The sequence below is a fragment of the Humulus lupulus genome, chromosome 6 (assembly GCF_963169125.1).
Source record: "Humulus lupulus chromosome 6, drHumLupu1.1, whole genome shotgun sequence".
In the NCBI taxonomy this organism is placed as follows: Eukaryota; Viridiplantae; Streptophyta; class Magnoliopsida; order Rosales; family Cannabaceae; genus Humulus; species Humulus lupulus.
In genome coordinates this window covers 13,182,746-13,326,924 of record NC_084798.1, presented here as the reverse complement: position 1 = coordinate 13,326,924, position 144,179 = coordinate 13,182,746, and the positions used below count along the sequence as shown (strand labels likewise).

General features: G+C 39.9%; 1 protein-coding gene across 1 annotated transcript; it reads right to left on the bottom strand.

Annotated features, from left to right (window-relative positions):
- Positions 1 to 29,661: 29,661 nt before the first annotated feature.
- Positions 29,662 to 31,513, bottom strand: LOC133781692 (transcription factor MYB41-like). The gene is made up of 3 exons (XM_062220758.1): positions 31,264 to 31,513; positions 30,998 to 31,127; positions 29,662 to 30,700 (listed from the first exon to the last, which is right to left on the bottom strand). Exons 1-3 carry the CDS (start codon positions 31,493 to 31,495, stop codon positions 29,740 to 29,742), a joined length of 1,323 nt encoding a protein of 440 aa, XP_062076742.1. The 5' UTR covers positions 31,496 to 31,513; the 3' UTR covers positions 29,662 to 29,739.
- Between the last annotated feature and the right edge of the window lie 112,666 nt (positions 31,514 to 144,179).

Below are 144,179 nucleotides of genomic sequence, written 5' to 3'. Positions count from 1 at the left end.
ATCAAAATATTACAAACAATAACTTTAGACACCAAGATGTAGAAATGATTCCATTTGAGTCATTTCTTTTCTCATGTATGCATACTTAAACACTCTCATTATTTTATTCAAACTTTGTTGCTAGCTATAGTTTGATTAAAATAGTGAGTTTGACCATAGTTAACACCCCACCTATTTTATACTTCAATATCCAAGATAAACATTTTTATTAATATTAATTCTAGAAACCCCTTTTGTTGACCCAAACTCTTAAGTCTCCTTGTTTTTATGATTAACAAATATTTGATTATTATTTGTTACTAATGATTTGTTGATTTTGTAGCAAAAACTAAAGTGAATTAGCACTTCAAAGTCAAAATTATGACCAAGGGCAAAATGGTCATTTTACCATGTTTTCCGGAAACGACCCGAAATGGACTTCAAGACTCAAGAAACTCAAGATAAAGGTTTAACTTCATTTCTTAGTCTTGTAAAGTGATTGCAAGTATACTTTAAGTCATAAGTATAGAATTTGGCTCACTCACGCACTAAAAAATGGTGATTTTTTAAAATGAGAAATAATTATCCTAAATTCACTTTTAAGAAAATACATCCCGATACGGTCGTAACGCAATTGGAATTTTTGAAATCGGATAAACGAGCTAAAAGTTATACAGAATTGAAAAATGAGAAAATAGGCTTAAAACTGTTTTTGCTCTCTGTTTGCCATCCGGAATTCCGGATGGGCAACCGGAATTCCGGTTTCTTCCAACCGGAATTCCGGTTCCCTCATCCGGACTTCCGGTTCGTGGCAGACAGCTTCGAAAATTGATCCCTAACGGCTATAAACGGCTAGTTTTTTCCCAAACTCTATATAAACTCGTTTTTTACTTCAAATTGGTGGTTGGCTGAGCATTTATTACATATACCAAACCAAATCCATTGATTTCAAAGAGCTTTCAAAGTTTAACTCATCCAAACACATATTCACACACTTGAGCCAAAATTTGTATTTATTTATTCTAAGTGTGCTTGCTAATCACTCTAGGCTTCTCATTGTATTATCATACTTCTAGAGTGATTTTTGCTTGTAATATCAAACACATTCCATATTGTGATTGAGGTGAGGTTGGCACCGGTTTTGTAAACAACCCGGTTAGAGTGAGATTGGCACTTCAACAATCCGAAAAAGAGGTTGATAGTCCTTGGTGGTGGAAAACTATTGTAAGAGGTTTGGAAATACCTTGGTGAAAAATTCCCGGTTGTAAGGGTTAGTCAAGCCCGCTAACTTGGCTCGATAGTTGAACTCAAAGCTAGGTCCTTAGCTTTGAAGACCAAGGACGTAGGTGGCTTAGTTCTACCGAACCTTGTAAAATTCGAGAGTTTGCGATTTCTTAACCTTCAACTCTTTACATTACAAGTTTAATTATTTGCTATATCTATTTGATTGCCATATTATTTGCTTTTACTTGATAAATTTAATTTATTGCATAATTTGGCATATTAAGTTTTAAATTTCTGAAATTAGTTTGTATTTCCAATTCACCCCCCCCTCTTGGAAACATATCTTGGGTTAACAATTGGTATCAGAGCTAGGGCTCATTTATTTGATTAGATTTTACAATCTAGAGCATGGCGTTTCCAAGTAATTCACAAAATAACATGTTAGAAGGTCTAAGCACAACTAGAGCACCATTCTTTAATGGAGTAGACTTTCCCTATTGGAAAATTAGGATGGAAACATATCTTCAATCTATTGATTATGATTTGTGGCATATAGTGTCTAATGGTCCTTACATTCCTAAACATGTCATTAATGATAAATAAGTTATTAAGACATATGAGGCATATGACGAAGAAGATAAGAAAATGCTTTCTAAGAATGCTAAAGCTAAATATGCACTTATATGTGGATTGGATAGAGACGTGTTCAAAAATATTGAACAAGCCTCTACCGCTCATGATATGTGGAAAATGCTTGAAGTCACTCATCAAGGAACAAATGCTATGAAGGAAAATAAAATTCAAATTTATTCTACTCAATATGAGAACTTTAAGATGAAAGCGGATGAAACTATTGCTAACATGTATACTCGTTTCACTACTATCACTAATGGTTTGAATTCTCTTGGCAAGGTACTTTTGTTAGGCTAAGTTTAGCCTACTTTTTAAGTGTCTTGATCATTGTCTTTTTAATGGTTTATGTGTTTTTGGAGCGGATTTATGCTTGTTTTGCTTGATTTCAGGTTTAAGCATATGTTTTGGGCATTTGGAGTGGATTGTGGAGAAAATATGCTAAACTGAAGGGTTATTCAAGTTTTGCTGAAATTGCATTAGGGTCGCGGCTCAAGAATTAGCGCCGCGGCGCTAATGCGTATTAGAGCCGCGGCGAGCCCTTTTCCAGAAACTCAAGATTTCAAAATTTCCGAGTAGGGCCGCGGCGCAAGAATTAGAGCCGCGGCGCTAACGTCCGTACACTTCAGAATTTTTAAGGGCAATTTCGTCATTATTGGAAGGATATATAATGAGGTCTTCATTCTGAAAAGTGGATCGCGATTTTTGACGAAGAGACAGAAAAAAAAAAAAAAGAGAAAGACAAGAGAAGACGGGTTTTGGAGCAAGTGTGGGCGATCGCCGACAACTCCCCATCTAGTTTCATCCTCTTTTTCTTTGATTTTTCCTATGTTATTGTTTAGTTTGATTATGGATTTGAATTTTGAGATGATGAACTAAACTCTTATTAGGGATTTGATGGATATTGACTGAAATCATCCCATGGTTAATGCTATTTGATTATTTCTTCTCGCTTGTCTATGAAATTTGTTCATCTTTATGCTTAATGTATGTTTGAGATTGATCACCTCGAGCATGATTTATGATCCTAATGTGAAATCTGAAAAGTGAATATTAGGAATCCTCTAAGTGAATGAACATAGGTTTTGATGCGAAACGAAAGTATTCGCATAGCTTATGTGACTTATAGATTATTACTTAAAGCGAATTGATTGTTGTGCTATCTCAGAAATGCAATAGTTGACAATACAATTTAGAACCTAAATGATCTTAAAAGAGTTTAGGTAATTTTATAATCTGTCATTTCAGTGAAAGAAGAAGAATAGTCAACTAGCGTTAACAATTGGGTAATCGAAGCAATTGAAATCATATCCCTATCTTCACATCCATTGTTAAACCCTTAATTTCTTATTTGTTGATTTTGCTTATTTTGTTTTCTGCATTATTATTTAAACACCAAATTTTATTGTTGCCAAATAGAAATATAGATCCAATTTTGTTAGTACTTAGCTACAATTCCCTTGGGTTCGACCTCACCTGTGTGAGTACTACTTGTATGATACGTGCACTTGCGTGTATTAAAATTTAAGCAACAACTTTCACAAAAGGAGATGGTGACCAAGATTTTGAGAAGTCTCACCAAAGCCTATCAAGGCAAAGTGATTGCCATTCAAGAAGCCAAGGATCTCTCAACACTTCCCTTGGAAGAACTAATTGGCTCACTCATGAACCATGAAATTTTCATGAGTGCACAAGATGAAGAGGAAGTTGAGAAGAAAAAGAAGACTATTGCATTCAAGTCTTCCTCCTCCCGTGCCATTAGTGAGGATGATGAGGATAGCATGTGTAGTGACATGGAGGACTTGGCACTCTTCACAAAGAAGTACAAAAAGTTCATGAAATTCAAGAAGAACTTTGGGAAGAAGCCACAAAGAGGAAGTGATTCAAAAGAAAAAGAAAGAAGGAGCAAAGATGATCCACCAATTTGCTTCGAATGCAAGAAGCCCGGTCACATGAAGATGGATTGCCCAATGAGAAAGAAAAATAAATACAAAGGAAGGGCAATGTTGGCGGATTGGCTCAATAGTGATGAGGAGGACTCCGACAATGAGGAGAAGAATGAAGTAGCTAACATGTGCATGATGGCTCTTGATGATGGGGTAAGCATTTCTAGCCAAAGTGATTATGATAGTGAAAATGATGATGATAACTTAGAAATACCATATGATGAGTTGTCTAGTTCATTTAAGGATCTATTTAATGATTTTGGAAAATTGCTTGCTAAAAACCAAACTCTTAGAGAAAAGACCAACATGCTATTAAAAGAAATTGAGATTTTGAAATTAAATGAAAAAGAACTCTTAACTAAATCTCAATGTACTACTTGCTCCTCTTATAAGAAAGAAATTGGAAAATTGCATGATAACATAAAAAGCCTTAAGAATGACATATATACTTTTACAAAAGGTAAAGAAGGCTATGAACTTATGCTAGGGAGTCAATCTTGTGGTTTTGGAAAAAGTGGTATTGGATATGATCCTAGTAGGAAACAAAAAATTTTGAGAAACTTCTTTGTAAAACCAACTAGCCTACCACACTTTACATGCACATATTGTAACCAAGATGGTCATACTATTTCATATTGTCATGTAAAGAGATATGCATATCTAGGCAAGACCAAATGGGTACCAAAGGGTTCCAAAACTAACAATAAATGACCCAAAGTTGTTTGGGTACCAAAGGCCAACAAATGATTTTATTTTTGTAGGAATCAACAAGGAAGAGCAAAAGCTTGTGGTTCTTGGATAGTGGTTGTTCCAAGCATATGACCGGTGACCCATCAAGATTTTTGAGTTTTAAGAGCAAGGAAAGTGGCTTTGTCACTTTTGGAGACAATTCAAAAGGAAAAATCTTGGGCATTGGTGATATCGGTAACATATACTCTCCATGTATTAAAAATGTGCTTCTTGTTGATAACCTTAAACATAATTTACTTAGTATTAGTCAACTATGTGATAAAGATTTTCGTGTTGTTTTTGAATCCTCAAAATGCTCCATTGAAAATGCTTCAACCAATGAAGTTATTTTTGTTGGAGAAAGGAAGGATAATGTTTATGTTATTGATGTTGATTCCTTTGATAGAAAAAATAAATGTTTAACCGTTATGAATGATAATTCTTGGTTGTGGCATAGAAGATTAGGACATGCTAGTATGGATTCTATTTCAAAGTTGGTTAGAAAAGATCTTGTTGTTGGTTTGCCATCTATTCCTTTTGTTAAAGATAAACTTTGTGATGCATGCCAATTTGGAAAACAAATTAAAACATCTTTTCATTCCAAGAAAGAGATTTCAACCTCTAGACCTTTGCAATTGCTTCATATTGATTTATTTGGTCCTTCAAGAATTGCTAGTCTAGGTGGTAAATACTATGCATTTGTGATTGTTGATGATTTTTCTAGATTTACATGGGTTATATTTTTGAAACTCAAAAATGATGTTTTAGAAAATCTAGTTAAATTTTGTAAGAGTGTGCAAAATGAAAAAGGGTATTCAATCACCTCCATTAGGAGTGATCATGGTGGAGAGTTTGACAATGATGCTTTAGAATTGTTTTGTGATGAACATGGTTTTAACCATAACTTTTCGGCTCCAAGAACTCCACAACAAAATGGAGTTGTCGAAAGGAAGAATAGAACAATTCAAGAAATGGCTAGGTCAATGCTCAATGAAATCTCATTACCTAAATATTTTTGGGCCGAGGCCGTTAATACTTCTTGTTATATTTTGAACTGTGTTTTCATTAGGCCTAACATGAATAAAACCCCTTATGAGCTTTGGAAAGGGAGCAAACCCAACATTGGATATTTTAGAGTTTTTGGATGTAAATGCTATATTTTGAACACCAAGGACAACCTTGGAAAATTTGATGCAAAATCCGATGTTGGAATTTTTATAGGTTATTCAACACATAGTAAAGCTTATAGAATTTATAACAAAAGAACTAATGTTGTTGAAGAATATATTCATGTTGCATTTGATGAGTCTAACCCTCCTACAAGCAAAAGTGTAGATGATGATGTTGTAGGTTTGGGAGAAGAGGTTCAAAAGCTTGACATTGGAGAATCATCTAACGCTCCATCACAAACTCTCAAAGAGGAACTACCCGAGGAAAAGGTAAATGAAAGCAAAGGTATGGATTCTAACCTCCCTCATGAGTGGAAGTTCAAAAGTGCTCATCCTATAGACCAAATTCTAGGTGATCCTTCACAAGGAGTCACAACTAGAAGCTCCCTTAGAAACTTGTGTAATTTCATTGCTTTTATTTCTCAAATTGAACCAAAGAATTTTAAAGAGGTCGAGTTCGATGAATCTTGGCTTCTAGCTATGCAAGAAGAAATAAATCAATTTATTAGAAATGATGTTTGGGAGTTAGTTCCAAGACCGTCACACCAATCGGTGATTGGAACAAAATGGGTCTATAGAAATAAGGTAGATGAGCATGGGGTCATTGTGCGTAACAAGGCTAGATTAGTGGCCCAAGGTTACAATCAAGAAGAAGGAATTGATTATGAGGAGACCTTTGCCCCGGTAGCAAGACTTGAGTCCATAAGAATGTTATTAGCTTTTGCATGCCACAAGAATTTTGTCTTGTATCAAATGGATGTTAAAAGCGCTTTCTTAAATGGATACATTATGGAAGAGGTTTATGTCTCTCAACCCCTCGGTTTTCAAGATCACAAACACCCTAACCATGTTTATAAATTAAAGAAAGCATTATATGGTTTAAAGCAAGCTCCTAGAGCTTGGTATGATCGTTTAAGCACTTTTCTTATCTCAAATGGTTTTTTAATGGGAAAAGCGGATAATACACTTTTTATTAAAAGAAAATCAAAAGACATTATTATAGTACAAATCTATGTTGATGATATTATTTTTGGTGCTACTAATGATGTTCTTTGTGAAGAATTTTCAAAGTGTATGCATAGTGAATTCGAAATGAGCATGATGGGAGAGCTCAACTTTTTCCTTGGACTTCAAATAAAGCAACAAAAGAATGGAATATTCATAAGTCAATCCAAGTACATCAAGGATCTACTTCAAAAGTTTGACTTGGCCAATGCAAAGTCCATGAAAACCCCTATGAGCACCTCCATAAAGATGGACAAGGATGAAAGTGGTAAGGATGTTGACATCACCAAGTATCGAGGTATGATTGGTTCATTATTATATTTAACCGCTAGTAGACCCGATATTTTGTTTAGTGTTGGTCTATGTGCTAGGTACCAATCATGTCCCAAGGAATCCCACTTAAGTGCCGTTAAGAGAATCTTTAGATACTTGATAGGCACAATGAATCTAGGACTTTGGTATCCCAAGAACTCAAACTTTGAAATCATTAGTTACTCGGATGCGGACTTTGCCGGTTGTAAGTCGGATAGGAAAAGTACTAGTGGAACATGTCACTTTCTAGGAAACTCTTTAGTGTCATGGTTTAGCAAGAAACAAAACTCGGTAGCCCTATCCACAACCGAAGCCGAATACATAGCCGCCGGTAGTTGTTGTGCTCAAATACTTTGGATGAAACAAACTCTTAAGGATTTTGATGTTGATTTTGAATGTACACCCATAAAGTGTGACAATACTAGTGCCATTAACCTCTCTAAGAATCCAATCTTGCATTCTAGAGCCAAGCATATTGATATAAGGCACCATTTCCTTAGAGACCATATCCAAAGAGGTGAAATTATACTAGACTTTGTAAGCACCGAATTTCAATTAGCGGACATATTCACCAAGCCTCTTAGTGATGAGAGATTTAGTTTCATTAGAAGAGAGCTAGGAATGACCAACCTCAATGAAATATAAGGTTCACTAGCGACTTTAAATCATTGGTATCATATCTCTCTTTACTTATAAATTTATGCATATGTACTCTCAATATGATATTTACATGTTTCAAATGCATAAATAAATTAACTAAATGATATATGACTTTGTACTCCTTGAAAAATCAAATTATAGGTCATGGTATGAATTTTTGGTGAACTTTGAACTCATTTTTGATTGAGTAAATATGTGAATTTTTGCATATGTGCTTAGTATATGTGTTTATATGTTTGAACATGTCTAAATAAGTCTATCTAGTATGCCTATAGGGTTTCTATGCTTGAATTACTCTTTGAACAATTTTTAGGTATGCTAAGTATTGAAAATTTGTTAGTTTTTGCCTAAATGAGTGTTTTTCGCCAAACTTACTCAATTTTCAACATTTTTCAAATCCGTCAGTTTGAGCACCTCACATTTAACACATTTGAACTATTGCAAAAAGAAGTTTTCGATTTGGTAGCATAAAACTCATTTTTGGTAGATTTCTACTTTTCAAGGCCTTTTTCGAAAAATCTACCCAAAATGCTCAATTTTCATCATTTTTCAAAACCGTAACTTCCCACATCTCACATTTAACATTCTTGAGGTGTTTCAAAAAGAATTTTTCGATTTGGATGCATAAAACTCATTTTTGGTAGATTTCTACTTTTCAAGGCCTTTTAAGGCATTTTTCGAAAAATCTACCCAAAATTCTCAATTTTTAATATTTTTCGATTCCGTCACTTCACACACCTCATATTTGATATTCTTGAACTTCTGGAAAAAGAATTTTTCAATTTGGTTGAACAGATTTCGTTTTTGGTAGGTTTTTGGCTTTCTTGAATTCTTTTTTAAAACTTACCGTAAATCGTCATTTTTCAACATTTTTCAGATTTTCTTGTTTGAGCATGTTCATTTTCTCATATTTTAGGTGTTAGAAAAAGTTTGGGGTCAATTGGGTTAAAAACGAAGTTTTTGGGAACGTTTTTGAAAAGAGGGCTGGGCTGGTGCACCAACCGGAATTCTGGTTGGCTGTGCACAGACCAACCGGAATTCCGGTTGGCGCCTGACAGCAGCCATAAATTTTTTTTTGCCTTTTTTTTAAATGCATTTTTCCCAATAAAAACCCTACCCACGACTTTCATTTCCCCATTCTGACTCTACACCCTAGAATACAAGCCTCCACTCTCTTCCCTCTCAAAAATCACTCCCTCAAACCCTCACTTCATCATCCATTTTTCTCCAAAACTCTCATTCTCTTCTTGTTTTCCCTTCAATGGACTCATCATCCAACCCAAGGAAGAGCAAGAGGGTTCTCAATGCTGAACAAATCAGGGAGAAAAGGGCTAAAGGCAGAAATGAACCCACTCTTTTCTACAACCAAGAGGACTTCAATCGGTTCCATGATGCTTTCTCCTCTAGGCCTATTATCAAAGGTAAGTTTTGTGACCTTCCAAGCCTAGCTTGTGTCAAATTCAGCTATCACTTTGAAATGTTAGGGTGGAAATCCTTTATCAATATTAAGACACCCATGTACCCTAGGTTGGTTAGAGCCTTCTATGCTTGCATCAAACCTAACCATGTACCCCTAGGAGTTAGAGGCACTATTGGAGATGTCCCCTTTGAACTTAATGTAGAATCTCTCAATAACTTGCTAGGAGCACCAAATGAGGGACTCTTGCTAGAACCAAAAACCACTCTTAAGAATGATGACCTTTTTGCTATGAATGAGTGTTCTAGAGTCCTTTGTGGAGAAGGCCCCATTTTCATCAAACCAAAGTTTCACAATCTTACTTTAGAAGCCAAAATTCTCCAACTTTTTATCATCAATAATCTTGCTCCTAGAAGTGGTCATAAGGATGAGGTCAACAACATCGATATATTCATTTTATACCTTATCCTCACCAAAAAAGCACGAATCAACCTAGGACATCTTATTCTTCGGTTTATTGTTGATGTGTATAAACCCAACATGGTTAAGTCCCTCCCATTTGGCTTTCTCCTTAGCTACCTCCTACCTCTCTTAGGAGTTCCCATCTCGGGTGAAAAGAAGGTTGAACCTACCGAAGGGGATAAGCTAGGTCCTAAATCTTTCACAAGCTTAGGGTATGCTCTTATCAATAATAAGTGGGTCTTCACTCCCAAAAGAGGCCAAAGAAGGCAAGAGGGCCTTGAAGTAGGCGACGAAAGTGAAGATGAGGAGAGCTTTGGGTTACCCGCTAGTGAAAGTGAAGAAGAGGAGCAAGCCGATGAAGAAGAAGCTCCAATGCCTCAAGCATCTCAATTCAACCTTGAGGAAGCCTTTGCTCGTCTTCACACCGACATGAACACTCAATTTACCAACTTGCGGAGTGACATGGAACAAGGCTTCCAAAATGTTCGTAACGAAATGGAGGAGATGAAGGCCTACATGAGGCGTTTTGGGGGGCCACCATCATAGGCATTTGCATGTTTTTCTAGTCTTGCATTCCTCTATGTTTTATTTTATTTTTCTATGTACTTATGTGTTTGCATGGCTTTATGCCTTTTGTATGAATGCTTAAACTATTTAATCTATGTTTGTTTATGATTTATTTTGTGAATTCCTTTGCCATCCTTTTTGATGAATCAAAAGGGGGAGAAGTGATAGGATTATTTTTTAATATTTGGCAAAACCTCAATATCTAAGACTAACAATGTTATTTGAACTTAAGTGATATATTGAGGGGGAGTTTACAAAATCATGCAAGGTAAAACTAAAAGGTAAATTTCTTTTATCCTTGCACACATTAAGGGGGAGCTAATCTAATATTCATATTTAAAAATATCTTCTTTCCCTTGTAAAATAATCAAATATTTGATATCATCAAAAAGGGGGAGATTGTTGACCCAAACTCTTAAGTCTCCTTGTTTTGATGATTAACAAATATTTGATTATTATTTGTTACTAATGATTTGTTGATTTTGTAGCAAAAACTAAAGTGAATTAGCACTTCAAAGTCAAAATTATGACCAAGGGCAAAATGGTCATTTTACCAAGTTTTCTGGAAACGACCCGAAATGGACTTCAAGACTCAAGAAACTCAAGATAAAGGTTTAACTTCATTTCTTAGTCTTGTAAAGTGATTGCAAGTATACTTTAAGTCATAAGTATAGAATTTGGCTCACTCACGCACTAAAAAATGGTGATTTTTTAAAATGAGAAATAATTATCCTAAATTCACTTTTAAGAAAATACATCCCGATACGGTCGTAACTCAATTGGAATTTTTGAAATCGGATAAACGAGCTAAAAGTTATAAAGAATTGAAAAATGAGAAAATAGGCTTAAAACTGTTTTTGCTCTCTGTTTGCCATCCGGAATTCCGGATGGGCAACCGGAATTCCGGTTCCCTCATCCGGACTTCCGGTTCGTGGCAGACAGCTTCGAAAATTGATCCCTAACGGCTATAAACGGCTAGTTTTTTCCCAAACTCTATATAAACTCGTTTTTTACTTCAAATTGGTGGTTGGCTGAGCATTTATTACATATACCAAACCAAATCCATTGATTTCAAAGAGCTTTCAAAGTTTAACTCATCCAAACACATATTCACACACTTGAGCCAAAATTTGTATTTATTTATTCTAAGTGTGCTTGCTAATCACTCTAGGCTTCTCATTGTATTATCATACTTCTAGAGTGATTTTTGCTTGTAATATCAAACACATTCCATATTGTGATTGAGGTGAGGTTGGCACCGGTTTTGTAAACAACCCGGTTAGAGTGAGATTGGCACTTCAACAATCCGAAAAAGAGGTTGATAGTCCTTGGTGGTGGAAAACTATTGTAAGAGGTTTGGAAATACCTTGGTGAAAAATTCCCGGTTGTAAGGGTTAGTCAAGCCCGCTAACTTGGCTCGATAGTTGAACTCAAAGCTAGGTCCTTAGCTTTGAAGACCAAGGACGTAGGTGGCTTAGTTCTACCGAACCTTGTAAAATTCGAGAGTTTGCGATTTCTTAACCTTCAACTCTTTACATTACAAGTTTAATTATTTGCTATATCTATTTGATTGCCATATTATTTGCTTTTACTTGATAAATTTAATTTATTGCATAATTTGGCATATTAAGTTTTAAATTTCTGAAATTAGTTTGTATTTCCAATTCACCCCCCCTCTTGGAAACATATCTTGGGTTAACACCTTTATTTCTAAAATTCTCCTTTATGTTTTAAATTGATTCATTCTTGAATCAAAATATTACAAACAATAACTTTAGACACCAAGCATGTCTATATTTATCCATTCTATACACATATAGCCAAGATGATTTAGAATGTGGAATACCAAATCACCTATTTGATAGAATGACCAAATTAATTAATTATTATCAAGAAAATAAATTGATTAACTTTGGAGCTTCACTCCCACATTTCTCTCATAGTGATAATAAAATATCATTTTTAAAATAGAAATCTCTTCATTTCTATTAAGTCATTTATCCTCCAAGATAAATCTAGACTTATAATTCTCAAAGTTCATCATGAGTCATCTAAGCTACATGATAAACTCTCAATAGATCAAGATAAAAAACCTCAATGTTTATCTTGATTTATTTACTTGCTAAAGCAAGACACACTTCTTTGAAAGTAACTTTCACTTGGTTGCTTTCTTATATATATTTCACAAAATAAAATATGTGAACACAAATGTCATGTGAAAACTTCTCAAACAAATAATCACTAATTTTCACTTTTAGTAGTCTAAATAATCTCAAAATCACTTAAATAACTTTTGTGTATTTTTTAAGAGTCTCTTTGAGATTCTTTTGAAAACACCAATTTTATATCCATTGATTTTCTCATCAAAATCAATTTGAAGATGTCAATTTTTTTAAAACACTTTAAATCAAAGAAAATAAACCCTCATTGATTTATTTAAACACTTTAATTTCTTATGTTTTAGTTTAAAATTATCTCATCTTTGAGATTAATTTGAACATATCACCATCTTTAACCAAAATGAATAAAGTTCTCTTTAATCTATTCACTGTTGGTATAAAGATTCAAAATTGCTTCTCTAATTTTACAATGTCTCCTCATTGAGACATTGAATATTTAAGAATTATTGTCACTAAATAATTCTCAAATATATTTCATTTGACCACACTCTAGACTTCAAGTTTATTGAGTCAATATGTCATCCCACAATTTTTGAATTCACCTTGATCCATTTTTCTTGCAATAGCAAGACACAACCATTAAAAGATGTAACCCCCTTAGGTTCATCTTTTCTTATCTCATAAAATGAGATGCTCATCTTTTAAATGAGAAAATTTTAAATTCTCAAATAATTCTTTTATGCACAAATCACATACTAACAATAATATAAGATAAAACCTATTAACATCTCACAAATATTTGCATGATTATATTTCAATATAATTTCACATAATTTTCAACACATATGATTTATATCATACTAACATGACTCTTTATTAATATGTAAATATAAATTACAAATATCATACACATATGATTTCACATTTTTATTAATTCACAAAATCAATATATTTGTATATGTCATATAAAACTCATAAAATTGTCATTCTAATAATTTCTCATTATCACATAATAAGACAATTATATAACATACTAGCATATTACCCAATAATCTACTAGATTATTTACACAATATGTTAATTAACCACATATAGCAACAACTCAAGATGTTGAATTATCTCCTAATCTAACCACTATATTTGCAAAAGCAAAGGATATTAGAAAACAATGAATCTCATTTATAAAACTTTCTTCATTCTAATTTCTATCATTATATGAAAGTCATTAAATCTTCTAAGAAAACCAAAGAAGAACATTACCTTATCTTACCACATTTTCAAAGTTGGATCCTCACAAGATCTCTATGGTTTCTCCTTCCATTGAAAAGGAAACTAAGCTTTTGATTGCTAGAGAATATATTATATTGCTCAATGGAAATGGTAAAACCAAAATACAACTCTATTGCACAAAATACAATAGACAATGTAATATTTAAACAAGTGTTACAACTCTATTGCTCAAAATACAAATAAATCGAAAGATTTAGATGAGGAAGATAACAAACTGAAAGCAATAATAATACAAGTAAATAAGAACAACAAGATCAAAAGAATCACTACTACAAAAATATGTTTTAACTTCGGTTTTTATACATAGAATTGTTGGGAAATACATAAAAAGTGAAGTTCAAGCTTTTGATGCACTTTTAACTTCACTTTTTGGGTTTAGCACTCATAGGAATTAACCTATTACTTCAGTTATTTATGTAAAGTGAAGTTAAAGGATAATAAGCGGAGGGGGGAAAATGACGGAACCCTTTAAATACAGGTTTTTGATAAAACTGAAGTTAAAGGTGCTTATATCCTAAACTCTTCGACTTCTCCCTCATTTTTGAAATGTTGAAACCCCCCAAACAGAGAGCAAAAACCTCCATTTCCACCGTGAGAAAAACAAGGGTTTCTCCATTTAGGACCATTTTCCCTCATTTTCTTCCATCAATCTTGCTAGAGAACTCAAATATATCATAGAAACTTGGTTATTTTCAGTTTTGAGTGAAAAAAATGGTGTCTCGACAATGGTGACATGTGGTGGTCGAAAATACCCATCGTTTTGAGCTTTTCAACAGATTTTCAACTTCTATACAAAGTTTTGAGGAATGTACCATGTATTGATCGTTAAATAGATGTTTACATGATTTTATATATATATATATTATTTCAGATTTTTTTTATATATTTTTTGATAATTTATATGTGTTTATGGTTGATAATAATGTTTTAGAGTTGTATTTGATTATTTAAGAATGTGTGAATCTTAAAAAATGTGTTTGTGATAATTTTTTTATTAATCCAAATGTAATATTAATGCATTACTACATTTATAATTTATTTGATTTATTTTTGTATTTTATAATATGTTTTTATTTAGAATAATTATTTAGAAAACTAATGAAGTTAATATTTTGTTGTTGTTAAAAAATATTAATATGTTGTTATTTTAATAAAAAAAAGATCAAGTTAATATCTAGTTAAAAAAAAATCATTTGTAAAATATAGTTTTAATGTTTAGATATGTTGTTGTTGTAAAAAAAATTCAAGTTAATATTTAGTTAAAATAAATTTTATTTGTATAATATGGTTTAATGTTTGGTACTAGTTATTATAAACTCAATAATTATAATATTTAATTTTGTTTATGTTGGCCCTTGATTTGGCCAACGACATGGAGTCAAATATACGACAAAAGATAAAATGACAATTAAGAATTTAATCTAATGGAAAAGAAGAAAACACCAAGGATTTATAGTGGTTCGGCCCCAAAGAATGGTAATGACCTACGTCTACTTAGTGCTCTTATTAATATTGAATCTCAAAGTCATGATCAAAGAACTAGGGTTCTTGAGTTTCACAAGCTTTGAGGGAATTACAATAAGACGATGAATAATTACATTATAGCTCTCTTTCTCTCAATACTCAGGAAAATCGATTTTTAGAACAAAAGTCCATTCCTTGAGCTATTTCATGCATATTTATAGGCTCAATGAGGGTTACATGGGCCAATGGGCATTTACTTTCCTTAATAACTGCGTATCAAGGTCATAAAGAGGAAATATTCAATGCAATTATTATAGGATTACAATCTTAGAAGGAAATAAATCAAATTATACGACCAGGCTGATCGTATCTAATAGTTAAGCCCGACGAAGCGATGTGCCTCTGGTCAATAGTCGAACAGCACTTCCACCACGTGTCAACCATATGTAAGAAATCCTTGCCACGTCATCAGCAGCCGTTTTTCGGGTAAACATTTGCCCCCCAAGTTTATTTATTGCGACCAGTAAAAAGTAAACTTAGGAAACTGACCTTTTGCTTACCCCACCAAACCTATCAGAGCCGCCCAAGCCCTCTCGGGAAAAGCAATCAATCATGTCTAATCAAGCTTTTTTGTTTTCCCAAAAATTTGTCTGACGGCTATTACACTTCCCCAAACTCAGAAAAAAGTAATTCATGATTACCTCTTATATTGTGTCGCAGTCACTATATATAATACCCCAAATCCATATTTTTACTTTTCACCCACCATTTTCTTGCCAAGAACCCCTAAGATCCTCGACTTTCAGAGCCCAAGAAATTTGAGGAGATTCCATCGCTATTCTAAGGATCCTCCGTTTGGAAGCTCAAAGCTTTCGTTTCATGCCTCTCTTTTTATCCAGGTAAATTTTACGAACCCCCTGGACGTTTGAGATGCCATGCAAAACTGTTTTTTATGTATTTCATATCTGTGTTCTTGACTAAAACTATTTTGGGGTAATGGGCAAGTTGATCAACGCTTGATAGGAAAGTGAAATAGTGTTGTATAGGAGTTAGTAGCCAGTTTGATAGTTGAGACCGTAGATTTAGGGCATAAAATCGAAGTAAAAAATTGATTTTTAAGCTAGCTGAAAAACTGGGTTTTTCCCGCCCTTCCAGAGTTGAAAAAGTTTTCTCTGAAAAAGTTTTTACTTCTGCTTTTCAATCTGTTTTTCAAACTGCTCATATAAAATTTAGTGTTTTTGCTAGAATGTTGTTGGTCGTATAAAAGCTTAACTTTTATACATGAGCAACATTATTCTCACATTCAACACAAGTTTTTAGAGTAAGTTCTCATCCACCCTCTTCTATTCGCAGATTTTGATGCAAGATCTGTGGGGAGGTGAGAGACCAATTGATGATGACCTGCTCGCGCTGCTCGTGGACGAAGAACAGCCGTCTTTACTCATTCCGGACATCCCTTTTTCTCGTACTCCACCTAGAAGACCTCACTCAAACCCTTCAGCCATGGGTAGAGTAAAAGAAACTGCCCAGAAGAAGAAAACGCAAAATCCTTCTGCAAACCAGCCTGCCCCCCAAGCAGAAATTCCCTCGACTAGCGGTCGAAAAAGAAATATCCCCGACCCTAGCATCCAAACTCACGCTCAACTTCGAAATGCCATTCAACCAGATGTTGAATGGTACGTCGCCCCTCCTAGCCGAGTTACGATTAGGATGATTGCCAATTACATTAAAAAATATGGACTTCCTGGGGTGACTCTAGTCCAACCTACCAAAGACCAACAGGCGAACTTTCCTGGAGGCGCTTTTAGCGCCTGGTCGAGATATCACATTGAGGCAGGGCGATCCTGCCTCTTCATCCTTTCTTCCAGGGAGTGGCCAATTATTTCGGGATCGCTCCTTTTCAAATAACTCCCAACGGATATAGAATGCTTTCTGCACTCTATATCCTCTATAGCCATAAGAAATGGCCTGTCCCCACGCCACATGAGGTCAACTACCTGTTCGGCCTAAAATCCAACCCCAACTAGGAAAACACAGGGTTCTTCAACTTCTGTCACCAGGAAACAAGTTGCACTTTCCTGACTGACACTACTTTTATCTCGAACGTGAGAAAGTACCATCTGGAGTACTTTCTGACTACTGACATGGTCGCGACCAACTTGGCCTTCACACAAGGAGGTAAAGTCTTTGTACCACTGGTCGTTTATTTTTCTTTAATTTTTTGCTGCATTTCCCTTAGAAATTTAGTGAGTTTCAAGCCCATGGTTGCGACCAGACCCTACTCTGGACATGGTGATCCGATCAGCCCTCCTGGCCAGCATGACCGACATAAAGAAAATTGTCAAATAGCTAGTCACAGAGGCCAATCTGAGACTGGTCGGCCTTTTGGCTCCTCACCAGGATGTGAGGGAATCTACTGCGGGGAGTGCTACCAGCACTGAAGTCCCCGAACAACAGCCAGATGCATCACAACCCCCTCCGAGGAGGGCAACTGGGGTGACCGTCAACAAGCCAACTGGTGCCCCTCGACCTGGTGCTGCACCGGCCCCTTCAGGGAAGGGAAAGAAGAAGGCCACAGAGCCTATTCTTGAGTCGTCGGACGAGAACGGTACTGATTTTACACTTTTAGATAGCCTCCCTATTCCCTGTCACCTCTTCGACGGGGATGGAAATTTTAAATATCCTCCTGCTTTAAATTTAGACTTCTTCAGGCCAGAGAGTGAGTGTAGAACTAGTAAAGTAAATAGTGTAGCGACCAGTAAATATAGCTCGGGTATTGCACTTTCAATTTCTCTGTCCTTGCTTCTTAAACTTAGCAAATTTCTTTTATTATATTGCCTGACTGTTCGCTTGTTTCTTTTTTGCAGACATGCCTGCTGAATGTGCCTTCGACTTGTACACCAAGTCAGCGAGCAAGAAAAAGTCTCACAGGTGCCAGTCTGGGGAGGGCTGCAGCAATCAACCCGCGAAGAAGCCTCAAACAGACGACCCCCTGCGTCTACTCCAACAAAGGAGACAACTCCTCCACCAGCTCATACCAGGGAGCCAACTCCCCTAACTGCAACAAACCTAGATCCTCCGTCTCCGGTCGGACAGACTCCTCCTCCATCTCCAGTCGACCCTATGCCTCCAACATCTACCGTCCAGCAGTCGGTTGGTTGTCGGGAAGAAGCCTCAGGAGACGACCATAAGGGCGTGGTGCTCAGCTCAGCCAAAGATAGGCTGTAAAAAATAACAAAGCACCAACACATCCAAGAGGCAATCCAGGAGACTGGCTCCATGGGGGTTGACCAAGTCCTCAGCCGCGCACTGAACGAAGTGCTCGCTGTAAGTCGCTTTCTACTTTGTATTTTATGAATTTTCTTTTTAACTTGCTCCTATTAACAACCTTATCTTTTTCTGATCGTAGGGGGTGCTCAACCTGACCTCTGGCTGGCAATTTTTGAGGACGCATAATGCTTAGTTTGAGAAGAAACTCAGCGACCAGCTTAGTGCTGTTGAGGCTCAATACACCGAGCAACTCAAGGCGTCTGAGGCTACTTATGCCGAGCAGCTGAAGGCGGTCGAGGTGAAACATTCTAAGGCCCTCAAAGAGGCTGAGGTGAAGCATGTCGAGGCTCTTAAAAAATTCAAGGCGAAGCACCTCAAGGCGCTACAACTGACCGAGGCCACAATTGCTTCTCTCGAATAGGAGCTAAAGAGGAAGGATGCAAGTATTGATAAGATCACTGCATCCAAGGAGCAGTACAAGGAGGTCTTGCTCATGAATTATCGAGAAGCCCACAAGCTTCAAGATGAGCTAGCAATAAGCCGCCAAGAGGTTGCTCCTTTAGAGGAACAGAACGCCCGCAACCTTGAAGACTATGAGGGGGTAGCATTCGAGTGCTTCTACTTGTTTTGGAAGAACAATCCCATCGCCAACTTTTCCTATCTCCTAGACCATATCAGGGAGGCGGAGCTGGCTAGTTGCGTTGCTCGCCTGGAGGAAGAGACAATTCCAAGGTCTCTCGAAATTTCTCTAGCAACCGGCATCGAAGGCGCCCGAGAAGAAGCTGGGGAAGCAGTCGACCAGCAGCAGCAGCAATCGCCACAAGACGCCCCGGCTACTTCATAACTATCTTTTATTTTACCTTTGAATTACATGGCCTACGGGCCATGATGTAAAAAAAAATTTATTTATGCTTTAACTTTTATTGTTGCACGGGCAGATTTTCTCTTTTTATTGAACAATTACATCCGAACAGTCACTGCTCGCGGTGTAACAAAATTCCTTTTGATATTATAATACATGCATTTTATTATAACATTTGTTCGCATGACCGAACTTAGCATAGCACTTTGTTTGATTTAACAAAATAACAAAATTTTGAAAAATACTCTAAGTACCTTAGAACGCTTTCACTTATTTTTCTCATGTGTTTACATACCTCTCGATATGCTTTGCTTACTAGATACCTTATATGCCCCCCAAGTGATCAAGGAGCTCTAGGTCCTTGATCACTTGCCTTAACCAAAACCTGTTCGAACATTACTGCTCAGAGCAAAGGAATTAACACAATAATATAGCAAATCAACACACGTAATGAGCAAATACTTGTAATAAATACAATAATTGGCAAGAATGACTGGCTACACACAGTCCCTTATATTTCTCGTAATAAATGGACAAAACGTGTCTGTACGAGTGATCAATAAGATTTTACACTTATAAGCGACCAGTCATATAAAATGACCAACCCTTTTTCATAACTTGTAAAAAGTAAAATTAATACAACCCAATTCTTTGAGAAGAATTGTTTATTGATAGTACTTGTGCAGGTGTTCTCCATTCCAATAGCGAGGAATGAGATCTCCATTTAAGCGAGCAAGTTTGTAGGTGCCTGGATGGAGGACTTCTTCGATCTGGTAAGGCCCTTCCCAATTAGGTCCGAGTACTCCAGCAGCTTGGTCGTGGGTGTTTAGGAAAACTCTTCGAAGTACTAGATCTCTGACATTGAATTTCCTTTCTCCCACTTTAGAATTGAAATATCGGGCGACTTTTTGCTAGTAAGCAGCTACTCGGAGTTAGGCTTGCTCACGTTTCTCATCGATCAAGTCCAAGGATTCCATCAATAGTTGGCTGTTAGAGCCTTGATCGTATGTTATCCTATGATGCGAAGGCGGATCTAACTCAACCGGCAACATAGCTTCATACCTATAAGCCAGGGAAAACGGGGTATGACCTGTTGTTGTTCAGTGGGAAGTTCTGTACGACCAAAGGACTTTAGGCAATTGCTCTGGCCATGCCCCCTTAGCTTCTTCCAGTTTTTTCTTCAGAGTATCCTTTAGCGTTTTATCGACTGCTTCGACTTGTCCATTTTCTTGGGGATGAGCGACTAAAGAAAAGCTCTTGATAATCCCATGTCGGTTGCAAAAGTCCGTGAATAAATCACTATCAAACTATGTGTCGTTATCCGAGACGATTTTCCTTGGCAATCCATAGCGACAAACGATGTTTTTGATCACGAAATCTAGCACCTTTTTGGTCGTTATGGTTGCGAGTGGCTCAGCTTCGGCCAATTTAGTGAAGTAATCGACGGCAACCACAGCATACTTGATGCCGCCCTTTCCTGTGGGCAAAGATCCGATTAAATCTATACCCCAAATTGCAAACGGCCATGGACTTTGCATTTGTTTTAGCTCATTAGGGGCTGCTCATGGGATTTTGGAGAATCTCTGGCACTTGTCACACCTCCGTACGAATTCCATCGAGTCTTCATTCATTGTTGGCCAGAAATACCCTTGCCTCAGGATCTTTTTCGACAAGCTTTGCCCCCCAGCGTGGTCCCCGCAAAAGCATTCGTGTACCTCTTTCATCAATTCTTTGGCCTTCTCTTTTGAAATACATCTGAGGAGTGGCATTGAGTATCCCCTTCAGTACAAGATTCCATCGACCAGGATATACCTAGCAGCCTGCCGCCGAAGGGTCCTAGCTTTGTTTCTGTCCGTTGGTAATGCGCCTTGCGTCAGATACTCTATATATGGTGCCATCCATGTATTTTCCATCTAGATCACCATAATGGTCTCCTCTACTCGGATGCTTGGCATAGACAGTCGCTCAATAGGTACTATGTCCAGAGTATCAGCATCCTTCGCGCTTGCTAACTTGGCCAAAGCATCAACATTGGAATTCTGGTCGCGAGGTACTTACTGGAGGGTGTACTTGTCGAACTGAGCCAATAGATCTTTTTTTTTTGTTTAAATAGGCAACCATCTTTAAACCTCGTGCCTGGTACTCTCCCATGACTTGATTCACCACCAGCTGAGAATCACTGTAGATGTCGAGCACCTTTATATTCATGTCCTTGGCTAATCGTAACCCAGCGAGTAATGCTTCATACTCGGCTTTGTTGTTAGAAGCAGTGAAGTCAAACCTGATTGCGCAGTGAAATCGATGCCCTTCAGGCATTATCATATCACTCCTGCTCCTGCATGGCACTCGTTAGAAGAACCATCCGTAAATAATTTCCACGAGGGAGCTTGGTTTTGAGACTCGGGCTCATTAGGCTCTTCGGTCTGCTCGCTATCTGTAAGTTTAGTGAACTCTGCAATGAAGTCAGCCAGGGCTTTCCCTTTTATCACTGCTCGCGGCAAGTAAGAGATATCGAACTGCCCAAGTTCAATTTCCCATTTTAACAATCTACCCGCAGCCTCTGGTTTTTGCAGAACTTGCCGTAGGGGCTGGTTGGTCAAAACCGTGATTGGGTGAGCTTGAAAGTAAGGTCGCAGCTTCCTTGAGGCCAAAATTAAGCAATAGGCTAACTTTTCAATTGGTGGGTATCGCAGCTCCACTCCAATTAGCCTCTTGCTTACATAATAAACAGCCTTCTGCACGCCTTCTTCCTCCCTTACTAAAACAGCACTAGAAGCATATTCCGTGATCGCCAGGTAGATGAACAAAGTTTCCTTATCAACCAGTTTTGATAGGATTGGTGGTTGTGCCATATGAGTTTTCAATGCTTGAAAAGCCTGCTCGTACTCCTCCGTCCACTCAAATTTTTTGTTGCCTCTAAGTAGATTAAAAAATGGAACGCACTTATCTGTTGACTTCGAAATAAATCTACTTAGAGCGGCAATCCTTCCAGTCAAACTTTGAACATCCTTAATCTTCTCTGGCAATTTCATATCTATCAGGGCTTTAATTTTCTCAGGATTGGCTTCAATTCCTCTTGAGTTAACTATAAATCCCAAGAACTTTCCTGATCCTACTCCGAAGGAGCATTTTAGGGGATTCAACTTCATCTGATATTTGTTTAAGACGTTGAAGCACTCCTGCAAATCCTTTATATGCCCTTCTGCCTTCTTTGACTTGACTAGCATGTCGTCGACGTAGACCTCCATGTTTGTGCCGATCAGCTCCTTAAACATGTGATTGACTGTTCGCACCAGCGTTTTTCAAACCGAAGGGCATTACCTTGTAACAGTAGAGCCCTGTATCGGTTTGAAAGCTAGTGTGATCCTCATCAAGATGATGCATACTAATCTGATTATACCCGGAGTATGCATCCATGAATGAGAGAATCTCATGCCCTGCAGTGGCATCAACCAGCTGGTCGATTCTTGGGAGTGGGAAACAATCTTTGGGGCAGGCTTTATTAAGGTCTGTGAAATCCACGCATGTGCGCCACTTGCCATTTGGCTTGGGAACTAGCAAGGGATTAGAGACCCACGATGGATAAAACGCCACCCTGATGAACCCATTCTCCTTCAGCTTTTCGACTTCTTCTTTTAAGGCCTTTGATCTATCTTTGTCGAGCAGCCTTCTTTTCTGCTGCACTGGTGAAAAATTCTTGTCGATGTTCAGGACATGGCTGATGACTACAGGGCCTATCCCGACCATGTCTTTGTGTGACCAGGCAAAGACTTCCTGGTTCATCCTTAAAAACTCCACCAGTGCTTGTTTTGTTGTTGTCTCTAAGTTTTTACCAACTTTCACAACCTTGGTCGGATTTTCTTCAACGAGTTGGACCTCTTCAAGGTCCTCGATGGGTCCTATTTCTTCCTCAAAATCCCCAAAGCGAGGATCCAAGTCTCTATCCTCACTTTGGGCAACGCCCGATTTGGTGACATTATCACCTGACTGGGTCTGAGCATCAATTGCCATTTGCAAATATTTTCCGGGAACATCTCTCGATACACCCTTCTTTGCCTTGGTGATCGAGGCGTTGTAGCACTCCCTTGCTTCCCGCTGATTTCCCAATATGCATCCTACCCCTGTGTCTGTTGGAAATTTAATGGCAAGGTGCCATATTGAAGTGACAGCTCGTAGGTCGACCAGAATTGGTCTCCCAATTACAGAATTGTATGCCGAAGGAAAATCAACTACTATGAAAGTAGTGAGTAATGTCCTATTAGCAGGTGTAGTACCTGCTGTAACTGGAAGCCTAATCAACCCTGTTGGGGCGAGCCCTTCATCGGAAAAACCATAGATGGTTTAGTTGCATGGCTCCAGGTCCTTGACGGACAGCTTCATTCTTTCCAGGGAAGACTTGTATAGGATGTTGACTGAACTCCCTGTGTTGACCAACACCCTCTTCACTATCATGTTGGCAATTTGTACGTCTACGACCAGCAGATCGGAGTGTGGGAATCGCACGTGCTGGGCATCGTCTTCAGAGAAGGTTATCAATTCCTCCTCTGTTCGAGCCTTTTTTGGTGCTCGATCCTCCACACTCATCATCTCGATGTCCTGGTCGTAGCGTAGGGTCCGAGCATATCATTCCCTTGCTTTCCCACTGTCTCCTGCAAGATGTGGGCCTCTGCAGATGGTGAGTAAAGTGCCTACCACAGGAGCTGGCTATAGAGGTGGCTAGCATTGGCATGCAGGCACCTGCTCGTTGCAACCTTGAGCCTCTAACTGAGACCCTCCTACAGCTCCCACATATCTTCTTAAATGTCCCTGCCTGATTAGGAACTCAATCTCGTCTTTCAACTGGTTACATTCGTTGGTGTCGTGTCTGTAGTCATTGTGAAAACAACAGAACTTTGTCGTATCTCTCTTGGAGATATCTTTTCTTATAGGTGCGGGTCGTTTGTAAGGCACGTTGGAGCTGGTCACCTGGTAGACTTCCGCTCGAATTTCGACAAGGGCCATGTAGTTGGTGAATCTCGGCTCGTATCGACTGCCTTTGGGGCATTTATTTTAAGAAGTCGAGGGTTCATTGCTCGCCCGCTTTCCACCATTCCTACCATTGCCATTCCTGTTGCCCTTGCCGTTGCCATTGGGCTTGTCTAACCCGTTGGCGGCCTTGGCGGGCTCTTCTTTCGTCCCCTTGCTTTTGTTGGTGATTTCCATTCATTGGCAATCGTGTCTTCGAGCTTGATATATCTATCAGCCCGATCCAAAAACTCCTGGGTACTTCTTACCACATTCTTTCTGAGGCTACTACAGAGGGGTGAATGGCGCCTAACCCCAGCAGTTAGAGTCATCATCTTACCTTCATCGCCCACTGCCTTGGCTCCAGCTGCTGCTCGCATGAAGCATTGGACATATTCTTTTAAGGGCTCTCCCTCCTTCTGGCGTATCTCGACCAGCTGGTTGGCCTCTATGGGGTGTACGCGACCCGCGTAGAATTGTCTGTAAAATTCCTTAATGAACATTTCCCAAGATACTATACTAGTAGGAGGGAACTTGAAGAACCACTCCTGGGCGGTGTCAGACAATGTCGCTGGGAAGATCCGGCAGCGGGCATCTTCCGACACTTTCTGTATATCCATTTGTATCTCAAACTTATTAACGTGAGCAACTGGGTCTCCGTACCCATCGAAGTTCGGCAATGTTGGCATCTTGAACTTACTGGGGGTTTCAGCCGCAGCGATCCTCTATGCAAAGGGAGTGCCCCTCCTCTTATCGTACTCAATATGAGACGTTCGCCCCCCGACCAGCTATTGTACCGCCTGGTTCAAAGCATCAATCTGAGCCTGAACAGCTTCTGGGACTGCTGGGGCAACCGGTACCGAGGGAGCGTACTCGTCGTGCCTCTCATGGCGGTCATTAAGTATGTCTTGTAAGTCGTCATCCCTACGTCTCTGCTCGCTAACCCCTAGCCAATCAAAGATGTTTTGCTGCCTGGGTTTCCCCCCAGTGTTCTAGCTAGCTGGCCTATTATTCCTTGGTGGGGGGCTTCTGCCTCCACCTCTCTCCTCATTTCTCCGACCAGTGTTTCCTCTGCTGGAATCGGCCTCATTATAGTCATGGTCATCTCTAAAATGTGGTCGACTACGGCGTGACCGCCTGTTCATGCTATTTCCTCCTCGGGCTGGCATTTCTCGAGTGTCAGGGGGAGGCCTGCGCTGGTCATTGGGTCCCCGTGCATTGTTATGCCGTGGGGGGCCCCTGACCGCAGAGCCTGACACGGTGTTCCTTCTGTTGGCAGAAGGACGCTGCCCCCTGCTCGGTAGATTCGGCTCTTCATCCCTTGGGCATCTAGGGCTGCAGGACGGCTGCCCGGCCCTATTCTGCCTCGAGCGCTGGGGGTTGCCTCAACCAGCTTGGGATGGAGGCTGCTACTCAGGATCCCTAGGTGGGACATCATCCTAAGCCACAGGCGGCTGCTCCGGCCTTTGAGGGCTTGCTGGCTAGAGCGGAGGGCTTGGATTGGGACCTCTTTGAGGTGACGCATTCGGTGGCTAATCTGGCTAGAAGGCTGGCACAGCCTGACTCCGAGCCAATTGGATGGCTGCTTCAAGAGCGGCCATGGCGTCCCTCTACCGACGGTCTATGTCCGCCTGTCGCTCAATCAGCTCCTAATGCTGGCGTTCAATTTCCCTCTGCTGCATCGCCATTGTCTCCGCAGCATTCTCCTGATTGGCCCTCAGATTAGCCAACTCATCCTATAACATTCCCAGTGTTGCCCTCAGTGTTTCGGAATCTAACTCCTCCTCGTCGAACTCCAAATGTGGTTCATTCTCAGCCACATTTGGGGGAGGAGGTTGGGATGGTGTAGCGCCAGAGGCCTGTCCAGTCTTCTTGGATGTTTTCGCCATTAGATTTTCTTACATGAAAGCACCAGAATGTTGACCCTTGATTTAGCCAACGACACGGAGTCAAATATACGACAAAAGATAAAATGACAATTAAGAATTTAATCAAATGGAAAAGAAGAAAACACCAAGGATTTATAGTGGTTCGGCCCCAAAGAATGGTAATGACCTACGTCCACTCAGTGCTCTTATTAATATTGAATCTCAAAGTCATGATCAAAGAACTAGGGTTCTTGAGTTTCACAAGCCTTGAGGAAATTACAATAAGACGATGAATAATTACACTATAGCTCTCTTTCTCTCAATACTCAGGAAGATCAATTTTTAGATCAAAAGTCCCTTCCTTGAGCTATTTCATGCATATTTATAGGCTTAATGAGGGTTACATGGGACAATGGGCCTTTACTTTCCTTAATAACCGCGTATCAAGGTCATAAAGAGGAAATATTCAATGCAATTATTACAGGATTACAATCTTCGAAGGAAATAAATCAAATTATACGACCAAGCTGATCGTATCTAATAGTTAAGCCCGACGAAGCGATGTGCCTCTGGTCGATAGTCGAATAGCACTTCCGCCACGTGTCAACCATATGTAAGAAATCCTTGCCACGTCATCAGCAGCCGTTTTCAGGTAAACAATTTATATTATTTTTAGGACGGTAATTGTTTTGGAGGTAATTTGGTTTTTCATTGGTGGTTACTAGCTTAAAGATTAATTAGCATTAGACTCCTAATTAGAGTTTTGAGACACCCTTTGAATTTCAAATTCCACCAACCCCAATGGTTGTTACCAATGATTAATTGGATGTTTATGGAATTAAAATAGAGATTTGAGAGTTACTTGGCTGTTGGAAACGTTCAAAATTGGATAAAACTGAAATTTGAAAAATGTTGTCAGCCACTCTAGCCGCGGCCTGAAAAACACTGGCCGCGGCCCACAATGTTTTTTCAGCTACCGTTTTTCCAAAATTTTCAAAACGTTCCAAATTCATTCCCACTTGATTTTGTAACTTCCATTCACATTATGTGAGTTAAAATCACATATCTAACATCTATATCTCTTGTGGCTTTGAAAAATTCAAAGCAAATTGTGTAATATCAAATCTACACATTATTGTGTAATATTTGGGAGTTACAAATTTGTAACTGATTTTGTAACTTCGAAATATGTCACATTTGGACGCATACATGTGTCTAATTTTATGACTCTCAATAATATATTACAAGGTGTGACAAATCATATTTGTGTGACAAATCATATTTGTTTGACAAAAATCACATTGTGTCACATTATTTAATCTAATATTATATTATTTAAAATAATATAACATTCCATATTAAATAATCTCTTTTTTTAACACTTATTTAATCAATCAAAATATTATATTAAAATATAATAATAATTACTTATATATATATATATATGCATTTGGGTTATTTGCGGCAATAATGCCTATGTAGTTCATTTTGTAGCACTTAAATGCTTATGTAAAAAATTTGGCGGCAATAATGCCTGCCGTTACGATTTTAGAGCAGACGTTGGTCCCTGGGCCGTTAGGAGTATATTTGATACACGTGGCACGACCCGATTGGGTTAAATTATTAAATTTTAAAAAAATAAATATATATATATTTATATAAAATATTTTCAAATAATAAAAAATTAATATAGATATGTTAATCGTTTCAAGCAAAAAAATTAAATAAACCTGATACTACTAATTTGTTCATCTTCTTCTTAAGAAATTTTCATCATCATCACAACCAAATCCCCGTTGCCCAGATCGTTGTTCGACCAAGCCCCACAAGTCGACATCGTCCCTGAGGTCTTTCATCGTCTTCAAATGTACACCTCATTCTCAGATTTCAGCTAGGAAATTACCCAAACCAATATAAACATTCAAAACTCATATCTATAATCTTCAAATGTTCATAATCTGGTAAAAAATGAATTCAAAAACCAATGAGCTTTACTTAATCATTTCAGAAAGAAAAAAATCAGAGAGAAAAAAGGAGTTTCCTCAGATCCACTGAAGAGCTTTACTCAAGACCCATTGTTCCTGAAGCCCAGACCCAAGAGCCAACCCCATTGTTCCAGAAGACTCACCAGCTCCGGCGTCGGCCTTCCTCAGATCTACAGCAACCGAAGAAGTGCAGAAGGTGGGTTAGTCGGTGCTTCCGCACAATGGTGGCTATCCGCAATGACAAGGTCAACGGCGACAACCTTCTGTGGAGAAGAAGAAGAAGAAGACGAAGAAGACGCCGAGCTTCAGATCTGGAAGTCCACCTCCACTTTGGGAAGAAGAGGCCGAAGATGGAAGATTGGTTCCTGGATCAGTACTCCCTTCACCCCCGACGGAGAAGACGTCGAGCTACGCGGCTGTGCATCTGGAGAACTAGCCAACCAACGCCGACAGGAGCTGTATGGCCGGATTCTTGTGCCTGGAACAGTGGGTGTGCTTCACCGAAGTGGTGAAGAAGATAACTCGACAAATCCCTCAAAACAGACCCAACTTTTTGTTTCATTATTTTTTTTTTATAAATTTAATAGAAAACAGAAATATATATTTATTTTTTAAAATTTTAATAATTTAATCCAATCGGGTCATGCCACGTGTATCAAATATACCCCTAACGGCCCAGGGACCAACGTCTGCTCTAAAATCGTAACGGTAGGCATTATTGCCGCCAAAAAATTTACATAAGCATTTAAGTGCAACAAAATAAACTACATAAGCATTATTGCCGCAAATAACCCTATCCATTTTTATCAGGATTTGTTTTAATTTTTTTTTTAAAAGTAAATGCAAAATTAACATGCGTGATAAAGTATACCAAGCATAATGAATTTAATGATTCAAGGGATCCCATACGAGAGAGGGATATAAAAATTAAGAAATAAGAGAAATTGTGAAAGAAAGAAATGAAAACAATTTTTTGTTTATTGGTTAATGAGGAAATTTTAATAGAATTTCTTTTATTCCACTTTTAAAAAAAAAAAATCATACTTCTGTGGTCCTATACCTATTTTGTTTTTCCAAATTACATATTGACAAGTTTGTCTAGATGTAATATATGTGTGAATAGAAATTAAATTAATTATTGCCTCCTGCTTTGTTGGGCGGCTAAAGCACGTGTTGGTTTCTCAGTGTATAAAACGAAGAGGATTTACATTTAGTGTAAAATTGTACTGGTATTGCTTTAACTTCAACACGTGCTATCATAACTTGACACATTGCACAGTTATCTCTAAAGAGCCATACGCTATCTAACATTATTAATGCTGTCGAGTCAATTGGATTTTTATTTTTCTAATCGAGTTGACTTATATTATTTAGTCTTTGCAATATATATAAATAATATAAACATTTTTTTTCTTTTGAACTTTGTAAAATTTCAAGGGCCAATAATGACAAAGAAACATGATCATCATTCAAATATAATTTACTCGTTATAACTAACAAAGCTCTATGTAAGTGTTATATATATTCCAAGTAACAAAGGTGAGGAAAAGGGTGAGAATGAGAATGATTGTGTTCAGTAGTAAGAGAAAAAAGTAACATACAAATGACAGTTCATTTTCCTTTAAAAAAAAATTGTTTAGGAAAGTCATGATTCCATATATGACTTTTAGGTAATATGAAGCTTAGAACTTGATCATATAGAAAGAAACACAATTAATAAACCTTTTCAATTATTGTTATAGAATATTATACTTTTCTCCTTTTTCTAAACACAGACTATAAACCATTACATATATCTAAGAGATCTTGGAAACAATCAGTTGAAAAATTATTTGTGAGCGATTGCTCATCAAGCGAAATATTAGCACTATCAACTCCATCCTTTGCATGGCCATAATAATTATAATTGATTGTCATGGTAGTATCCACGAGAAAATTATCTTGAGCCTGAAGAGTATTAGTAGTGGTACTAATAGGGTCGTCAAAATGAAGTATTTCCAGGCCTTGTTGGCACTCTACTTCCTCCAAAAGATCTTCAACATTATAAGTAGCAATATTGTCATCAACACTTGGTGTGCAACTAAAATCGGGAGAAGAGTAGCACTCCATAATACTATGTTCAACCTTATCTCCACCACCAATGCAGCCGCCGTTCCCGATGATTCTACCGAGATTTATCTGAGCGAGTTTAGAAGCAACCTTGTTGAGTAGTGCCCTGGAAGCTGAGGCTTTAGAACTTGTTGTTCTAGATTCTTTTTGATGATCATCACAAGCCTTTGTAGTAGTACTAATAATACTAGTATCAATAGTACCTTTCTCAATTTGTAACGAATTTGACAACAAAATTTCAGTGTCTAAGGAGGTACTTGTGCTGGGTAAACATTGTGAAGTAGTAGTAATTGGGGCCATGAGATTTTGGGGCACTTTGTTGAGTACATAATCAGCAGAAGAAGATGGTGACGATGATGATGCCTCTTTGGTCACATTGTGGTAAGTACTAGTGCCGGAAAGAGTGTCACTATTAGCCGTACTTGTGGTGTTTTCTTTAGAGTTGACCGAATTAATAATAATAATTCCATCTGGATTATTATTATTATCATCATCATCATTTTTATGTTGGACTGGAGAATCCTTGCTAATGACTTCAGTTTTTCCTCTTCTTTTCAACCGTGTGTTCCAATAATTTTTTACTTCGTTATCGGTTCGTCTATACAAATGTCTTGATATGATGGACCACCTGGCCGAGAAATCAATAGATAATAAAATACAATAAAAAAAATTAACAAAAAATATTGAAATACTTTAATATAATAATTAAATAATTAGAATATATTACATTTGATTAATGTTCGTTCATTTCTAATGCAATTACTTTTTTATTTTTATTTTTTGAAATCAATGCAATTACTTATTGAATAAGCGAAGAAGACAAGCTGTCATATATTATTATATATATATATATAAGAGTGGATCGATCTATTTATTTATAGCTTCATATACTATGATATATATATATATATATACGTGTGTGTACCTGTTGCCAAGAATTGCATGGAGTCGAATAATGGTCTGTTCTTCCTCAGGGGTGAATTCTCCTCTCTTAATACCTGGCCTCAGATAATTAGCCCATCTCAGTCTACAGCTCTTGCCACATCTCGAAAGACCTTTTCATGTAGGAAGGAACCATTTAACCCAAAAATTAACCCTCACTGTAATAAATATATACGTATTTTAATTATTATTATTATTATTATTATTCATAGATGAATAAAGGAATATTGAATAAATATATATGTATACCAGCTTTCTGGGGCAAGTGACGCCAGCCACCTTCGCCGTGTTGTTTGATGTAAGAGAGGAGTATCTGATCTTCTTCGGCAGTCCAACCACCTTTCCGAAGTCCTTTCTGGTCACAGCATGGAGTCCTGCCCATCTCAAAACTATTATTAGACTTTTTTTTTCCACAGGATATAGCGTCCTGGGAAAGGCACTGAACCACTGTAAGTGCTACTGCTTTGCTTTGAAAATACATAGGGGGATCTTTCCACTATATTTATTATATTATATACACAAGTGATAATCTTAGGGCCGTTCACGGGGCATCGTGGCCACACGACTTTATGACATGTCTCCCGACGAATCAATGTCACTTTATTTTTTCTCATAGTCTGTAAAACTAATATAATTTTGATACTTCTTTTAATTTTAACATCTCATAAATAAAAATTAAATGAAAATTAAATGAGATATTAATATTATATTTATTAGACACATTATAAAATACAGTAATCTATCAGGAAATCTTGATTCCCCCAATAACACGGTAAACAATTTCAATTTTTAATTTAAAAAATTACACATACAAATGTAAATTTAAAATGAAAATTACAAAATTTTACAAAAATACAACAGTTACGGTTTGTTATAGTTTTATATTTAATATGTAAATATAGTTTACAAAATTAGAATATATTGTAACAAACTTATAAACTTTAGTTACAAATTTGGAAACTTCTCTTACTAAAAAGCTTGTATTGTTAAAAAAAAAATCTTCTGCATTTATGATTATATCCTTCTATATTTTTGTAATTTTTTTTTAAATTCCGTAATTTTAGTATTTTTTTTATCAAGTCTTAGGCAGTTTTATAAATTTCCCATTGTAATACATAAAACACTCAATGTTTGGCGTGAAGCAAGCAACACCATATGCTGTAAATAAGAAAGCCTTATCCCATTATTCAACCCATTTTTTCAAAGACAAAAGTATCATTATCACTATGATACACTGTCCCATCGAGTTAAATTGTTATTCCTAATTATGCTTTCATGCTCTGTCAATTTGTATGTGTATAGGGTCTATTATCATTACTATTATTGTTGTGATTATATTTGGTGTCAATTTTATACGGTTAAAAAGATACAACATACTTAATATAATATAGCGTGGTTTTATACTTAGCTAAGAACATTTTTAATAGAGTGTCAAATTAGTGATGCATTACTAAAATATATCTCATTTTATAAAAATCTTCCTTCAATGTTGTGCTAAATATTGTGCCAAATTTAACACATACTAAAAATTAAGTCAAATTTGGCACACAATATAGCACGGTGCATATTTTGTATCACCATAAATATTACACTTTTTTATTTACTTTTATACCATTTTTATTATTTTGGTATTATTTTGATCTATTTTCATTAAATATTATATTTTTTAACTTATTATTTTATTATTATTATCTTATACTATCAACAATAAAATATAAAGAAAAATGATTACTTTTTGTATATTTTCAATAAATATCAAATTAGCATTAATGAAATATTAAATTTTACAACACTTTTTACAATTGTCCATTGAAGCATAATGCTAAAAATTGTGCTAAATACATAATATATTGACTTTTTGTATCAAATATAGCACATTATTTACATCTCCAATTGGAGATGGTCTAACACAATGGCTAACTAATACATTCATATTATTGGGAAAGTTGAAAAGGGTGGTGTTAGAATGTGGAAAGTGGTCTAGAAGTAGAATGGGGTGCATGGTAAGAAGCATGAGGCTTCATCTCAAAACCAATTGGTTATGAGTGGAGTAACTCATACTCTAATAAATGGTATGATGATCACACATACTTTCCATGTAGGATTCTAATTTCTAACATCCCCCTCAAGATGGTGACTATTTTTTATCACCAATATTGGACGGTTCGATCACAAGTGGCTCTTTGACTCTTTTTGGCTCACTATTCTCGAATCATAAGTGGCTCTTTTGGCTTTTTTTTTTTTTTTGGACCGGTTTTGGATTTGGATCGGATACATACTCGTTAGAGTTTTCTTTGGCTCTTGATACCATATTAGAATGTGGAAAGTGGTCTAGAAGTAGAATGAGATGCATGGTAAGAAGCATGAGGTTCCATCTCAAAACCAATTGGTGATGAATGGAGTAACTCATGCTCTTATAAATGGTATATATGATGATCTCACACACTTTCCATGTGAGATTCTATTCTCTAAAAGGTGGTTTGATAGTTTGGAAACTTACATTTATGTGTTTAGTTGTGCATAGAAATATGTCAATTTTATATATTTTCATAAAATTAAAATAAAGTAAGTCATTAATTAAAAAACTATTTATTTAAGATTTTTTTATTTTTTAAAATATAATAATAATTTTGGAGTGTTTCACATTCTTGGGCATCTGAAAACCACATGAACAGGTGGGTTTCACTTGAATCTAAAATAAGGAAAAGTTAAACCCTCTTCGAGTTCAGTTTCCTGGGTTGGAAAAATTCAAACCCAGTACCAAATATGGGAAAGTGTTCAGGTTCTCAATCCTGTCTCCAGATTCTTGTATACCAAACAACCCCAGTGATTGAAATTCATGGACATGCTGTATTTTTTTATAAAATAGACGATGACTTATTTAAAAGAAAAAAACATATTTTATTGATTATATCCGATGAAAATTATTTTAAGGAGTGTATTGAAATAGTTCTCAGATAATTTATATAAGTTCTAATATATTATACAAATTATAATCATAAAAAAATTGAGATAATTAAATATATATATATATATATGATAATGTAAAAGTTATATAATGTTCTTTTTAATTGAAGGAAAGTATATTTTGGTATTTTGAAAATATCTTTTAAGAAATAATATTGTACAAATAATATTATTTGTAATAAACTAAGAAAATCATACATTTCAAAAGTCAAAGCTTTTACAATAATTATAGTATTAGTGCTATAAAAGGGATATTTGCGGCAAAAGCACTTAAATTATTGTGTTTGTAGCATTTAAGTACCTAAGTTATTTTTTTGGCGGTGAAAGTATTTTCTGTCTATGTTTTGGTGCAGTATATAGTGCAGCTGTTTATTTCGCCGTTAAGTTCATCTATATGTTGTGAAATTTACTTATAAGTTGAGTACTTTTGCTGCAAACATATCTTACATTAGGTACTTTCGCCGCAAATATCCCTTTAATTTGGTACTTTCGCCACAAATATCCATTTAATTGGATACTTTCTCTGCAAATATCCATTTAATTGGGTACTTTCGCCTATGTGTCACAATCGAACACTTTTCAATAAATATCAAATTAGCATTAATGAAATATTAAATTTTACAATAGTTTTTAAAAAAAATTGTAGGTTTTGAAATCATTTCTATCTTCTGCTGATTTTATTCTTCTCATTTTTCTTTTGTTTGTCGTATTTATGGGTTTTCTCAATATATTTTTTTAGAAATTGTTAGTAAGTATCAATTGTACTTTTTGTTTTTCTTAATATTTTTTTATTGAAATTGTTATTTCTTCTCTGTCGTTGTCGGTACTGGTGGGTTAGACTTAGTTAGGACTGAGTTTGAGAATCAGTTTTGCATTTTTTTTGGTGCATTTTGAGATAACCATTTGTCTACGGGCTGTCAATTTCTAAGTACATTTCAATTAGGATTTTTATAACTATTTCACACCTTGAAATTTTTAGGTTTTAAAGTTAAGAATTCATTTTCTTATTAATTTTTGATATAATGAATTTATTCAGTTTGTTTAGGGGCATAGTGTTTCTGAGTTTGGCAATGATTTTGTATTGATGTAGTTATAATGTGCTTTAGTTTGGCTTGGGTCGTTTGAAATTATTTTTTGGTCTATTTATTGATTTAATTTTTTTATGAAAAAAGGGACTGAGTTCGAGTATTTTTATTGTGACTTTAAATATGATGCTATTCATTGCATGGGTTGCTTATGTGGTTTATAGGTTTTGAAATTGTTCCTATCTTCTACTGATTTTGTTCTTCTCGTTTTTCTTTTGTTGGTTTTTTGTTCTCTGTCGTGGTTGGTAGTGGGGGGTTAGACTTAGTCAGGACTAAGTTGGAGAATTTGTTTGTTAATATTTTTTGGGTGCATTTTGAGATAACCATTTTTATAGGGGTTGTCATTTTTAAGGTACATTTCGATTAGAATTTTTATAACTATTTCAGACCTTGAAATTTTTAGGTGTTAAAGTTAATAATTTATTTTGTTATTAATTTTAGATACAATAAATTTATTAAGTTTGTTTAGGGGCCTAGTGTTTCTGAGTTTGGCAACAATTTTTTATTGATGTGTATAATGTGCTTTAGTTTGGTTTGGGGCGTATGAAATTCAACAGTTTGCTCATGTGGTTTATGAAATTTCAATTAGGTCATGTAAATGTCCTTGAGACCTAATAAAGTGTCCTTGTTATTTTCGGTTGGTGGTGAATATTGGTTCTGTTGCTGAGAGAATTTGAGAGAGAAATTGATAAAGTTGTTAGAATTGTATACAATTGAGTTTATTTTGTGCCTAGGATTGTGAGTTGAATTATCTTGTTTTTTTTCTTTCATTGTATTGGTGATGTCTTCTGTTTTGTTTGCTTTCCTTTTTGTAATGTGTGTAATGCCATACAAGTTGATGAATTTATATTATAGATATTAAGAAGAATTTATTGAGATGAGTGTTTTTTGCCATCATTTTTGTTTCATATCACAATGTAGTATCATGTACTACTTCGTTCAATATGTGTGCTTAGTCGGAATTTTTTATATTTATAATGAGGCAATGAACTGAAACTCTGGTTTGGTAAATCAAAGGAGAAGAAGGCCAAAGCTAGTGACGACAAAGATAAACAAAGTGAGGTCAGTGAAGAGGAGACAACGTTAGACATGGAGGAATCACATAGGGTGTACGGTCAATGCTCGTTTGAGAGGTTTTTGTGTATTGTGAAGTCTCTCAGCCTAGAGCAGAAGGATGCATTACTCAATGTTGGTTTCGGCACCTTCAACAGGGAGGATGGCCCCTACATTGATACGAGGATTGTCAACTGGCTCATAGAGCACGTTGACCCTTCGACGAGTAGACTAGATTTGTTTGAGAGATCAATCATGTTGTTTGCCCAGCTTTTTGCAGATGCTATGGTTGTACATGATCAGGTGAAGCAGTTGTGATAGAGAGTGAGAGAGACATTTCTGAGTTGGAAGAGCTTTTGGGAGCTAGAAAGTACACAGTTTCACTCGCGACATTGGAGAAGGACTTGAAAGAGTCCATTGAAGCTGATGCACTGTTTGAGATCAAGTTTGTGCTTGTTGCGATCGGGATCTTGCTATGCCCGAAGACTGGGACTGATGTCAGTGCCAGTTACCTTCACTCACTAATAGAGACAAGTTGTATTTCGAAAAAGAATTGAGCGTCTATGGGATACCGTTACCTAATGAACTCTTTATTTAGGTATCAGACGCACAACACCAAGAATGTTAGTGGCTGTGCCATTTTCTTGTAGGTGAGCTAATTCGTAGTTGTTTATTTATTTTGTTTTATAGTTCGTTTAACAATGATATGGATGCTTTGGTTGTGTGGCAGCTTTTATATTTGACACATGTTGACTGGAGAGCAACGATTTTGTGGACCAGACTGTGCCTCCTATAGATTTTTAGAATGAAAAATAGCGCAAGGTTGTTTACATGTTGATTCGTGACCATGTTTCTTATTGATTTTTGGTACGTTTTGAATTGAATCACCTGAATTAAGTTAGAGATAGTTTGAATTTAAATTTATTGAACATATCAAGTTGATTTGGACTCATGTCCTGTTTCCAAGGGATGCATGTGATACAGCTGGTGTTGAACCTGATTTTGGTCAACTGACACGGATTCAAATATGCTTGATGTGGACAGATACGTTGAAATGAATGTGATGACAAAAATAAAGAACACAAAAATTTATAGTGGTTCGGCCCCAGAATCTGGTAATAACCTACGTCCACTTGAACTGTTATTGATATATGATCCAAAGGAGTGATCAAAGAACTAGGGTTCAATGAGTTTCACAAACCTCTGAAGAACAATACAATATCTCAAACGTAACAGCTCTAATCCCAAATAATTCGAAAGCCCAAAAAAGGTTCCCTTCCTTGAGCTATCTTTCTCTATTTATAGGCTCAAGGAAGATTACATTAATTTGTTACAGATATTCTTTCCTAAATAATCGGATACTCAGGAAATCATGGGAGATAATTTTAGGTATGGTTATAACTGCCTAAGATTTTCTCCAAATATAGCGAGTATACGACCACGCTGGTCGTATATAACCATTGAGCGTTGCGCCATAGATATCTTTCTGGTCGATATACGAGCAAAACTCCTGCCAGATGTCAGCCACGCGTATTTAAATATTTTCCATGTCATCCATGCCTGTTTTTTGGATAACATTTTCCCCCCAAGTTTGTTTAGTGCGACCAGCAATAAAGAAACTTTTAGGGAAACAACCGTTCATATGACCCACGAAATCTGTCAGGATCCTTGTGCGTTTTTGAAAACCGTGACACAATTATGTCTAATCAAGCCTTTTCGGTTTTCAAGAAATCAATTTGACGGCTTATACACTCCCCCAAGTTTCGAAAATGGGAAAGTAATGATTGCCACTTTTTGCCATACCTCAGCCTCTATAAGTAACCCCTTTTTCTTCCTTGTAATTTTTTACTCACCATTCTCGTCAAGAACCTCAAGAACTTTGCTTCAGAGCCCAGGTTTTCGAAACTGCTCAGACGTCCTTTCGAAGGTCTTTCCAACTCAAAATCCTTTGTTTTTCTGAATCTCTACCTTTGCCCAGGTAATCACTCCGTCTTTTAAACTCTACTTTATGCCATGCATGTAATTACTGTACTTTGTGATTTCCCGTGTTCTTGAGTAGGGTTTTATGAAGATTTTTGTATAAACCTTCTAACGTTTGTTAAGAGAGTGTATTTCCTCTATATATAAGTTAGGAGCTAGTTCGATAGTAAGGATCATAGGCTTAGGGCGTAAGATCGACGTAAAACTTCAATCTTTAAGCTAGTTGAAAAAACTGGGTTTTTTCCCGCCCTTTAGGAGTTGAAAAAGTTCCTTCTCAGAAAACTTTTTATTCCTTTTTTTTTATCCGTTTTTCGAACTGCTAGCACCAAACTTAGAGTATGGGTAGGATGCTGCTGGTCAATAGACGCGAGCAACGTTATCTCAATCTCCCACGTAACTCCGCAGACTATGTGCCTTATCTCCTCCATTGTCTGTTTACAGTTCATATGCAAGACCCTTGGGGAGGAGAAAGACCCATTGAAGATGACCTCCTGGCTCAATTGCTTGAAGGTGAAGAAAACCCATCTACTCTGATACCGGATATCCCTTTTTCTCTCCCTAGCCCAAACCTTCCTCCAGTCCCAACCCAGAGAATGGCTTGAACAAAAACAAAAGCTCAAAAAAGGAAAATCCCTAACTCCTCAGGCCAGCCTACTGCTGATGCCCCCTCGACCAGTGGTCGAGGTGAGTATGCTCCTGACACCAATGTTCAAAGGCGTGCCCGTCCTCGACATGCTGATCAGCCAGATGTTGAGTGGCACGTTGTTCCCCAAAGTAGGGTGACGATGCGGATGATCGCCAACTACTTAAATAAATACAACCTGACGGGGGTGATCTTAGTCAGACCTTCTATCGACCAGCGGGCCAACCTACCAGGCGGAGCCTACAGCGCCTGGTCACGGTTTCACTTCAAGGCAGGTGCCACCTTGCCTCTTCATCCGTTCTTTCAGGGGGTGGCAAATTACTTTGGAGTTTCCCCCTTTCAAATCACCCTGAATGGGTATAGAATGTTGGCCGCACTCTATATCCTTTACAAACTCAAGAAATGGCTAGAGCCTACTCCCCACGAGAACAACTTTCTCTTTGACCTTAAGTCCAACCCCAACCAAGATGGCACGGGGTTTTTCCATTTTTGCCACCAAGAAACCGGGTGCACTTTCTTGTCCGACACTACTCATATCTCTAACGTGGGGAGGTATCATCAGGAATATTTCCTTACTCCTGACTTAGCTGCAGACAATCTGGCTTTCACCCGAGGAGGTAAAGATTCATACGCCAGTAGCTTCTTCACTTAGTGTTTTTCTGTCACAATGTCTTGACATTCCACTGTGTTCCAGGCCCATGGTTACGCCCAACCCCAACTCCAGGGATGGAGTCAAGGGCGGCACTTTTAGCCAGCATGCTGAATGCTGATAAGAGTGTAAAAAATTTAGTTACTGAGGCTAACCTTAGGCTGGTCGGCGTCTGGAATCCTCAACCAGCGACGAGCGAACCTCTGGCGAGGAATGCCCAAGCCGAAGTGGAACCCGAGAAGCAACCCCAAGTGTCTCCTCTGCGAAGGAGACCAACTGGGGTTACGATCAGGGAACCTGCCGTCCCTCGTCGTGTAGAGAAACCCTTGGCCTCTGAGGGCAAAGGAAAACAAAAGGCTGCCGAGCCTACCGAACTTTCTAACGATTTGTCAGATGAAAATGGTATAACAATCTCGCTTTTAAATCATTTTCCAATTCCCTCTCATCTATTTGATGGGGATGGCAACTTTAGGAATGCTCCCTCCTTAAATTCAGATTTCTTCCAGGAACTAGGTAGTTCAGTAAATAATGTTACGACTAGTAGTTGTAGCGCGGGTACTTTACTTATAATCCTTTTACTTTTATCATTGTATCCTACATGACCACTTAGTCTTACTACTTAAGTTGTTTCTTTCTGTGCAGGTATGGACTCCGAGGATGTCTTTGAGCACTATCAGGCTGCTGCCGCCTCTTCTGTCCCAAAGAAGGATAGCAAGAGGGCTCAAGGGGAAAGCAGCAAGACCCTCTCGAAGAAGGCTCGAACAGACGATGCTCCAGCCACCGCCCCCTCCAAGGAGAACTCGCCACCTCCTCCCCCCACCGAGCAGGCGACTCCCACACCTGTTAATCCACAGCCTTCTTGCAGGGCTGCTAACAAGGAGGCCTTGGACAACCTGCTCGAAGGCTCCCCGCCCAGCTTCGTGGTCGGCTCAGCCAAGGAGAGGATATACAAACTCTCGAAGCACAGACGTAGTCAGGCCGCCATCACTGAAACTGCTTCAATGGAGGCTGATCAGGTTGTCAACAGAGGGTTGAACGAGATAGTTAGCATAAGTTATCTCCTGCTGCTTTATCATTTACGTCTGATTTCTTTTCCTTACTTTATCTCACTTTTTGTCTTTCAAGGGCTGCTAACTCTAACTTCTGGCTGGCGCCATGTTGGAGCATTGGTTTCTCGGGGCAAGAACTTCGACTCCAGGCTTGCCCAGACAAAGCAAGCATTTGAGGCTGACAAGGACAAGCTGCTCGAGGAGAATAAGGAGCTGTCCAAACAATACGAAAAAATGTGCGAGGACCAAGCCACTCTCACCAAGGAGCTTCTAGATGCCCAAGATGCCTTGAAGAAAGCCAACGGTGCCTGAGAAAAATTCAGGGAAAGTGCCAAGCTCGTCACCCAAGAATGTAAGCAGCTTGGGCTTGATCTGGTAGCCAGCAGGCAGGAGACGAGGGAGCTTTAGAAGTGAGTGCAGGAGCTCGAGGAGGACTGGGCAAAGAATTTGAAGAAGTATAAGGAGGCCACTCACCTCTGCTTCTACGAATTCTGGAAACACAACCGGGAGGCCAACTTCAACTACCTATCCAAGCGGTTGAAGAGGACTCTGATGGCGCAGTGCGCCATCCGGCTGGAGGAGGAAGAGAAGGCCAAAGTGCCTGCCGCCGATACTGAAGCTGGTCCTCCGGCCAACCAAGGCACTCCTCCCAATCCTCAAGACCCTCCTATTCCTCAATAATATTTTTTTTCTTTTATTTCGTTTTTATGGCCCACGGGTCGTATTGTAAAGACAATTGGTTTTTATTGCTGCGAGGGCAGCTTTACTTTTAATTAAACAATTACACCAGAGCAGTACTGCTCGCGGTGTAAAAGAATGCTTTTTGATACTATAATATTTTTCTCTATTATAACATCTGTTCGCATGACCAAAATTAGCATAGTACTTTGGCTTGATTTAACAAAATATAAATTTTGAAAAATACTCTAAGTACCGTAGCATGCTTTCACTCATTTTGTTCATGTATTTACATACTTATTGGTATGCTTTGCTATCGATGTACCTTATATGACCCCCAAGTGATCGAGGAGCTTTAGGTCCTTGGTCACTTGCCTTGACCATGACCTGTGCGAACATTACTGCTCAGTAGGAAATGTAACACTTATAATATAGCAAAACAACACAAGTAATGAACAAATACTTGTAAAAATAAATTTACAAAGGTTGGCAAGAATGACTGGCTACGCACAGTCTCTTATAATCTCGTATTAAAAATGGACTAAATATGTCTTTACGGTGATCTTAAAAAGATCTTACACTTATAAGCGATTAGCCATACAACGTGGCTAACCCTTTTTCGAAACTTGTCAAAAGTAAAAATTGATACAAGCCAGTCCTTTAAAAAGGACTGTTTATTGATAATACTTGCACAGGTGTTGTATGTTCCAATAGCGTGGAACAAGATCTCCATTTAAGCGTGCAAGCTTGTAGGTGCCTGGATGAAGGACTTCCTCAATCTGGTAAGGTCTTTCCCAGTTTGGACCAAGCACTCCAGTAGTTGGGTCGCGGGTGTTTAAGAAAACTCGTCGTAGTACTAGATCTCCGATGTTGAATTTTCTTTCTTTCACTTTCGAGTTAAAATACCGAGCGACATTTTGCTGGTACGCAGCTACTCGGAGTTGGGCTCTTTCCCGTTTCTCTTTGAGTGAGTCTAGGGACTCCATCATTAGTTGGCTATTATGGTCCTGGTCGTATGTAATTCGTCAATGGGAGGGCGGATCTAACTCGACGGGCAACATAGCTTCATACCCGTATGCTAAGGAAAACGGGGTATGACCTGTTGCTGTTCAGTGAGAAGTTCTATACGACCAGAGGACTTCGGGCAATTGTTCTAGCCATGCTCCTTTAGCATCTTCGAGCCTTTTCTTCAAGGTGTCCTTAAGCGTTTTATTCACTGCTTCAACTTGCCCATTTGCTTGTGGATGTGCAACTGAAGAAAAGCTTTTGACGATCCCGTGCCTCTCGCAGAAGTCTGTGAACAAGTCGCTGTCAAATTGGGTGCCGTTGTCTGAGAAAAATTTTCGAGGCAAACCATATCGGCAAACAATGTTCTTGATGACAAAGTCAAGAACTTTCTTGGTCGTTATGGTAGCGAGCGGCTCAGCTCCGGCCCATTTGGTGAAGTAGTCAACTGCTACGACTGCGTACTTCACTCCGCCTTTTCCCGTTGGCGGGGATCCAATCAAATCTATACCCCATACTGCGAAAGGCCAAGGATTCTACATTTGTTTTAACTCATTGGGAGCTGCGCGTGGGATTTTGGAAAATCTCTGACACTTATCGCATTTTCGCACAAACTCCATTGAGTCTTCGTTCATAGTCGGCCAGAAATAGCCCTGCCTTAGAATCTTCTTTGCCAAACTTTGCCCCCCAACGTGATCCTCGCAGAAGCCTTCATGTACTTCCCTCATCAGCTCTTTAGCTTTCTCTGGTGTAATACATATGAGCAGTGGCATGGAATATCCTCTTCGGTAAAGAACACCATCGACCAGTATGTACCTAGCAGCCTGCCTCTGGAGGGTTCTAGCTTTATTTCTATTTGCTGATAGTACACCATTTGTAAGATAATCCAAGTAAGGCGCCATCCATGTGTCCCCCATCCAGATTTCCATATTGGTTTCATCTGCTCGTATGCTTGGCTCGCACAATCTTTCTACTGGCACAATATTCAAAGTGTTAGCATCTTTCGCACTTGCAAGTTTGGCTAAGGCATCTGCGTTCGAATTCTGATCCCGGGGTATTTGCTGGAGGCTATACTTCTTGAACTGAGCTAACAGATCTCTAGTTTTGTTCAAGTAGGCCACCATTTTGAGGCCTCGTGCTTGATATTCCCCTAGAACTTGATTCACTACCAGCTGTGAATCACTGTAAATATCTAGCACCTTTATACTCATGTCTCTTGCCAATCTTAATCCAGCGAGGAGTGCTTTGTATTCAGCTTCATTATTTGATGCTGTGAAGTCGAACCTAATGGCGCAGTGAAATCGATGCCCTTCTGGCGTTATCAAAATCACTCCCGCTTCTGCGTGAGATTCGTTGGACAATCCATCCGTGAATAACTTCCACGAAGGAGCTTCATCTTGGGGCTCAGGCGCACTATGCTTTTCGCACTACTCGTTGTCTGTGAGCTCAGTGAACTCTGCAATAAGATCAGCCAAGACTTGTCCTTTTACTGCTGCTCACGATGAATATGTAATATCGAACTGCCCTAGTTCGACTGCCCATTTTAATAAACGCCCAGCCACCTCTGGTTTTTGGAGGACTTGCCGATGGGGCTGGTCAGTTAAGACTGTAATGGGATAGGCTTGGAAGTAAGGACGTAGTTTCCTTGAGGCCAAGATTAAACAATAGGCTAATCTGTCGATGGGAGGATACCTCAGCTCTGCTCCGATTAGCCTCTTGCTTACATAATAAACCGCCTTTTGTACGCCTTCTTCTTCTCGTACTAGTACCGCACTAGCAGCAACTTCGGTAATCGCCAGGTAGATGAACAAAGTTTCTCCTTTGATAGGCTTTGATAAAATAGGGGGCTGTGCCATATGTGCTTTTAAGGCCTGAAAAGCCTGCTCGCAGTCTCCTGTCCATTCGAACTTCTTGTTGCCTCTAAGTAGATTGAAGAAAGGGACGCATTTATCCGTCGACTTGGAAATGAATCTACTTAGGGTGGAAATTCTCCCAGTTAAATTTTGTACGTCCTTGATCTTCTCTGGCGATTTCATGTCGATCGGGGCTTTTATCTTGTCGGGGTTGGCCTCGATTCCTCTTGAATTAACGATGAACCCCAAAAATTTTCCTGATCCAACTCCGAAGGAACATTTGAGAGGATTTAGTTTCATCTGGTACTTATTCAACACATCGAAACACTCTTGTAAATCCTGCACATGTCCTTCTGCTTTTTTCGACTTTACCAGCATGTCGTCCATGTACACCTCCATGTTTACTCCGATCAACTCCTTAAACATGTGGTTAACCAATCGCTGGTAAGTCGCACCTGCGTTTTTCAGTCTGAAGGGCATTACTTTATAACAGTATAATCCCGTATCGGTCCGAAAGCTGGTGTGATCCTCGTCAGGGGGATGCATACTAATCTGATTGTATCTTGAGTATGCATCCATGAAGGAGATGATCTCATGTCCTGCAGTTGCATCGACCAGCTGGTCGATCCTTGGGAGTGGGAAGCAATCCTTTGGGCAGGCTTTATTGAGGTCTGTGAAATCCACACAGGTTCGCCATTTGCCATTAGGCTTGGGCACCAGTACCAGATTAGAGACCCACGATGGATAAAATGCCACCCGGATGAATCCATTCTCCTTCAGCCTATCGACTTCTTCTTTTAAAGCTTTCGATCTATCCTTATCGAGCAGCCTTCTTTTCTGTTGCACGGGTGGAAAACTCTTGTCTATGTTCAGGACATGGCTGATAACTGCAGTATCTATCCCAACCATGTCTTTGTGCAAACAGGCAAAGACTTCCTGGTTCTTCTACAAAAATTCCACCAGTGCATGCTTCGTGGTTGGTTCTAAGTTTTTTCCGACCTTCACAACTCTGGTCAGGTCTTTTTCTTCAAGTTGGACCTCTTCTAGGTCCTCGACGGGTCTAACATTTTCCTCAAAATCCCCAAAGCAAGGATCTAAATCCCTATCCTCACTTTGGGCAACACCCTATTTGGTGACTCCTTCACCGAATTGGGCTTATGTATCAATATCCATCTGCAACCTATCTGGGGGAGTGCTCTTTGACGTTCCCTTCTTCGCCTTTGTGACTGAGGCGTTGTAGCACTCCCTGGCTTCCCTCTGATTTCCCAATACGCGTCCTACCCCTGCGTCTGTCGGGAATTTCATGGCCAAGTACCATATGGAGGTGACGGCCCGTAGGTCAACCAGTATGGGCCTTCCAATGACGGCATTGTACGCTGAAGGACAATCGACTACTATAAAATTAGCGAGTAATGTCCTGGTAGCAGGCGCTGTACCTCCCGTGACTGGAAGTCTGATTGACCCTGCCGGGGCGAGTCCCTCGCCTGAGAAGCCGTAGATTGTTTGGTTGCAAGGCTCTAAGTCCTTAACGGACAACTTCATGCGTTCCAGCGAAGATTTATACAGGATGTTCACTGAACTTCCTTTGTCAACTAGCACTCTCTTCACCATCATATTGGCCATCTAGATATCCACGACCAGTGGATCGGAATGTGGGAACCAGACATGCTGAGCGTCGCTATCAGAGAAGGTTATTTCACCCTCTTCTGACCGAGCCTTTTTTGGTGCGCGTTCCTCCACAGTCATCATCTCGATGTCCTGGTCGTGGGGCAGAGTCCGTGCATATCATTCCCTGGCCTTTCCACTATTTCCTGCGAGGTGCAGGCCTCCACAGATGGTTAACAATGTGCCAGTTACAGGATCAGGCTGCAAAGGTGGCGAGCGTTGGTGTGTGGGCGCATGCTCGTTGCCACCTGGAGCTTCTCGTTGGGAATTTCCCGAGGCCCGTATATATCTTCTTAAGTGTCCTTGTTTAATAAAGAACTCGATTTCATCCTTCAGCTGGTTGCATTTATTGGTATCATGTCCGTAGTTGTTATGATAACGATAGAACTTGGTAGTGTCTCTTCTCGAAATATCTTTTCGAATTGGGGCAGGTTTCTTATAAGGCACACTAGAACTCGTAGCCTGATACACCTCTCCCCGAGACTCGATAAGGGTAGTGTAGTTAGTGAACCGAGGTTCATAATGATTACCCTTGGCTCGTTTATTATCAGAGGTGGAAGGCTCATTATGTGGCCGTTTCCCCCTATTCTTGCCATTGCCGTTGCTGTTCCTATTGCCTTTGCCATTGCCGTTGGGTTTGGACCCATTGGTGGCCTTGGCGGGCTCGGTAGTCCCCTTATCTTTGCCTGGGGGCTTTCCTTCATTGGCGATGGCATCCTCGAGCTTGATATATCGATCAGCTCGATCCAAAAATTCCTGGGTAGTCCTGACCCCATGCTTTCTGAGGCTATCCCAAAGGGGCGTGCGACGCTTAACTCCTGCAGTTATGGCCATCATCTTGCCTTCATCTCCCACTATTTTCGCTCCAGCAGCTGCTCGCATAAAACGTTGGACGTAATCTTTCAGTGGCTCTCCATCTTGCTGGCATATTTCGACCAGCTGATTTGCCTCAGTCGGGTGCACACGACCCACATAGAACTGTTCGTAAAGCTCCTTCACGAACATTTCCCAGGAAACTATACTTGCAGGAGGGAATTTGAAAAACCACTCATGTGCGGCATTAGAAAGTGTTGCAGGGAAGATCCTGCACCGAGCATCTTCAGACACTTTCTGAATGTCCATTTGTATCTCAAACTTGTTGACGTGAGATACCAGGTCACCATACCCGTCAAAGTTCGGAAGCGTAGGCATCTTAAACTTGCTAGGAGTTTCTGCCATAGCTATCCTCTGAATGAAAGGAGTGCCCTTTCTCCTATCGTGGTCAATATAAGATGTTCTTCCCTCGATCAGCTATTGCACTGCCTGGTTGAGGGCATTTATCTGGGCTTGCACGGCGCCAGGAATCGCCGGGGTTTCTGGTGCTGGGGGAACGTACTCGTCGTGCCGTTCCTGGCGATCTTTGAGTACGTCTCTTAAATCCTCGTCTCTCCTCCACTGCTCGCTAGCTCCGAGCCGATTGAAGACGTTGTTTTGTCTAGGCTGCCCCCCAGCATCACGTCTTTCAGGTTGGTCATCCCTAGGTGGTAGGCTTCTGCCCCCACCTCTTTCCTCATTTCTCTGACCGGCGTTCCCTCTGCCTGAGTCGGCCTCATTATAATCATGGCCATCTCTGAATCTTGATTGGCTATGATGGGATCGACTGTTCCCTCAGTTTCCTTCCCGGGCTGGAACCTCCCGAGCGTTAGAGGGTGGCCTGCGTTGGTCGATAGGTCCCCGTGCATTATCTTGCCGTGGGGGGCCTCGGACCGCAGAGCTCATCTCTAAGTTCCTTCTATTGCCAGAAGGACGCTGTCCTCTGCTCGGAGGGTTTGGCTTGTCGCCCCTATGGCGTCTAGGGCTGCGGGGCGGCTGCCCGACCCTATTCTGCCTTGTTTGCAGGGGATTTCCGCGACCAGCCTGGGATGGAGGCTGTGCCTCAAGGTCCCTTAGCGAGACATCGTCCTGAGGCATCGATGGCTGCTCAGGCCTTTGGGGGCTCGAGGGCTGGATCGACAGACTAGGATTAGGACCCCTCTGTGGCGGCCCATTTGTAGGATGATCAGGCTGCGATGCAGGTGCAGCCTGATTCCTAGCCAGCTGTAAGGCTGCTTCGAGGGCTGCCATGGTCTCCTTCTGATGGCGGTCCATCTCCGCCTGCCTCTCACTCAGTTCCATGCGTTGTCGTTCAATCTCTTGTTGCTGTCGTGCCATAATCTCAGCAACACTTTCCTGGATGGCCCTTAGATTGGCCAGTTCATCCTGCAATACCCCCAGGGTATTCCTCAGCGTCTCGGAATCCATTTCTTCCTCATCGAATTCCAAATGTGGCTCATCCTCAGTCACGTTTGGAGGAGGAGGAGGCGGGTGAGATGGTGCAGTGCTAGCCGTCTGTCTAGTTTTCTTGGTAGTTTTCGCCATTATTTCAACGATGTTGTATCAAGCTCTCAATGAAAGCACCAGAATGTTGACCCTGATTTTGGTCAATTGACACGGATTCAAATATGCTTGATGTGGACAGATACGTTGAAATGAATGTGATGACAAAAATAAAGAACACAAAAATTTATAGTGGTTCGGCCCCAGAATCTGGTAATAACCTACGTCCACTTGAACTGTTATTGATATATGATCCAAAGGAGTGATCAAAGAACTAGGGTTCAATGAATTTCACAAACCTCTGAAGAACAATACAATATCTCAAACGTAACAACTCTAATCCCAGATAATTCGAAAGCCCAAAAAAGGTCCCCTTCCTTGAGCTATCTTTCTCTATTTATAGGCTCAAGGAAGATTACATTAATTTGTTACAGATATTCTTTCCTAAATAATCGGATACTCAGGAAATCATGGGAGATAATTTCGGTTATGGTTATAACTGCCTAAGATTTTCTCCAAATATAGCGAGTATACGACCACGCTGGTCGTATATAACCATTGAGCGTTGCGCCATAGATATCTTTCTGGTCGATATACGAGCAAGACTCCTGCCAGATGTCAGCCACGCGTATTTAAATATTTGCCATGTCATCCATGCCTGTTTTTAGGATAACAGCTGGAAAGCCTACAAATGAGGATGTTATGCAAGCTATTAGTAAAGGACGAGGTGAGCCGTATCGACATTAAAGTAATGCAAGCTCAAAAATTATTTAGGAAGGCAATGAGTTTTTTTAGAAAGTGTGTATTGAGATACTTTGGGAGAGAAGTAGTAGATGAAGCTGGTGGAGAGAAGGAAATGGGAAATGAGAGGAATAAGGATGTCCCCAATGTTCAACGTACTTTATCCTTTAAATGAGAGACATCAAAGAGGTAGGAGTTGGAGAGTGGGAAATAGGAGGTTTCTGGAGTCAAGGGCAGTTCTAGAACTACAAATGATGTTTTCAAAGAGGGTGATAAGGGATCAAATAATGTACCCTCTTTAAATGTATCTGATGAAATTATTGCTTTGGATGAGGAAAGATTTGATATGGGGGGGGGGGGGGGGGGGGGGGGATTGGATGAGGGCAAAGTGGATTATGATGACTTCTTTGAGGTTGTCATTTTTTGGAACAAAGAGACAAAGCCAGTACTTGTTAAGGAGGAGAAAGTTGAAGATGTGGAGGAAGAGCCTAATGACAATTTTGACTTGGAGTTGTTTGAGGCATTTAAGGAGTCAGGTGGAACAGTTGTTTGCCCGTGCACTGTAAAGACGAAGATGACAGATCAAATGTTCTAGTTTTTTCGCTTCACTTTTTCATGAATCCTATACCAGAGGTGGTATATTCTTATTATTTTTAAATCTTTATTACTTTCTTTTATAATTGCATTGTCTCATCATAAAATATTGTACTGATACATCAATATAGTAGCTAAGTTTGGGAAACTTGAGGTGACCCGATATGTAATGGGATCATTGAGGCCAGAAGGCCAGGTGGCCGGAAGTGTAAGTTTTTTATTACTTGGTAAGTACTATGTTTTTTATATATAATTTTGATTGTATGCACTTACAGGTTATTGATTGCTTTGCTCAAATCCTAAACCATGAAGAGTGAAAGAACAAAGGGGCAGGATCACGTCAAACTTGGTATATGCCAATCCGTATTTCGGTTTGATTTTAATTAAAGATAATGTATTGATTAGTATTTCATATTGTAATTCCGTGTTTGATTGTTTGTGCTACAAATAAGAGAGGAAATTGGCATTGTTATTCTATAGTATGAGCAACTAGGCACTTCCATGACTTTGGAAAAGATGGCCAGAGAGCAAGAGTGGTCCATGTTGTACTATGATGAAGATTTTAAGTCTATGCGAGAAGGTATTTTAAATATGATATATTTACTAATTTTATTATGACTGATTTTTCTTTAGAGATAACACTTATATTTAATTTGTATTTCTTTCTTGTAAATATATTGTATTGCAGATGCTTGTCCCACTTCTACAAATAGAAGGTGCCCAACATTGGTTTCTAGCCAATATCAATGTAACGCCCTCCTAATCTAGGATTGTTACACTGTGTACCTAAAATTGTGTTAGACCTGCTAATCAAGTCATTTGGCTTAAATCGTGTACTAAGGTTAGTGACAAGGGCTAGGGTTAAAAATTTTGGTCAAAGAACCATTGACTTTTATTCCATAAGTGTTATACAATATGGGATCCCAAAAATATTACAACACGACTGTTAAAAAGGGTAAATACATATCAAAAGTTACATTAGTCGGCCTAAATGGTAAAACAAGGCTATAGCCCTAGTTCATCTGAGATAACCCTGGTCGTGATGGTCAAACAGCCGCATATGTACACACCGCCACCGAAGCTCTCCAACTCATGGCTGGTCAAGCTTTCCCTTTCCCTTACCTGCACCACAAAGCACCTATGAGCCGAGGCTCAGCAAGAAAACAGAACATATACAACAGAGAATATAACTTTAAATAACAATTCAACAATAATCAACAACATCAAATCATAGCCAATGTCTTTCAGTTCAAACACACGATCATTGGATCGACCTGGGTCGTTGCCCTATTCAGTTGGCTTTTAAGCCAATTCCCGGGCCTATGCCCTAGCTACGTGACCATAGAGTCACCTGGGGCCTTGCCCTTAGCTCTGTCTCACTAGCCATAGAGCTAGCCCAACCTTGTGGTTCATCTTCGACCTTAAAGTCGATCAACGTAATAGTACGTTGCTGGTTTAGGCCAATGCCTTACGACCAACGCATAGTGCGTTATTGCTGTCCTTGACTTATAAGTCAAGCCCTGATCCAAGATTACATACCTTACTTATAGGAAACAGATGCGGATAGGCACATCCCGACAATTAAGCACATATTCATGATAATCATACAATCACATTGAATAACCATTTTCATAATACTAAGCACATTCATATAACGGGGCCACATGCCCTAACCATAGAACTCACGTAACGAATATAAGCACTTAGGCATCTAACAAAAAGCATTTAAAACAATAAGCTAACACAACCAATCCTGGGACCCATGCCCTAATCACATTGATATACAATAGATGGGCCAAGCCCTAATCACATACAACACGTTCTGGGTGCAGTTTTCTTACCTTAGGTCCAAGCAAGCGTAAATAAGAATGACCCTCGAGCACGATCCCGGTTCCAAGACCTTAGCAATACCCTAAGTCACAACCATAAAATAAGATTCTATTAATATCGAGTGATCAAAGGCTTCCGGACCAAGTCCTAGCCTCCGGGACCTCGGGTTCCACCAAACCGGGTAGTGGAAACAATCCCGAGCCCCTAATGTTGAGTTCCCGCGCTCAAAACCTTCTAGGGGTCCAAAAACCCCTGAAGAGTCGTAGCCCTATGCCCCTATGCCGCAGCCTACCTCCAACCAGAGGCCCAGCTTCCCTAACCAGCAGACACGCGCCGCGGCCCGCCCTCCTCCTTGGCTCTCATCTGTTGTAGAAGGTTGCGTCATACCAAGAACAGAGCTGCGGCTCGACCCCTTCGAACCCAGAAAAACCTCCATTTCAATAGCCATATCTCATCCAATTTAATCCAAAATCATCCCAACAACACAATTAAATCAATACAACAGCTCTAATATGCTCCCAGCAACAAAACCCAACAGAAAACTAGTCCCAAAACTCATTAAACCACCAATTAAAACTTTGAACTTTAAGAGCTCAAGAACACTTAAAACCAGCCATGAAAACTCATAATTTAATTGCTAAATCCATAATTCAAAGCTTACCTCAATCTCTATTTGAATCCATAAGGTAATGCCCTTGGTTCAATGGATAGCTTGGAGGAGCTTCTTGAGAGCTCCAATTCTTGTGAACCTAGCCTAAAACTCCCTTGGTTCAATGGTTAGCTTGGAGGAGCTTCTTGAGAGAAAAAGAAGAGAGTAATTGGAGAGGGTGAGTCCGTTTCAGGCAGATCTCCTAAGTGTTTCCTACCTTTTGTCTTATCTAACTTAAGTCACTTAAGTTAATCCCAATGCTCAGGGTACCAAAAATGTCCCCGAGGAGAAAATGGTAAATTTCCCCAACATTCCCTCCTAGACTTTCTAACTTCAAATATATCTCCAATTATTTATTTTCATAACCCAATTAATTATCTATTACCCAAAATACCCCTTGACTCACCCCTAGTTGGGTATCAGGTCCCGTTGTGACTTTCCTGCTAACTTACTTCTTAGGATCCCCTTGTGCCAAATAATTCAAATAAACCCACATAATAATGTGGTCTCTCATGTAAGTCGCATATATGCACATAAATACACATTTATGCCCGCAACAGGCCAAATTACCAAAGTCGCCCTTCTAATAAGAAGTGGCCCACATGCATATTTAATATCCCTAAATATGTGCATTTAATCATATTATCACGTAATTCACATATTTACAACTAATATAACAACTAAACACATATTTCCACAAATTTCCATCCCGGCCCCATAATCAAGGCCCTAAGCCTTATTAGGTAATTTTGGGACATTACAATCAACATGAAAAATGTGACATTCAATTTGATGGATCCTTCCAACACATCAAATGGTCTTCTCCAAGGATCCTTCCAACACATCAGATGCTATACTCACACAAAGTCTCACAAATGTCATACTATCCATTCACCGAAAAAGTTATCACCATAGAGTTAGTGGATCATATGTGATAGTTGTTGCGCAATGACTACTGATTTGGCAGTGACGTTGGGAAAAAATTGTAGCTGCCATACTATATTGGAGGAGACGAACCAGATAATCATGGACTTTTAAACGCAACTAAGTATCTAGAAGAAACTACTCAATGTACTCGAACAGAAGGTGAAGTCCTTAAGAGATAACATTACTAATCTTCACAAAACCATTTCCAATTGCACATGGAAGTTTTAAAAAGTCTAATTACTTAGTGATTAGTTTTGGTTTAACTTTTCCTGTTCCACGCAAAAATCATGTTCTGATAATGTATTTTCATATTTACTTGTGTAGTGATGTACTGAGACCATGTTTAAGCGCACTACATGTAAGTTTTTATGTACCTTTATGTATGAATGATATAGATGCATATTACATGATATAGTCATAATTACACGTGTTATTGGTATTTTTTGTGTTTTATTAATTAATTGTTACTTAAGCCATTACCTCAAAGTTAAAATTTAATTTCTAATTAAAGACCTTATATACATGAAGAACATATGTTTAACACACTAATTTTATTATGACTGATTTCTCTTGAGTGATAACACACTGATATTTAATTTGTAGTTCTTGCTCGTAAATGTACTGCATTGCATATGCTTATTCCACTTCTACAAACAGAAGGTTCCCACCATTGGTTTCTAGCCAATATCAACATGCAAAATGTGACAACCAATTTGATGGATTCTTTGGCTAGTGCAATGCACAAGGCCTCTCGACGTCGGGTTTGCACTGAAATGGTAAGTGTGTTTCGACATTAAAATACACGAAGAACATAATAATTTATCATATAAGCTGATAATTTATATATTTTATGTGCAGCTTAAGACATTGGACCAGTTATATGCTTTGTCTAGGGAAAAAAATATGAAATTTGAGAATTTCATCATTGTCACGGACAAAGGGAACTTGCCCCAGCAACAGAATGGGTATGACTGTGTGGTGTACTTAATGAAGTACATGGATTTTGTCTTTCAGAAGAAGGAGCATGTGGATGAGGTAAATTCAGCTGCCTTTGTTTTGATTCATGGATGTAGCGTGTTAATTTTATTTATGTAATCTAAATCATATTTCTATGGCAGATTGACCTAGAGGATGCCAGATTGGATTTGGCTTCTAGGATAACTAGCCACCCAAATAATGAGCCTCGCATAAATGTGTAGCAAAAGTACAAGAAGGATTGAGTTGAAACATTTGGCTCATCATCAACAATACTGAGTGCACCCGTAGCTGTGCGTAGTCCATCAAAGTCTCCCCCAGATAGGCGCTTTAGTACAGTGAAGGCAAGGTTAGAGAACATGTGGACATGATCTAAGAATTCCCCAGTCACCCATCACTCAAAGAGGCTAACGTTGATTCACAATTGATAAACTGTGTTATCATTGATTTTATTTGGTATTTAGATAATTAGGAAACACTTATTGTGGCGTCCCAAGACTCCTATGATGTTTTGTACTTTGATTAGTGTGTTGGGAGAGCACATGGGGTAATTATATGAATTATATAATTATATAATTGAGTATAGATGATTATGTGTATTAAATGTGTTTAAAGACCCACTTTTGTTTTAAAGAAATAGACATTTTTGTAATTTTGACTTGCTGAGGGAATATTTGTAATTTTTATATGCTATGTGCTTGAAACCACATTATTATGTGGATATATGTGATTTTCGGCATGAGTGGATCCATTTGGGTGGTTTTAGCAGAATAGTCACAATGGGGAAAAATATCTGACTCGGGTCGAGCCTAGGAGTATTTGGAGAATATCTATAATTTAAGATAATTGGTAAAATGAAATTAATTGGTGGAATAGTTATGTTTGATGGATTTAGTTGATAAATTTAGAGATTAGTGGGGTAATTAGAATTTTAAGCTTATTGACCAAAATACCCTTGAGATCTAGTATGGAGCTAATTGGAGATAGAGGTATAATGGTCTTTTGACCCTAAAATGTGAAAAAATTGGCTAAGTATTGATAGCCTTTTCCCTATGCATGTTCAAGAGTTTTCCTTTCCCTTTTTGTTTTCTCTTCAAGTTCATTCCAAGACTAACACTTAGACCCAAGGACCAAGCTTTGGAAATTAGAGGAACTCTAGACAAGATTCAAGCTACAAGGATGAGTTGGGAGCAGGAGCTGCTAAGGTTCATCACTAACATTGGAATTGGAATTTTTGCAGCAAAGGTAAGCTTCTCTCTATGTTTTCCATCATTGCTCTTGTGTGTGTGTTTATGGATTTTCCATCATGGATTCAAAAATTGATTCTTCTAGGGAGTTTGTGTGTGTTTATTGATGATAAAAACTAAGTTAGTAATTGATTGGAAGCTTGTACTTAGGTTGAATCCATGAGTTTTGGGCTTCAATTCTCGAATTTTGGGGAAAGAGTTTGAATCTCTAAGTTTGAAATCTTTGATTTTTTGCTTGAATTGAGTGTTTGATTGATGCCTAGAGAGTATGTGATAGTGGTTTACTTGTTTTGTGGTAAATTTGGCACTTGGGACTGGAGAAATTTGATTTTTTGGGTATGTTTTAATGGGTTTGGTGATCTGAAAATTGCAGGGGTTTGATTTGGGGGTTTATCAAATTTCTTGGCTGCGATTTCCATTTCCTAACTTTCTGAGGGCACGACCTTGCTCAGGGGCTGGTGCGACAATGACAGGTGCCCAAAAATGATGTTTTGTTGATTTTGTGAGTTGGGTCGGGATTTTCTAGGACTTGATTTAGGGGCCCACTTGGGGGCTCAGAGGACGATTCCATTACCTTGTTGAATGGAATTGGAGGCTCCAAGAACTAGGGTTTAATTTTGGAGTGCGTAATTGGACTTAGTTCCTAATGAGCATATCATTAATGTTGTGACTAAGGTTTCTGAGGGACTCAGGGAAAGGATTGCATTCGAGGTCATTTCACTTTTAGCATAGGACTCAAGGTAAGAAAACAGACATATGCACATAGAGTAGGGCATCTGCCAGGTTATGCTGGAATACGGTTATGACCCTATATCTAAATTTGTTAGGGCTGAGTTCCCATTTATGCATAATGATGTTTGCTATGATTATTTAAGTTGAATTGTCTATGATTGATAGGCATGGTCTGTATTCGGCTATAATCATACGGAATGTAAGCCGTAATGGCAAGGCCACCATGGGAGTGTTGTACACACTCGCCCGACATGGACCGTAAGCTTGGTGTTGGGAGACGTGCCTTTCTCGGAAAGTCGCTCGACACAGCCATGTAAATGGTTTATGTGTTTAAAATGAGCATGCTTATGTCTGTGAAACATGCTAATGGTTTATAATATTGGAAGAAATGTATTTATAATCTGTGAAGTATTCTAATTGTTTTTTATATTTACTGCGATTATTATTATGTGTTGCGGGGTTTTCTAGTTGAGCCTTGGCTCACGAGTGCTCTATGGTGCATGTAAGAGTAAGGGGAAAGTCAAATAGCCATGAGTTGGAGGGCTTCGGAGCAGCGCATGCATGTTCGGTCTGCTCGGCCGTCAGGGTCGAAATATCCGAGGGACTAGATTGAGAGTCCATTTTGTCACCTAGGTCGACTATTTTGTGAACGTTGATGTAATTATGTTTTGGTTTAAACTCTTTTTGGGATCCCGTGTATACATTTTATAACCTTAATGAAAAGTTTAAGCGGCACATGCCACTCTCTCATTACCACCTCCCACCATATTTGGGCATCCTCTTGAAACATATAAGTGGCACAGGCCACTCTCTCATTACTGCCCACCCTCATGAAGTCCAGGATGGCGGTTATCATTATCATCCATGACTCAACCTTCACTAGGTCTGAGTTGCCCTCAAAAATCGGAGGGTGTTGTTTCCTAAACCTCTCATACATGGGTTCCCATCTGGTTTCCACTGCCTAAGGTTGTACTACCGCTAGTACCACTAGCAGTATCACTACTGCGGGTTGTAGGTTCCCTGCTAGAACCTGTTGCTGTCTTAAGAGGCGAATCTCATCTTCTTGCCTCTGTAACCTTGCTTGCATATGAGCAAGCACATGTTTGCAGTTTTCTAGAGCTGGCGGTAGGGCCTGGCCCTGGTCATTCTCTTCCCTGGCCTATATTTCTTGGCCAGACAACCTCTCTTGCCTTCGAGGAAGCATACTGACAATTTTCCCACTCTACAATGATCAATTTGGCCATTAGGTAAGTAATAACTATACCTCTTGCTGCCTGGCGGTCCAAGACCGAACAAACAAACCGATGCAATGCTAATAAGCATGCCAACACATAATATATTCAACCATGGTTCTTAATAAGCACTTCCTGATATTCATCAGCAAATAGCGATTGTAATAAACATTTCTGGCATTCATAAGCAATTAACGATGAAAATAAGCATGTCCAAGCATGTATACATGTATAACAATGCTAATAAGCATGTTCTTTAATCCCTGCCAATATTAACAGTGTTAATAAGCATTTCCTAGCCTATATGCAATTGACAGCGCTAATAAGCATTTCTTTAACATTTATAATCAATTATAGTTCCAATAACCATCTCTCTGTAATGCACATTACAATCAAGGGGCCTGGCCCTATCAGATAACATCATGCCCCTTAATAAGGCATGCAGATAAGGCATATATATTTATTTAAACAGTTAAGCACTTAATCACATAAATAGTTACCAAACCCTGAGTCGAGCTTGTCTTTAGTGGCGAGTGTACATGCCCGGCTAGTCTTCAGGAACCCTTAAACCTTGGCAACTTTGATACCAAGTTGTAACGTCCTCCTAATCTAGGACCGTTACACTGTGTACTTTAAATAGTGACAGACTTGCTAATCAAGTCCATTGGTTATAAACGTGTAACTAAGGTTAATGACAAGGGTTAGGGTTAAAAAAATTTGGTCAAAAGGGAACATTGAATTTTCATTAAAACATTTAATCAGAATACATGGGATCCCAATAGAGTTTAAAACGGTTACAAACCCAAAATGTATACAAAAGCTGACCTAAGCGGCAAAATAGTGGATACAACCCTAGTTCCTCCAAGATAACCCCGACCATGGTGGTCAAGCAGCTGGATATGTATACGCCGCCACAAAAGCTCTCCAACTCAGGGCTGGTTAAGCTTTTTCCTTCCCCTTACCTGCACCACACAACACCCGTGAGCCAAGGCTCAACAAGAAAACTATAAACAAGTGCATGAATAGTAAATACAGATTCTAGATGCATGTCTAGCATGCCCAATAGTAATAACCTACTTATGCATGCATACAATTACAAATAAATGATTATAGGATCATTCTGAGTCCCGCTGCTCTGAGTAGATGACCATAGAGTCAACTCGGGGCCCTATGCCCTAGCTAAGTGACCATAAAGTCACCCGGGGCCCTTTGCCCTAGCTCTGAGTAACTATCCATAGAGCTAGCCAAGCACTTTGTTTTTCCAAACTACCATAGGGTCGGTCAACTTAATAGTGTGTCCCTGATTAGGCCTAAGCCATTTGACCAGTGCAAAACGCACTATTGTCGCCCTTGACTAATAAGTCAATGCCTTAACCAGATATTCAGACAACCAGATAAACAAATAACCAGATACAGATAAGTCTACTTCAGATAATACAAGTATGAATACATATTAATCATATATCTCACCCAATTAAATACAAACATAGTAATAACCATGTTCCTTAACAAGGTCGAGTCCTAATCACACGGAATACTTATTAATCATATATCTCAGCCAATTAAATACAAATAAAGTAATAACCATGCTCATTAATAGGGTCGAGCCTTAATCACGCATATAATCACATTTAACACATACTGGATGCAATTTTCTTACCTCAAGTCCAAGTGCAACGTATAATAAGAATAACCCTCGAGCATGATCCTGGTTTCGAGCCCCTAGCAATAACCTAGTCCCAACCATAATATAGAATCTTGTCAATAACAAGTGAATAAAGGCTTCCAGACCGAGTCCTAGCCTCCAGGACGTCGAATTCTACTAAACTGGGTAGTAGAATTGATCCCAAGCCCCTAAGTCTGAGTTCCTGCACATAAGACCTTCTCGGGGCTCAAAAGCCCTTCAAGCACCACGACCTAAGGCCTAAGAGCCACGACCTGCCCCTAGGCAGAGAGCCCAAGGGCTTTCCTCTAGAACAGACACGCCGTGGCCCAAATGGAGGTTCAACACCTCCTTCTCCCTTTCGTTCATGAGAGCTGCAACGCCCCAAGAATAGGGCTGCATCTCGACATGAAAACCTAGTTTTTCCCTCGTTTTCTTCAAGCGAAAACTCACCAAAAACCCAACCAAACATAACTAAATCCCAAAAACAAAGTTCTCAATCAACTCAGCGCTTCATAAGCCTCAAAACCATCCCCAAAAACAAACTTAAAACTCCTCACAAAATAAAATTTAGATTTGAGTTTTCAAAATTATAAAACTCAACTAAAACTAGAGAAAACATAAAAAAAATTGAGGCTAGAAATCGATACCTCTGCTGCTAAAACAACGCTAAGCCTTTCCCCAAGCAATCCTCAGCCTAAGCTAGCTTCAATTCCCCTTAGATCCCAAGAAATCTCAAATAATTGAGAGAGAGAGAGAGAGAAAGGGGGAGGGAGAGAGAGAGAGAGAGAGAGAGAGAGAGTTTGATGTTTTTCTATTTATGTGTAGTTTAGTTAGAGTTCAAGTAACTCTAAGAAAATCTCGAAGCTCGGGGTACCAAAAACGTCCCCGAGTGAAAAATGGTCAAAATTCCCTCATAATCTCACTAACTCTGAATATATCCTCAAATACTTACTCCCATTACCCGATTTCTCGGTAATGTACTAAATACCCAAAATACCCCTTGACCCACCCCGAATCAGGTATTTGGTCCCGTTGTGACTCTCCCGCTAACTTGCTCCCTAGGATCGCCTTGTGTTGAGTAACCCAAATATATCCACATAATAATGTGGTCTCGCACATATATCACATACATGCACATATATTCCAAATATACCCATAACATGCCAAATTACAAAAAATTGACATTCTAATAACAAAAGGCCCACGTGCATATTTAATACACCTAAACATGCATATCTAGTCATATTATAATATAACTCACGTATTCATATAATGATGCACATATATATCACATAAACACATATTCATTATTAAATCTCATATATTCAAATAATTCTCCATAATTTTCTATCCCGACCCACTAATCAAGGTCTTAAGCCTTATTAGGTAATTTGGGACATTACAGTTATATTTTCAATTAATGCTATGAACTACCAATATGAGTGAATATAAATGACAAACCCATTCACAGTGACCTAATTTTATTTATTAAAAATAGATTATGCATAGATAGATAAGATAAAATAAGTTAAGTTAGTATCATTTACGTACTACAACACACGTTTCCATGCACTCTAATAATTTAGTTAAATATCCAAAGTTGGCAAGAGCTTTAAATTTCCACTTAATGTCATCAACTAACATATTCAGTCAATAAAGTTGAAACTAATTAAGAAAAACCTACATAAAAAACTAACAACAGATTACAAAGGATAGTTTGAAAGCAAGGCAATCCAACAACTAGGACAAATGGATTCCAACGATAGTACTGTTGGAAAACCATTCAGAGTACGTAGCGAAAACTCATGCGTGGTGTCCCATTGTTATCTTTGAATAAATAACACAGAACAACAACAATAAAAAAATTTCATTAATCATATAAACAATTTATATGACCAAGAAAATAATCCAGAAACATTATCATACAATACTATTAATCATGCAACAAATATATAATATAAATATACAATATATTTATAGGACAATTCTCCTATAGGGGCTTCACTTTAAGCCCTACCGGTGGGGCTCTTTAGTGTTCTCGACCTGTGAACAGTTTTCGGTGCAATTTTTTTTATGACCGTGTATATTGTAGTTGTTTAGAGCATCCTGCAAATTTTCAGAAAATTCTGAGTATTTACAGAACTAAAAACTAGGTTCAAACAAGTTATTTTCCACTTGAATAAAAAAAAATTAGTCACGCATGCAACAACATGTTTGAACATAGTTTTTGGTACTGTAAACTATTCGGAATTTTCTAAAAATTTGCAGGATACTCTAAACAGGTACAATATACACGGTCATAAAAAAATCGCGCTGAAAACTATTCACGAATCGAGAACACTGAGAGCCCTAGTGATAGGGCTTAAAGTGAAGCCCCTATAGGAGAATTCCTCTATATTTATATACAACATATAAACACAAAAATCATGAACATAAACTTCTACCTCATGAAGCCTATCAAGTATCCTTGAGTCTTTTCATATTTTTACGATCTTCCTATCCAAAGCTTTGAGCACTCAAATCACGATCTTCCGGAGTGTTCTCTACACCTCAAGATGTGTGTGGGCACATAGAGAACATGGGTTTGTATTTTAGGAATGACAAGTATTTCTCAATACATGAGAACTTTGATTATGGTATGAGAATAACTAGAATAAAGATGAAGAAAGAGAAAGTTTTTGTCTAATAAAGAACTCTAAGACCTATTCTGAATTGTCTCTATATTCTTGTGTGTTTCTCTATTCATTGTCTCTGTATTATTTCTCTTCTTCTTTTATATCATATATATAGAGATTTATCTATTACCTTATTATTCCTAATAATAATAATAATAGTAATATATTTAAATATCATAATGATGATAGGACTTGATTTAGGTAAATATCTAACTTACTAAATTTGAAAAACCATTTTCAAATTATTAAATAATTAAATAAATCAAAGAAAAACTATACAGATACAATATCTGTATATGTGGTACATGCATGGCACAGTCTTTGGACCGTGTCAGGCGTATACTGCTATTCCCTTTTCAGTGATTTTGCATTTTTCTTTTAATTAAAATCAATCTCCCACAAAATAAGGTGTTAATCTTTTTAAGGAAAAGATGACAACCATATTTGAAAATTTAAATTTTAACTTCAAAATTCAAAATTCAAATTGATGATCATCATTATCATCATCTTCTAAAATTAAATAAATTAAAAACTATTTTTGACTTACCACTCAAATAAAATAATTAATTTCAAAAATTAATTAATTTATATATATGAAATTTAAAATTTTGATTTATTTAAATTAATAAATATATTTTTGAAATTTAATAATTAATTCTAAATTAATTATTCAACCTCAATTATCATATAATTGCATATTTAACCCGAAGAATAAAATTCTTCTCAAATTCTCAAATTACAGTTATACCCGTGTATCAACTCTTACCTTGATATGGTGTTAATGGAGCCACCCTGGGGACCTATGGACCTATAATATACAACTCTAATAAATATTACATTATTAATCAAAGCTCTTTGATTAAATAATCATATTTATCAATCTCATGATTACTCCACTAAAAATATAAAATTGAATTCTTGATAATTATAAACATATATTTATTGAGTACTTTATTAAAGAATAAAGTGTCCATTGATATAATCATTACATACAGCGTTAATCCTCTATTAATGGTTCATAATTAAAAGGGAATAAAATTATCGTTTTACCCTTTTAGCTATATCTTGTTCCTAAAGTACCATTGACTTTACTAGTGAAGGTTGTGTCACAATAAGTTTGCGACGTGAGCGCTCATAACTTTTTTAGTTCCAAAAGTCAACCCAATAGGAAACCATTATTCAATCTTTAAGAAGGTATAGATTTCATATCTGTTAAACTACGTCCTCAACCATATACATCATTGAGTCCCCAAAACAATTGTTCTTAGCCTGATCGTTCTGACAAACCTTAACTCATGAATCAAATGATCAGATGACATATATATGAGTTCATAGTAACCTAAGGATTAAGATCATTGTGTATATGATCAATGTTTGATGTGTTTGATTAAAACTATGAAACAGTGTTTAAACAAGTATTAACAAAGCACATCTGGTCCAGCTCTACATACTCTCAGCATGAAAAGTACCTCCACTAAAGTGTCCTACACAAGTAACCCGGATCTAGGTCACATATATTCATAATACTAGTGGACTGCACTAGCAGTAATTAATCTAATTCCATAACTTTATTTTACTGTGAACTATTTAAGTTTATTATCTTAATCTCGATCCTCTCATACCAATATGAGATTAAGACCACATAGATAAACTTTGGAATTTTCTCATATTCACTTAATATTATCATATAATATCAGATATAGTCTATATATATAATAATTCAATTCAATTATTTATTTCATTTGAAACATTTGTCAACCACATGTAACGTCCCAAAAAATGCTAATAGGGTTTAGTGCCATGATTAGCATGTCAGGAGGGCATAATTCGATATATGTGTGATTAATTGATTAAATGCGTGACTATGTGGCATGCATGATTTATATGATAATATGAATATATTTATATACATGTTTATGAGTATTAAATATGCATGTGGGCTCATTCTTGTTTATTAGGACATATTTGTAGTTTTGGCCCATTAAGGGCTTAAATATGATTATATGCGTTAAATGATTGAGGCCACATTATTATGTGGATATATTTGCAGTATACCGCTCGAGGCGATCCTAGTGAGCAGATTAGCGGAATAGTCATAGCGGGGTTTAATACCAGGCTCGGGGTGAGCTTAGGGGTATTTTGGGAAGTTTAATGTATATTTGGGATTTATCGGGTAATGGATAAGTATTTGGTAGTTAGTTGGGCATGACAGGATTAATTGGGAATTTGTAGGATGACTCGAGGAATTAGTGGAAATTGGGTCAAATGGTTGTTTTACCCTTAAGAGTAATTAGAGGGATGAGTTGTCTTAAAGGGTATTTTGGTCTTTTGGTTAAAAAGTATAGTCAGCTGAGACTCTAGGAAACAATCAGAACCAACCAGAAATTTCTCAAACTCTCAGCACTCTCTCTCCCTCCCAGTCACGTTCTCTCTCTCTCTCTCTCTCTCTCTCTCTCTCTCTCTCTCTCGTGCCTAAGGGAGCTTTGAACTTTGGAAGAGAAAACTTAAGGAATTAAGCTTGAAGGTTGTGGAACTAAGGCTAGGACTTTGAGGTGCAGCTTAGGGAAATCTTTAGCATCATCAAGGTAAGGTTTAATTTTCAATTGTTAAGTGGAATTCTGCTACTATTATGGATGTTCTTAAGCTTTTAGGTTTCAAAGAGGTTTTGATGAATTCTGGGTTTTGACAAGGATTTTGGTTAGAATTTTAGGAGGTTGTGGTGATCTGAGTAGGCTATTGTGAAATAGTGTGTTAGGTTATATTTTTTATGGATTAAGTTGGGAAAAATGTAGGAGAAACCAAAGGATTTCTAGGTTCACAGGGGCGCGTTACGGCTCGTGTGCCCCAAAAAGCCCTGGGGGGCTTGCTGATTCGTGGGTGCGCCACGACCCTAGGGGGGCTGCCTCCCCTCTAGGACAAGAGGCCGGTGCCTCTGACTTGAGGTGCACCGCGACCCTTAGGGCCAGGTCATGGCCCGCCTAGGCAGCCATAGCCAAATTTGGTTTTTAGGCTCGGGGTCTTTAACCTTAACGCTATGGATGAATTCTACTAGTCGGTTTAGTAGAATTCGAGGTCCCAGAGGGTAGTATTTGATTCCAAAGAATTTAATTGGATTATATTTTTCATAGTTATCCATTGCTGCTTGTGAATAGGGTTACCGCAAAGGCTCGGGATTAAGGATCATGCTTAAGACCACTTCACATCCTCCTCTCAGGACTCGAGGTAAGAAAATTTCACCCAAATTGTGAATGGAACTGAGATCCCCTGTAGGTGAACATGTGTGTTCTATAACCTGTATATCTATCATGTGTGATGTGAAAATACGGCCTAAGGGAGTTGGGGCTGATGTTGAGCGTACTAAACGCAGCTCGGCCTAAGCGAGCCAGGATCAGCTAAATAACCAGGGGGCTCGGCCTAAGAGCGTCGACCCCTATTTAACTTATTAAGTTTGATTTATATGTTTGGATTAAACTATTATCGTTGCCTAGCTTAGCACTTGTATTTTGCTGTTAATTGAACTGATTGACCTAAAGTTTACTATGTACACTCTGTTGTTACCTATGCTTGTTGAATTTGGTTTTATTGTTGAGCCTTGGCTCACGGGTGCTACGTGGTGCAGCTAAAGGCAAGGGAAAGCTAAACCAGCCATGAGTTGGAGGGCTTTGGGGGCGGAGTCTACATCGGCAGCTGCTTGACCATCACGGCCGAGGGGATTACAGGGACCAGAGCTCAAACTTGTATTTTGCCATTTAGACTGGCCACTGTTGTATTAACTTTTGAGGGTTATCCACCATGTAAACATTATTTTTGGGATCCCATGTATCAAACTCTTGTTTTAATGAAAGTCAACAATTTTATGATCAAAATCTTTTAACCATAACCTGTCAGTTGACTTTAGAGACACATTTATGTTCAAACGACTTGATTAGCAAGTGTTGCACTATTTTAAACACACAGTGTAACAGTCTTGGTTACCCAAGGCATTACACTACAATTGCTTTAAGGGCACTATTCCCAACAAGTACTTGGAGCAAGAGAAGAACAATTAAGCTTATTTTGAGTTACGTATTATTGTTATTGGTGCATTCTCAAATTCTAGTAATTTTTGCTTCATTATTACATGTAGTATAATTTATTTCGACAAGTTTAATATGTCCCCAACTAATCAAAACCAAGCTAGAGAACCAAAAATAAATTGTAAATTACACAAACATAATTTAGAATAATACTATGCTAGTCCTCAAACCTAGTCATTTTTTTTCATGAACTATATCGAGCACCTTTACCTAAATATTTCAGATCCATTCCCACAAACTATGTTTCTTATAGCCTCATGCTACTGGGCCTTATCCAAAATTGTACCCCATGACCCATACATCAAAAAGTTGTATTTCAATCACATTTTCCTAGAAAATATATACTTTTCTTCACATTAAGGGTTAGGATTTCTAATGTTGCAAAATTAATATTTTATGAAAACTAATGTGTGATTTTCAATCATTTCATTATAGATTATGGAAGACATACCAAGTATGTCCGATCCAGGGTGGGAGAACATAACTGTAGAACTAAACATAACTAAACCTATTAATGAGATTGAAACATCTAGGGCAGCTTCTTGACTCAATAGAAAAGTGGGAGGAGTTTTATGAAATCTACGCCAAATGGGTAGGTTTTAGCATAAGAAGAGATGATGTCAAACGTGTGGGAGGGCATATTACAATGCGTAGATGAGTTTGCTCCAAAGAGGGTTATCTAAGAGAAAGCTCCTCATAAATCCAACGAAAAAAATACCACACACTCTCATTAGAACTGGTTGTGAGTGGTTAGGCAGAAGGACACGAACAACTGGTTATGCAAAGAGTTCAGTACAATACACAACCATCAAACTGCATCAGGAAGTAAACTGCTGTTCTTGAGATCCAACCGCGTAGTTTTTGATTTCTTGGTGGCTCAAGTAAGGTATGTGAATAAGTTGGGTATTAAAATAACTAATATATTGGCCCATGTGGCTCTTAAAAGTGGTGGTTATCAAAGATTGTCATGCCAACTTTGAGATGTCTATAATAGAGTGGCTTGTGCAAAATGTGAAGAGAAGATAGAAACAGACTCTGAAGGGCATTAGGCTTTCTCGATTGCCTCTCTGAGAAGGTTCCCAATTTCTTTGTGGTATATCAGGTTGATCAGGACAATTGTCTTGCCAACTTATTCTGGGTTGATGGAACCTCACACATGGATTATGTTTCCTTTGGATATTTTCTTGGGTTTGACACCACATGCATGACAAATGAATACAATAAGCATTTCAATGTTATGGTTGATGTCAACCACCATTTCAACACCTTCATTTTTTAGTTTGCTCTTCTACTTCACGAGAAGCAAGTCTCTTACTCGTGGCTACTCAGAGTTTTCCTAGAACTCCATAGACAAAAGAAGTGGGCAGTGGTGATGATTGACCAAGACCCGGCCATGAAACAAGCAATCGAGGAACACATGCATGATGCTTAACACCGACTATACGCATGGCATCTCAATACAAATGCTTCAAAAAAAGTTAAAGATCTACTTTTCCTTGAACCATTTAAGGATGTCATGTACAACTACTACACCGAGGAAGAGTTAGAAAGAAAGTGGGTTGAATTACTTGAAAGACTTCAACTAACAAATAATGAATGTTGCCAACAAACATATGCCACCAAGGAAATGTGGGCAGAAACTTTTATTAGGGGCACTTTTGTCGCAGGAATAAGAACTATACAACGTTGTGAATCCATGAATTCAACTCTAAAAAATCCTAGAGAAAAATTACTCCTTACATAAATTTGTGGCCACCATAGATTTCACAGTGTCGAAGCTACGCCACAACGAGCGAAAAATGACTACTTAGCAATCACACGAGACCCGAACTCCCAAATCATGCAAGGTTGCTTACAACGTACTATGAATAGTGTGGGATTTTTTTTACAAGAAACATGTACCACAAAGTTGATATCCAAATATACATTTAGAATAATTATTTTGTCGTTGGTGAGCAAGAAGACGATGAGTGGAAGATCTTCACCATTGAGAAGTTCCAACACCCTGAGGTACAATACATGGTTTATTATTCTCAATATCAAAACTACCTACACTATTGTTGCATGTTGTTTGAGATTCAAGGCTATCCATATAGACACTTATGGGCTACCATGAAAAGATCAAGCATAAGAAGAATCCCATATTCCCTTCTCATGAAGCGATGGAGCAAAGATGCCAAACTAAATGTACACCTTCCATTTATCCATCCATCATCACAACAAGAAAACCGTTTTGAGATGGCCAAGTATGGATCCCTTAATTTACAAACCAACACCATGAATTTTTATACTTCCAAATTACCAAATTTCTACTACTATGCCAAGAAAGAAATTGCACAACTCACAACAAAGTTCAAAGAGGAGTTCGAGTTAAACTCCAATCCAAAAGGCGAGATACCAAACCAGGTAGATATAATAACAACTCCACAATTATTAGAGACCCCGAAGTGGTCAGAACCAAGGGCACATGTAATCCAACTCCACGAGAAACAGTGAGCGGAGAGGGAATCCCACGAAGGTAAAAATATTGTCACATATGTCGATCAGTCAACCATGGCTACTATGCCCAGAAAAGGATCAACACAATGAAAGTCAGGACCCAGGAGTTTCCAATCCTCATGTTCACCCCGGAGTCGACTCACACTCTAATTTCACATACTCGTACGTCCCTGATCCACTAAAGTTAGCACAAGAATAATTCCACAATGATTTCTTCTATTACTAGTTCTTCTCTGTATGACTACTGCTCATTATGTTATAACTATAAGGTTTGGTTTAGTTTGTATTTTCTATATTTCCTTATCTTCAAGTACGTTAGTTAAGAATATTGGTAACTTTGTGGCACATTATAGCTTTAGGTCCAAGTTAAATTTATCTTTATTTTTTATAAATAAAAAATGCTCTGAAATTAATCTTAAATATGACACTTACACATCCCAATAACATCATGCTTCTTATAAGAAAAAAAAATTAAAAAGTCAAAAACAATTATTGTTGACTCATTTTTTCGTTAACTCGTCTAACACCCAAAGAATAATATTGAGAATATATTTTAGAGGTAAATAAAGTATAAGAAATGTGTCAAGTGCCCAAAAATATTGGATAGAGAGAGTTTTATAGTGGTTCAACCCCAAAAAGATGGCCTACATCCACTTAGTCACTGTCATCGATCTTGCAAGTCATGGATTACATTTGTATTTAGCTTTTAGCTATTTGACTCCACTGAAGATGGAGAAAACTCTCTCTATGAAAAAGTTGTCGCCCCTTTTTCTTTCCTCTCTCCTCTTATTTATATTGAAGAGCTAGGGTTACATTTGAGTGTGGGCTTAAGTTATTGGGCTTGGCCCAAGAATTATACAAAGTTAAAATTAACAAGGCTCTAGGCATGATCTTGGCTGATGGTTAATGATACTCCAAAAATGGGTATAACAATTTCCCCCCAAGGCAGTCTTCATGTTTGCATTAGCCTGACTTATCATGTGAACTCTTTTCATGTTTCTGTTCACGAGGACCAGACCTTTAGGCCTTGGACGTATCATTACTTGACTTCGCCGATCTTTTAATAGTGATTCTGGTGTGCATAGCCTCACGAGTAGTCTTGTAAGCCATTCGAGATGCTTCAGACCCGACCATGGCAAATAGCGACAGTAAAAAGATCCGAGCTGCTTGCAGACCTTAGCCAATTCTTATGCTTGAAGATCCAAGTGACTCAAGGACACAAATTCTTCTTGCGTGGTTCCTAGAAGAATGCTTAAGGTCTTCAGGACCTCTAGGAACCAAGCAAGAAGAATGCTCAAGGTTTCGAGGACCTCAAGGAACCGAGCAAGATGAATGCTCTAGGTTCTAAGGGCCTCTAGGAACAAAACAAGAAGAATGCTCAAGGTTCCGAGGACCTCAAGGAACCAGGCAAGATGAATGCTCCAGGTTTTCGAGGTTCTCTAGGAAGCGAGTAAGATGAATGCTCCAGGTTCCGAGGTTCTCCGAGAACCGAGCAAGATCAATGCTCAAAGGTTCTGAGGACCCTAGGTACCAAGCAAGAAAAATTCTCAAGGTTCCGAGAACCTCAAGGAACCGAGAAAGATGAATGCTCAAAGGTTCTGAGTTTCTCTAGGAACCGAGCAAGATGGATGCTCCAGGTTCCGAGATTCTCCAGGAACCAAGCAAGATGAATGCTCAAAGGTTCCGAGGACCTCTAGGAACCAAGCAAGAAGAATCCTCAAGGTTCCGAGGACCTCAAGGAACCGAGCAAGATGAATGCTCAAAGGTTCAGAGATTCTCTAAGAACCGAGCAAGATGAATGCTCCAAGGTCTGAGGTTCTCTAGGAACCGAGCAAGATGAATGCTCCAGGTTCTGAGGTTCTCCAATAACTGAGCAAGATAAATGCTCAAAGGTTCTGAGGACCTCTAGGAACCAAGTAAAATGAATGCTCAAGGTTCTGAGGACCTCTAAGAACCAAGCAAGAAGAATGCTCTAGGTTCCGAGGAACTCAAGGAACTGAGCAAGATGAATGCTCAAAGGTTTCGAGATTCTTTAGGAACCGAGCAAGATGAATGATCAAAGGTTTCAAGGGCCTCAAGGAACCAAACAAGAAGAATGCTCAAGATTCCGAGGATCTCAAGGAACCGAGCAAAAGGAATGCTCAAAGGTTTCGAGGTTCTCCAGGGCCGAGTTGTCCGAGGTCCTCCAAGCTAAGGTCCTCCAGGACCGAGGTAGTCCTCCAAGCCTGAGGTTGTCCTCCAAGCCTGAGGTGGTCCTCCAAGCTAGAGGTCCTCTGAGCAAGAGATCCTCTAGGCGAGAGGTCCTCCGGGGCCGAGGTCCTCCAGGCAAGAGTGAGATGTCCTCCGGGCGAGAGATCCTCCAGGTGAAAGGTCCTCCGGGGGAGAGGTCCTCCGGGCGAGAGGTTGTAACGACCCAACTATTCTAGACTTTGGACCATTAATAACTACTATTCATAGATACTAATCTTAAGAAAACTTATATATGAAATAACCATAACTTTATTTAAAAACTGTAAGGTAAAGGTTCAAAATACATAAAAAATCATAAGTAGGAAATGGGATCCCATTGTTTTGAAAATAAAATAGATCATGACTCAAATCTTAAAATTTGTTACAACTCAGATGCAGAAAAATACATATAAAGCATAATTTTAAAGGACTAGAAAACACTTCATCCTCGAATCGTTTGCGCAGTCCACCAATTACATTCTGCCTCAATACACATTCCCAAGCTGCCAAGAACCTTTCCGCCGCCATACTATTTTCCTGCACATATAAAACATAAAGGAATGAGCGTAATGCCCAGCAAGGAAAATCTACTACAAGCATGAACATAATCATACACATAAACTATGAACATATATCATATACTATAACACATATCATAATTCTAACCCATGTACATGGTGACTATTGGGGTTTGCAAACTAAGCAACTATAAGCCTCAAACTATAATGAGGTTTGCTTAGTTAAGCAACTATAAGCCCCAAAGACATATAACTATTGGGATTTGCTATATAGCAACTATGAGCCCCAAAACATAAATGTGATAGGGTTTGGTATATAACAACTATAAGCCCCAAGCATACATATATCATAACACATAGAAACATACTATAGCATAAGCATAGCACTTTTTATATAAACATATATCACATAAGAACTACCCTATTTTCGTTACCAAATTACCAGGATGATGAGAACAAGGTCGAGATTTTGGAACACTCCTAAAAACCATAATTGAGAAAGGTGGGTATTCTAAAAGAAAAAGATGAAAGGAATGAACTACACCATCGAAAAGATACTTACCAACAAGAAATCTCAAGTTTGAAGAACTTAGATGCCTAACCAAGAATAGAGAAGATGAGTTAGGAATTGAGTAGAGAAAACTATAAGAACTAATGAAACAATACAGAAAGGAACTAGAATTAGGAATACCTTGAATGCTTCTATAACCGAACTACACCTCGAAACAGAAATATACTATAAACCTTACTTCCCAAGTGTTTGATAAGCTTATGATGATAAAGCTTATAACCTCAACTCAAGTGTTTAACACTCTAAAGTAATCCTAGCAGCTTGTAGGCTCTGAACTCCGCTTGAAGAATGAAGAAATGGCTGGGTACTAGGTCCTATTTATAGAGTTCAAGAATGAAAAGATCTTTATTTAGCTTGAATAAAATAATGGCTTTTTAATTGAAAAACATTTGAATAATCGTTCAGCAGAGGCTGAAGACTCGGTCAAAAAGATTCTGGACTTATCAAGAGGTTAAGGATTAAAATGAGCTCGGTTTCAAAATCATTCAAAAACCATGCACCACAGCCGATATATCGCCCATGCTAGGCGATATATCGCCTGGGCTCATATGCCCGAGGCTCGTCGAGGTTGTCGTGCGAAGCTACGTGTTTTTTGTTTCCCCGTATGGCGATATATCGCCGCCTAGAGCTGCGATATATTGGCATACGCTGAAATATTATACATGTAATTACACTTCTTCAGCCTAATTTGAATTGAGTAAAAAGCCTTGACTAAGTCCTTTAACGATTTCAAAGCTGCTGACAGACTCTTGGATTTTCAAATATTGCTCTTAATAAACTATTCCTCAAAAATACTTAATTATTCATTAAACATACACATGACAAGTGTCATTTCCTTATTGGGTCTATCTAAACCTTATAGTATAATAATTATCATCTTCATAATCAGTCATATTAATCAAACCTTAGGTTATAATTAATATTCTTAAACTATAGGTTAAACTTATAAAATCTACAAGTGTTGCTACGAGTGTCCAACTAAGTCCCGGCTTGAACCAAAATCCACAGTCGTAAACATACTACAACTACTACTAGCTATTACTATTACTACTACTATCTAACTAGCTAAGTAAAGTTCTTGGACTCTACAAAGGTCCTCCAGGCGAGAAGTCCTCAGGGATCGTGGTCCTCTAGGCGAGAGGTCCTCCAAGCGAGAGCAAGAGTTCCTCTAGAGAGAGATCCTCCAAGCAAGAGGTCCTCCGCGCGAGAGGTTCTCCGGGGCCGAGAGGTTCTCCGGGCAAGAGGTCCTCCAGGTGGGAGGTCCTCCGGGTGAGAGGTCCTCTGGGGGAGAGGTTCTCCAGGCGAGAGGTCCTCCGGGGCCGAGGTCTTCCAAGCAAGAGGTCCTCTAGGCGAAAGGTCCTCCAGGGCCGAGGTCCTCAGGGCGAGAGGTCCTCCAGGCTAGAGGTCCTCCGAGCGTGAGGTCCTCCAAGCAAGAGGTCCTCAGGGCGAGAGGTCCTCCGGGTGAGAGGACCTTTAGGAACCTAGGAAACGGAATGCTCCAAAGTAATTCCTCCCTTCAAGCACTCCCAAGTGACCCCAGACATGTGGATCTGCCAGTCACTGTTCATAATATGTCTGAAATATTGCTGAACAGTGGGGTGAATTTCAATGACATCAACGTCTTTTTCCTTGTGTTCAGCTCTCAATGAAAGCACCAAAATGTTGACTCGTTTTTTCGTTAACTCGTCTAACACTCAATGAATAATATTGAGAAGATATTTTATAGCTAAATAAAGTATAAGAAATGTGTCTAGTGCCCAGAAATAATGGATAGAGAGAGTTTTATAGTGGTTCAGCCCCAAAAAGATAGCCTACATCGACTCAGCCACTATCGTCGATCTTGCAAGTCATGGATTACATTTGTATTTAGCTTTTAGCTATTTGACTCCATTGAAGATGGAGAGAACTCTCTCTGTGAAAAAGATGTCGCCCCTTTACTTCTCCTCTCTCCTCTTATTTATATTGAAGAGCTAGGGTTACAGTTGAGTGTGGGCTTGGCCCAAGAATTATACAAAGTTACAATCGACTAGGCTTTAGGCATGATCTGGGCTGATGGGTAATGATACTCCAAAAATAGGTATAACAATTATTATTTTACATTTCAAGTTATAGACAATCGTTTCATCTTCAATTAATACTACTCCAAATTACCTGAATAACATATATTCAACAAAAATTCGTATAAAAAATGTCATTTGCATGCGTTTTATTCATTTTGTGCATGTTCTCATAACATTCAATGTGCTTCAACATTCAGCTTGATGTACTCATTTATATTACTCAACACTCACAGTACGTGTTATTATGTACTTTCAAAATATTACAAAACTCCCACCCATAAATGTTTGTGAGTTTAGACAATAATGCCCTCCCCACTGACACTACGGATCCACCACCTGTTGTACTTATATTCGAATATTGTCACATTCTGTACTATTAAACTTATAATTTTTAACAAAATATAAAATAAAAATGTCAATCGGTCAACAAAACCTTCACCAGTCAGTTGTAACACAATTATAAAATCAATAAAGTATGTGAGACCATCTCCATCTACACAACGAATTGCATTCTATTTTTTTTCGCAAATGACACAAAATCGATCGCCTATATGTATTTATAAATCATAATGTGTGAGTCCAAACATAATTTGTATTCATGTGTTGCTATATGATGTGCCGCCTAAAGAAGTTTTGTCACTTTTAATCTTTTAGTCATGACATATTTTGACACGTTAAGTAAATTACTTTCCAACCCCTTTTTCAACTTTCACATATTTTCTTTTCTAAAATTATTCTTATTTTTTGCCATAAAAACACTTTATTTAACTAAAAAAGCTGCCAAAAAGTGGTGGGGGCGGGGGGGCAGTTCACTTTAAAAAAATACTTATTAAATCTCTAAATTGTAATATTTTTTACCCTATCCCTTCTACTTTCCATTACTTACAAATTGATGTCCGACCTTTTTAATTTTATTATTTCTTATACTTATTAGTCAACTTTAACCACTTGTAAAATACCGATTGTTTGTTCTTATATACATATATCACTATAGTGTCAATTTATATTACGATATGTAATAAATAAATAATTGGAAAAAGAGGCCGTGAACAAAAAAATTATAGTAATAGAATCATCTTACTGCACAGTTGGCTATTTGTTTATATATATATTTTTTGCCCAAATCGATCGGTTTACTTACTTGAATAGTCAAGTAATAAAAGAAAATTATATTGCATAAATTTAAAAAAAAAAAAATGAAGCACAGACTGTAAAGCAATGCTACAAGAATAGTTTGAGCAAAAAAGGCTAAAAGAAAAGACGGAAATGAAACGAGTGACTAAGTCCTGACAGGGTGAAAGTGGGTGTCATTATTTTTGGGACCCTAATTAATGAGTTGCAGTAGGAGACAGCTATTCATATCATATGGTGCATGTGTAACTCAAACTTTCCCATTTAGTAAGGACAGGCTAGACGCGTCAATAATAGGGCATCAACATTTTGACACAGTTTACTTGTAAACTCATTTATAGGTTTACATCTAAACAATTAAACAATTATTATGTAAGAACTATATATATAATTGTTTGTTGGAAAAATCTACAATAAAGTAGTATTTTTACTTTGTTGGTAGAGCACGATCGTGATTTAAACATGTAAATCAGTTACGATTTTTTTATGACCGTGATCATTGTAGTCATAACATGTTTTTTATAATTTTTTCAAGAAATTATAGAATAATTTATGATATTGAAATCAGGGTTTAAACAGTCTGTTAAACTATTTTTTTTTTGTATGCGTGTAAAATAGAGTTTTGAAACCTGATTTCGTCATTGTAAATCATCAAGAATTTTCCAAAAATTTGCATGAGGCTTGTTATGATTACCAATAAATACCATCATAAAGAAAATTATAATCATAATTGATTTTCGTGGCTAAAGCAAGATGGTATTGTAGAGTCCAAAAACTTTACTTAGCTAATTGTTTAGTAGTATTATAGTATGTTTAGTATTATCTTTGTAACTGTGGATTTTTGGTTCAGACCGGAAATTATTTGGACACTCATAGTAGTACTTATAGATTTTCTAACCAAAATCTTTTAACCCTCACCTGATAGTTGACTTTAGGATCACATATTTATTCAAACGACTTGATTAGCAAGTCTTGCACTATTTCAAATACACACATATTTCTACAAGATCACGTGAATACTTATGATCTTGAATACAAAGAGGAACTCTTACAAATATTACAATTATGCTCACAAAAAATGCATCTCCGAGTTCCATTTTCTCACTGCTTTTAGAGCCCTATTTATGGAGTCATTTTTCGTGCTCATAAAGGCTGATAAATAATTCTTCTAATAAAGGCAAGAATAATTGAAGATATTCTTGATTGATGAAGAGTTGCCTTTTTTAGAAGATGTTGATCCGACATATATGATTTTGGTGGGGACAGCTCAGACCTGTGTCGGATAAAAAACAAGCTCAAAAAAGAAACAACAATTAATGACATTAAGGCTTCAGTTTCCTGTTTTTTATTTCTTGAGCTGCACGATAAACAAATAATCCAGAAATGACTTTGGGTAAGTACTGAATATTTGCAATATATAATTTCCCTTTATAAACAAATTGGGGCATTAGAAAGCTAAATAAGGAAGCAAATAATTGTCCGAAATTCACAAAAAGGGAAAGTGAATTTCCAAAAATTATAATAAAGGGAAACAACCAATTTATCTTTTAAGAAAAATATATTTCTATAAAAATGCCGATTATAGGATTTACAAAAACAATACCCAAAAGTAGCTAATGTGTTATCCATCACCAGTAATCCAAGGAATCTGCAAAAAAAAAAAAAAATCCCCACAAAAAAATCATAAAGCCATTTATAACAAATACAAATTACACACATATATTAACCAAAAAATACAAATTAAACCATGAAATAAAAAGAAAATAGGTATAAATTACCTAAATAAGGATTAAATGGCCACAAAACAGCCTGTAAATCATCAGAACGTTGGTGGGGGACGGTTTTCGTCGTCTTCTCTTAAAGTTATTTTGCAAAAAATGAAGAAGAAGACTCGGGTTGGAGGTTATATCGATATGTCGTCGCTATAGAGTATATGAATGTTGTCGCTGAAGCCAAACACAATATTTCACTTCACTTATAGCGACGACATGTAGTCGCTATAGGTAAGGGAACAGTTCACGAATAGGTCACGAATCCCCTACATCGACGACGTGAAAATTTGACTTAAATTTTTTGGCGGTTCACTTTCCCACATTTTTTTGGTCTTATTGCGACGACATGTCGTTGATATAGAGTACAAAATAACTAATTAGTGGATTAAATTGGACTCTACAGTGGCGACAAGTCGTCGCTATAGGGGGTGCAAATAGGCAACCAACTCTGGGCGGTTGAGCTCCCTGAGCATCCTACAGCGACGACAGGTCGTTGCTATAGACAAACATATTTATCTCTTTTCTTTCGACGAAGACTCTACGACGACGACATGTCATCGCCATAGAGTCAGTTCTCGCCTCATGTCCCTCCAAATTCCTGGTACCCTACAGTGACGACTCTTCGTCGCTGTAGGGTACCAGAAATTTGGAGGGCCTGGTCGTGTGTTGTTGACAACCCTACAGCGACATGTCGTCGTTGTAGTTTATTTTTTTAATAAATTAAGAAAAAATAAATTTTCATGGATTTTGCCTACATACAGCGATGATTTTGGAGTCTTCGCATTAGATGTCGTTGTTGTAGAGTCTTTTTCTTGTAGTGAAAACCTTGATTAGCGAGTTAATTGCACATTTAAAAATTACATGACAACGACTCTAGGATAGTAGGGCGTTACAATACAACTCAAATTTTTCATGTTAATTGTTGACCACGTTTTTGGCCAACGACGTGAGAACGTCAAAAACGACAAACCTTCAAGAGAAATAAAACGACACAGATAGTTTTTGAACAGAACACTACTACAAAAAAGACTTTTTAGGACTAGCATTGCGAGTCCTAAAAATTTTTTTAGGACTCGCGGGACGCGAGTCCTCTATTTGAGAGCCTTAAAAACTCAGGTTTTTAGGACTCGCGTTGCGAGTCCTAAAATAATGTTTTTAGGACTCGCAACGCGAGTCCTAAAAGATCTTGCTGAGTGCCTTTAAGTAAAGTTTTTAGGACTCGCGTTGCGAGTCCTAAAAAATTTTTACTACTACAAAAAAAATTTTTTTAGGACTCACAATGTATGTCCTAAAAAATTTATTTAAATACCTTTTAATTAATTATATAATTTTATTTAATAAATCAAAATTTGGGTAAAATGCCCAATTTTTTTTTTAAATCTCATTATTGCTGAATAAATAATAAATATATACTTATATATTTAAAATAAATAAATTACAAAAAATATTAGAATTATTATTATTATTAGTTGAACAAAAACAAAATCAAACATTACCAATAATATTACATGATTTTACACCATCATCCGAATAACATATATATGCAAAAACCAATAATATTAATGATTATATATAATCAACATATCAGCCAGCCACCACCTAAAATCCATATACAACAACTAAAATCCAAACAAATACAACCAGCCAGCCACCACCTGAAAATGAAGACCAGCCTCCGGCCACCGCCTCTAGGAGCGAGCCCCTCCGCGAGCCCCTCCGAGCCACCGCCTGTGTGAGCGAGCCCCTCCGCGAGCCACAGCCTCTGTGAGCGAGCCCCTCCGCGCCACCGCCACTGTGAGCGAGCCCCTCCGAGCCACCGCCTCTGTGAGCGACCCCTCCGCAAGCCCCTCCGAGCCACCGCCTCTGTGAGCGACCCCTCCGCAAGCCCCTCCGAGCCACCGCCTCTGTGAGCGACCCCTCCGCGCCAGCACCTCTGTGAGCGAGCCCCTCCGAGCCACCACCTCCGCAAGCAATCTCGTCGATGGCGTTGCAGCGAGCCCCTCCGCGAGCCACCGTCCAGCGAGCCCCACCGCCTCATCTGCTTGAGCAAGCCATGGAGAAGAGGGTTGGGAGGAGGAGGCTGTCGGCTGGGGAGAAGAGGTTGGGAGGAGGAGGCTGAAACGTTTAGGGTTAGGGACTTAGTGATTGATCAATTTTTTTTTTTAAATGTATATTCAGACCCAAATAAATAAAATTAAATTTTCTTTTTTAAAAAAAAAAATAAAAATAAAAGAAATCTGTTTTTTTTTTTTTAATTTAGTTATTAAAATAAAATTTTAATTTATTCATTTATTTATCATTTTTTACTTAAAAGTTTTTAGGACACCCAAAGTGAGTCCTTAAAATTTACCACTAATATTATACTTAAATTTAATTTTTTTTAGGACATGCATTAGTTTTTAGGACTCGCGTTGCAAGTCCTAAAAGAAATTCTTTAAGGACTCTCAACGCGAGTCCTAAAAAGTCCAGAAGATTGGAGGAAATTTGTGATTTTTTAAAATTTAAATTTTTAGGAGACATATAAGGTTTTAGGACTCGCAATGCGAGTCCTAAAAAGTCCAGGAGGTGTTTTTTTAAAATCCAAAATCAAACTTTTTTAGGACTCGCAACGCGAGTCCTAAAAGATATTCTTTAAGGACTCGCAACGCGAGTCCTAAAAAGTTCAGGAGGTGTTTTTTTAAAATCCAAAATCAAAGTTTTTTAGGACTCGCAACGCGAGTCCTAAAAGATATTCTTTAAGGACTCGCAACGCGAGTCCTAAAAAGTCCAGGAGGTGTTTTTTTAAAACCCAAAATCAAACTTTTTTAGGACTCGCAACGCGAGTCCTAAAAGATATTATTTAAGGACTCGCAACGCGAGTCCTAAAAAGTCCAGAAGTTGTTTTTAGGACTCGCATATATGTGAGTGTCCTAAAAAAGTGTCCTAAAAACCCTTTTTTGTAGTAGTGGAAAGTAAATAACACAACAATTTTTATAGTGGTTCAGCCCCAATATGTTGGTAATAGCCTAATCCACTTAGAGTTGTGATTTATAGATCTGTACTCAAGATCAGATGAACTCAGCCAACTGAGTTTCTTCGGTACAAATTACAAGGATACAAGAATTTTTCTAGATACAAGCACTTTCTCTCTCTAGAAAACTCAGACCCAAAATTTCCCAAAAGTCTCAAAAAAGAAGATAGCCCCTTCTGATCTCATTAGCCATGTATTTATAGGCTTAGGATCATACATCTGATATCCCCTAGAATCGGGATATTTTATTATATTTATTACATTTAAATTACAAAAAACATTCAAAATGTAACAAAACCCCCAAATTGTGGGAAAAATGAGATATTCCCGCGTGTGCCAAGACCAGTTCTTGTTGAGCCGTTTCTGGGAATCTTGACTTAGTCCTCCTCTATCTGGTCGACCCATATCTCCTACTGACCATTCATGCAAGTGCTGGTCGGACACATGCATGCTGGACATATGCAAGTGCTGGTAGGACATGCACTTGCTGGTAGGACATATGCATGGTGGTAGGACATGCACCCCTCTCCTCTAACATGACACTCTCTTCTAGCATGCCATGTCTCTCGTCTAACATGGCACTCTCCTCTAGCATGTCATATCTCTCCTCTAACATGGCATTCTCTTCTAGCATGCCATGTCTCTCGTCTAACATGGCACTCTCATCTAGCATGCCATATATCTCCTCTAACATGGCACTCTCCTCTCTTCGGACCAGAGTCCGACCACATCTTGGACTACTCCTCGGACCAAAGTCCGACCACACCTTGGACTCTCCTCGGACCAAGATCCGACCACACCATTGGGCTCTCCTCGGACCAAGGTCCGACCATGCCCTTGGGCTCTCCTTGGACCAAGGTCCGACCGGGCACACCTTAGCCCAAGTACTCTCCTCGGGTGCACTTGGCTTGGACATGCCACCTCTTAAGCAGTCCAAACTCTTCACTGATGCACTGGGTTGCTGCTAAGCCAGATCACCCAACTACTCCATGCCACTTGCCATTTCTATTGTCACATCATCATTTTCAAATTTTGGGGATAACATTAATTATTTCAACATTCTTAAATAAAGATATTGCTCTACAAAGAGTTTTAAGGCAAAGTGTATATTAGAAAACAAAAATTTAGTATGTATGTATAAATGACATATTTTTTTAATAACAGTAAAAATAAATACTAAGTTACTATATATATTAGTGAAAAACCCGCTACATTTTATAATAGCAAATAATAGATAAAAAGGAAAGATGGGATACCAATGGAAATAAGTGTAATAATTAGATGATTTTTTCAAGCAAAAGGGTATATTGACTCTAAGTAGATAGTAGGATATATTAATTTACAAAACTTACAAACACATTTATTAGGCCTGGCCTTGACGTTTCTATGTAAACAAATTTGGAACACACATATATATATAGATATATGGCGTAAGTAATGTCACCATATCATTATTGATAAAATGCCCCACACCAGAATTGTTTATTGTTCCTTGTATTTTTGGTAGGAAACATCTATGATTAAAAGTAGGGACACTCCCAATCCGCATCTATATATTGCTGGAAATTTAATTATGTATGGCAAGTATATAACTTCATGGCCGAACAGTATATTTAAAAATGTAAATAAAATAAAGAGTATATAATGATTTGGAATTCTATACTTTATCGAAATAAAATATATTCTATATTTTTAATAATGTTTATTTGTTATTTTATAAATTGAAATTGTATATATTTGATTTTGACTCAAATTTAAATAATAAAATATTATTAATATGATCAAACTCAAATTTAATTGCTTAAGTATATATAATTAAGTGTAATTTGATAATATTGATAAATTTTATTGTTTAAATTTAAATCTAAGGTACTAAATATGTACAATTTTATATTAGATAAGAATATTATTGAAAACATAGAATATCAAATATATATTTTGATAAGACAGATAGTTACAAAATAATTGATATTTTTAAACTAACAATCGATAGCAATAAATAACCTCATATTCATTATTAACATTAAAAAATTAGGTTCGACTACTTGGGTTCAAAAGAATCAAAACTAATGATATATTTTATTTTTCTGGATGACGCCTGTGTTATCAAAATTTGAGTAGCAGCCAATTTTGTTTAATTATATTTAAATAATTTTAGACATTTTTTTACTAGAGGAAACTGATGATACCGTTAATATTGAAAACAAATTATTCGATCTAATGTAAGGAGTAGTTAGAATGTTTAAATTTGGAATCTCCACCTCCTCACGTCAAGAGATATTTTTATTTATTGTTATTATTAAATTAAATGGAAAGACATAGTTATAGTGCAAGCATGATTATATTTGGAACCACAAAAAAAATTGAGATAATATATTATCAAATTCACGTGTGAACGAAAATGGCTAAGATGGGAATGTTATTATAAAACTATATCCCATTCCCACGGTTTGTATGAATCAATACAATAACAACAACATTGATAGTCCTCTCATTATCAATAGCAAGTCGACAAGTGTCGATATAAGATGGTGCTTAGCTAGAAGATATCACTTTTCGAATGGCGTTGTAAAGAATATAAAAACAAATATTATATATATATCTATCTATATTTTAAATATATTATTATGTTTTATTTTATAGTCCATGCGATACACGAGTACAACACATTTCAACCCACCTAATTCTAATCTAATTTATAAAACGTGGGACATGTTTAATATAGGGGTAAAATGCCAAACCCAACCTTATAAAAATATAAAAAAAAATAAAAAAGCCAAACCCAACGAAAAACGTGTGAGACGCGTTTTCACACAAATGCAAAGATATTATATAAATATATTAATTTTATTTTGTGCCCACCCACGTGGCTGTAGGCTCGTAGCTTGCATGCATTTGTAATAATATGAACGGGGACACAACATATACCCCCGAAACAGTATTCACTAATTGGTCCTGACATGTTTTTCGGGAATAGTTAGTATTTTGCCATCAAACTTATTACACTACTATTATATTGTGCCTCTAAAATATGCGACTGGTTAAAATCTTCCATAAAATATATTATTTACAAAAACCTCGTTATTCCGTTAGGTTTTGTTCTATTTTATCGTTTAAACATTGATGATAAATTAAAAAAAATAAAAAAATAAAATCAAAATAAAATTAAAACAGTAACATCATAGAGAAAAACATTAAATCTTTGAAAAAAAAATCTTAGTATTAGTTCAAATTTATAATAATTTAATTTATAAAATACAAAGTTAAATGAAACTAAAACCTAAATACCAAACTAAATGTACATTCTTTATAAAAAAAAAAACTAAATATACATTCAAATTCAAATCACATTATACATATCTTCTTTCATTTTGTTGACACGGTTTTTCGACAGCAGGGAATTTAGAAATCCGACCATAGAGAAATTATGCTTTTCGTAAACCGAATGTATAAGAAGTAGCAAAAAACAAGAACACAAAATGTTCACACGATTTTACGTGGTTCAGTAGTTAAAATCCACATTGTCCACAAGTCACTCTTATTTGTTTATGACTCTTGAAGAAATTGTTGACGACAATTTCAGCAGAGTTTTTGCATACAGAAAGTCGATTTATTTTTCTCTCCATTCCCCTTGTATTTATAGGAGATTCTCATAGACAGTTTTGGGTAATTGTACATTAATATGGTAATTGACAAACTTTGGTAACGTCCCATTTACATAAATATATGATTGCCTATTAAATTTATATACGTTATATCGAGTACTAAATGCATAATAAATTTTGGGCCTTTATGAGGCGTATAAGGAATCTCCGAGTCTTTTGGGATCCTATATTGTGTGTCATGACCAGGCTTCTGCGAGCTAAACACTTCCATCAAGATGGGTGTTGTAGGACTAATCTGAACTGACACGGGTCATGTTCAAAGTTTCACGAAGCACGATCTGGGTGATGCATATCCCGAACTAAGTTGTTGGCATAAGAAGCAATCTGGAGACTATTTGGTTGTCGTAAGCTGTCAAGTTGACTCGAGCTGCTCCCTCCAGAGTTAGCAAGATGCTCTATATGTACGCTTTCTTCATACACATGTCTACTAGCTGTACCCCGTGCTGAGTAATTCAACTCGTATTTTTGGGGTACAACATTTTCCCCCCAAGCTCCTCCTCGTGCATGACGTCACTTCTGGCATGCACAATAAGGGATTTTCGGCTTCTGTTATGAGAAAATGTGCCCGCCCACTCACTCGAGTACGAGACACGTGTCATTCTGTAATAGGCGCATGTTCGGGTTTCGAGTACTGTGACAATTGTCTTGTCAAAAAAATTTCGCCGCTTGGTTTATTTAATTCAGGCCCTTGAATTTCGAACTGATCTAATTGTGCGATCTAGATCGGTTCCCGAAGTTTACATATAAATAGGAGAGCCACGCCTGAGCCTTACCACCTTTGCATTCAAAATTTTCCTCTTTTCTTTCTTTTCAAAACACTCAAAGCTCTCTGCATTCCGTTATTTCATAAGAACTTTCAGACTCTCATTTTGAATCCTTCCAGCATTTCCTGTTCTTCCCTTACTTTTTTCACTTCGTCGACCAAGAAACCAAACCGTAAGTATTTCTATATCTGGTTTAAATTTCTTTTCCTTATCTTTCAATAAGTTTTATGAAGTTTTACAATATTTTTTTTTGTTTCGGTCAGGTACGAGTTTAGTTTAGGTTTTATATGTGACCAAACCTGATAGCATCATGAATGGCTAGGAATAATGCACCTGAAAAATGGGTCAATATATAGATTTTCTGGGTTAGAAAGAGGGATGTCTGAATATGTGAATTTGAAGACTTAAGGGTTTGTTAGGTTCAGTTCTAGGTAGCTTAAGGGTCAAGGTATTCTGAGTGGTTTTGCATTAAACAATTTTCCAAAGAGGTATTGGGTCTGACACGCGAATCCTGAAGTATCAGGGTTTCTCGAGGTTATGGCGCGTGATTTCTGACCATGCGTGAACTCACATATCAGCATTAGGTGAGAATCTAGCTCGTATGTATCTTAGGTTGAGTAAATCGAATCTAAAACTCCAGGTTTCCCTCACTTCTAGTATCACAGCGAGGTTATATCTTAGGTCACCCTTAACAGGCTGCTTTGTCGCCAGGAGAACTAAATTATGGACAACTAGAAGAAGAAATCAATGGCAAACTCCTCCTCTCCAAATAAAAATAATGATAAGTAGGTTGCCTCCAAGACCACCATTCCCCACTTTGGCTCAGTGGTGGATAGGGAGGTCGTGGTTGCCCGCGAGGCCTTTTTCGAGGCTGAGCACATCGAGTCTCGAATAAAGACTCAGGGCAAGGTGAACAAAATCTTGCTAAGTTACGGGATCGAGACCAATTCTAAAAGACTTGTTGCCCACCCTTCATTGGACGGAGAGCGGAGCTGCTCCCCGCTCCAGGACAACTTTGGGGCTTGGAGTGATGAGCACTTGAAGGTAGCTGCCTTCCTTCCCCTGGACTAGTACTTCATAGACTTTTTAAAATACGTTGAACTGGCCCCATTCTACCTCCCACCGAATTTGTATCGACTCCTGGATGGGGTTGAAGTATTTATTTTTGAAGCATGAGTGGGAGGTCCCCACCCCTACTGATATTATGTATTTCTTCTGCCTCAAGTCCAATCCAGAGTAAAAGGGTCAAGGTGATGGCTTTTCCTACCTCACCAGATGCCCCAGCACAACCTCTATCATGGACCTGCCCAGCCACCCAAATGACTATAAGGACCAATTATTTATGTCAAACGGGTTCAAGAACTGCACTCATCAATACTTCAACTATACTCGTAAGTTTATTAGATTCTCAAACTTTGTACAAGAATTTTTTCCTAACCAAGTTAAAACTTATTCTGATTGAGTTGTTACCTTGTTCAGCTATATATAATAGAACGAAGCAGTCAGAGATCCTCAGAGGTCAATATGAACTCAGGCCCATGCTCCTGCCAAGGAGAAAGAGTTCTGGATGGTGGTCAATGATGCTACCATGGTGGCTTGCAAGCTGGTCCGCGAGGATCAAACACTGGCCATCAAGGCCTGAGGCCCCCTCCCTAAGCTCCCTCCCCCCAGGAGCTCCTTCTAGTCGCTGGGGAGGTTGATGAAGAAGAGGACGTCGCACAGTTGGTGCTTAAAAGATGGGTTCCTAAAGATAAACAAGATTGTGGCCAAGGCCTTGCTAAATCGGGGGTAGCAGCTGACACCTTCGGCCAAGGTAATCCATATAGAGAAATAAATCAGTGTGCTACCAGTTTTAGACTAGTTTGATTCAAATTGAAGCAACTCGTGAGCCGGCATCCGGTTGATCCAGACCTGAATGTGACCATTCTTTAGTGTGTTGACCAATTGGTCGTACACCACGATCATGGCTACCCCAAATGTACTATAGTGGTAGATTATACCTTGCACTTTAGGTCCACTGTTTTTGAGGAGTACGGTACAAATCTCTTGTATTAGGCAGACTGAGCACGAGTCTAGTCCAAACGAGGAGCCTAAACCCCACAGATCTCCAGATGTAATAATACTAGAGTCTCTCCCTCCTCTGATAATCCAAGAGTTAGAGGTTTTACCCAGCCATGTTCATAATCCAGAGCCGATCATAGTAGTTTCCTCCTCTAGTTGGGAGCGTAGGGTTCTCGTCTTGTTGTTCTTTACTCTATGTTATCTTGACTAATAATTTCTTAGGTTTGACTCTTCTGCTCGCCCTTTTTGCAGATGAAAACAAGGACTTGAAGAGTGCCTTCAAGCCTGTTGGGGCCAGTCGTCAAGAGGTAGAGAGTATCAAAGCAAACTGCCTCCGGAGCTGGAGCTGCCACTGGCTCCCCTGCAAAAGATAAAGGTACTAGCTCCTCCCAAAAGCAGCAACAGACAATGCAGCCGCCAACTCAAGTAACAATAATTACAATTCATGAAGCTCCCCTGCCACTTCCTCGTGAACTTGCTCTGATTCCTCAAGTTATACAAGGCAAGGCCCCATGTTTGCAGCTCCCAGTCATGCCGCTCGAGGTCGGAAGGATCCCAGAGGAACTTTGTGGGTCCCTCCATGAGATGACAAATAACCTGGTGGATCATGCCAATTAGGTGAATGTTAAGGACCTGAGGGCCATAGAGGAGCATTCCCTTGAGAACATCCTGGGGTCGGCCTTGGGGAATGAATCTGACTGTAAGTTATCCCCTTTCTCTCTGCATCTTTTTTTTGTCTCTCCTTTTTGCGAGCTAACCCTGCTATATATTTTTCTTTTGTAGTCTTGTTTAGCCCAAATCTGTGGCATCGCCCGAATCTAAGTTCAAAGAGATGAGGCCAGGGCCACTATGGTGCCATCCCAGGACAACGAGCAAATCTCCAAGGGGCATGTCATCTAGGTGAGCCAGCATCGAGACCAATTGCAGGTTGATATCAACAACCTCAAAAAGAAGCTTGAGGAAGTGGACATGCTCAAAAAGAGGCTGTCTGAGGTCGAGGAGAAAGCTAAACAGGATGTCGAGAAGGCCTAGAAGGAGGTTGCCAAGGCAATGGGCTCCCTGGAGGAAATGATATATCATTGTTTGGCGTACAACTAGGAAGGAGAATTCTCATTTCTGGACACAGAACTTTAGGTCGATACCTCGCCAAGTTTGAGAATTGATTATTGCAAGAGCCCTATGAGATTGTGGAGGCTTTTGGGGCTGTTGAAGGGGGAGAAGATGAGGTGACATCACATGGGCAAGTTTATGGAGTTTAGTGATGTATAAGGCATCCTCATCCTTCTTTTTTTTTTTTATGTTTAATTCTGAGTTCTTCGAACCTTTTGTAATTAAGCTTTCAAAACTGAGACATTCGCCTTCAGGCTTAGTTCGAGGTTATTTTTCCTCGAGTTATTCATATACTTGCGTTAGTACATGTTTATTAATTTTCAATCTATTTTTTTGTTTCTCTTAATTTATTATCTTGCCATGTTTATGAACTCTTTTTTTAAAAGGTCCTTGTACATTTGCTTAGTCATATGGGTTACCTTTAGATCGAGATAAGTGCTTGATGGCTCAACTAGTTAATTCTGGTTGATGACTTGGTTATATCCAAGAGTTTGTTCGCCTAATAGCATTACACCTGTTAGGAATCAGGCCTCGGACCTGGTTTATCTCTAGAGTTTCCTAGTTGATTTCTAGGTTTTTTTTCTTTGAATTTTCTTAACTTAGTTTGTATTCAAAATTTCTTTGAAAATCCGAGCTTTAAAAAGCCGTAGAATAATCAATTTTCCAAATTCTAAGTTGCACAAATTTTATCTAAATTTGGAAAAGATTTTTCAAGGGTTATATGCCCCCCAAACAATCATAATTTATGAATATTCTATGTTGCTTTTACAAAATGAGCTCGTGATACATCACAAGAATAAGATAAAATATTGATTCTACATTTAAATTACGTAGCAATCACGTGTTATTAAAATAGAACGACTTTTATAAATAAGCCTTACACGTAAATATAATATAAACATTAAAAACTAACAAAGTCGTCCTATTACTGTTAGTATTTTTTAAGAAGTAGAGCATTCCAGGTCTGTGGGTCCAATTCTCCACTTAACCGAGCTAGTTTGAAGGTTCCTTCACGCAAGATTTCCACGATCTGGTAGGGTCCTTCCCAGTTCGGTACACCATCTTTAGAATCTTTGCTCGCCAAAAACAGCCTTCAGAGCACTAAGTGACCCAGCTCGAGTCTACTTCCTTTGACTTTCGAGTTAAAATAGTGAGTAGCACTTTGCATGTAATGGGAGAGCTGTAATTGAGACTCCTCCTGCCACTCTTCAATGAAATCCAGGGATGCATTAGGTAGGTCATGATTCCGATCCTGGTTGTAGATTCCTTGCCTATACGACATCACTAGAGCCTTCACTGGGAGCAGAGCCTTGCTTCCAAAGGTTAGAGAGAAGGGTGTGTACCCAGTAGATGTACGATGTGAGGTTCTATAAGCCCAGAGCACTTGCAGGAGCTGTTCTAGACATTGCCCTTTATCATCTTCTAGTCGTTTCTTTATGCTCGACTTTAGGGTTTTTTACTGCCTCGACCTGCCCATTAGCTTAAGGGTATGCTATTGAGAAGAAACTCTTCATTATGTCGTATTTCTCGCAAAAGGTTGTGAATAGGTCATTATCAAATTGAGTCCCGTTACCAAGCACAATCTTCTTTGGGAGTCCAAAACGGTATACGATGTTCTTCACGACAAAATCTAAGACTCTCTTTAGGGTTATAGTTGCCACAGGCTCAACCTTAACCCACTTAGTAAAGTAGTCGATGGAAACAACCGCATAGAAAACTACTCCCTTTCCAGTTGGCAATGAGATGATTAAGTTGATCCTTAATACAATAAATGGCCAAGGCGACGAAATCATGGTCAGCTCCATGGGTGTTGCATAAGCAATAGTGGAAAAATGCTGACACTTATCACACTTTAGGACATACGAGGACGAGTCCTTCTTTAGTGTAGGCCAGAAGAAACCCTGCCTTAATACCTTCAGAGCCAAGTTTTGCCCCCAACATGGTCTTCAAAAAACCTTTCATGTACTTCTCGAAGGATGGTTTGGACTTCCTCGGGCGGAACACATCGCAGGAGGGGCAATGAATGACCTCGCCTTTAGAGAACTCCTTCAACCATACAATACTATGGGACATGATACAATAATTTTCTTGCATTCCTTCGATCTTCTGGTAGCTTATCGGTCGTGAGGTACTTGAAAATAGGAGTCATCCAAGTCGGTTCTGTGCAAAATATTGGACCTAGATCGCCAACCCTGTTTTGGTTCCAAAGCCAAATGGAAAATGGAGGACCTGTTGTAACGCCCTGGATAGCCAAGACCGCTACACTGTGTATCTATAAAGGTGCAGGACTTGCTAATCAAGTCAATTAGTTAAAAACGTTCTATTGAAGTCATGAATGAGATAGGGTTAAAAGGTTTTGGCCTCAAGAGATACATTTCATATAATTAAACATTTTATACATGGGATCCCAAAAGAAACAGTATTTAAAAGTTTGTTTACAAAATTTCCAGTGTACAGACATCCACTAGCCATTCTAAAGGAAAAATAGATTTTTATGGATCTCCTGTCCCTGTCTCCCCTCAACCGTGGTGGCTGAGCAACTGTTCATGTACATTCCGCTCCCAGAGCTCTCCAAATTAGGGCTGATCAATCTTGCCCTTGCCTTTACCTGCACCACGAAGCACCTGTGAGCCAAGGCCCATCAAGAAAACGTGATACCATTTCACAAGTACTGATAATAACCATAAACTCTTTAAGCATGTCTAAACATTTAGCAATCCCCAATAAACATATAACTCACTGACATAAACATTAATTCACAAGCTAACACTTAGCCATTCAGCATATCATATTCAATAATCAACTACTGCAACCAGACTACACAATAAATAGGGTCGACATCCTTAGGTTGCACCCTCTGTTTACCCTACTGACTCCGGCCCGCTTAAACCGAGCTCAGTGCATAATAAGCTGTCCTCAGCTACTAGTGGCCGAGCCGTGCCCTGTGCGCTAAAGTAAACTCTGGCACTCTTAGGCCATTGTCTACCATTTACATGGGATAATACCATCATTTATAAAGCATACAGAACAGGGAACCCTTAGTCCTAATATGAATCCACAACCGGGTGCATTTTTCTTACCTTTAATTTCCAACCACTTCAGTTACATGAAATGCCCCTTGAGCACGATCCGTCTCCCGAGCCCTTGCTTTTACCTAGTCACAACCAAGATAAATGATTCCATCAATATTCGAATAACGGTATCTGGGTGAGGTTCTAGCCTCCGGAACATCGAATTCCACCAAGCACGGTGGTGGAATCGATCACGAGCACCCTAGGTTAGCTTCCAGTTCTTAAAACTTTCAAATAACCAAAAATGCCCTTAAGGGCCGCCGCCCTAAAAACTTACGCCGCGGCCCACCTCCAAAAACAGAAGCTAGGCCTCTCTGATCACAGACATGCGCTGCGGCCCTGCCATGTGGCACCGCGGGGCTCCCCTACTGCAGAGCCTCCTTGGCTCTTCTTTGCTCCGCAGGGCCACGATAGTCTAGAACAGAGCCGCGGCCCAACCCCTCGTGCCCAGAAAATCCACCATTTTTAACATCCCAACCTTGCTCAAAACCACCCAAAACCATCCTAATTCCGAAACCCATTGATCACAAAACTTCTAACATGATTCCAGCAACATAATCCAGCAAAAACCTAGCTTAGAAACTCATTAAAATCCTATTTTAATTTATGAAACCCGAAAGCTCAAGAACACAAAAACCAGTCATAAAAGCCCAGAATTCAAACAGTAAATCAAGAATTGGAGCTCACCTTCTCTGTAGAACCAACTCTCTAAGGGATTCCTGAGCTAACTTCCAAGTTTCAGCTTCAATTCAACCCTTCAATATCAAAATCCATAAACACCTCAAAACTAGCCATAAACACAGAATTAATCACCATGCACAAAGCTTATGACCTTAGTCTTGGTTGAACCCCTTAGCTGAACACTAAATTAATCCTCCAAAAATCCAGCTCAATCCACTGAATTCCCAGCTGAATTTCTTGGATTCTAGTGGTTTTCCTTGAGAAAGAAGAAGAGAGAAGGAGAGAGAGAGAGGGGAGGGTCGGTTCCTTTGTTTCCACCAAGTTCTGAGTTTTTTACTTAGTGTATCCTGAGGTAATTAAGTTAATCCCGAGGCTCGGGGTACCAGAAACATCCCCAAGTGCAAAATGGTAAAATTCCCCAGTATTCCCGCCTGAACTTCTTAACCTTAAATATATCTCCAATTATTTATTTTCATGACCCGATAACCCAAATAATCATCTAGTACCCGAAATACCCCTTGACTTGCTCCAAGTCAAATATTAGGCCCCGTTGTGACTTTCATGCTAACTAGCTTCTAGGATCGCCTCAAGTCGCATGCTACAGATTTACCCACACAATAATGTGGTTCTCACAAATATAACATATAATCATACAAGCACACTTATCACATAATCATGCATTAAACTAAATAAATTACCACACAAGCCAATTATTCCCTCCCGGCACACTAACCAAGGCTCTTAAGCCATATTAGTGACTTTGGGTCGTTACACCTGTATTGACTTCTCTGACTTGAATAAGGCATGCCAAAAAGACTGTTTCCCACTGTCAAGAATAGATCAATTTGTTGATACTTTGGCTAATAACGAGCTCATGTCCTTCATGGATTCGTATTGTGGATATAACCAGATCGCGATGAACCCTGCAGACCAAGAGCACACCAGTTTCATGACTGAACAAAATGTATACTGCTACATATTCATGCCATTTGGGTTGAAGAATGCTGGTGCCATGTATTACAGGATACTCAACAAAATGTTCATTGTCCAGATCAGGAAAAACATAGAAGTGTATGTCAATGACATGCTTGTTAAGTTGAAAACTGCCAATAACCATGTATTCGATTTGGATGAATGTTTTGGTATACTGAGGAAGTGTCATATGAAGCTAAACCCTCAGAAGTGTACCTTTGGAGTCTCGTCAGGAAAGTTTTTGGGATTTATAGTTAACTTGAGGGGAATCAAGGAAAATCCTGAAAAACTAAGATTGTTGTTAGAAATATCATCACCCAGGTCACGGAAAGAAGTCTAGAGCTTAACTAGAAAGGTCATAGCCTTAAATCGATTTGTGTCCAAGTCCACGAACAAATGCCTCCCTTTCTATGTGAACAGGAATTTTAAGATCTGAAGATACATTTAGCCAAGCCCCCTGTTTTATCAAAACCAGTTTCTGGGGAGTGTCTATATTTATACCTAGCAGTAATAGAGAGCACAGTTAGCATTGTGTTAGTTCGAGAATAAAATCGAGCATTGAAACTAGTATACTACATGAGTAAGAGGCTTTTGGGAGCTGAATCCAGATATCCTCTGATCGAAAAACTTGCATTCTGCTTAATCTTGGGTTAGAGGAAGCTACAACCATATTTTTTAGTCCCACACCATACACGTCTTAACTGATCAAACTTTAAGGTAGGTCTTACAAAACCCTGAAGCATTGGGACATTTTTTTAAATGGGCCATCAATTCTATTTAGCAATAAAGGGCCAGGCGCTTGTTGACTACGTAGCTGAATGTATTGGGTTCCAGGACGAGACTATGAGGGAACTAGTACGAGAATTGTGGAAACTCTTTGTTGACGGGTCATCCAACTAGAACGAATCTGGAGCTGGCATAATCCTAATTACACCTGAAGGGCACCACTTCCATACAACTCTAAGATTCAGTTTTGATGCATCCAACAATGAAGCGGAGTACGAGGCTTTGTTTTCCGGGGTTCTGGTAGCAAAAGAATTGAAAGCAAAGGAAATTCAATGTTTTAGTGATTCTCAGCTCGTGGTTAATAAAGTATTGGGGGAATATAATTCTTGAGGAATAAAAATGGCAGCTTATCAAGCTAAGGTGAAGAATGAACTGTCAAAGTTTGAATTCTACTCCATCAAACAAGTTCCATGCGAGCAGAATACAAATGCAGATGATATAGCCCGACTTGCCACCACCAAAGAGGCGAACACATTGAATGTTGTCCCTGTAGAATTCTTGGACAAACTAAGCATAGATGAAGAATCGAGAGAGGTCATAATGGTTTGGAAATGGTCAACCTGGATGACTCCAATCAATGAATACCTTGAGTTTGAAAAACTACACGATGACTGAAGGATGCGCAAAAACTACTATACCAGGTCCCGAGGTATGTTATGGTCGAAGGGATTCTATATAGGTGGGGTCACTCACTATCTCTTCTAAGATGTGTCTTGTCCAAGGAAGTGCAAGTTATCCTTAGAGAGATTCATAAGGGGTTTTGTGGAGACCACGTCGTTGGGGGGGGGGGGGGGGCAAATATTGGCCCTAAAGGTTCTAAGTCATGGATATTTTTGGCCTACACTAAAAAGGAACTTAGCCTCATATGTCCTCAATTGTGAGAAATGCCAAGGCTTAGCCACCATCGCTCAAGCTGCACCCATTGAGCTGACCATGATCTCCTAGACTTGATCATTTGATGTATAGGGATTGACCTAATTGGATTGTTGCCAAATGGAAATGGACGAGTTCGCTACACAATTGCCACAACTGACTATTTCACGAAGTGGGTTGAGGTTGAGTCACTGGCAACTATAACCTTGAATAGAATAGTAGAATTTGTGGTAAAGAACATAATACGTCAATTTGGACACCCAAAAAGATTGTGTCGGACTACGGGACACAATTTGATAGCGACATGTTCACAATTTTCTGCGAAAAATACGACATAATTAAGAGTTTCTCTTCAGTTGCATACCCTTAAACCAATGGGCAGGTCAATGCAGTAAATAAAACCCTCAAGGATAATCTAAAGAAACGAATAGAAGACGCTAAAGGGCTATAACCCTCAAGCTTATTCATTCATGAGAATATGATCTTGTATTAGTACGAGAGAATTAAGATGATATATAATGAATAAAATAGTCAGTAACATATTAAAGTATAAAATCTTTAATGAATGGTTACTTGTGCGGTTTGCTAAGCATACGAGATGCAAGTGATCTAGATTCAGATTACTGACGGGGATAGACATCTTAGTAAATGTGTTGTATATAATAGAGATTATATATGACAAGACCGATAAGAATTAATTATCTTTATAAACTTGTCGTTTGGCATAAAGATTTGATTCTTATCATAATAGATGATCATTTGTAGATCAGTCAAAATCCTGAGTATTCATGAACTTCTGTTTGTGTTTATTGGATCTTTTGATTCACTCGTTAAGGTTACTTAGTATAATAAGGCTAATGAATTTTGTTTTGGAGATTCAATATCATGAATGGCTAGGAACATGAATTACAATAATGGAATCCATACTTTCCTAATGGACCGAATATTGGTTCCCTAAAGGGTTAATTCTGGAACTGAATAGTTATTGAGCTTAATTCTATAATTTGATTATATATCAATTACTCGCTAGTGAATTAATGGTACTTAAGGATCAAGAGGTAATTAGAAGGGTAAAATAGTAATTTTGACCAGCTCTAATTAACGAACCAATAAATGGAGGACATAACTTCATTTATTGATTATATCGATGGACTACAAGAGAAGACTCTGTAAATATAATTCTATAAATACTTGGAGTGCAAATCCATATTTGTACTCGAGTAATCATGGAATTAATAAATAAAATGATTAGATTAAAGAGTTTAATTAATAATCTGATTTATTGGAGCTTCGTATTATAGGTCCATGGTCCCCAGATCACCTCTGTCCTACACTGTCAAGTTTAAGGATGTCAAAAGAAAGATTTGTAGAGAGGACTTCATGTCAAAGGAATTAATTTTTCAGGGCAAGAAAATAATTATGTGATAATTATAGGCAATTAATTAATTAATTATTTAACTCTATAGTTTTTATTTTGAAAAATTATTGCTTAAAATTAATATTAATGTTGTTTGGATTAATATATAAAGAGAGATTAATAATTATCTTATTTAAAATAAGATATTTATTAATTTGTTTAAAATTGATATTTTAAGATGAACTTAATTTTTTATTAACTGATATTTATTTTGGGATAAATATATTTTCTTAAATATTAATCAAATAAACAATTGAGAAAATTAGGGATAACCCGAATGACGTGGTCGACACACATGAATTTACTATGCTTGGGATTTGAATTTTGAATTTCAAATATTTTGTTTATTTAATTATTCTTTTTGTAAATACGATTTAAATTAAATAATGTTATAACTGATCAATTTTATTTTAATAAAACAAAGATTAATTAAATTAGTTAATTATGTTTATAAACTTGAAAAGAAGCGATACTTTTCAAGAATTGGTTTTCATAGATTGTTAGACTCTCTCTCTCTGAAAAATAAAGCGGTAGTTTTTCCTAAACCTGAAAAACTATCCAATATATCTTCTCTTTATAAAAATTCTCTATATCTCATATGTTGAGTACATCTAGAGAATCATAAATCAACCTTTTGAATCCTACGTACCCACACACGTCCTTGTGTGTTTGAGGATTGGTGTGGGAGATCAAGGTGTGAGCTTTCATTACTTGGACAGGAAGATCGTTAATTTTATACAAAATGATCCGAGGACACTTGATAGGCTACAAGAGGTAATCTCTAATCTGTTTGTATGTGATTTAATATATATGTGTGTGTGATCTTGGTTGGTATTAATAATTATTAAAAATGGCCAATTCCTTGTTGCATATCTTTGATTTGCTCTTATAATACCAAAATTGGTACCAAGCAGTCTACATATATATATTAAATGATGTGTGAGTTTCTTGCATTTGTTATATGTATGTTGATATGTATATTGAATGGATGAATATGTTTTTCGAATGTATGGTTGAATGATGGATCGTTAATTATATGGTGCGATTGGGTTAGGAATTTGAATTTCTAGATCTTGTGTAAGCCATAAGGGCATAGGATTTTTTGTAATTTTATATTTGAAGTATGAAATCTGAAAATATTTACACAAGAAAAAGAAGAAGGGACCCCAGCCATGCACCTTGGAGGCACACGACACGAGCCCCTCAACAACTAGCTAGCCGCGCGCAAGGACCTAGGTGAGCCCTTGCTCCCGCGCTCGTCGCCAAGCCCGAGCCCATGCTCCCTCGTGCGTCGCCTAGTCTGAGCCCCTGCTCCACGCGCGTCACCCTGGCCTCGCGCCCTGCGCACCTGCAACAAACCCAACCACCTACGCCGCCCTTGCTGAGCCCTTGGCTCCTCCTCGCTGCCACTAGCCCTAGTGGTCTAGGGCACCATTCTTGGTGCCCAAATCTAGATCCTATTTTTGTGCAATTAATCTTTTATTTAATCAAATTTTAAATTGTTTGAATTTAAAAGATTAATTATCTTATTGTAATTTTGTTAGAAAAAGAAAATATCTTTTAGTTGGTTAAGATTTTATCTTAACTTTAAATAATTATTTTAATTTGATTATTTAATTATTTAAATTCAAATAAATTAAAAAGACTAAAAAAATGGTTATTTAATTAAAAGGAAATTTTCTAATTAATTAGTTGAGCCTAACAAATTCCTAAAGATTATTAAGAAAGCCTACAAGAGGGAGAAGCATTCTTGGAGTCTTGAAAACAAATTAAAGGCTATTTTGAAATTTTATTTCTATTTTTTCAAAATTTGTAAATTTAAAAATACCCAACAATACTTGATTCATCATTTATGACTTACTTATTTATTATATTTATTAAAATAAATGTTAATTAATGTTTGATTGATAACATGATCATGCATTAGTCAATTACATGTCATTCATGAAACCCCACACATTTTTCATTAATCATGCATTTTTTAGAAACATGATTATTTAGGATTGTCCTAACTATTTATGTGAATTGTTTTGGAGAAATCAGTTGCATGTAAACTACTAAGTATTAAATTAGTTAAAACTTGGTAACTCACACCATAATAAATGCAATAGTTTTTATAGGCCTTTAAGATAGTCAACTTTATTTAAAAGGTATTTTAGTAAGGTTAGATGAGTGTAATGGATAATTATTTAGGTCACATTAAATTATAGAAACATGCTCTTTTATAATTATAATGTATTTTAATTAATTACATTAACAGGATTAATAATAAACTAGTAATTAATTTGGAATTAATTGATTAGTTTAATAAAATACATTTTAAAAAAATAGTAAGTGAGAGAAGGTGAACATCACAATGTGACCTATGGTCTTCATTATTAGTACAACACCGTGAGATATGAATAGGACCTCGAGGCAACTTTGTTTCTATCCCCCTAAGCAAGGTTTCTAGACATATTAATACCAAGGTTGGCTTCTTACAAAGATAGGAAGGAGTGATGTATTTTAGGCTTGACCAACCCTAAGGCGACACTCTCTAAGTTAAGTCATGAATTCCGAAATTGTAATATCCCAAATTTCCTAATATGGCTTAGTGCCTGGATTAGGGGGCCGGGAGGCAATAATTAAGTAAATATGTGAATTATATTATAATATAATTATGCTTGTATTTTTAAAGATACTAAATATGTGTATGTGGGCCCGTTTCTTATAAGAAGGGTATATTAGTAGTTTGACCTGTTTGGGGAATAAATGCGAATATGTACTTGTGTGATTGAGACCACATTATTATGTGGATATATTTAGGTTACTCAACGAGAGGCGGTCCCGATGAGCAAGTTAGCGGAAAAGTCACAACAGGGTCTTAATACCCGGTTCGGGGTGAGCTTAGGGGTATTCTAGTAATTTAGTACATTATCGGGAATTAGTGGGTAATGGGAATGTATCGGTAACCGTGTGAGAATATTGGAGGTAGCGGGAATTATAGGATGCAAATTGTGGATAGCGGGATTTAAGGAAAAGGACAAAATTGCCCTTGTGAGCATTTGAGGAATAAGCTAAGGGCAAGGGGGCAATTCAGTCATTTCCAATTCAGTTTAGGACCTAGATGGCTGGGAAATTATCAGAAGGTTTGGGAATTAAAAAGAAAAGCGTTCAGCAGCTCTCTCTTTCTCTCTCACGTTCTCTTTATGGTCCATGGGTGTTTGAATGGTTTTTGGGAAATTGAAGAGGAAAGCTTGGGAAATCAAGGTGTTAGGCTTGGGGGAAAATAGAGGCTAGGCTCAAGTGTTCATCACAGCTGAGGTAAGAGCTCTAAATTGAAAGTTGTTATGGTTAGTGTTGCTGAATAATTTAGAATTATGGTGTTGATGCATGTTAGATAGTTGGAGGGTTGAGTTTGTGGGGTTTGATAAGTGTTACTGTGATATATGGCTGGGTTTTGTCTTTGGAAAGGGTTGTGATAATTATGGGAACTGAATTGGAAGGTTAGGGTGAAATTGGATGGGTTTTGATTGAGTTCGGTCGAAGAAAAAACCCAGAAATTTTTGGGTTCGTGGTGGTGAGCCGCGTCCTGCGAAGGGATTTTTGAGCCAGTAGGGCTCGGAGGCAGGGGCGGGCCGCGACACCTCAGGGGTGCGCTGCGGCGCGCGTTGGTTTCCAGGGAGGCCGAGCCTCTGGAGTTAGAGGCGGGCCGCAGCTCGGGAGTCAGGGGCCGCGGCTCTTAAGGGGAATTTTGGCTTAAATGGGATTTTTAGATTGGGAACTTAACCATTTGGGCGCGGGATCAATTCTACTTCCTTGTTAAGTGGAATTCGGTGTCTCGGAGGCTAAGAGTTGGTCTGGAAGTTGTTATTTACCTGTTATTGATGGGAACTTCCTTATCGCGATTGTGATTAGGTTTTTACTAAGGGCTTGAATCGGGGGTCGTACTCAGAGGGTCGTCGCTAATAACCCACATACGGACCAAAGGTAAGAAAACTGCACCTGTTATGTGAATGCATGATTAGAGCTTAGATAAGGTGATGAACATAATTAAAATTATGTTGCGAATGTCTAATTAGGTACACTGTAACGTGTATAATTATGATTATGCTTTTGACTGTTGAGTGAATGTATTATAATGCATTGTGTGATTATTTGATAAGTATGCTATATGAAACATGTGACTGTCTGCTATGACTGTGAAGCTTAGTTTATAAACTAGGGTATTGTTAGGATGTTGTGGGGATCAACTTATTAGTTGAGAACATGATGGGCTCTAGGAGATCCTTATTACTTGAGAGTTCCAAGGCTTCAACTTATAAGTTGGAGGCACGTGGTGGCTTGACTTATAAGTCAAGGGCTTAAGGAACTTAGTTTATAAACTAAGATTGGCATAATGCACGTGGAGTGCAGGCCACCATGGCTGGGCCACCCTGGGAGTGCGACATGCACTTGACTGGCTCGGATGCCAACAACTTGAAAGAAAGTGCAACATGCAGTTGTGTGACTCTATGGTCTCCAATTGGGTTTAGTGAATGCACTGGACTCAGTTATTACTGTTTGATGGTTGTTTTATTCACTGAACTGTTGATTATGTTTTCTTGCTGAGTCTTCTGGCTCACAGGTGCTTTGTGGTGCAGGTAAAGGTAAAGAGAAGCTCAACTAGCCATGAGTCGGAGGGCATTAGCAGTGGTATGTACATATGAAGTCCGCTCGACCACCACGGCCGAGATGCTCAGAGGAACTAGGGTTAAGCCTAGCTTTTGCCGCTTAGGTCGGCTTGTTGTGTAATCTGAGTTTTGTAATAAGCTTTTAAACTAACATTTTTGGGATCCCATGTAAAGAACATGTTTTTAACTTAATGGAAATGTGTATGAGTTGATCAAAATTTTCAATACCTAAACCCTTAGTGGCTTAATAACATGTTTAGTCCAAATGACTTGTTTAACAAGTTCAGCACTGGTTTTAAACACACTTGGTAATGGGCCCTAATTAGCAGGGCGTTACAGAAATAATGGGTTACACTTACAAAGATGCAATTAAGCTTTTGCAGTGGATAATTGCATCTTGACCAAAGTAGAGATACTTTATATTTAAAAGAGAAAATAAAGAGTTATTTTGAGTTTTAAATTATAATGATAAGATTGTCTTATAAGCTATTCAAATTTAACTTGACCGACCCTAAGGCGACACTTTATTTGTTGGGTAGTTTTATCGTGGAATAGTAATTGTTTATTTATGTGTTTTAATTGTTGCATTCATGCATCATATTTACTTTCCAAATAATTGATATTTTTCAAATAATAATAATATTATTTTATTTTATTTATTTTCAGTCAGAAAATGTTCCCACCCAATTATTTTCCTATTATGTGCCCGGTGATGCATCAAATGATTGATGATAATATATGTAAAGTGAAACTAGCTGAAGAAGATGAAGTAGAATGGATAAATTCAACATTGTTTGTTTTTCTGGCTAAAAAGCTTAAACATATCTATAATGAAAAACGACCTCCTCTTGTACCATCATGGGATGCAAGGAAAGAGGAACATGAAAAATATGCTGATTGGATGAGATCAAATCACATGGTGAGATCTTACATTTTTAGTACCATGGGAGAAACGCTAAGGAAAAAGTTCAAACACATTGGATATGCTCGTGACATGTGGGAAGCTATCTATGAGGATATACACATAAGACTGCAATCACGAAAAAGGTAGATATGATTTACCTTTACCTTAGACTTAATAATAGAATATAACATATAGCATTTTGAATCTTTGATTTGGAAACCACTAATCATATTTTTTGTTCTTCTTTACAGACACTTGAGCAATCAAGAGGAACTTGTAGATGGAGACAAAAAAGGAAAAAGGAAGAGAGAGAGAGAAAGCGTCTAGTTCAAGAAAGCGTTGAAAAAAGTCATTTTATTTTAAAATTCATTTGATTTTTTTATTAAAAGAACACTTTATTGTTGTTTGAACAATGTCTTAGTTTGTTTCTCTTAGTATTTTGAATTTTATTGCATGTATTGACTTTAGAATATTTTATTTATAATTTGATTATTCTTAATGTTTCTCCTAGATAAGAAATTGAATATTCAGACTTCAATGCTTTCATTAAATTTAACAAACGCTTAATAGCTCAAAATTATTTAAAGTAGCAAAACCGCAAGGAAAAAAAAGACGAAAAGCTTCAAATGAGGATAACACATATCTTTGGGTTCTTAGATTTGGTCATATAGGTCTAGACAAGATAAACCGGTCAACAAAAGATGGACCTTTGAGAGAACTAAGAATTGGAACTCTTCTGGTTTGTGAATCTTGTCTTGAAGGAAAAATGACCAAACGTCCTTTCTCTACGAAAGGAAATAGAGCTAAAGAACCTTTGGAGCTTGTACACAATGATGTCTGTGGTCCAATCAATGTACAAGCAAGACGTGGGTATGAGTACTTCGTCACTTTTATTGACAATGAATCTAGATATGGTCATACTTAATGCTTAGGAAATTTGAAACCTTTGGTAAGTTTCAAGAATTCAAAGCTGAGGTTGAGAATATTTGGATTTAGAATTCAATGATTTCTTGCTGGAGCATGGTATTCTATCCCAACTCACAACACTAGGAACACCACATCAAAATGGTGTTTTTGAAAGATGAAAAAGACTTTGTTAGACATGGTAGGTCTATGTTAAGCTACTCTTCACTTCTTCTCTAATTTTGGGGATATGCACTTTAAACGACGACTTGCATTTTGAATGTAGTCCCATCTAAGACCATAAGCAAAATGCCATTGGAACTATGGAATGGAAACAAACCTAGTCTGCACCATTTTTGCATTTGGTGATGTCCTGCTCATGTTCTTAGACCTAAATTAGGGAAACTTGATTCAAGATCTGAAGTGTGCATTTTTGTGGGGTACGCTCTAGAGACAAGAGGCGGTTACTTCTATAGTCCCCAGGATCAAAAGGTATTTGTTTCCACAAATGCAACCTTCCTTGAACACGATTATGTAAATAACTATAAACCTCAGAGCAAGGTGGTTTTGGAGGAACTCACAGCTGATAAGATTCCATCACCATCATCTTCATCATTAAATGATAAATGACAAAACGAGGAAACCACTATTCTTGAAAAGGAGCCGATGCAATGTCATAGTGGGAGGATTGTGAGACAACCTGTTCGCTACGAACATGAGGCACATGTCCTTATTTCTGATAGAGACAAGGATGATCCTTTAACCTTCAAAGAGGCAGTGGATGATCCTGAAAAGGAGAAATGGAAATAAGCCATGAACTAAGATATGGAATCTATGTATTCCAATTCTGTCTGGGAACTTGTAGGTTCACCAGAAGATGTTAGGCCCATTGGGTGCAAATGGATATGCAAGAAGAAAATAGGTGTAGAAGGGAAAGTGGAAACTTTAAAAGCAAGGCTAGTAGCCAAAGGCTACACTCAAAGAGAAGGTGTTGATTATAAAGAAATATTTTCTCTTGTGGCCATGCTTAAATCTATTCGCATCCTCTTATCCATACCCGCCACCTATGACTATGAGATATGGAAAATGAATGTCAAGAAAACCTTTCTAAATGGCTATGTTGATGAAAGTATCTATATGGTACAACCAGAAGGGTTCATCAAGAATGGGGAAGATCAAAAGGTGTGTAAGTTGCTGAAATCCATTTATAGATTATGGCAAGCATCAAAATCTTGGAATATCACCTTTGAGGAAACAATTAAAACATATGGCTTCGAACAGAATGTGGATGAAGCATGTGTGTACAAATGCATCAAAGGAAAAGTGGTATTTTTCCTAGTTCTTTACGTGGATGACATTATCCTCTTTGGCAATAATGTAGAGACATTGTCAAACGTGAAGAAGTTGTTAGCTGAAAAGTTCCAAATGAAAGATATGAGCGAGGTGAGCTATGTTCTAGGAATCCAAATCCTAAGGGATAGGAAGAACAAGCTCTTGGAACTTTCTTAGGCTAATTATATAGATAAGGTTCTTCAAAGTTTCTCTATGGAGAATTCCAAGAAAGGTCAGTTACTGACCAGACATGGAATTACTCTCTCCAAGGAACAGTGTCCTAAGACACCTCAGGAAGAAGAGGATATGAGAAAGTATCCCTATGCTTCAGCAATTGGGAGTATGATGTACGCCATGTTGTGTACTAGAATGACATATGCTATGCATTAGGGATTGTGAGTCGTTATCAATCAAAACCCGGTTTGGAACAATGGATTGCAGTAAAGCACATTCTCAAGTATCTTAGGAGAGCGAGAGATTATATGTTTGTATATTCAGGGTGTAACGCCCTGGATAATCAAGACCATTACACTGAGGGTTTGAAATAGTGCAGGACTCGTTAATTAAGTTGTTAGAACATAAAATAAAAGTTTGATACATGGGATCCCAAAAAAAATAAGGTTTACATGGCGGAAACAACTCCCAAAAGTTAATACAACACTAGCCAGTCTAAATGGAAAAATACGAGTTTGAGCTCTAGTTCTTGTAATTCCCTTGGTCGTGGTGGTCCAGCCGTTGTCGATTGACACTCCGCCCCCAAAGCTCTCCAATTCATGGTTGTTCCATCTTTCCCTTGCCTTTACCTACACCACGTAGCACCCGTGAGCCAAGGCTCAGCAAGAAAACCATAACCAACAAGGATAGACAACGCAAGTGTATATAACAAACTTTAGTCCAATAAGTTCAATAAATGAACAGAATACAAGTATTAAGCTAGGCAACGATAAACATATATTTTCAAATGTATAACTCAATCCTTACTACAAACATTTAGGTGTCGGCGCCCTCTGGCCGAGCCCTCTGGTTATTTAGCTGATCCCGGCTAGCTTAGGTTGAGCTGCGTTCAGTACGCTTATCATCAGCCCCGACTCTCTTAGGACGTGCTTTCACATTACACATAACAGATATATAATTCACAGAAGACATATGTTCAATTACAATAAATCTTAGTCCCATTCAAAACCACTTGGGTGAAGCTTTTTTACCTTAAGTCTCGAGCAAAGGATGAAGAGCGGTCCCGAGCACGATCCTCAGTCTTGAGACTTAACGGTAACCCTAGTCACAAGCAACAATGGATAAATATCAAATTCTAATCCAATAAAATGTTTTGGACACAAATATTAACTTCTGGGCCCTCAAATCCAATAAAATGTTTCATCTCGAGCGCTTAGGTTTAAATCCCCGAGCCTAAAAACCAACCTAGGCTATGGCTGCCTAGGCGGGTCGCGACCTGGCCCTAATGGTTGCGGCGCGCCTTAAGTTAGAGGTTCCAGCCTCCTGTCTTAAGGGGAGGCAGGCTGCGGCATGCCCCCTAGGGTCACAACGTGCCCACAAGTCAGCCAACCCTCCCAGGGCTTTCTAGGGCATGCGGGCCGCGGCACCCATGAATTGGGTTGCGGCGCGCCCCCGTGAACCGAGAAATCCCTAGGTTTTCCTGCAATTTTCTCAGATTAATTCATCAAAAATCTATCCAAACTTACACCGAAACCAAAATTCGACCATTATATAATAATAGCCTACTTAAATCACCATAAAATCCTAAAATTCTAACCCCAAACCCTTGTCCAAAACCCATAATTCATTAAAATCCCCTTAGAACTTTAAAGCTTATAATCTCCCACAATACCAACACAATTATTCTCAACAACTGAACTTAACCCTTACCTTGATGATGCTAATGGTGTCCCTGAGCTTCACCTAAAAATCCTAGCCTTAGCTCCCCAGCCCTCAAGCTTAATTCTTCAAGTTTCTCTTCCAAAGTTCAAAACTCTCCTAGGCATAAGAGAGGGAGAGAGATTACTGAGAGTTGAATAGTTTCTAGTGGGTTTTGGTTATGCCTAGAGTTTCCACTAAGTTTATCCATTAACTCCAAAAAGACCGAATTGCCCCTTAAACTATCCCAACCCTTTAGCTGCCCTTAAGGGAAAAACAGTCATTTGCCCCGTTTCGCGCTAATTCCTCGAGCTGTCCTAAAAATTCCCAATTAATCCTGACACGCCCAACTAATTACCAAATACTTGCTCATTACTCGATTAACCTCAGATATACATTAAACTTCCCAAAATACCCCTAAGCTTACCCCGAGCTGGGTATTAAACCCTGCTGTGACTATTCCGCTCACTAAGACTGCCTCGAGCCGTACACTGTAGATATATCCACATAATAATGTGGTCTTAACCATTTAACATATTGTTGACTCTGATTTTGGCCAACTGACACGGAGTCAAATTTGCTTGATGTGGACAAACACGTTGGAAAGAATGTGATGGCGAAATGATAGAGAACACAAGGGTTTATAGTGGTTCGGCCCCAGAATCTGGTAATAACGTACGTCCACTTGAATTGTTATTGATATAGGATTCAAAGGAGTGATCAAAGAACTAGGGTTCAATGAGTTTCAACAACCTCTGAAGATAAATAGAATATATCAAATAGGATAACTCTAATCTCTAATGATCCGAAAGCAAGAAAGAAGAAGAAGATCCTTTTCCCTTGAGCCCTCCTTCTCTATTTATAAGCTCAATGAGGATTTACATTAATTTGTTACAGATATTATTTTCTAAATAATCGGATACTCAGGAAATCATGGGAGATAATTTCGAATACTATCATAACTGCATAAGATCTTTTCCGCGTATATCATTCGTACGACCAGGTTGGTCGTATGAAGAGATCGAACATTGTGACACTAGATGTATTCCTGGTCGATAGTCGAGCACGAATTCTGCCAGATGTTAGCCACGTGTACTAAATGTTTTCCATGTCATCCATGCTTGTTTTTTGGATAACATTTTCCCCCCATGTTTGTTTAGTGCGACCAGCAATAAAGAAACTTTAAGGAAGCAACTGTTCATATCCCCATGATGCCTGTCAGCATCCCCGTGCGTTTTTTAAAATCGTGACATAATTATGTCTTGTACGCCCTGGTTTTCCCATGGGCTGATTAGCAGGTCAAGCCTCAGACTAATCATGGTTAGTCCGTAAATTTCCCCAGGCCGGAGCTCCTGTTTTCGAGGTCGTACTCTATTAGCTCGAGGTATCCTCAAGGACTCGCCAAGGTTGCCCAAGACTGGGGGAAGGAGTCTGAAGGCCGAAGGTCGGGTCAGGGGAGCAGCTCGTGGTACGAGCTGCTCATGGATCTCTGACTCTTTGTAAAGTCAACACACGCAAGATAAACGTGCCTATATCTGACATCACGTGTCCGATATCTCCCTGACTTCTCGGACACGCAGTAGGAACGTGCGTATTCAGACACCCACGGCTGGGTTGGGCCGTGCGGCCCATTATCTCCTTATCTATCGATTTGACCATACTTATGTGTCAGGTTTAGGAATTAATCATGAATGTCACAGAGTTGATATGACAAATAAGAAGGTCACGGGATGACCTCCTTACCAACTTCCAGGTGCCTTCTCCTATAAATATGGAGACCCTGGGAGTTGATAAGGGTTGGAAAAAATAGTCTCTGGAGAGATATATACTTTGTAACCAAATACCCAGAATATATCAATAGTATTGACTAGTGGAGTAGAAGGATTTTAACTTTTGAACCACTTAAAAACGTGTCTTGAGTCACCTAGTTCATCCTCTAAGATTTCATATCTGTGACGGTTCTACTTTCAGCACTAATCCCTTTCTCTTCTTCTCTTAATTACCTGTTGGCGAAGAACCGCGTCAACATGTCTAATCAAGCCTTTTCAGTTTTAAAGAAACAAATTGACGGCTTATACACTTCCCAACGTTTCGAGAATTAAAAAAATAATGATTGTTACTTTTTAGCCATACCTCGATCTCCAAAAATACCTCCTTTTTCTTCTCAAAAAGGTTTTTCTTACTGTCTTTGTCAAGAACTTCAAGAACTTTGCCTTCAGAGCTTCGAAACCAGACAGTGGCCTAGCTGAGGATCTTCCTGACTTGAACTTTTTCATTCTCTTCCGAACCTCCATCTTTGCTCAGGTAATAATTGTCTTTCTAAATTTTTCATTATGCCATGCACGCCGTTTCTATGTTCTGTGATTTCTGTGTTCTCGAATAGGGTTTCATGAGGATTTTTTCTTTTGCATAAACCTTCCATTGCTAAGTAATAGGGCGTCTTTATGCTTTGTATAGGTTAGGACTTAGTTTGATAGTAAGGATCATAGGCTTAGGGCGTAAGATCGACGTAAAAATTCAACCTTTAAGCTAGGTGAAAAACTGGGTATTTTCCCTCCCTTTAGGAGTCGAAACAGTTCTTTTTTCAGAAAATGGTTTTTTCCCTCTTTGATCCGTTTTTCAAACCATTAATGATGAATCTTAGCATAGGAGTAGGATGCTGCTGGTTATTTAGACATGAGCAACGCTATCCCAATCTTCCACACTACTTCGCAAACTGTGTCTTATCTCCTCCATTGTATGTTTGCAGTTCTTATGCAAGACCCTTGGGGGGGAGAAAGATCTATTGAAGATGACCTCTTGGCCCAACTCCTTGAAGGCGAAGAGAACCCGTCTACTCTGATACCAGAGATCCCCTTTTCTCGCCCTAGTTCAAACCGTCCTCCAATCCCCAACCAAAGAATGGCCCGAACAGAAACAAAAGCTCGAAAAAGGAATAACCCTAACTCTTCAGGCCAGCCTTCTGCTGATGCCCCCTCGACCAGTGGTCGAGGTGAATTTGCTCCAGAGATCGATGTCCAAAGGCGTGCCCGCCCCCACCATGTCGACTAGCCAGACGTGGCGTGGCACGTCATTCCTCAAAGTACGGTGACACTGCAGATGATTGCCAACTATCTAAACAGATACAGTCTGACGGGTGTGACCTTAGTCAAACCATCAATCGACCAGCACGCCAACCTGCCAGGCGGGGCCTACAGTGCCTGGTCGAGGTTCCACATTGAGGCAGGTGCCACCCTGCCTTTCCACTCGTTTTTTAGGGGGTGGCTAATTACTTCGGAGTATCCCCCTTTCAAATCACCCCGAACGGATATAGAATGCTTGCCGCACTCTATATCCTTTATAAGCTCAAAAAATGGCCAGTACCTTCCCCCCACGAGGTCAATTTTCTTTTTGACCTTAAGTCCAACCCCAACCAAGATGGTACGGGGTTTTTTCACTTCTGCCATCAGGAATCTGGACGCACTGTTTTTTCTGACACCACCCATATTTCTAATGTGGGGAAGTATCACCACGAATACTTCCTCACTCCTGACCTTTCTGTGGACAACTTGGCTTTCACCCGAGGAGGTAAAAATTCTTACGCGAGTAGCTTCTTTACTTAGTGTCTTTCTGTCATAATATCTTGATATCTATCATGTTCCAGGCCCGTGGCTACGTCCAACCTCTACTCCAGGGATGGAGTCAAGGGCAAAACTCTTAGCCAGCATGCCAAATGCCAATAAGAGTGTAAAAAACCTAGTCAACGAGGCCAACCTTAGACTGGTCGACCTTTGGGGATCTCAATCTACGATGAACAAACCCTTGGTGGGCGATGTTCAAGCTAACGCGGAACCCGAACAGGAACCCTAGCAGCAACCTCAGGCGCCTCCTCGGAGGCGGCCAACTGGGGTCACGATCAGGGAACCTGCCGTCCCCCCCCGAGCAGAGGAACCTTCAGTCCCCAAGGGCAAGGGAAAACAAAAGGCTGTCGAGCCTACCGAACTTTCTGACGATTCGTCGGATGTAAACGGTACAATAATCTCGCTTTTAAATAATTTGCCAATTCCCTCTCATCTATTTGATGGGGACGGCAACTTTAGGAATGCTCCCTCTTTAAACCCAGATTTCTTCCAGGAACTAGGTGGTTCAGTAAATATTGCTACGACCAGTAGTTGTAGCTCAGGTACTTTGCTTGTAATTCTTTTACCATTATCTCTGTTCCCCCTATGACCACTTAATCTCATTGCTCGAGTTGTTTCCCTTTGTGCAGGTATGGACTCTGGGGACGTCTTTGCTCATTACGAGGCCGCCGCTGCTTCTTCTGTCCTGAAGAAGGATAACGAGAGGGCTCGAAGGGAAAGAAGCAAGACCCCCTCGAAGAAGGCTCAAACATAAGATATTCCAACCGCCGTCCCTTCAAAAAAAAACATGACACCTCCACCCCCCACCAAACAGTCGACGCCCACGCCTGTGAATCGACAACCCTCCTCTAGGGCCGCTGGCAAGGAGACTTTGGACAACCTATCCAAAAGCTCCCTGTCCAGCCTCGTGGTCGGGTCAGCCAGGGAGAGGATATACAAGCTCTCGAAGTACAGACGCAGCCAGGCCGCCATCAACGAAACTGCCTCAATGGAGGTCGACCAAATCATCAACAGAGGGTTGAATGAGATAGTCAGCGTAAGTCATCTTCTGCTACTTCATCACTTATGTCTGACTTCTTTTCCTTAATTTTTAATTTTTTGTCTTCAGGGGCTTCTGTCTTTAACTGCTAGCTGGTGCCGTGCTGGGGCATTGGTTTCCCGTGGACAGAACTTCGACTCCTGGCTTGCTCAGGCTAAGCAAGCACTTGAGGATGAGAACAACAAGCTGCTCGAGGAGAACAAGGAGCTGTCCAAGCTGAATGAACAGCTGTGCGAGGACCAAGCCACTCTCACCCAGGAGCTTCAGGACAGCCAAGGGGCCTTGAAGATAGCCAACGAGGAGAGGCATAAATGGAGGGAAAGTTCTGTACTTAATACCCAAGAGTGTAAACAGCTCAAACTCGATCTGTCCGCCAGCAGGGATGAGGCGAAGAAGCTTGAAGAGCGGGTGCGGAAGCTCGAGGGGCGAGTGCAGGAGGTTGAGGAGGAAGGGGTCATGAACTTGAAGAAGTATAAGGAGGCCACCCTCCTTTGCTTTTATGACTTCTGGAAGCACAACCGGGAGGCCAACTTCAACTATCTTTCCAAGCGGTTGAAGAGAACTTTGATGGCGCAGTGCGCCACCCGGTTGGAGGCAGATGAGAAGGCTAAGGCTAAGGCTCCTGCTGCCAATGCTAAAGCTGGTCCTCCTGCCGACCAGGGCACTTCCCCAAATCCTCAAGACCCTCCTGCCCAGTAAAAATTTTCTTTTATTTTGCTTTTATGGCCCACGGGTCTGTTTGTAAAGACAATTTATTTTTATTGCTGCAAGGGTAGTTTTTTACTTATAACTGAACAATTGCATCCGAGCAATACTGCTCGCGGTGCAAAAGCTTTTTACTTTTAATTGAACAATTACATCCGAGTGATACTGCTCGCGGTGTAAAAGATTGCTTTATTGATATTATAATTTCTTTTATTATAATATCTGTTCACATGATCGAACTTAGCATAGTACTTTGGTTTGATTTAACAAAACATAAATTTTGAAAAATACTCTAAGTACCGTAGCATGCTTTCACTCATCTTGTTCATGTGTTTACATACCCTTTGGTATGCTTTGCTATCGATGTACCTTATGTGCCCCCTAAGTGATCGAGGAGCTTTAGGTCCTTGGTCACTTGCCTTGACCACGACCTGTGCGAACATTACTGCTCGATAGTAAACATAACACATAGTACAGCAAAACAACACACGTAATGAACAAATACTTGTAAAAATAAATTTACAAAGGTTGGCAAGAATGACTAGCTGCGCACAGTCCCTTATAATCTCGTATTAAAAATGGACTAATCATGTCTTTACGAGTGATCTTAAAAAGATCTTACATTATAAGCGATTAGCCATACAACGTGGCTAACTCTTTTTCGAAACTTGTAAAAAGTAAAAATTAATACAAGCCAGTCCTTTAGGAAGGACTGTTCACTGATAATACTTGCGCAGGTGTTCTCCATTCCAATAGCGTGGAATGAGATCTCCATTTAAGCGTGCAAGTTTGTAGGTGCCTGGATGAAGGACTTCTTCAATCTGGTAAGGTCCTTCCCAGTTTGGTCCGAGTACTCCAGCAGTGGGGTCGCGGGTATTTAAGAAAACTCATTGTAGCACCAGGTCACCGACGTTGAATTTCCATTCTTTCACCTTTGAGTTAAAGTACCGGGCGACCTTTTGCTGGTATGCAGCAACTCGGAGTTGGGCTTTTTCTCGTATTTCTTCAATTGAGTCTAGGGACTCCATCATCAGTTGGTTATTCTGGCTCTGGTCGTATGCAATGCATCGATGTGAGGGGGGATCTAATTCGACAGGTAACATGGCTTCATATCCGTATGCTAAGGAAAATGGGGTATGACCTGTCGCTGTTCGGTGAGAAGTTCTATACGACCAGAGGACTTCAGGCAGCTGTTCTGGCCATGCTCCTTTAGCGTCTTCAAGCCTTTTCTTCAGGGTGTCCTTAAGCATTTTATTCACTGCTTCGACCTACCCGTTTGCTTGTGGATGCGTGACTAAAGAAAAACTTTTGATAATCCCGTGCCTTTTGCAGAAGTCGGTGAATAAGTAACTGTCAAATTGGGTGCCGTTGTCTCAGACGATTTTTCGAGGCAAACCATATCGACAAACAATGTTCTTGATGACAAAGTCAATAACTTTCTTGGTCGTTATGGTAGTGAGTGGTTCAGCTTCGGCCCATTTGGTGAAGTAGTCGACTGCTACAACTGTGTACTTCACTCCGCCTTTTCCCGTTGGCAGGGACCCAATCAAGTCTATTCCCCATACTTCAAAAAGCCAAGGACTCTGCATCTGTTTTAATTCGTTTGCAGCTGCGCGTGGGATTTTTGAAAATCTTTGTTACTTATCGCACTTTTGTACAAACTCCATTGAATCTTCGTTCATAGTCGGCCAGAAATATCCTTGCCTTAGAATCTTTTTCGCCAAACTTTGTCCCCCAGCGTGATCTCCATAGAAGCCTTCATGTACTTCCTTCATTAGCTCCTTAGCTTTCTCTGGTGTAATACATCTGAGTAGTGGCATGGAATATCCCCTCCGGTATAGAACATTATCGACCAGTATATACCTAGCAGCCTGCCTTTGAAGAGTTTTGGCCTTGTTTCTATCTGCTGGTAGTACACCATTTGTCAGATACTCCAAGTAAGGCACCATCCATGTATCTTCCATTCGGATTTCCATACTGGCTTCAATTGCTCGTATGCTTGGCTCACTCAATCTTTCTACTGGCACAATATTCAAAGTGTCAGCATCTTTCGCGCTCGCGAGTTTGGCTAAGGCATATGCGTTCGAATTCTGATCCTGCGGTATTTGCTGGAGGGTAAACTTCTTGAACTGGGCCAATAGATCTTTTTTTTTTGTTCAAGTAGGCCATCATTTTTAGGCCTCGTGCTTGATATTCCCCTAGAACTCAATTCACTACCAGCTGTGAATCATTGTAAATATCCAGCACCTTTATACTCATGTCTTTTGCCATCCTTAATCCAGTGAGGAGTGCTTCGTATTCGGCTTCATTATTTGATGCGGTGAAGTCGAATCTAATGGCGCAGTGAAATCGATGCCCTTCTAGCGTTATCAAGATCATTCCTGCTCCTGCGTGAGATTCGTTTGACGACCTATCTGTGAATAACTTCCACGAAGGAGCTTCATCTTGAGGCTCAGGCACACTAGGCTTTTCGCACTGCTCGCTGTCCGGGAGTTCGGTGAACTCTGCAATAAGATCAGCCAAGACTTGTCCTTTTACTGCTACTCGCGGTGAATATGTAATATCGAACTGCCCCAGTTCGACTGCCCATTTTAATAAACGCCCAGCTGCCTCTGGTTTTTGGAGGACTTGCCGAAGGGGCTGGTTAGTTAAGACTGTGATGGGATGGGCTTGGAAGTAAGGACGTAGCTTCCTTGAGGCCAAGATTAAACAGTATGCTAACCTCTCGATGGGAGGATACCTCAGTTCTGCTCCGATCAGCCTCTTGCTTACATAGTAAACCGCTTTTTGTACGCCTTCTTCCTCTCGTACTAGTACCGCACTAGCAGCAACTTCAGAGATCGCCAGGTAAATGAACAAAGTTTCTCCTTCGATAGGCTTTGATAAAATAGGAGGCTGTGCCATATGGGCTTTCAAGGCCTGAAAAGCTTGCTCGCAGTCTCCTGTCCATTCAAATTTCTTGTTTCCCCTAAGTAGATTGAAGAAAGGGATGCACTTATCTACTGACTTTGAAATAAATCTACTTAGGGCTGCCATCCTCCCAGTTAAACTTTGTACATCTTTGATCTTCTCTGGCGATTTCATGTCGATCAGGGCTTTTATCTTGTCGGGGTTGGCCTCGATTCCTCTTGAATTAACAATGAACCCCCAAAACTTCCCTGATCCAACTCCGAAGGAACATTTGAGAAGATTTAGTTTCATCTGGTACTTGTTCAATACATCGAAACACTCTTGCAAATCCTTCACATGTCCTTCTGCCTTTTTTTACTTTACCAGCATGTCGTCCACGTATACCTCCATGTTTACTCCGATCAATTCTTTAAACATGTGGTTTACCAACCGTTGGTAAGTCGCACCTGCGTTTTTCAATCCGAAGGGCATTACTTTATAACAGTATAATCCCGTATCGGTCCGAAAGCTGGTGGGATCCTCGTCAGGGGGATGCATGCTGATCTGATTGTAGCCTGAGTATGCATCCATGAAAGAGAGGATCTCGTGTCCTGCAGTAGAATCGACCAACTGGTCGATCCTTGGGAGTGGGAAGCAATCCATCGGGCAGGCTTTATTGAGATCTGTAAAATCCACACAGGTTCGCCATTTGCCGTTAGGCTTGGGAACCAGTACTGGATTAGAGACCCACGATGGATAAAACACCACCCTGATGAACCCATTCTCCTTTAGTCTCTTAACTTCTTCTTTTAAGGCTCTCGACCGATTCATATCGAGCAGCCTTCTTTTCTGTTGCACGGGTGGAAAACTCTTGTCTATGTTCAGGACATGGCTGATAACTGCAGGATCTATCCCAGCATGTCTTTGTACGACCAGGCAAAGACTTCCTGGTTTTTCCGCAAAAACTCCACCAGTGCATGCTTCGTGGTTGGTTCTAAGTTTTTCCCGACCTTCACGACTTTGGTCGGGTCTTTCTCGTCAAGTTGGACCTCTTCCAGGTCCTCGACGGTTCCAACGTTTTCTTCAAAATCCCCAAAGCGAGGATCTAAATCCCTATCCTCACTTTGGGCAACACCCTATTCGGTGACTTCATCACCGGATTGGGCTTGTGTATCAATTTCCATCTGCAACCTATCTGGGGGAGTGCTCTTTGACGTTCCCTTCTTCGCCTTCATGACTGAGGCGTTGTAGCACTCCCTAGCCTCCCTCTGGTTTCCCAACACGCGTCCTATCCCTGCGTCTGTCGGGAATTTCATGGCTAAGTGCCACATAGAGGTGACGGCCCGTAGATCAACCAGTATAGGCCTCCCAATGGCGGCATTGTACGCCGAAGGACAATCGACTACTATGAAAGTAGCGAGTAATGTCCTGGTAGCAGGTGCTGTACCTGCTGTTACTGGTAGTCTGATTGACCCTGCGGGAGCGAGTCCCTCACCAGAGAAGCCGTATATTGTTTGGTTGTAGGGCTCCAGGTCCTTAACGGACAACTTCATGCGTTCCAGTGAAGACTTATACAGGATGTTCACTAAACTTCCTGTATCAACCAGCACTCTCTTCACCATCATGTTGGCCATTTGGATATCCACGACCAGCGGATTGGAATGTGGGAACCAGACATGTTGGGCATCGCTATCAAAGAAGGTTATTTTGCCCTCTTCTGATCGAGCCTTTTTCGGCGCGCGGTCATCCACAGTCATCATCTCGATGTCCTAGTCATGGTGCAGAGTCCGAGCATATCGTTCTCTGGCCTTTCCGCTGTTTCCCGCGAGGTGCGGGCCTCCACAGATGGTTAACAATGTGCCAGTCATGGGGTCAGGCTGCAAAGGTGGCGAGCGTTGGCGTGTGGGCGCTTGCTCGTTGCCACCTGGAGCTTCTCGTTGGGAATTTCCCGAGGCCCGTATATATCTTCTCAAGTGTCCTTGTCTAATAAGGAACTCGATCTCATCCTTCAGCTGGATACATTCGTTGGTATCATGTCCGTAGTCGTTATGATAACGACAGAACTTAGTAGTGTCTCTTCTCGAAATATCCTTTCGAATGGGAGCAGGTTTCTTATAAGGCACACTGGAACTCGTGGCCTGATAAACCTCTCCCCGAGACTCAACTAGGGCAGTATAGTTAGTGAACCGAGGTTCATAACGGTTACCCTTGGCTCGTTTATTGTCAGAGGTGGAAGGCTCATTGTGTGGTCGTTTCCCCCCATTCTTGCCATTGCCGTTGGGCTTGGACCCATTGGCGGCTTTGGCGGGCTCGGAGGTCCCCTTGTCCTTGCCTGGGGGCTTTCCGCTTGATGTAGCGATCAGCTCGATCCAATAATTCTTGGGTAGTTCTAACCCTATGTTTTCGGAGGCTTTCCAAGAGAGGCGTGCGGCGCTTAACCCCTACGGTTATGGCCATCATTTTTCCTTCGTCTCCAAATATTTTTGCTCTAGCAGCTGCTCGCATAAAGCGCTGGACGTAGTCCTTCAGTGGTTCTCCATCTTGCTGGCATATTTCAACCAGCTGGTTTGCCTCAGTCGGGTGCACACGACCCACGTAGAACTGTCCGTAAAACTCCTTTACGAACATTTCCCAGGAAACTATACGTGCAGGAGGGAATTTAAAAAACCACTCCTGTGCGGCATCAGAAAGTGTTGCAGGGAAGATCCTGCACCGAGCTTCCTCGGACACTTTCTAAATGTCCATTTGTATCTCAAACTTGTTGACGTGAGACACTGGGTCACCATACCCATCAAAGTTTGGAAGCGTAGGCATTTTAAAATTGCTAGGAGTTTTTGCCATAGCTATCCTCTGGACGAAAGGAGTGCCTTTCCTCCTATCGTGGTCGATGTAAGATGTTCTTCCCCTGACCAGCTGTTGCATTGCCTGGTTAAGGGCATCTATCTGGGCCTGCACAGTGCTAGGAATCGCCGTGGCCTCTGGTGCTGGGGGGACGTACTCGCCGTGCTGCTTGTGGCGATTGTTGAGTACATCTCTTAAGTCCTCGTCTCTCCTCCGCTGCTCGCTAGCTCCGGGCTGGTTGAAGACGTTATTTTGTTTGGGCTGCCCCCCAGCGTCCCGTCTGTCGGGTTGGTCATCCTGAGGTGGCTGGCTTCTGCCTCCACCTCTTTCTTCATTCCTCCGACCGACATTCCCTCTGCCTGAGTCGACCTCATTATAACCATGGCCATCTCTGAATCTTGATTGGCTATGGTGGGATCTACTGTTCCCTCGATTGCCTTCCCGGGCTGGAACCTCCCTATCATTAGAGGGTGGTCTGCGTTGGTCGTTAGGTCCCGGTGCATTATCATGCCGTGGGGGGCCTCGGACTATAGAGCCTAACTCTGAGTTCCTCCTGTTACCAGGAGGATGCTGTCCTCTACTCGAAAGGTTTGGCTCGTCGCCCTTATGGCGTCTAGGACTGCGAGACTGCTGCCCGATGCTGTGGGGGATTGCCGCGACTAATTTGGGATGGAGGGTGTGCTTCAGGGTCCCTTAGCGGGACATCATCCTGAGGCGTCGGTGGCTACTCGGGCCTTTGTGGGCTCGAGGGTTGGATAGGCGGGCTAGGATTGGGACCCCTCTGGGGTGGCCTATCCATGAGTTGATCAGGCTGCGAGGCAGGTGCAGCCTGATTCCTAGCCAATTGTAAGGCTGCCTTGAGGGCTGCCATGGCCTCCCTCTAGCGACAGTCCATCTCCGCCTGCCTTTCACTCAGCTCCAGGTGCTGCCGCTCAATTTCTTGTTGCTGTCGTGCCATGATTTCGGCTGAACTTTCCTGGCTGGCCCTCAGATTGGCCAGTTCCTCGTGCAACGCCCCTAGGGTATTCTTCAGCATTGCGTTGTCCATTTCTTCCTCATCAAATTCCAAATGTGGTTCATCTTCAGCCACGTTTGGAGATGGAGGAGGTGGGTGAGATGATGCAGCGCCGGCCGCCTGTCCAGTTTTCCTGGTAGTTTTCGCCATTGATCTTCTCAACGATGCTGTATCAAGCTCTCAATGAAAGCACTAGAATGTTGACTCTGATTTTGGCCAACTGACACAGAGTCAAATTTGCTTGATGAGGACAAACACGTTGGAAATAATGTGATGGCGAAATGATAGAGAACACAAGGGTTTATAGTGGTTTGGCCCCAGAATCTGGTAATAACCTACGTCCACTTGAATTGTTATTGATATAGGATTCAAAGTAGTTATTAAAGAACTAGGGTTCAATGAGTTTCAACAACCTCTGAAGATAAATACAATATATCAAATAGGATAACTCTAATCTCTAATGATCCGAAAGCAAGAAAGAAGAAGAAGATCCTTTTCCCTTGAGCCCTCATTCTCTATTTATAGGCTCAAGGAGGATTTACATTAATTTGTTACAGATATTATTTCCTAAATAATCGAATACTCAGGAAATCATGGGAGATAATTTCGGATACTATCATAACTGCATAAGATCTTTTCCGCGTATATCATTCGTACGATCAGGCTGGTCGTATGAAGAGATCGAACATCGTGACACTAGATGTATTCCTGGTCGATAGTCGAGCACGAATTCTGCCAGATGTTAGCCACGTGTACTAAATGTTTGCCATGTCATCCATGCTTGTTTTTTGGATAACACATATATAATCTCATTTATACCCTTAACGGGCCAAAATTACAGATATGCCCTTATAAACAATAATGGGCCCACATGCATATTTAATACTTATAAACATGCATATAAGAATATTCATATTATCATATAAATCATGCATGCCACATTGTCACAAATTTAATCAATTAATCACACACATATCCAATTATACCCTCCTGGCGCGCTAACCAAAGCACTAAACCCCATTAGCGTTTTTGGGTCGTTACAACTATCCCTTCCTACTGAGAATTTCTTCCTCGAAATTTACCTGAATAACTCAGAATACTGATCCCACATAGTTAACTCAAGCTCCTAGGTGTCTTCCTTGACCTTGCTATTCCTCCATAACTCTTTGACTAAAGGAATTGTCTTGTTCCTCAAAACTTTATCCTTCCTATCTAGGATCTGAACTGGTCGCTCCTCATATGATAAATCGGTCTGTAGCTTTAGACCCTCATATCACAATAGATGAGTCGTATTTGAGATGTATTTATGAAGCATAGAGACGTGGAATACTTCATGTACTCCTGATAATGACAGTGGCAGAGCCAATCTCAAAAGGTCCTATGAATCTAGGGCTTAACTTGCCCTTTTTTCCAAATCTCCTCACCCCTCGCAATGGTGAAACTCCCAGAAACACGTGGTCCCCCACCTGGAACTCCACGTCCCTACGCTTAGGATCAGTGCAGCTTTTTTGTTTGCTTTGCAATGCGAGTATCCAAGCTCGAATCTTTTCAATAGCTTCATTAGTATTCTAAACCATCTCCGGTCCCAAATACCTCCTCTCCCCCATCTCATCCCAATGAATGTGCGATCTGCATTTCCTTCCATATAACATCTCGTATGGAGCTACGCCAATCGTTGATTGATCACTATTGTTGTACGAAAACTCAATCCATGTGAGGTACTTACTCCAAGACCCATCGAAGGCTAGCACACACACCCTAAGCATGTCCTCCAATATCTAAATTGTCCTCTCAGACTGTCCGTTTGTCTGAGGATGAAAGGTTGTACAGAACTTAAACTGAGTTTCCTTAGCCTTCTACAAACCATCCCAAAATTTGGAGGTAAATATGGTATCCCGGTCTGATACTATAGATTTAGGAACCCCATGGAGATGTACAATCTCCCTCACATATAACTTCGTGTACTGATCTATATTATAGGGTATCTTCAATGGGAGAAAGTGAGCTGACTTGGCGTACTTGTCTACTATCACCCACACCAAGACATGTTTCCCCACTGTCCTGGGTAAACCTCCCACAAAATCCATGGTAATATCTTTCCACTTCCATTCGGGAATACCTAAAGGTTGCAACAACCCCATTGGTCGCTGGTGTTCAGCCTTTAACTGTTAACAGGTTAAACACTTGGCTATGTATTCAACCACCTCCTTCTTCATCCCAGGCCACCAATATAAAATCCGTAGATCCTGATACATCTTCTTGGTGCCTAGATGGAGTGAGTTTGGAGTAGTATTTGATTCATTAAGTATGTCTCATCTAATACCCATATCCATTGGAACATAGATCCGACTATTGTACCACAGTAAACCTGTCTCTGAAATGGAATAATCCTTAGCCACTCCAGCTAGGAGATTTCCTCTAACCTCCTGTAACTGTACGTCACCCACCTGACCCTCTCTTATTCTCTCAAGAAGGGTAGACTATAAAGTAATATTGGCCAACTGGCCCATAACCAATTTTATATTCGCTCTAGTCATCTCCTTGGCTAATTCCTTCGACATCTGCTTCAAACTAAAAAAATGTCCCAGGCCCCTCCGATTCAACGCGTCTGCCACTTTATTGGCTTTTCCTGGGTGGTAAAGGATGTCACAGTCGTAGTCCTTCACTAATTCCAGCCAACATCTCTGCCTCATGTTTTATTGCTTCTGGGTGAAGAAGTACTTCAAACTCTTATGATTAGTGTATATCTCGCACTTCTCCCTATACAAATAATGTCACCACACTTTTAGTGCGAATACCACTGCTGCTAATTCCAAATCATGGGTAGGATACCACTACTCATACTCCTTCAGCTATCGCGATGCATAGGCAATAACCTCCTCATTCTGCATCAACATGCATCCCAATCGTAGTCTCGATGCATCACAATACAACACAAATTTGTTAGGGTTTTATTCCCTAATTAAAACCCAATTTCTTTGTAATCTCATTTATTATCAATAAAAGAATAGAAATCATTTTTTGACTTGGTCAATCACTTTGTTCACATGTTTTATTTTCATGATTATTTGTTTAATATAAGCTTGTATTAAGTCCCGAGCATATAGCTAATCGTATTTATAGTGACGTAATCATAGTGGAATGTTAATATGATTATATGTTCAAAATAAGTTAGTTCTAAGATTAGTCAGTGCATAGGATTTACACTGACATGCCAATCTACGATATGATCTACTTACACACTATAGTGTTATGTTCTCTCCAGATGATTAGCAAGTAGATAAGATCAGATGTATTTGTTACATCGGACATGACCAATATTGACAGTTGATAGGATAAGTAAACATACCGTTATTATCTATTCTAGTCGTATCATATAGTTGACCATAGGTCAATTCAATCTCAATTTTGAGTGGTTAGTATTCTAACTGATTGTATTATTTGAGTTCTTTGACTTGTTCGTTACATGCTTACCCTACGGACTAGCCCATACTTACATCTTGGGAACTCGGTAGTATAATTGAGTGGGAGTGTTAATCATAGATATGAACATCTATAGCTTCTGATGAAGAAGTGAAACGATGGTTTCCTTTTAGTTTGGTTCAAGATGTTAAATGATAGAGATCTCATTTTAGTAATTAATATTAGTTTACTGAAATATCATTTACAAGGAACTAAGTGTTGTAAGGATAAAATACAATGAGGGGTAAAACAATATTTTAATCCCATCTCATTGTAGACTGTCAATAGAGGATTGAGTGACAATTATGGTTGTAACAATGGATAATTAATAGCACATCTATATTTGTTATAGAGCGTTCTATGAATTCAAGAGTGCAATTCCGAGTCTTTAGTGGAGTCACGAGGAATTATTAAGTTAGTAAATTTATTTGTTAGATTTATGATAACTTATTGGAGCTTGATTTCATAGGCCCATGGTCCCCACTGTACCATGAATAAAATCATCTATATAGTCTCAATTAAGTGATTTAATCATCAATTAGAATTAACAAAGTTGACCAGGTCAATTTTGGATAGTTTCACAGAGTTATGTAATTTAGAGAAGAAAAGGGAAATTATGACATATTTATTAATTAAAATAAATTGGTATCTAAATTAATAAATAAGTTTAAATCAAGGTTCAAATTATAAATAATTAATTTGATAAATGATTTAAATAATTAAACCAATAGAAAATAATACAGGCCTTGATTTAAGTCCAACGAGCTTATAATCAAATGGGAAATTTCACTGGCCTAAAGCCCATGATAATTTCGACCTAGGGCTGATTATTGGCTATTATTTTATTGATTTTTTAATTAAATAAATGACCTAATTGAGTCTATAAAATGAATGTTAAGTGAGAGTTGAAATCATATGACAAACACTAGTTTTTTGATAGGTTTTAGATTCTCTCTAAACACAAGTTTTTTTTCTAAGCCTCATTATTCTTTTCTCTTCTTTTCTTCCTATATCTATCTCATGTGTTGAGAATTGCCAACTCTAGTCTAGGTCATCCTAAAGATACTTTGGAAGGCTGTAAAGAAAATTGAAGATCGGTTTAGTTTCTTGGTAATACTCTGCGACAGAAAGGATACAAGGGTTAGAGAAATTGAAGGGATGACTCTTTCATTCAGCTGCGTATAATGTAAGTATTCTTATCATTATTTCTATTTGAATTCAATTTTAGAAACATGTTCTAGGTTGTCTCATATTAACTTGTTTAATATTATATCTACATGAAAATAAATAAGGATCCTGTATACGTTTTCCCAACAAAACTTCCCTCCCTTCGAAGGGAGGCTCAACACCGGAGCAGTAATTAATCATCGCTACAACTCCTGACAGCTACTCTCACACTTGTCTAACTAGGAGAACTTCAGACTCTTTCGTGTCAGCTCAGTCAACAGTTTGGCAATCTTTGAAAACCCATGCATGAACCGTTTGTAATATCTTGCTAGTCCAAGGAAGCTCCTAACCTCCGAGGCGTTCCTTGGCCTCGACCAATCTCCAACAGCTTCAACCTTGCTGGATCTACCTTAATCCCATCTCCACTTACATTGTGTCCAAGGAATGTCACTTCTCGTAACCATAAATCACACTTTTTAAACATATCATACAACTAATGCTCTCTCAATCTCTGCAACACCAGTCAAAGATCCTGCTCATGCTCTGCCTCTGAACTGGAATAAACTAGGATGTCGTCGATAAAGACAATCACAAACTGCTCTAAGAAGTCCTTGAACACCTTGTTCATCAGATCCATAAATACTGCTGGGGCATTGGTCAAGCCGAATGACATGACCAATAGCTCATAATGCCCATACCTCATATGAAAGGCCATCTTCAGAATATCCTCGTCCTTGATCCTCAGCTAGTGATAACCAGATCGAAGATCAATCTTCAAGAATATCGTCTTACCCTGCAGCTGGTTAAACAAGTCATCTATCCTCGGTAGGGGTACTTGTTCTTGATGGTCAATTTTTTCAACTCCCTATAGTTAATACACATTCTCAGAGTCCTATCCTTCTTCTTCAGAAATAAAACCGGAGCACCCCATGGCGAGATGCTAGATCTGATAAATCCCAAGTCTAGAAGCTCTTGCAACTGTATCTTCAAATCCTTTAGCTTGGATGGAGCCATCCTATACGGTGCCTTCGACACTGGCTCCGTACCCGATGCTAACTCAATGATAAACTGAATTTTCTTGTGCGACGACAGTCCCGGTAAATCCTCAGGAAACACATCCAAGAACTCGCATACTAGTCTAGCCTCTCCCGGCCCCACTGTCATAACTCTAGTGGTATCCACCACACTAGCTAGAAAACCTATACAACCTCCTTGTAATAGGTCCCTAGCTCTTAACATCGATATCATAGGAACACGGGGTCTATGCATAGTACCCACAAAAACAAAGGGGTCCTCACCCTCAGGCTCAAAAGTCACCATATTCTTCTTGCAATCTATAGTTGCCCCATATCTGACTAGCCAATCCATCCCCAAAATCATATCAAAATCAGCCATACCCAACTCAATCAAATCTATTGATTGTTCCCTGCTATCCACCATCACTGGTAGTGCTTTAATCCATCTCCTAGAAACTACCAGCTCCCCTGTAGGCAGTATAGTCTCAAACCCCGAAGTATAATACTTACAAGGCCTACACAATCTATCATTCACTTTAATAGAATCAAATAAATGTGTAGCACCAGAGTCAATCAATACAGTATATGAAGAGCCAGTGCTAGAAAGCTAACCTGTCACTACCGTGGGACTAACCTCAGCCTCTGCCTGTGTCAAGGAGAACACTCATGTTGGAATCCATTTGTTCGCCTTCACTAGTTCCTCTTTCTTCAATGTCGGACAATCTTTCTTGAGGTGTCCATCTACCCTGCACACGTAATAGGCCTTTGCCCTCCATTCACCCAGATGGCGCTTCATGCATCTAGTGCACTCTGGATAGCTCCTCCATGTCTCATCGCCTCCCTGGCGGCCACCCTGGGCACCCCATCTCTCCTATTAGGACTAGTAGTGGTCGAGGTGTCAGGGGTATTCCTCTTCTGATCACTAGGGCCTCCACCCTTACCAGACCTTGTATATGGAGGCACCGCCCTTTGAACATCCCGTCTTGCAGCGTTCTCCCTCCAGATCTTGTTCTCTGCCTCCTCAGCAGTGAGGGCCTTCTCCACCACCTGGGCATAAGTCATCTCCCCAGGTACTGATGTGATCCTCACATCTCGAGCTATCATAGCATTAAGCCCTCGAACAAACCGGTCTTGTCTAGCTGCATTTGTAAGCACTAAATCTCGTGCAAACTTCACTAGTCTGTCAAATTTCAGGGCATACTTAGTAACTTTCAAGCTGCCATGAACCAATCCAGTGAACTCATTCACCATTGCTGCCCCGACGACAATATTGTAATATTTCTGGTTGAACAGATCTCTGAACTCATCCCAAATCATAGCAAAAACATCTTGAGTCTGTGATGCCACCTCCCACCAAATACGGGCATCCTCTCTAAGACAATAGGTGGCACAGGCCATCCTGTCATTACCTTCCATCCTCATAAAATCCAGGATGGAGGTGATCATACTCATCCACTGTTCAACCTTAAGTGGATTTGGTCCTCCCTCAAAGATTGGAGGATGCTGCCTCCTGAATCTTTCATAAAGTGGCTCCCACTTGTTCCCAATCTCAGGTTGTTGTACAACTGGTGCCACAACAGGTGGAAAAGTAGGTGCAACACTCCCTGATGGAGCCTGCAACCTTAGAAGGAGAATCTCTTCTTCCTAAATCTGAAGTTTGGCTTGCATATTAGCAAGCAACTGTTGCCAGTTCTTAGGGACTGGTGGAGGGTTCTAGCCCTGCCCATCATCTCTAGCCTCGACCCCGGTGCTGGTTAGTCGAATTGATCGGCTTGGACGCATAACTATCCAAGTTTATCTGCAATCAACGACTTGGTTGGTTAGGAAATGATAACAAGTTCAGATTCATTTCATGGTCTAACGCCAATATCTAGGCCACAAAGCACAATCATGATGCAAATAGGCATTTAAACAATTATTCACATACAGTAGCAATGCTAATAAGTACATCCTAACATATTCACACAACAGCCAAGGGCCAGGCCCTATCAATATATCTCATGCTCCCTATTAATCGTGCAGATAAAACATTTATATTTCATTTAAACATATAATCACATATTGTTTACCAAACCCTGAGTTGAGCTTGTCTTTAGCGACGAGTGTACATGACCAGCCAGTCTTCAAGAACCCTTAAACCTAGACCACTTTGATACCAAGTCGCAATGCCCTAGATAACCAAGACCGTTACACTGTATGTTTGAAATAGTGTAGGATTCGCTAATTAAGTTGTTTGAACATAGATGTCAAGCTAAAGGTTAGGGTTAAAATATTTTGATCGTAAAATGATTGATTTTCATTAAAATAAAAGTTTGATACATGGGATCCCAAAAAAATATGGTTTACATGGCGGAAACAACTCTCAAAAGTTAATACAGCAGTAGCTAGTCTAAATGGAAAAATACGAGTTTGAGCTCTATTTCCTGTCATTCCCTCGGTCGTGGCGGTCAAGCAGCTGTCGATCTACATTCCGACCCCAAAGCTCTCCAACTCATGGTTGGTCCATCTTTCCCTTGCCTTTCCCTGCACCACGCAGCACCTGTGAGCCAAGGCTTAACAAGAAAACCATAATCAACAAGCATAGACAACAACAAGTGTATATAACAAACTTTAGTCCAATCAGTTCAATAAATCAGTAGAATAAAAGTATTAAGCTAGGCAATGATAAACATATACTTTCAAATGTATAACTCAATACTTAGTACAAACATTTAGGTTTCGGCGCCCTTAGGCCGAGCCCTCGGGTTATTTAGCTGATCTCGGCTTGCTTAGGCTGAGCTATGTTCAGTACGGTTATCATCAGCCCCGACTCTCCTAGGCCATACTTTCACATTACATAATAGATATATAATTCACAGAACACATATGTTCAATTACAAGAAATCTCGGTCCCATTCACGACCACTTGGGTGCAGTTTTCTTACCTCAATTCCCAAGCAAAGGATAAAGAGCGGTCCCGAGCACGATCCTCAGTCCTGAGCCTTAACGGTAACCCTACTCACAAACAACAATGGATAAATTTCAAATTCTAATCCAATTAAATTTCTTGGAGACAAATACTAGCTTTCGAGCCCTCAAATTCTACTAAATCTGGTAGTAGAAATCGTCCTGAGCGCTTAGGTTTAAATCCCCGAGCCTGAAAAACCAACCTAGGCTATGGCTGCCTAGGCGGGTCACGACCTGGCCCTAAGGGTCACGACGCACCTCAAGTCAGAGGCGCTAGTCTCCTATCTTAAGGGGAGGTGGGCTGCGACTTGCCCCCTAGGGTTGTGGTGCACCCACAAGTCAGACAACCCTCTCAGGGCTTTATGGGGCACGCGGGCCGCGACGCTCATGAACTGGGTCACGGCGCACCCCGTGAACCCAGAAATCCCTGGGTTTTCCAGCAATTTTTCCCAGCTTAATTCATCAAAAATCTATCTTAACTTACACTAGAACTAGAATTTGACCATTATATCATAATAGCCTACTTCAGTCACCATAAACTCTAAAATTCTAACCCAAAATCCTTTTCCAAAACCAAGAATTCATTAAAATCCCTTTAGAACTTAAAATCTTATAAACTCCCACAATAACAACAAAAGTCTTCTCAACAACTAACCTTAACCCTTTCCCTAATGATGCTAATGGTGTCCCTGAGCTGCACCTCAAATTCGAAGCCTTAGTTCCCCAGCCCTCAAGCTTAATTCTTCAAGTATCTCTTCCAAAGTTCAAAACACTCCTAGGCACAAGATAGGGAGAAAGAAAATGTGAGTGAGAGGGATAGAGATTTCTGAGAGTTGAATAGTTTCTAGTGGGTTTTGGTTATGCCTAGAATTCCCACTGAGTTTATCCTTTAACTCCAAAAAGACCAAATTGCCCCTTAAACTATCCCAGCTCCTTAGCTCCTCGTAAGGGCAAAATGGTCATTTGCCCCGTTTCCCACTAATGCCTCGAGTCGTCCTACAAATTCCCAATTAATCCTGACATGCCCAAATAATTACTAAATACTTTCTCATTACTTGATAAACCTCAGATATACATGAAACTTCCCAAAATACCCCTAAGCTTACCCCAAGCCGGGTATTAAACCATGCTGTGACTATTCTGCTAATCCGCTCACTAGGACCGCCTAGAGCCGTACACTGCCAATATATCCACATGATAATGTGGTCTCAACCATTTAACACATATAATCACATTTATACCCTTAACGAGCCAAAATTACAGATATGCCCTTATAAACAATAACGGGCTCACATGCATATTTAATACTTATAAACATGCATATAAATATGTTCATATTATCATATAAACATACATGCCCCATAGGCACGTATTTAATCCATTAATCACACACATATCCAATTATGCCCTCCCAGCACGCTAATCAAGGCACTAAACTCCATTAGCATTTTTGGGTCGTTACACATGGAGTGAGTTGAACCCTACAGGATACACTGATTCTAATTTCCAATACGACAAAGACAGTCGTAAGGCGACGTCTGGGTCAGTGTTCACTCTTGGTGGAGAAGCTGTGGTCTGGAGGAGTATTAAACATTCTCACATAGTAGATTTTACCATGGAAGCTGAATACATAGCGACTTGTGAAGCGGCTAAGGAGTCAAGGTGATGTGATTGTTATGAAGATAGTGTTGGAACAGATCCCAGCTGACCCGTTTTCCAAGACACTTACGCAAAGTTGTTCATGGGTCACATGTGCAAGATGGGATTAAGTCGAATACATAGCTGAATACATAGCGACATGTTCTCTTATTTATACATCAACTTTAGATATGGATAAGCCACTAATCCTATACTGTGACAATAGTGGAGTAGTAGCTAACTCCAAGGAACCAAGAAGCCACAAGAGAGGAAAGCATATAGAAGAGAAATACAATCTGGTTAGAGAGATTGTGCACTGAGGTGATGTGAATGTTATGAAGATAGCATCGGAATAGAACCTGGATGACTCGTTTACTAATATACTCACTGCAAAGTCGTTCATGGGTCACGTGTGCAGCATGGGATTAAGGAAGATCCCTCACTTGCTTTGAGGGAAAGTGGTAGATTGTTAGGATTAATGCCCTAAAAGCATGTAAAGACATTTTGTTGAATTAAATAAAAGAAGAATTTTATTATATTTGAATATTATAATCATTGTTTGAATTAATTATACGATAATATCAAGAAAATTCCTTATTCATTTATGAGAATATGATCTTGTATTTGTACGAGAGAATGAAGATCATATATAATGAATAAAATAGTCAGAAACATATTAAAGGATGAAATCTTTAATGAATGGTTACTAGTGTAGTTTGCTAAGCATACGAGATGTAAATTATCTTAATTCTGATTACTGATGTGGATAGACATCTTAGTAAAGGTGTTGTATATAATAGAGATTATATATGATATGACCGATAAGAATTAATTATCTTTATAAACTTTCCGTTTGACATAAAGATTTGATTCTATCATAATAGATGATCATTTGTAGATCAGTCTAAATTCTGAGTATTCATGAACTTCTGTTTGTGTTTATTGGATCTTTTGATTCACTCGATAAGGTTACTTAGTATAATCAGGCTAATGACTTTTGTTTTGGAGATTCAATATCATGAATGGATGGGAACATGAATTACAGTAATGGAATCCATACTTTCCTCACATATCGAATATTGGTTCCCTTAAGGGTTAATTCAGGAACTGAATAGTTATTAAGCTCCAATCTATAATTTGATTACAGATTAATTATTCGCTAGTCAATTAATGGTAATTAAGGATCAACAGGTAATTAGAAAGGTAAAATGGTAATTGTGACCATCTTTAATTAACGAATCAATAAATGGAGGACAAAACTACATTTATTGATTATATAAATGGACTACAAAAGAAAACTCTGTAAATATAATTTTATAAATATTTAGAGTGGAATTCCATATTTATAGTGGAGTAATCATGGAATTAATAAATAGTATTATTGGATTAAATAATTTAATTAATAATCTTGTTTATTGGAGCTTCGTATTATAGGTCCATGGTCCTCAGATCACCTCTATCCTACACTGTCAAGGGTAAGGATGTCAAAAGAAAGATTTGTAGAGAGGACTTAATTGCAATGGAATTAATTTTCTACGACAAGAAAATAATTATTTGATAATTATAGGCAATTGATTAATTATGAATTAATTAATTATTTAACTCTATAGTTTTTATTTTGAAAAATTATTGGTTAAAATTAATATTAATGTATTTTGGATTAATATATATATATATATAGAGATTAATAATTATCTTATTTAGAATAAGATATTTATTTATTTAAAACTGATATTTTAAGATAAAGTTAATTTTGAATTAACTGATATTTATTTTGGAATAAATATATTGTCTTAAATATTAATTAAATAAACAAATGAGAAAATTAGGGATAACCCTAATGGTGTGGTCGACACACTCACTGTACAGTGAGTGTGGCGCCACGTACATGGATTTACTATCCCTGGGATTTGAATTTTGAATTTCAAATAATTTGTTTATTTAATTATTCTTTTTCTAAATATGATTCAAATTAAATAATTAAACAATGTTATAACTGGTCAATTTTATTTTAATAAAGTATAGATTAATTAAATTAGTTAATTATATTTATTAACCTGAAAAGAAACGACACTTTTCAAAAATTGGTTTTCATAGACTGGCAGCCTATCTCTCTAAAAAAGAAAGCGATAGTTTTCCCTAAACCTAAATAACTATCTAATATATATTCCCTCTTTTAAACTTCTCTAGATCTCATGTGTTGAGTACATCTAAAGAGTCATAAATCAACATTTTGAATTATACGTGCACACACACGTCCTTGTGTGTTTGAGGATTAATTTGGAAGATCAAGGTGTGACCTTTCATAACTTGGACAGGAAGATCATTGATTTTATACAAAAAGATTCAAGGACACTTGATAGGCTACAAGAGGTAATCTCTAATCTGATTGTATGTGATTTAATTTATATATATGTAGTGTATGATCTTGGCTGGTATTAATAATTATTAAAAAAGGCCCATTCCCCACTGCGTACCTTTGATTTGCTATTATAATACCAACAATACTCCCTTCTCTCTAACTTTTGGAAGGGAAGCTATGCTCCCAGTCGAGGCTTTGGTAACATGGCATAGGAAAAGTCCTTTGACCAGGATCAGAATCACGACATGCTTAATGCATCCCTGAATTTAATTGAAGAACAACGAGAAGAATCTTAGCTACAGATCGCCTTTTACCAGCAAAGGGTGACACATTACTTCAACTCTAATGTCAAAGAGTGGAGACTCGAACTAGGAGCTTTGGTGCTCCGAAGGGTATTCCAAGCTAACATAGACCCTGAAGACAATGTACTAGGACCAAACAGGGAAGGGCCCTATCAGATTGTAGAGATCTTGCGGGAAGGAACCTTCAAACTAGCTAGGTTAAACGGAGAGATGGTTCCACGTACTTAGAACACCTTGCATCTCAAGAAGTATTTTGAGTGATAAGAAGATTTTGTTACTCTTAAGTAATTCATTTTTCGTAAGGCTTAAATATAAAAGCCATGTTTTCTATCTTTGAATTTGAATAGTATAAGGTTGATGTTTAATTTAAGCACAGAGCGAGAATTTTTCAATTTATCCTTGTTATTCAGTGAGTATTGATTATGTAAAAGCGATCTAGAATATTTATAAATTTAGATCGCTTCGAGGGCATATTACCCTCGATAGTCTTTGAAATATTCTACAAACTCAAGATAATATTTTACAACTTAGAATTTGGAAAATTGGAAAGTCTGCAACTTTTCAAAGCTCAAGTTTTCAAAGAAATTCTGAATATGAACTAAGTTAAGAAAATTCAAAGAAAAAATAAAAGTCCATGAATTTAACTAGGTACAAAAATCCTGGAGCTAAACCAGGTCCGATGCTTCAATCCTAAAAGGTATGCACAAATCGGTGGTCAAAACTCCTGGATACAACCAGGTCAATGACCTAAAATTAACTGGTCAAGCCATTAGACATAAGCCTCGACCTAAAAAAGCGCTCCCTACTACTATGCAAGTGTATAACAACTTTAAAAGTAAAATAACATGGTGATAATTAATAGAAGGGAGATATCATAAAGATTGTGCATAATATAAACATACAACATATATAAGGAAAATATGTATGAATTAAACAAGTATAATTAACCTCAAGTAGTGCCATAAGGAATTTGTCTCGTCCTAAAAGGCCTCCTTACAAGGGTTTACAATACCATTAAAAAATAAAAGATAATGAAATATATGGAGGTCCTCTCATTCCTAAGCTCTGTCCATTTGCTCCCGGGATGACACCTCTTCCTTCCGTGGAGCTGGTCCCCTTGGTCTTGGCTGGAGACCTAGTAGCAACTCCAGATTCGGAGGTAGTTTTCTTCAAAATCCTCGCCCTCTTGATGGTAGGGCCGGTGCTGAAGATGTCCTTGTGGCTTATATCTTCTTCTGTAAGGACGGACAAAAAAGTTAGAAAAGAGTTTTATAATTCTAACAATGTAAGCAACAAAAGGTAACAGAACAAGAACCCTACCATCCTTACTAGAGGAGGAAACTACTACGATCATTTTTGGATTATGGATCGTGCTAGACATATCCTCTAATTCATGGATTATTAGGGGAGGGGGAGATTCTAACATTACTACTTCACGAGACCTACTAGGTTCGGTCTTCTCATCTAGACTAGGCTCATATTCACCCTGCCAAATATCTGAGGTAAAGGAACCATGGCACAAGGAACGACATGACAAGAGGTTTGTACCATACTATTCAAAATGGTGGACCTAAAATGTAAAGTGTTATCTACTACTACGATATATTTAGGGTAGGAAAAATCATGGCATACAACTAATTGGTCGATGAATGTAAGGTCACATTCAGGTCCAGGTCTTCAGGATGTCGGCTCACAACCGCTTCGAATTGAATCAAGTTAGTGCAAAACTGGCAGCAGCCCAATTTATTTCCCTATCTTTATTACCTTAGCTGGAGATGCTGGCTGCTGCCCCCGATATGACACGTCCTTGGTCAGAATCCTCTCCGTCTTTAGTGATCTTTCTTTTACGCACCAACAGTGTGATCTCCTCCTATTCTTAGACCTCCTCAATGATTAGAGGTAGGCCCATGGAAGACTTCGAGTCCTGATGGAAACTGTTTGAACTTTCCTAATTGTGAACGCTCAATATTCCGCGCCCATAAAAGACTCCGTGAAGGCCCATCATCCTTTGACGGCAACTTCGGATCAGCTCGCGATGCGCGAGGTCCAAGCCGCGTCATCATGGCCTTGCTCGGCCATGCCCCAAATGCAAGGCCCACCTCGCGCGCGCACCCCCCAAGCATCACTCGGCCGTGCCCCAGGCACGAGGCCCTCCTCGCGCGCGCATCCCCTGGCGTCGCTCGGCCACCACGCGTGCGCGTCTCCCTGGCGTCGCTCGGTGGCACCCCAGGCACACGGCCCGCCTCGCTCGCGCGCCTCCATGGCCTCGCTCGGCCGAGCCTCGGCGCCCATGGCCACGAAGTGGCCTCGCGATCTAGGCCCCGTGGTGGCCTCGCCCATGCCCACGGAGTGGCCTCGCCATCTAGGCCCCGTGGTGGCCTCGCCCATGGCCCCGAAGTGGCCTCGCCATCTAGGCCCTAGTGGTGGCCTCGCCCATGGCCCCGAAGTGGCCTCACCATCTAGGCTCGAGTGGTGGCCTCACCCATGGCCCCGAAGTGGCCTCGCCATCTAGGCCCGAATGGCCTCGCCCATGGCTCCAGAGTGGCCTCGCCATCTAGGCCCGAATGGCCTCGCCCATGGCTCCAGAGTGGCCTCGCCATTTAGGCCCGAATGGTGGCCTCGCCCATGGCCTCATGGGGATCACATCCGCAGCACACTCGGCCTCGTGAACAGCCAAGAGAGCCGCGCCATCAATAAGCCTTCCAAGGGGGCCTCGCGAAGGAATGAGAGCTACGTCACCTAGTGGCCACGTGAGTAGAGCCATGCACCAAGGGTCCCATTCCTTACACCTTGAGACCCCTATGCTTAGAGGCTCCAGTACGAGTCGAATGGGACATACTTGTACGACCTAGTACTGAGTACGGACACCAGTACTAGTGGGACTGCTGGGTTAAGAGTTATGGCCCATACATCTACGGCCAAGGGTCAGAGTCGACACCACTACCACCTGCGCCACTATGCCTTCCACCACTCATCAGACATGGGTACAGATAAGTAGTGGAGACATCCTCCTGACACCTGCTCCTGTACTGGATGTACGACCACAACCTCTGAAGCCACTCCCCTGACATAGTACTTATGTACCACTTGGTCTCCTGGACCACCATGTACCTAAGGCCATTAGAGCCTACTATAAAATGACCTCTAACATCACCTGAGAGGGTGGTTGGAAATTTTACTGTAGCAAAGGCTTGAGTGTGAATGAAAGATTGAATTCTCCATTATTGTCCTATCATTGTTCTTGAGTGATTGTTTATGTTTCTACAGCTTTTCTATTAGTGATCTTGACTTGATAATTTTTCCAACTCAACTTAGTTGACGAGTTCTCACCGTCAATAGTTTGGCACCGTCTGTGGGAATGTTCGTTTCAAGCTACTGTTCCACCATTATTTCCGGCAAGAAGAATATGCCAAGACGTTCAAAGCGACTGAGGGAGCCACGGGAGGTAGAGGTTCACCTGAACGGAGTCCAGCTGAAGGCCTCCATGAAGGACGCTCCTCCACCCAGAGACGTGGAGCCCCTAAAAGACCCTGAGGTTCACGGAGGTGATAGAGTGGCCTCGTCACCGGCCGCTCCACCTGGAGAAAGTCCTCCAAGACCACCACCGGGAAATGCTAATGAGTTCCATCCTCCAAAACCACCGCAGGCACCGAACTCCGGCCGGCAGGACCCGGGCCCCTCAACCCGTAGGCATGATAAGCATCCCCGGGTCCATTCCGTGAGCTCAAGTTCGAAGTCTCGGTTCTATGAAGAGGAAATACGTGAGCTCCACCGTAAGAACCAAAGGTTGGAAACCACCTTGGAGAACATGCAAGAGGTCCTGAACGGCCTGTTGCAGGGTAAGTCGCGCGTGACCTTGCCTAAGAGGAAGGAGAAGGGCAAGGATGGGGTGGAGACCACTGTACCGGTAGACGATGGAAGAACCCGACACTCAACCAGTAACACCCCCTGAGCGAAGCAACGTGAGCACCCTGAACCGCCTAAGCAGACCCAGAAACCCGCGCCGAGGACCAACGCTGCCCCTCGCAATGAGGACGAGGTCACCTCTAAAAGAGCACCCTCAGACTTACGGCAGGAGCTCAATAAAAGGAGGGCGGGCAAAGGGACCACGCCCCCTATGGCGCCTCGAGAGGGCAAGGGAAAGGCAGATCTTAGCCCATCCGCTTTGAGGGACACTCTAAGCAAGAGGAGGCAGGACCTAGACACGGAGATGAGGAGCCTGCGGAGCAAGATCGTCACCGCATCAGGCGGCCAAGTTTATGAGGAAGAATTCGACCATGAGTCACCCTTCGTGAGGGAGATTCAGGCCATCCGGCTCCCTGCCAACTTTAAAGAACCCAATATGACCCCCTACGAAGGGAACACGGATCCATAGTACCACCTATATGCGTTTAACGATCTGATGAAACTGAGAGGGATTGGAAGTGGAGCTAGATGCCACTGCTTCGCCGTCACTTTGAAAGGACCCGCCTACAAGTGGTTCAAGAGATTAAGGCCAGGGTCCATCAGGTCCTGGCAACAGTTTTCTGACGAATTCCTCCAACAACACCATGCCGTGAGGGATTACACGATGCCAGGTACCAGCTTGGCCAACGTGAAACAAAGGGAGAATGAGAGCCTGAAGAGCTACATTCACCGGTTCAATATGGAGGCCGCGAAAGTGGGCAACTTAACTCGCCGAGAGTTGAAAATGGCCATTACAGCCGGGGTGCTCCCAGGAAGCAAGTTGTGGGACAACATGCTGAAGAGCGAGGTCACTAACTTAGACGACTTCTACGAGAGAGGGCAGAAGTATATACGTGTGGAGGATTGCCACGCAAACCTAAAGGCGGGAAATGAGGAGCCTCACGCGAAGCCCCCAACTAACGACGGGTCGAATGTAGCAAAGAAGAAAAGGGCATACGATGGATCAAGAGATGACCACCAGAGGAAAACCAAACAGGGGAATGATCACAGGCAAGCGGCTTACACTTACTACACAAACCTCACAGATACCAGGGAGCACATTTACCTCACCAATGAAGATCGAGTTCCTTTCAAAAGGCCCCCACCAATGAGAAAGGACCAATCCAAAAGGGACCCTAGTAGATACTGCCAGTACCACAAGGATACCAGTCACACCACGGCAGAGTGTATCCATTTGAAGGAAGAAATTGAGGAACTCATCCGCAGGGGACATTTGGGCAGGTATGTGCGCAGGGATAACCAGAGGCCAGAAGGAGGAGTGTCCCCGCCGCGGGCACGTGAGGTGGCCCCGGAAGTACAAGGAGAGGTCAGGACCATCTTTGGAGGACCAGGATTCGGAGGCGATTCTAGGAAAGAGCGAGACAGGTATGCCAAGGAGGCCTGACGAAGTCCACCACATTGCGTTTTAAGTTTGGAGAAACGCCCCCCGAAGAGCTTCAAGGGCGAGAATGACTCAATAAATTTCACTGAAGAAGATGCGCAGGGGGTGCACTTTCCTCATAACGACCCCCTGGTGCTATCCGCCCAGCTAGCTAACATGAGGGTACATCGGGTCTTGGTGGATAACGGGAGCTCTGTGGACATCTTGTATCGACAGGCGCTGGAAAAGATGGGATTGAGCCTCCGTCACCTAAAGCCTTGCACTACGACTTTGTATGGGTTTATGGGAGATTCGATGCAACCCCTGGGGACAATCGAATTAGCCCTCACCATGGGGGAGCAACCCAGGCAAACCACCGTAATGGCTAACTTCGTCGTGGTAGATTGCACCTCAGCCTTCAATGCAGTATTAGGGAGACCCTCTCTGAGAGAATTGAAGGCGATAACTTCTGTGTATCACCTAGCTATGAAATTCCCTACCCTTGGGGAATAGCATGTGTGAAAGGGGAGCAGAAGGAAGCGAGGGAATGCTATAACATGTCCCTCCGCGCAGCCATCAAACCATCCATGCCAATGACAATGGCTATGCATGAAGGAGCGACCCACACAAGTTAGATCCGCACAAGATTGGACCCACAGGTTATGGAGCCTCTCGAGAAGTGCTACCAGCAAGGCTTCGGCTCTTAGTGCCAAAAGAACCTATGTTTAGCTTGTTCTTCGTTATTTTAGCTTAAGTAAGAATCAAAGAGGCTACCCTAGGTAGCCTCCTAGTTAGATGTAACCCCCCATTTTTATTTACAAAGTTGGCTGTAAACGGCGTCCTATGAATGAAACTGTTTGCTACTTCCTGTGTTTATTTTCTTCGCTGAACGAGCATCAGCCAAAGTGCCTGCCGAAATAAATTTCACCAAGCACTTAGGGGGTAGGGCAGGAGGCAAAAACATGTAGCCAGCAAAAAAAACCTAAAAAGGGCTCCTAAAAAGGGACCCTCTAACAGAGTATCCTAAAAAGACCCCTTTCCCTCCTAACTCCTAAGAGGGACCCTCTACCAAGAGGATCCTGAAAACAACCCTCCATCAGGAGGACCCTAAAAAGGACCCTTCAGCGGGGATCCCAGAGGGACCCCCTATATCAGGGCCTTAAGCGGAGTACATGCAGCCAGCAAGAAAAACCTAAAAAGGGCTCCTAAAAAGGGACCCTCTAACGGAGGATCCTAAAAAGGACCCCTTGCCCTCCTAACTCCTAAGAGGGACCCTCTACCAAGAGGATCCTGAAAACAACCCTCCATCAGGAGGACCCTAAATAGGACCCTTTAGCGGAGATCCCAGAGGGACCCCCTATATCAGGGCCTTAAGCGGAGTCCTTACAAGGCATCTCCTGGGATCACAAGGATTAGCTACCCTTGTGAATATCAAGGAGGCCTTAGGGACTTACCAAAAAAAAAAATATGGTAACGATGATAATAAGTCTAGAGCGGCCACCAAGTCGTCTAGCCATTATATGGTAATGACAATAATAAGTCTAGAGCGGCCGCCAAGCCGTCTAGCCAAAAAGGATCCCAAAAGAGACCCTTGTAAAAATAGTACTATGCATAATGACGAGAAGGACGCTTCTCGCAACAAATAATAAGCGCGCGCAAAAATATATAAAAGGATAGCTAGGACCCAAAGGGTCAAAATATCCTTATAAAAGTAATCAAGAGGCACCAAAAGAGGTCTCAGTGAACCCTTTCACATGGGCTCCAAAGGACCTCCAACCTGGTAAATAAAAGAGGTGATAGCCTTAAAAGGGCCTCAAACGCAGGCTTAAAAGGGCCTCAAATGCAGTAGAACAAGAAATAAACAGCAGCACATGTATTTATACATTAGAAAAAAGAGTTCTTGAGATAGTACAAGAGTTACCAAAAGAAAAGCAGCAGTGATAATGATATTACAAAGTTAAAAAAAAAAAAAAAACCAAGACTACTTCAAGGCCTCCTAATGTGGGCACTCCACAGGGCCGCTCGAGCAACGACATGTTCACCAAAAGAGGAGAAGTCGAAATTAGGATCCTGCCTCCACACATTGTAAAGGGCACGATCTATGGACCTGCGCTCGGTGGTGACCCTTTCCGCCTCCAAGGAAGCCCTCGCCGCCTCCAAGGAAGCATTTCTCTCCTGCGCCGACTGAAGTTCGGCCCTGAGGGCCTCGACTTCGGCCTCCAATTGGGTAACCCTCTGCTACGACGCGTTCGCAGTGGCCTTGGCCCCCTGAAGTTCACGCTCCAAGCACTTAATCTTGTCCTTTAGCCCCTTGGTCTTGGCCTTTGTTTCCTTCCTCTTTAACATCAAGTCAGAAAATTTGGACCGGGCCTTCGACAACTTGGCCTTAGTTTCATTAGGCTCATTTTCGAGCTCCTGGACCCGGGCTGTAAGACAGTCCCTCTCAGCAGTAGATGCGGAGAGGGCGCTGGACGTGTCAGCATACCGTAGAGACACGGTGTAGGCCTGCACAAGAAAGTTAATGGCATCAACAATAAGTAACAAAAAGAAAAACACATGTACATCTATACATAATAATGATCGACGCAAGGTACAAGAACTCACCCAGGTCGTGGCGCGCCTTAGGGTGTCCCCAAGGTCCGGCTGAGTCACGTTCCCTAGACTCCTCCAGTCAGATACAGGAAGGCCCGAGGCAAGTTGTGTATATCGCTGTCTGAAGGATGATGCCATCCTAGTCACCCAAGGCTCTGCCTCCGTACTGGGAGCACCTGGTTGAAGAAGGACAGATGACCCGCTCGCCGAAGCAGGAGGGGGCGCAGTGAAGGGGAAAAACTGAGATCTTGGTAAATTAGAGGGGGGCTCCGCAAGGTCGATGAAATCAACCCCCGGTGATCCAATGTCATGAGGAGCCTGAGTGAAGGCGTCGTGGCCCTCAGGGTCAGGGTAAATACTACACCCCGGAATGTCCTGCTGGTCTTGTGAGTAAGGGGCTATGTTCGGATCATAGGGAGCGCGTGGAGGGCACCCCCCAGGGGATGGAGGATGCTAGTGGAATCCCTCGCGGTCAAGGGGGGCTTCCTCCGGCCCCTCCTCCTCCTCATCGTCATCCGGGCAAGGCTCAGCCAAGGTCTGCTTCATCTTCGTGGACCCAGAGATGGTTCACAACAACTTGGGGTCAGAGACGGGAGATAGCTTATGGCGGTTCAGATTCTTTACGGTGAAAAGGCACACCGCCTCTTTCCTGGCAGGTTCAGCATTGAGGAACCGTCTCATGTCTTTCGCTTCCAACCCGACGACGGAGGGTTCGGCGAATCGCTCTGCACAATACGAGCCATAGTCAGTGTGAGCGTAAGGCACGAAACCATAAGTTGCAAAAAAAAAAAGGGGAAAAGAGGAAGTGATGCTCAGAGTACTTACTGGGAGTGGTCCGAAAATCCTCACGGACAGAGAGTGGACATTCCACGAAGAAAAAGTCCCGCTTCTAAGCCCCCGGGTTAGACACCGAACCCTCTATCAAAGAGGCCCCGTTGTTGGCCTTTTGTAAGTAGTAAAAGCCTTTTGAATTGTGGAGGGGCATGAGGTTGTAGAGGAAATGTACCTCGGTGGCCGTAGGGGCGAGTTTCAACAGTTTCATGTATGCAATGAAAAGGCAGCTCAAAGTTAGCCAGCCATTGGGTGCCAACTAAAGTGGGGCAAGGTCGAAGTAGTTGAGGACTGCCACAAAGAACGGATGCAGCGGAACGGTACCACCCGCTTTTAGAATGTGCTCGCTAAGGGCCACGAAGCCGAGCCTAGGGTGGTCAGCTCGGCATGCCTCCAAAGGGGCGTATAGAGCATAATCTGGAGGGACCCGATAATGATTCACGATGTCCATCAGTTTGTTGTCGAACACGCGTGACACCAGCTCGGACGCTAATAAAGGGGCGTCGTCCTGCTCTTGGGCAGATACCTGTCGGCGTGCCTTCGGCATATCTGCAAAATCAAAAGAAAAATGTGAGGAAGAGACAGAACACTTGACCCTCAATTTTTTCTTCCTAGCAAGAGTTTTCCATCGAGGGAGCGACTGCGGAAGTGCTAAACTAGGAAAAACTGAGACTAGGGGCTGAGGAGAAGCATGAGCGGCCCCCTGACAGTCATTAGGCGAAGGTGGGCTGGAAGGCTCAGGCAGAAGGTGTCCCTCCATAAACTCTAACTCCCCCTACAATTCAAAAAGGGTCATCCTAAGGCTCGCTACGTGGTCACTAAGGTCTGCGGGGGAAGGTCCTCCGTCTCCTCTCGACACTGAGTCAATTTCGCTCTCCACCACCCAAATTTTACGCCTAAGTTCAGCCATGTACTCAAGGTGGAGGATGCGGGCCTGCCTTAAGGAGTCATAGTCCTGGTGAGGATTGCCCTCAGGGGACTCTGAGCCTGAGGACAGGTCAATAAACTCAGCCCCTGGGGGTATGTCGGACGGGCCGTCACTGGCCATGAGACCTCGTCCCAACAGCAAAAGGGGTTCGCGTATAAATGAGGGGATGGGTACAAAACACAAAGGAATAGGCTCAATATCTCTAGATGCAAGCGTCCTAAATGGCCCACTACAGGGTATAAAAAAGAAGGGCATGTGTGTGATCAAACTCACTACAAGCTCAGGCTAAGGTACCCCATCCCGAGTAATGCTAGTTTGGACCCGATAAACAAAAAAAAAAGGGGGGAGAAGGAAAGAAAATATACCTCAAGCGGTTAAGAGAGCGAAGTTGGGGTCAAAAAGAGGACGAGGGCCAAAAGCACCAAATGGTCGAAAATGCACGTCTGCAAAAATAGGCAAAAAGGAGGTGTTAGTCACTAAATAGAAAAAAAAGAAAAGAAAAAAAAAGGTGATGATGAAATGATGAAAATGAGGTTGTGAGGGATTGAACCCCTCACCTCCTGAAAAAGGAAGGGCTCTCCAAACCAATAAGCCAAAGAAGTAAGGTGAAACTATTAGGCCATGCATGAGGGCCTATTTATAAGAATCAAGGTGAATAGTCTACAAGAGCAACTAAAGGTCCTTTCCTAGACTGGGGGGCAAGTGTGGACGCTCAATATTCCGCGCCCATAAAAGATCCCGTGAAGGCCCATCATCCTTTGACGGCAACTTTGGATCAGCTAGCGATGAGCGAGGTCCCAGCCGCGTCACCATGGCCACGCTCGGCCATGCCCCAGGTGCAAGGCCCACCTCGCGCACACACCCCCTAGGCGCGAGGCCCTCCTCGCGCGCGTATCCCCTGGCGTCGCTCAGCCACCTCGCGTGTGCGTCTCCCTGGCGTCGCTCGGTGGCACCCCAGGCACGCGACCCGCCTCGCGCGCGGGCCTCCATGGCCTCGCTCGGCCGAGCCTCAGCGCCCATGGCCATGAAGTGGCCTCGCGATCTAGGCCCCGTGGTGGCCTCGCCCATGCCCACGGAGTGGCCTCGCCATCTAGGCCCCGTGGTGGCCTCGCCCATGGCCCCGAAGTGGCCTCGCCATCTAGGCCCGAGTGGTGGCCTCGCCCATGGCCCTGAAGTGGCCTCGCCATCTAGGCCCGAGTGGTGGCCTCGCCCATGGCCCCGAAGTGGCCTCGCCATCTAGGTCCGAATGGCCTCGCCCATGGCTCCAGAGTGGCCTCGCCATCTAGGCCCGAATGGCCTCGCCCATGGCTCCAGAGTGGCCTCGCCATTTAGGCCCGAATGGTGGCCTCTCCCATGGCCTCATGGGGGTCACATCTGCAGCACACTCGGCCTCGTGAACAGCCAAGAGAGCCGCGCCATCAATAAGACTTCCAAGGGGGCCTCGCGAAGGAATGAGAGCTACGTCCCCTAGTGGCCACGTGAGTAGAGCCATGCACCAAGGGTCCCATTCCTTACATCTTGAGACCCTTATGCTTAGAGGCTCCAGTACGAGTCAAATGGGACATACTTGTACGACCTAGTACTGAGTACGGACACCAGTACTAGTGGGACTGCTGGGATAAGAGTTATGGCCCGTACATCTATGGCCAAGGGTCAGAGTCGACACCACTACCACCTGCGCCACTATGCCTGCCACCACTCATCAGACATGGGTACAGACAAGTAGTGGAGACATCCTCCTGACACCTGCTCCTGTACTGGATGTACGACCACAACCTCTGAAGCCACTCCCCTGACATAGTACTTATGTACCACTTGGTCTCCTGGACCACCATATACCTAAGGCCATTAGAGGCTACTATAAAATGACCTCTAACATCACCTGAGAGGGTGGTTGGAAATTTTACTGTAGCAAAGGCTTGAGTGTGAATGAAAGACTGAATTCTCCATTATTGTCCTATCATTGTTCTTGAGTGATTGTTTAAGTTTCTACAGCTTTTCTATTAGTGATCTTGACTTGATAATTTTTCCAACTCAACTTAGTTGATGAGTTCTCACCATCAACACTAATCAACTTATAGGCCACCATGGTGGCGTCATTCAACACCATCCTGAACTCCTTCTCCTTGGTAGGAGTGTTGGTCAGGGTATTGTATTGACCCCCAAGGGTTCCAAACTGGGCCGTTCTTTTATAAATAGCTACACAAGACAAAATTAAAGATACTTACGAGGCTAGTGGAAATAATGATAATCACAATTTCGAAATCTGTTTCACATAAAGAACTAGTCTTTGAAGTCATTCGGATGGCTGGATAGGTCGATGATGCTGGCATATTTGGGAAAATGGGTGAGGTAGTAGAAACCATCACCTTGGGTTTTGATGTTTGGATTGGCCTTCAAATAGAAAAAATATAGAATATCCTCTGGGGGGGGGGACCTCCCACTCGTTCTTGAGGAATAGATATTTTAACCTCATGAGGAGGCGATTGGAATTCGGTAGGAGCTAGAATGGGGCGAGCTTCACATAATTCAGGAAGTCTACGAAATACTAATCCAGTGGGAGGAAGGCACCTGCCTTCACATGTTCATCACCCCAAGCCCCGAAGTCATCCTCCAATGGGGTATAACTTTGCTCACCTTCCAATGGAGGTTGAGCGTAGAAGTTGCGATTCATCTCGTTCCTGTGACTTAGCATTATTTTATTTACTTTGGGATAAGAAGTAATTTGCGACACAACCCGCAACCACGAAGAAATTTTTAGGTCCTACCTCGATCTCCTTCTCCACCACTGGATTAAAGTGGGAAATGTGGGTCTCGTCGGCAACCTACTTATCTTTTCCTTAAGAAGAGGAGCCTCTCACGGTATTTTTCTTTTGAGATGCCATGGCAATTGTTTTAGTTGTCCTGATTACAAAATGACTCTTTGGAGGCGACCTAGGGATGTAACCTAGTTCTAAATAATAGAAGAAACAGTGACTTAAAATTCTAAGGCCTCACTAATCGGCTTTACTAATCGACCTAAAGCATCTACGGGTTAAGTGCATGCTGAATACCCTAAAGTGTGGTGCTACATGTGTCTCTAATTCATGTGCCCTAATCTCGGGAAGGTGCCAAGATTTTGGGATTTGTGTGTCAGACATAGTGGTTTCAAAAAGCGATTTAATACAAAACCACCCTAATATCGTGTCCCTTAAGCTACCTGGATTTGAGCTTAAGCCCTTCACCTTCTAGACCAAAAGACTTGCACATTTAACCTCTAAACCCATAAAAATTATCTCTTTTTATGCAATAAATTTAACCATTTCTAGTCATATTTGTTTTGGCCTAGTATAACCCAAATTGAACCCGCATAGAATCAAAATAAGGTAACACATACTAGATATTTCATAAACTTGAAAAAAAACAAGTAAAAATAAATTTAAACTAGAATGAAGACATACTTATGGATTGATTCTTGATCGAGGCTATTAAAGGGAGAAGAATGGCGAAGATTGCAGAAAATGGGAGGTAACTTTTGGAGGGATTTCTTAGAGGGAAGAAACTAAAAAGAATTTCTGGAAAATTTTGGAGAGAAGTAAGAAAGGAAAATTTTAATGCAAAAGGTGGTGAAAAACATGTCTTGTTCTCTTATTTATATGTCAAATTTGGGAAAAATCTGAGCTGCAAGATTAAAACAGGTAGAAATCTGAGGGTTAGAATTAAATAAACCAAACGACGACAAAAGGTTGATAAGATATTTGTCACAGTAATCGAAACCTTAACAAACACCTATAACTAGCAGACACGTGTCCCATACTAAAGGGAGTGGGTGGGCAAGTTTTTTCATGATAGAAGCCAAAAAGACCCTGATGCTCATGTCATAGGTGACGTCACGCACGAGCAGGGGCTTGGGAGAAAATGTTGTACCCTAAAAACACGAGCTCAATTATCTTGCTTGGGGTACAATTGGCATGAAATAAATAAAGGAGGCAAGACTTCGAAGATATCTCACCAACTCCAGGTCAAACAGCTCGAGGCTATGTCACTGAATCTGGGATGGCCTAAGACCCTTCAGATCATTTGATGTGCGGATGATAGATCAAAATATCCAATGTCCAGTGTCCAGATCGCCTTGAATAAGCCCGAGTATTATCTAAGTCAATCTGTTCTGCTCCAGTTACATCTAGTTCGAGGATGGCATGTAGCTCGAGGTAGTAAAATGACACATATGGAACGATCCCTATATACTTAAATGGCCGATATGCACAATAAATGCACACAATCGTTATATACATTTATTGATCGATGTAAATGACAATAGGCTTATTTGGATAATTACACTTCCTTTCATTTGGGAAGTTACCCAATACTGTATGTTACAATTTATAGTATGGTTACCAAATGTTGTCCATCATAATTCCCTATAAATGTAAGGGGAATTGATAGAAAAAAGGACCGACATCTTGTATGCCAAAGCTCTGTTGAAATTGTCATAAATAATTTCTTCAAGAGTTCCAAAGCAAGAATAAGAGTGACTCGTGGACTAGGTAGATTTTAACCACAGAACCACATAAAAGTTTTGTGAGTTTATATTTACGGTTTATTATCAAGCTTAATCTCCCAAATATAATTTCTTAATCCCCCGTTGGTGAAAAGCCACGTCAACACCATTTCTTTTAGCAAACTTCAATATTACTACTTTTTAAGTTCCTTCATTCTTCTACATTTTAAATTAGAGGAAACCAATACAATATCATACCAGTCCAAAATATATGAGAGAGAGATAATATAGACCGTGGTCATGGCTGTGTGGTTGTTGGCATGCACCAGTGTCATGAATGAGAGATGAGGCAAGGAAAAGAATACAACAACTGAGTGAGGAGGGTAAGGAAGTTTGATGAAGAGGATGAATACTCAAAGTAGGAGAGAATGGAGTGACACACTTTAGAGTTTAAGGTCTGTGTTTTGGAAACTGCATATATCACCATCTAAATCCGACCTGAATTTGTACATGTTTGATTGGGTTTAGCTTATTTGAAATGGGTTGGCAGTTTTTCGGTCCACAAAGTTCGAATCAGATGGATTTGACGAGTTTGGGTTCACATTAAACTCATGTTCATCCCTACTTGAAAGTTAATCAAAATAAAGGAGAAGTGGAAGAGTATCGGGAGGACGAAATAGAGGAGTGAACTTTGTGTAGATCACACTCAAGGTGCCCCGTGAGAAGAACTTTCTTGGTGACCTGGTCCTTCACAAAAAAATTATAAGGGTGGAATTCAACAAAGGCATGACTATCTTGACACAATTTGAAGACACTAACCAGATTAT

Coding starts and splice junctions, on each gene's coding strand:
- LOC133781692 (XM_062220758.1), bottom strand. CDS start 31,495: ATGTATTTTCAAAGCAAAGCAGTAGCACTTACAGTGGTTCAGTGCCTT. Junction 31,128..31,263: donor TCACTTGCCCCAGAAAGCTG/GTATACATATAT, acceptor CTACATGAAAAG/GTCTTTCGAGATGTGGCAAG. Junction 30,701..30,997: donor CATGCAATTCTTGGCAACAG/GTACACACACGT, acceptor TTTCTCGGCCAG/GTGGTCCATCATATCAAGAC.